General features: G+C 47.1%; 3 protein-coding genes across 6 annotated transcripts; 2 read left to right on the top strand and 1 right to left on the bottom strand.

The window, feature by feature from the left end:
• Positions 1–18240: 18240 nt before the first annotated feature.
• LOC122929329 (break repair meiotic recombinase recruitment factor 1-like) lies at positions 18241–47535 on the bottom strand. Of its 4 annotated transcripts, none has more exons than XM_044282855.1 (7): positions 47452–47535; positions 47114–47150; positions 41481–41635; positions 40409–41182; positions 26947–27050; positions 23231–23302; positions 18241–18516 (listed from the first exon to the last, which is right to left on the bottom strand). In XM_044282855.1, exons 2-7 carry the CDS (start codon positions 47136–47138, stop codon positions 18417–18419), a joined length of 1230 nt encoding a protein of 409 aa, XP_044138790.1. In that variant the 5' UTR covers positions 47139–47150; positions 47452–47535; the 3' UTR covers positions 18241–18416. The 4 variants fall into 4 exon arrangements, with proteins under 4 accessions (XP_044138790.1, XP_044138791.1, XP_044138792.1 ...); XM_044282856.1 differs by having other exon boundaries at positions 23259–23302; XM_044282857.1 differs by lacking the exon at positions 26947–27050.
• Positions 47536–47612: 77 nt separating this feature from the next.
• Positions 47613–62400, top strand: CC2D1A (coiled-coil and C2 domain containing 1A). The gene is made up of 29 exons (XM_044278742.1): positions 47613–47739; positions 49516–49639; positions 49812–49912; positions 50155–50223; positions 50778–50909; positions 50992–51268; positions 51598–51716; positions 51954–52026; positions 54514–54582; positions 54820–54950; positions 55203–55275; positions 55478–55629; positions 55723–55798; positions 56010–56182; positions 56260–56370; positions 56764–56822; positions 57229–57345; positions 57423–57490; positions 57583–57641; positions 58514–58565; positions 58646–58745; positions 58823–58913; positions 60025–60156; positions 60378–60430; positions 60515–60575; positions 60650–60776; positions 61722–61798; positions 62111–62158; positions 62238–62400. The coding sequence occupies exons 1-29, from the start codon at positions 47683–47685 to the stop codon at positions 62256–62258; spliced, it is 2802 nt and encodes a 933-aa protein (XP_044134677.1). The 5' UTR covers positions 47613–47682; the 3' UTR covers positions 62259–62400.
• A 21373-nt stretch (positions 62401–83773) lies between these two features.
• DCAF15 (DDB1 and CUL4 associated factor 15) lies at positions 83774–89181 on the top strand. The gene is made up of 13 exons (XM_044282786.1): positions 83774–83901; positions 85777–85874; positions 86042–86177; positions 86265–86371; positions 86481–86602; positions 86680–86838; positions 86928–87353; positions 87505–87596; positions 87841–87969; positions 88130–88215; positions 88293–88397; positions 88495–88610; positions 88719–89181. Exons 1-13 carry the CDS (start codon positions 83812–83814, stop codon positions 88772–88774), a joined length of 1722 nt encoding a protein of 573 aa, XP_044138721.1. The 5' UTR covers positions 83774–83811; the 3' UTR covers positions 88775–89181.
• Positions 89182–116199: the final 27018 nt, after the last annotated feature.

Below are 116199 nucleotides of genomic sequence, written 5' to 3'. Positions count from 1 at the left end.
TATACAAGAAGATGTATAACTTATACCAGCTGTACATATATAATTATATACAGGAGATACCCAGGTTATACCAGCATGCTCCATATCACTATATACAAGAAGATGTATGACTTATACCAGCTGTACATATATAATTATATACGGAGATGCCCGGTTATACCCGCATGGTCCATATCACTGTATACAGGAAGATGTAAACTTATACCAGCTGTACATATATATATATACAGGAGATACCCAGGTTATACCGCTAGGTCCATATCACTGTATACAAGAAGATGTATAACTTATACCAGCTGTACATATATAATTTATACAGGAGATACCCAGGTTATACCGACATGGTCCATATCACATATACAAGAAGATGTATAACTTATACCGCTGTACATATATAATTATATACAGGAGATGCCCACGGTTATAACCAGCATGCTCCATATCACTATATACAAGAAGATGTATAACTTATACCAGGCTGTACATATATAATTATATACAGGAGATGCCCAGGTTATACCAGCATGCTCCATATCACTATATACAGGAAGATATATACAGAAGATATATTACTTCAGCTGTACATATATAATTATACTACAGGAGATGCCCAGGTTTATACCAGCTTAGGCTTTGACCCCCCCCCCCCCCAATATCACTGATAACAAGACGATGTATACCTTATACCAGGCTGGACATATATAATTATATACAGGAAGATGCCCAGGTTATACCAGCATGGTCCATCTACACTATATTACAAGAAGATGTATAACTATACCAGGCTTGTACATATATAATTATATACAGGAAATGCCCAGGTATACCAGGCATGCTCCATATCACTAGTATAACAGAAGATGTATACTGTATACCGCTGTACATCTATAATTTATATACAGGAGATACCCAGGGTTATGACCAGCATGGGTCCATATCACTATATACAAGAAGATGTATCCCGTTATACCACCAGCTGTACATATATAATTATTACAGGAGATGCCCAGGGTATACCAGCATGCTCCATATCACTGTATACAGGAAGAGGTATGACTTATACCAAGCTGTACATATATAATTATATACAGGAGATGCCCAGGTTATACCAGCATGCTCCATATCACTATATACAAGAAGATGTACCGTATTTTTCGCCGTATAAGACGCACTTTTTCCCCCCCAAAAGTGGGGGGAAAATAGCAGTGCGTCTTATACGGCGAATGTAGCTTATTTTGCCCAGTTTTCAATGATACACCCGCCGCGATGCCGCGCGGCGGGTGTATCAGCTGTGAGGGAGGAGGGGCTGGGGGCGGTATCTGCATTTATAATGACAGCGGGGCCCGTGCAGTGACTATTCTACTACACGGGCCCCGCTCACTGTATAATCATATCTCTCTAATAGTTAATTGTTCTATGCATGTAATCGCATAATGAGCGCTGTGTATTACCGTACTTAAAACTAGCAGCGCTCGCCGTTCGGAGCAGAGAGGAGGCAGGAGGCAGGCCGGGAGGACGGGCACTTGCAGCGTGAGTCATACGTCACGCGCCTGCACCGCCCACTTATGAATGAAGCAGGCGGCGCAGGCGCGTGACGTATGACTCACGTTGCAAGCGCCCGTCCTCCCGGCCTGCCTCCTGCCTCCTCTCTGCTCCGAACGGCGAGCGCTGCTAGTTTTAAGTACGGTAATACACAGCGCTCATTAGCGCTCATTATGCGATTACATGCATAGAACAATTAACTATTAGAGAGATATGATTATACAGTGAGCGGGGCCCGTGTAGTAGAATAGTCACTGCACGGGCCCCGCTGTCATTAAAGCAGATGCGACCCCCACCCCCTGTATTGAGGGTCATTCACTACAGGGACACTTATGGAGGGGATCTGTGGATGACAGCATAAGATACTATATGTGTCATCCACAGATCCCCCCCATAACTGTCATTCACAGATCCTCATAACAGTGCCATCCAGAGAGGATCCCCCATAAGTGTCACCCACAGATCCCCCATAAGTGTCACCCACAGATCCCCCATAAGTGTCACCCACAGATCCCCCATAAGTGTCACCCACAGATCCCCCATAAGTGTCACCCACAGATCCCCCATAAGTGTCACCCACAGATCCCCCATAAGTGTCACCCACAGATCCCCCATAAGTGTCAACCCACAGATCCCCCATAAGTGTCATCCACAGATCCCCCATAACAGTGCCACCCACAGATCCCCCATAACAGTGCGTCACCCACCGACCACAATTAGTTCAAAACCCACCAAAAGTGCACCTTTTTGGTTCAAAATATTTTTTTCTTATTTTCCTCCTCAAAAACCTAGGTGCGTCTTATAGGCCGGTGCGTCTTATACGGCGAAAAATACGGTATAACTTATACCAGCTGTACATATATAATTATATACAGGAGATGCCCAGGTTATACCAGCATGCTCCATATCACTATATACAAGAAGATGTATGACTTATACCAGCTGTATATATATAATTATATACAGGAGATGCCCAGGTTATACCAGCATGCTCCATATCACTGTATACAAGAAGATGTATAACTTATACCAGCTGTACATATATAATTATATACAGGAGATGCCCAGGTTATACCAGCATGGTCCATATCACTGTATACAAGAAGATGTATAACTTATACCAGCTGTACATATATAATTATATACAGGAGATGCCCAGGTTATACCAGCATGCTCCATATCACTATATACAGGAAGATGTATAACTTATACCAGCTGTACATATATAATTATATACAGGAGATGCCCAGGTTATACCAGTATGGTCCATATCACTATATAGAAGAAGATGTATAACTTATACCAGCTGTACATATATAATTATATACAGGAGATACCCAGGTTATACCAGCATGCTCCATATCACTATATACAAGAAGATGTATAACTTATACCAGCTGTACATATATAATTATATACAGGAGATGCCCAGGTTATACCAGCATGCTCCATATCACTGTATACAGAAGATATATAACTTATACCAGCTGTACATATATAATTATATACAGGAGATGCCCAGGTTATACCAGCATGGTCTATATCACTATATACAAGAAGATGTATAACTTATACCAGCTGTACATATATAATTATATACAGGAGATACCCAGGTTATACCAGCATGGTCCATATCACTATATACAAGAAGATGTATAACTTATACCAGCTGTACATATATAATTATATACAGGAGATGCCCAGGTTATACCAGCATGCTCCATATCACTATATACAGGAAGATGTATAACTTATACCAGCTGTACATATATAATTATATACAGGAGATGCCCAGGTTATACCAGCATGCTCCATATCACTATATACAAGAAGATGTATAACTTATACCAGCTGTACATATATAATTATATACAGGAGATACCCAGGTTATACCAGCATGGCTCCATATCACTATATACAAGAAGATGTATAACTTATACCAGCTGTACATATATAATTATATACAGGAGATGCCCAGGTTATACCAGCATGCTCCATATCACTATATACAGGAAGATGTATAACTTATACCAGCTGTACATATATAATTATATACAGGAGATGCCCAGGTTATACCAGCATGGTCCATATCACTATATACAAGAAGATGTATAACTTATACCAGCTGTACATATATAATTATATACAGGAGATACCCAGGTTATACCAGCATGCTCCATATCACTATATACAAGAAGATGTATGACTTATACCAGCTGTACATATATAATTATATACAGGAGATACCCAGGTTATACCAGCATGGTCCATATCACTGTATACAGGAAGATGTATAACTTATACCAGCTGTACATATATAATTATATACAGGAGATGCCCAGGTTATACCAGCATGGTCCATATCACTGTATACAGGAAGATGTATAACTTATACCAGCTGTACATATATAATTATATACAGGAGATACCCAGGTTATACCAGCATGGTCCATATCACTATATACAAGAAGATGTATAACTTATACCAGCTGTACATATATAATTATATACAGGAGATGCCCAGGTTATACCAGCATGGTCCATATCACTGATATACAAGAAGATGTATAACTTATACCAGCTGTACATATATAATTATATACAGGAGATACCCAGGTTATACCAGCATGGTCCATATCACTATATACAAGAAGATAGTATAACTTATACCAGCTGTACATATATAATTATATACAGGAGATACCCAGGTTATACCAGCATGCTCCATATCACTATATACAGGAAGATGTATAACTTATACCAGCTGTACATATATAATTATATACAGGAGATGCCCAGGTTATACCAGCATGGTCCATATCACTATATACAAGAAGATGTATAACTTATACCAGCTGTACATATATAATTATATACAGGAGATACCCAGGTTATACCAGCATGCTCCATATCACTATATACAAGAAGATGTATGACTTATACCAGCTGTACATATATAATTATATACAGGAGATACCCAGGTTATACCAGCATGGTCCATATCACTATATACAAGGAAGATGTATAACTTATACCAGCTGTACATATATAATTATATACAGGAGATGCCCAGGTTATACCAGCATGGTCCATATCACTGTATACAGGAAGATGTATAACTTATACCAGCTGTACATATATAATTATATACAGGAGATACCCAGGTTATACCAGCATGGTCCATATCACTATATACAAGAAGATGTATAACTTATACCAGCTGTACATATATAATTATATACAGGAGATGCCCAGGTTATACCAGCATGGTCCATATCACTATATACAAGAAGATGTATAACTTATACCGGCTGTACATATATATAATTATATACAGGAGATACCCAGGTTATACCAGCATGCTCCATATCACTATATACAGGAAGATGTATAACTTATACCAGCTGTACATATATAATTATATACAGGAGATGCCCAGGTTATACCAGCATGCTCCATATCACTATATACAGGAAGATATATAACTTATACCAGCTGTACATATATAATTATACACAGGAGATGCCCAGGTTATACCAGCATGCTCCATATCACTGTATACAGAAGATGTATAACTTATACCGGCTGTACATATATAATTATATACAGGAGATGCCCAGGTTATACCAGGATGGTCTATATCACTATATACAAGAAGATGTATAACTTATACCGGCTGTACATATATAATTATATACAGGAGATGCCCAGGTTATACCAGCATGCTCCATATCACTATATACAAGAAGATGTATAACTTATACCAGCTGTACATCTATAGTTATATACAGGAGATGCCCAGGTTATACCAGCATGGTCCATATCACTATATACAAGAAGATGTATAACTTATACCAGCTGTACATATATAATTATATACAGGACATGCCCAGGTTATACCAGCATGGTCCATATCACTATATACAAGAAGATGTATAACTTATACCGGCTGTACATATATAATTATATACAGGAGATGCCCAGGTTATACCAGCATGGTCCATATCACTATATACAAGAAGATGTATAACTTATACCAGCTGTACATATATAATTATATACAGGACATGCCCAGGTTATACCAGCATGCTCCATATCACTATATACAGGAAGATGTATGACTTATACCAGCTGTACATATATAATTATATACAGGACATGCCCAGGTTATACCAGCATGCTCCATATCACTATATACAAGAAGATGTATGACTTATACCAGCTGTACATATATAATTATATACAGGAGATGCCCAGGTTATACCAGCTGTACATATATAGTTACAGTGTATACCACATCTGAAGATCCTCTGTACAGATAATGCACATTTGGCATACCGTGCATTCAGTATTAGTACCACTCACTGGCGCTGTATACGGCATCTTATGTCACGCCTCAGCTGCAGACTGTTCTGGGCAGGCAGAGGGCTGTTCACTGGCACTGGTGCTGCTGACTCACTGCTGAAGAATCTGGCATCCGATGACTCACACCCTGGGTGGGGACACATATATATATATACCCCCTTCTTTAGTCGCTGAAACCGGAATAGATATAATAAAGTTATTTAACAAGTACTCCTGTCTGTACTGACTATATATATATTTAGAGATAGATAGATAGATGATAGATAGATACTGTGGATAGATAGTTTGTAGATAGATCGATAGACAGACCCCGATGGGGTACATATGCAGTGATGGAGATGACTCTGTTGAGGTGGTTGCGCGGTAGACGTAGCGGTGGTCAGTGCCGCTGTGAGATGACTGATGGCGGCTCTCGCTGCGGCCCTGACACTCCCTGCACTGATATTCTCCTGATGTCTGCATTTCCTATTTCTGATTAATGGTTCAGGCCAATTACAAGAGCCAAAGTAAACAATCGGAAAAATCTGCGGCTTCCTTAAAGCGTGCCAAAAATGGGTATTACAGAGTACTACGCCTCACTATTGTGTTTTAGGCCACTCCCCACTGACATCTGACCACACCTACATGTGGAGGAGATTCAAAAACAGCCAAAATAGCTAAAACCAAGGCAACTGTTAATCTTCTCCAGGGTTGAGGTTGTCATCCGGTCTCTTAGGAAAGCTCTTGGTGACCAGAGGTGCAGCACATCCATGCACTAGCTCTCAGAGCGCAGACAGACAAGACGCCCTGAGATGTTGCTTCAAGAATTTTAGTGGTCGCATCAGACTGAGGTGAAGGGCTGGAGAACTTATGAAGGTAAGGAATCAAATGCATGCAGAAAAATACAGGAAAACCTCCTGCGGTCTGCAAGAGAACTACCAAGAAAAGGAGAACAAACATAAAGACTGCAGCAAAGAATGGCGGAAAACGGCAAGGTCCAAAGTCTAGCAGACACCCCACTAGTCACACTTGATCCAGATTCTGAGGACCCCAACATCTTCTGCAGCCTCTGAAGGCTTCTTTTCTTAGGCCACCCAGGAACCTGGTCAGGGTTTACTTATTTTACAATTGACTCTAAAAATGTTGAATGGGGTGTGACTATTTTTTACAGGGGCAGCAGCGTACCTCCCTACAGCAGTGAGTCCTCCAGAAGAGTCAACTATGCAATGGCCTTCACCACTTACAGAAACACCACAGCCAATGACCTCAATTTTTGACGACGCACAAGACACAGCAATGTGCTGCATGGGTTGTGCCGAAACATGCTTCTACTTATCCACGGCTGATGTCATCCTTCTGGCACAGGGCTCTGATTTGCATGAAGAAGATTGGGATTAATAAGGTGAAGACAATTTCACCAGATGCTCCTATTGGGCCAGAATCATACTGCGTCACCATGAGGTCTAAAGGTCCGGTTGTGCTGTTCTTCCACTTTTGTATTACTGCATCACCATGAGTCTTCTTCTATTTATATACTGTAGATACATTAGGAGAAATCCACCAAGTAGATTGTCAGGTTCTCCAGAACGTTCTGACCTGAGCCACCATTCACCATCCATTCTTACTGATCCAGTTCACCATCACCTTTTGCCAACCAGACCTTGGTGATCCAGAGCTTCCATCTCATCAGTGATCTGGTGGTATGGCATCTAGTCACGATCTTGTTTCCTTCTCTATGATCCGGCTCCTCAGCGTTCACCCCTATCCCTAATGATCTAGCAGTTTTGTGTCCGTCCCTAGTGATCAAGTGCAATGATGTCATTTCCTGGTGATCCAGTAGTGTAACAGTCATTTCTGGTGACCCACTGGTTTAGTAGTCACTCCTGGTGATAAAATGGTTTAGCATTAGTTCCTGGGAGTAATGAAGGTTTAGTAACACTTATTTTCTGGCTATCCTCAGGATAGGTGGGGGTCCGACTCCTGGCACCACCGCTGATCCGCTGTTTGAAGAGGCCAGTGTGGTCTCCTTGAAGCTACATTGTATAGTGGCTGTGCTTGGTATTGCAGCCCTGACTGGGACTAAGCTGCACCTAGGCCACGTGACCAATGAATGCTAAAAGCCTGCAGCACCCACCAGAGTGCCGTGGCCTCTTCATACTGCTGATCGGCGAGGGTCCTCCACCAATCAGGGCAGATCATCAATATTCTACTCCTGGAATACTCAGCCGGAGATTTACTGGCAATGCTCTGTGGGAAAATAATAAGCAAAGAGGTATCTTCCAGAAGAAGAGAGCCCTCTCAGAGTCCAACTTCTTAACAAGCCTTGGAAGACAAGGGAAAGTAGCCAAACCCTGTGTCCATCTGCAGACAGCTGGAGATATTTCTTTGCGTATTACTTTCCCATAGAACGTTGCCTCTGAAGTCTCCATACACAGCTGGTCTCCTGAAGGAGAGACGCTACCTCCTCGTAAGACATTGCACTCAGCCAGCCCGTGTCCACCATGTACTGATGAGGGACAAACACCCCCAAAACAGCTGTCTGCGGATGGATATAAGGCTAGGCTATTTTCCCTCTTCATGTTCCAAGGCTTGTCGCCACTTCCAGAAGGTGGCGCTAGCGAGATGGTTCTTATTCTCTGCAGCGGGATTCCTGCCTGTTGTATCCCTGGTCTATTACAGGAGGCATCTTACAGCAAGGGGTTCCCTCTATCCAGTGGTAAGCAGATGACCACTGGCTCCTCTCGGCTGGTAAGTGGTGGCAACAAACAAAAGGCAGGAGGGAGTGTATGAAACCCCATCCTTATATTAGCAGGACCCCTAGACTTAGGGGCTGAGAGCTGGTGAAAGCCATCTGATAATGCCTATGTACTTACCAAAGGGCCACATTACAGAGCAATAGCGCCCCCTTCTGAACCCAGAATACAATATACCAGAGAAAGTACCTTGTATGTAGACCCTGGGTAATGGGGGACATGACCCCCGGAGGATCCTGCCACACTGCCAACATGTCCAGCACTGCTTCACACTGGAGTAGGGGGCACAATGGCAGACGCCCCAAATTCCAACCTGGCTATGTCCTGTAGGTATAATAATGAGAGAGAGACCAGAGAGGGGGGGGGGGGGGGGGAGAGACGAGGTGGGGGGGGGGGGAGATAGAGAGAGGGGGGGAGACAGGGAGGGAGAAAGAGAGAGAGGGGGAGACAGGGAGGGAGAAAGAGAGGGGGGGAAGAGAGACAGGGAGAGAAAGAGAGAGGGGGAGAGACAGGGAGGGAGAAAGAGAGAGGGGGGAGAAAGAGAGAGGGGGAGAGACAGGGAGGGAGAAAGAGAGAGGGGGAGAAAGAGAGAGGGAAAGAGGGGTGAGAAAGAGAGAGGGAGAGAGGGGGGAGAAAGAGGGGGGGAGAGAAAGGGGGGGGGGAGAAAGAGAGAGAGGGGGGAAAGAGAGAGAGAGAGAGAGACAGGGAGAGAAAGAGAGAGACAGAGAGAGAGGGGGGAGACAGGGAGGGAGAAAGAGAGAAACAGAGAGAGAGGGGGGGGGGGAAAGAGAGAGAGACAGGGAGAGAGAGTGGGGGGAGAAAGAGAGAGACAGGGAGAGAGAGTGGGGGGGGGAGAGAGAGGGAGAGAGAGAGGGACAGAGGGGGGGGGGAAAGAGAGAGAGGGGAGAGAAAGAGAGAGAGACAGGGAGAGAAAGACAAAGAGAGAGAGGGGGGAGACAGGGAGGGAGAAAGAGAGAGACAAGAGAGGGGGGAGACAGGGAGGAAGAGAGAGAGAGAGAGAGAGAGAGAGAGAGACAGGGAGGGAGGAGAGGGAGAGACAGGGAAGGGAGATAGACAGGGGGGGGGAGAAACAGGGAGAGAGAGAGAGAGACAGGGAGGGAGAGAGAGGGGGAGAGATAGATGGGAGGGGGTAGAGACAGGGAGGGAGGAGAGGGAGAGACAGGGAAGGAGAGACAGACAGGGAGAGAGGGAGGGAGATAGACAGAGAGGAATGGAGAGAGACAGGCAGGGAGGGAGATAGACAGGGGGGGGGGAGAAACAGGGAGAGAGAGAGAGAGAGAGAGAGACAGGGAGGGAGAGAGAGGGGGAGAGATAGATGGGAGGGGGTAGAGACAGGGAGAAAGAGAGACAGAAATAGAGGGTGTCTTTCTAGGACAGGGATCAGCGACCTCTGGCACCCCAGGTGTAGTGAACTAGGACTCCCAGCATGCACACTTGCTTGGCTGTTCTAAGACCCACAGAAGTGAATAGAGCATGCTGGGAGTTGTAGTTTCACAACAGCCGGACCCCTGTTCTATAAGAGCCCCCATACTGGACATAGCACTCACCCCTTTTAATAGTGATCACCAATAGCCAATGTTGGGAGAGACCACAATCTTTAATTTAGGGGGTGTCACAAATCATTCACTGTTTGATGAAAGGAAAAGGCAAACTTCCCTCCACCCCATGTACAAATCACAGGTAAAATACATGCATGGGGGGGCGGACTACAGATACCAGCAGTGTGACCTCCGCCTGACCCGGCATGTCGCCTCGCTGTCTGCACTTCGGAAGAAACAAGGAAAACTTTGTATCCAGCAGCGGCTGTAAATATGTAAATAATATGGGACCATACGGCAAGCGGAGCTCTGCCGCCACCCCGTGTCCACACTGCGGTACTGCAGCTCAGATCCTACAGTAGCTGCGCCGTCTTCAGGTAAGAAGTTCTCGTCGTCCCGTCCAGTGTGTGCGCCCAAAATATGGGTGAAGCCCAGACATGGCACAGCAGTGGGGGTTGACTATAGGTGCAATAGTAACATTTAATTTAAATGTCAAAATGTAGTAATAATTGTAATTATTATCAGAAATCACTATATTGGAGACAGCACCTGGCAGCGGTAGGGTTAACAGTTATCAGGTTACTCCTGGGGGGGGGGGGGGCAGGAGGTGGGGGGTGTTTATGGTGTATTTAAAAGACATGTAATGTCCCCCCCTGTACAGACGCCAGACCATAGCAAAGAAGGCACAGCATGGCATTCAACATGTGGAGGGACTACCTGGGCCTGAGTGCCACCATCCAGGCCAGCCAGATCTCAGCAGCGGGTGCCAGCAGCCAGAAAGATCCTAGCACTTTACCACCACCATGCCAGGCCCAGGAGAAGCCTTTGACAGCAGCAAGTCGGCCAGGCAGAGGAGTAAAGAGGCAGAGGAGATGCCAGCTGCCAATGCCCCCCAAGGCTCCTGAATGTCAAGATTGCCACCCTGACACCCTAAGGAGGAACCCTAATGTTTTGGAGTGTTCCTTCTGCAAGCACAATGGGGAGTCACTGGAGTTTTACACTGGCCACAGCCTGAAGGACAACACTGGGAAGGTGGCATGCCCGGTCCTGAGGAGCTATGTGTGCCCACAGTGCGGGGCCACAGGGGACAGGGCCCACACCAGGAGATTCTGCCCTTTGACCAAGGACACTTACACCTCTGTGTACCACTCCTCCACCAGGAACCCTGATGGCAGAAAGACAAACTAGCGGGCACTTAGCACCGTGATGACCCCGGGACACTGATGGCATGTATTGAGCACTGGGCACCAGCCTGGACTTTGGCTTGTAGTTTTTAGTTTGCACTTCGTTTTATTCTGTACTTTTTATTGGCATTTATAAGGTTGGGGTGGGCACTATACTGGCACACGGTGATGGAGGGGGCAGTACATGATGTATTTAAAAGACATGAAAGCACCCCTGTTCCACAGCAAAGCAGGCACAGAGTGGCATCAGCACGTGGACGGCCTATCTGGGCCTGAGTCACAGCCAGTCAGGTGCCAGCAGCCAGGAAGATCCTAGCACTTTACCACCACCGTGCCAGGAAAGCAGCAAGATGACCAGGCAGAGGAGATGCCAGTGCCACCTGAATTCCAAGCCTGCCACCCTAATGTTTTAGAGTGTTCCTTCTGCAAGCACAATGGGGAGGCCCCCGGCTTCTACTCTGCTCACAGCCTAAAGGTGGGGTGCCCATATTTACACCGCTGTGTACCACCCTGATGGTAGAAAGAGAAACTGGATGACACCTGGACACTGAAGATGGGCCACAGATGGCATGTATTGAGCACTGGGCACCAGCCTGGACCTTGGCTTGTGGTTTTTAGTTTGCACTTTTACATTGTTATTTATAGTTTGTTCTATTTTATTCTGTATTTTATTTATATTTTTAAGGTTGGGGTGGGTACTGGGTATGTATAGCATTATCCTGATGGGCAGTGCCCACTCCTGTTATGTAATATCCATGGTTCTTAAGTAAAAAGCCAATTACCTTGCTGAACTCCTGAGTGTCGTGTGGTTTTTAAAGGGCAACTCCGCCTGTTGTGTTATTACATGTGTAAGTGATCTGTATCCTTGCCTCAATATACTAATGGCGTAGTAACTGGCCGCACATAAACCCTGCGCTCGAAAATCAAAGCTGTAAAGTGAATGGTGGCCACAGCATGGCCGTTAGTCCCATGTACCTGGCCATGGATAAGGCTAGGGCTACACGGCAACCTTGGTCATGCAACAGCTTGCGCGCCCAAGTATCGCAGTGTGGCAAGGCAGCCATAGAAATCAATGGGGTCGCGGTGGTGACAGACTTGCGCTGCAACCACATTCATTTCCATGGCTGCCCTGTGATACTTGGACACGACTGACATGGCGGTGTAGCTCTATCCTAATACTTGGCATGGGGTGTGACTATTTATGATCTGAGTGATACCAGGGGGAACCACAAGTCCCAGCTGCACCTGCTGAGAGCTTCAGTTTGATAACAATCCGGGGAAAGTTCTACGGCAAAAGTCACAAAGTTTGGATTAAGTCCAGTTTTGTGCCAAAATGTGCAGCTCCTCTGGTGCAGCGGTAAATGTTACACAAATCCATTATTCTAGTAAATCTGCCCACCGTCGGCGTGTGCTGGTATAGCCTGCATACTGGGGTATGTCCCCTAATATCAGAACTGCCATATAGTGCCTCCAGCAATAATACCCCTATACAGAGCCCCAGTAATAATGCCCCAATACAAAATAATCCCCCTACAGTGTTCCAGTATTAAAATGACCCCAGTGCCTGCAGTAATGCCCCTTATATTGCCCTAGTAATAAAAAGTCACTCATAGTGCCTCCAGTAATGCCCCACAGTGCCACCTCCAGTAGTAATGTCCCACACAGTTCACCTCCAGTAGTAATGTCCCACCTCCAGTAGTAATGTCCCACACAGTGTCACCTCCAGTAGTAATGTCCCACACAGTAGCACCTCCAGTAGTAATGTCCCACACGGTAGCACCTCCAGTAGTAATGTCCCACACAGTGCCACCTTCAGTAGTAATGTCTCCCAGTGCCCCCACAACAGTAATTACCCCACAGTGCCACCGCCAGTAGTAATGTCCCCCACAGTGCCACTCCCAATAGTAATGTCGCCCGCACAATAGTAAATTCCCCCTCAGCACTAATGACCACCCCCCGCAGTACTATTGTCAGCCACAGTGCTATCGCCAAATGCCCCTCCCAGTGGTAATGTCCCCCACCCCAGTAGTAATGTAACCCCCAGTGGTAATTTCCCACACAGTGCCACCTTCAGTAGTAATGTCCCCCACAGTGCCCCTCCCACAGTGGTAATGTCCCCCACAGTGCCACCTCCAGTAGTAATGTCTCCCAGTGCTCCCACAACAGTAATTTCCACCACAGTGCCACCTCCAGTAGTAATGCCCCCCACAGTGCCACCCTCAATAGTAATGTCTCCCAGTGCCCCCACAATCGTAATTTCCCCCACAGCAGTAATGACCCCCCCACAGTAGTAATGTCCCCCACAGCAGTAATGACCCCCCCACCAGTAGTAATGTCAGCCACAGTGCCATCGCCAATAGTAATGTCCCCCACAATGCCCTCCACCCAGTGGTAATGTCCCCCACAGTGCCACCTCCAGAAGTAATGTCTCCCAGTGCCCCCAAAACAGTAATTTCCCCCACAGTGCCACCTCCAGTAGTAATGTCCCCCACAGTGCCACCCCCATTAGTAATGTCTTCTAGTGTCCCCTCAATAGTAATTTCCCCCACAGCATTAATGACCCCCCACAGTAGTAATGTCAGCCACAGTGCCACCGCCAATAGTAATGTCCCACAGGACTATTTCCAAGTGGCCTGGGAAAAAACTAACAAATACAGAGTCTCACTCCACGCCATCTGTGATGCAGGCCACGGCTTCCTCACAGTACAGTAAGATCAGCGCCATACATTGTATAGTGGCAATGCTTAGTACTACAGCTCAGGCCCATTCACTTGAATGGAACTGAACATATGTCATGTGACTGACAAACATGACGTCACTGGCCTTGAAAGAGGCTGCACCTCCTCTATGTTTCAATGGTGTTTATTACATTTTTCACAATAATAAGATACACATTACAATGTGCATAAAATAAGAGACAAGGAGCCCAATCAATTGGACCTTCCAAACAAATAAAATAACAAACAAAAAGACATACAGAAAATTAAGCATAAATAATAAAAAAAAAACATAAAAAAATCAGGGGTAATAGACATACCGCTTCAGGGGACATGATTTAGGTAACAGGAGGCGACTAGAAAATCGAGGGTTAGACCTCACATCCATCTCTCAGGGTACAACATATCCAGGATGCCACCATCAGAGTTCATGATAGAGGGAAAGATCAGTCGAGTGGGGAGAGGATGCCCAGGGCTCCCAGACTCCTTCAAACAAAGCAAACGTGTCCGAGCGGATAGCCGACAGCCTTTCAGATTGGTAGATCTTATTGATGCTATCAATCACAGCTTGATAGCTCAATGACAAGGATCGCCACTGAGAGGCAATGTGGATCCTAGCTGCCATCAGGATAAACTGGGCCAGTTTAAATTTAGCATTTGTTAATTTAGACGGTTTGTCTCCAAGTAAAAAGACCAAGGGTGTAGGGGGGGAGGGCGCGCCCCAGTAAGGCTGATAGTAAGTCACAGATGCGACCCCACAACCTAGAAGCTATGGGACATGTCCACCAAATATGGAGCATCGTGCCCCCCGAAAACAGGCAGAGGGTAGAAGTGATGCAATTTGGCCGGCACAAGGTATGTCCGGTGGAGTATTTTAATGGAAGTCTCCGCCAGAGTAGTTTGCCATGACCCTCTAGTCAAAGTCTGGGAGCGCTGATGCCATCTAGATACACTCGATTCCTCCGACAGATCCGCCTCCCACTCCAACATATAGTGGAGTTTGGTGTCCTCTGGGGGTGCAGTGAGGATAGAATATATCCTGGACAGTAGGCCTTGTTTATATAGGGAGAAGTCCATTAGTCTTTCAAAAGGAGCATAGTCAATTTTGTGAGAACCAGTCTTCAGGGAGTGGAGGAAGGAGAATACTCTCCGGACATTGAATTGTTCACAGGCTGGGGGGGGGGGGTGAATTTCTCAAGAAAAGCTGGCATGGTTAGTAGTTTGCCCCGCACAAGGAAATCCCGGAGGGAGCACAATTTTTTTTCAACCCACCATGAAAAGGCCCTAGAATGAAGCCCGGGGGGGGAAGGCAGGATTGCCCCAAAGACATTCCAAGGGGGACGGTTTGGATTGGAGAGAGCGTTTGAACCTGATAGATCTCCACAGGAGCAAGACATAGTAGGAGAGCTGGGATCTTGAGCGGAGGGAAGAGGGCAAAGGGGATGTGGTCCAAATAAGGGCTCTCCAGGAGAACGGCCAAACAGCGACTGCTCAAGGGTAACCCATATAGGTTGAGCCTGTGCAGAGAGGTGTGTCAGGAACAGTTGCGCTAATCTGGCTGCCTTGTAGTATTGGGCTAAATCTGGTACTGAAAGGCCACCATGAGCCTTGTGACGACACATGACCAGTTTAGAAATGCGAGCCCGTTTATGGGCCCAAATAAACTTAAGGATGTCCGCCTGAAGAGCCCCTAGATCAGACACTGGAACTGGGATAGGGATGGTGCGGAACAGATATAGAAGCCGGGGGAGGACAACCATTCGTACTATATGTATCTTACCCACCCAGGATACTGGAAGGGATTCCCATGACTGCAGGTCCTTCCGCACCCGCGTAAACATGGGGAGGTAGTTGTGTTTATATAGGGTGTCAAGCGTTTTGGTCAGCGATATGCCCAAATACGGGAGAAAATGTTGGTTATGTGGAAATGGGAACCCGCTGCGCAGGATCTCGGAGTCCCGAGAGGAGACATTACTCAATAGAAGTTCGGATTTGGACTGATTAATTTGTAGGCCAGACGCAGCTGAGAAAGATTTGAGTACGGACAGAAGGGAGGGAAATGAGATGACAGGGTTGGTGAGTGTTAGGCCTCCTGCACACGAACGTTGTGTGCATCCGTGGCCGTTGTGCCGTTTTCAGTTTTTTTTCACGGACCCATTGACTTTCAATGGGTCCGTGGAAAAATCGGAAAATGCACCGTTTGGCAGCCGCATCCGTGAGCCGTGTTTCCTGGCCGTGAAAAAAATAGGACCTGTCCTATTTTTTTCACGGCCAACGGTTCACGGGCCCATTCAAGTCAATGGGTCCGTGAAAGAACACGGATGCACACAAGATTGGCATCCGTGTCCGTGATCCGTGGCCGTAGGTTAGTTTCATACAGACGGATCCGAAGATCCGTCTGCATAAAAGCTTTTTCAGAGCTGAGTTTTCACTTCGTGAAAACTCAGATCCGACAGTATATTCTAACACAGAAGCGTTCCCATGGTGATGGGACGCTTCTAGTTAGAATACACTACAAACTGTGTACAAGACTGCCCCCTGCTGCCTGGCAGCACCCGATCTCTTACAGGGGGATATGATAGTGCGGCACCTGAAGGGGTTAATTGTACTATCATATCCCCCTGTAAGAGATCAGGGCTGCCAGGCAGCAGGGGGCAGACCCCCCCCCTCCCCAGTTTGAATATCATTGTGCGGCCCCCCCCTCCCCTGTTGTTAACTCGTTGGTGGCCAGTGTGCGCACCCCCCTCCCTCCCTCCCTCTATTGTTTTAATACATTGGGGCCAGTGTGCGCGCGCCCCCAACCCACCCTTCCCTCCCTCTATTGTTTTAATACATTGGGGCCAGTGTGCGCACCCCCCCAACCCCCCCCCCCTCCCTCCCTCTATTGTAATAATAGCATTGGGGCCAGTGTGCGCACCCCCCCCCCCCCATCATCGGTGGCAGCGGAGTAGAAGATTTTCATACTTACCTGGCTGCTGGCTGCTGCGATGTCTGCGTCCGGCCGGGAGCTCCTCCTACTGGTAAGTGACAGCAATGCGCCGCACAGACCTGTCACTTACCAGTAGGAGGAGCTCCCGGCCGGACACAGAGATCGCAGCAGCCAGCAGCCAGGTAAGTATGAATCTTCTACTCCGCTGCCACCGATGATCGGGGGGGGGGGGGGGGGGGCACACTGGCCCCAATGCTATTATTACAATAGAGGGAGGGGGGGGGGGGGGTTGGGGGGGGCGCGCACACTGGCCCCAATGCTATTATTACAATAGAGGGAGGGAGGGGGGTGCGCACACTGGCCACCAACGAGTTAACAATAGGGGAGGGGGGGCCCACTGGCCACCAATGAGTTAAAAACAGGGGGGGGGGTCTGCCCCCTGCTGCCTGACAGCACCTGCCAGGCAGCAGGGGACAGTCATGTACACAGTTTTTTTGTATATTCTAACCTGAAGCGTCTCCATCACCATGGGAACGCCTCTGTGTTAGAATATACTGTCGGAAATGAGTTTCACGATGTAGCTCATATCCGACAGTATATTCTAACATAGAGGCGTTCCCATGGTGATGGGGACGCTACAAGTTAAAATATACCATCGGATTGGAGAAAACTCCGATCAGATGGTATAAAGGGACTCCAGACTTTACATTGAAAGTCAATGGGGACGGATCCGTTTGAAATGGCACCATATTGTGTCAACATCAAACGGATCCGTCCCCATTGACTTGCATTGTAATTCAGGACGGATCCGTTTGGCTCCGCACGGCCAGGCGGACACCAAAATGACTTTTTTTTCATGTCCGTGGATCCTCCAAAAATCAAGGAAGACCCACGGACGGAAAAACGGTCACGGATCACGGACCTACGGACCCCGTTTTTGCGGACCGTGTAAAAAAACGTTCGTGTGCAGGAGGCCTTAGGCTGCACCTCCTCTAACTGCTGATCGGTGGGGGTCTGACTCCCGGCATAGGATACGTCATCATTAGAAAACAATGCTGATTTGTGTCTGTTGTGGTTTTAATTGCATTGTGACTGGCCAAAGTTTTCTGGTCACCTGATTAGCACCTTAGGGGCCCTTTTAATGATAGGGGGACAGATGTGAGAAATAAATACATCACCGACTTCTGTTTTAACATTATTTTATCCATAATAAAATGTAACAATACAAATGAGATAAAGCCGCCATATGGATTGTATACCGTACATGAGGTATACAGCGCCTCCAGAGTGATGTCACCAGCCCCTACTAATATTAATACTCAATACCAGACGAGTGGAGAGAAAACAGCAGACAGTATGGATGCACACAAATGACATCGTTCCTGGTGTCACATCTCACGGCGCCTCCGTCTACTCACTGCCCCTCTTCCTGCAGTGTGCCGTACCCTCTTCTGCCTCAGTTCTCGATACGTGCTCATAATGAGACGACTGCAACACACAGAGAAGCCATTACTTATCATATGCTATATACATTCATGTACTCTAGCAGGATAAAGGGACCGTGTACAGTATTATAGTAGTTATGTTCTTGTACATAGGAGACAGTATTACAGGTCCTTCTAAAAAAATTTGCATATTGTGATAAAGTTCATTATTTTCTGTAATGTACTGATAAACATTAGACTTTCATATATTTTAGATTCATTACACACCAACTGGAGTAGTTCAAGCCTTTTATTGTTTTAATATTGATGATTTTGGCATACAGCTCATGAAAACCCCAAATCCCTATCTCAAAAAATTTGCATATTTCATCCGACCAATAAAAGAAAAGTGTTCTTAATACAAAAAAAGTCAACCTTCAAATAATTATGTTCAGTTCTGCACTCAATACTTGGTGGGGAATCCTTCTGCAGAAATGACTGCTTCAATGCGGCGTGGCATGGAGGCAATCAGCCTGTGGCACTGCTGAGGTGTTATGGAGGCCCAGGATGCTTCCATAGCGGCCTTAAGCTCATCCAGAGTGTTGGGTCTTGTGTCTCTCAACTTTCTCTTCCCAATATCCCACAGATTCTCTATGGGGTTCAGGTCAGGAGAGTTGGCAGGCCAATTGAGCCCAGTAATACCATGGTCAGTAAACCATTTACCAGTGGTGTTGGCGCTGTGAGCAGGTGCCAGGTCGTGCTGAAAAATGAAATCTTCATCTCCATAAAGCTTTTCAGCAGATGGAAGCATGAAGTGCTCCAAAATCTCCTGATAGCTAGCTGCATTGACCCTGCCCTTGATAAAACACAGTGGACCAACACCAGCAGCTGACATGGCACCCCAGACCATCACTGACTGTGGGGACTTGACACTGGACTTCAGGCATTTTGTCATTTCCCTCTCCCCAGTCTTCCTCCAGACTCTGGCACCTTGATTTCCTGAATGACATGCAACAGTCCAGTGCTGCTTCTCTGTAGCCCAGGTCAGGCGCTTCTGCCGCTGTTTCTGGGGAATGCGGCACCTGTAGCCCATTTCCTGCACACGCCTGTACACGGGGGCTCTGGATGTTTCTACTCCAGACTCAGTCCACTGCTTCCGCAGGTCCCCCAAGGTCTGGAATCGGTCCTTCTCCACAATCTTCCTCAGGGTCCGGTCACCTCTTCTCGTTGTGCAGCGTTTTCTGCCACACTTTTTCCTTCCCACAGACTTCCCACTGAGGTGCCCTGATACAGCACTCTGGGAACAGCCTATTCGTTCAGAAATTTCTTTCTGTGTCTTACCCTCTTGCTTGAGGGGTCAATGATGGCCTTCTGGACAGCAGTCAGGTCGGCAGTCTTACCCATGATTGCGGTTTTGAGTAATGAACCAGGCTGGGAGTTTTTAAAAGCCTCAGGAATCTTTTGCAGGTGTTTAGAGTTAATTAGTTGATTCAGATGATTAGGTTAATAGCTCGTTTAGAGAACCTTTTCATGATATGCTAATTTTTTTAGATAGGAATTTTGGGTTTTCATGAGCTGTATGCCAAAATCATCAATATTAAAACAATAAAAGGCTTGAACTACTTCAGTTGGTGTGTAATGAATCTAAAATATATGAAAGTCTAATGTTTATCAGTACATTACAGAAAATAATGAACTTTATCACAATATGCTAATTTTTTTAGAAGGACCTGTATAGTAGTTATATTCTTGTATATAGGAGCAGTATTATAGTAGTTATATTCTTATACATAGGAGCAGTATTATAGTAGTTATATTCCTGTACATAGAAGGCAGTATTATAGTAGTTATATTCTTATACATAGGAGCAGTATTATAGTAGTTATATTCTTATACATAGGAGCAGTATTATAGTAGTTATATTCTTGTACATAGGAGGCAGTATTATAGTAGTTATTTACATAGAGCAGTATTAGTAGTTATATTCTTGTACATAGGAGGCAGTATTATAGTAGTTATATTCTTGTACATAGGAGGCAGTATTATAGTAGTTATATTCTTGTACATAGAAGCAGTATTATAGCAGTTATATTCCTGTACATAAGAGCAGTATTATAGTAGTTATATTCCTGTACATAAGAGCAGTATTATAGTAGTTATATTCCTGTACATAGGAGGCAGTATTATAGTAGTTATATTCTTGTACATAGGAGCCGTATTATAGTAGTTATATTCTTGTACATAGGAGGCAGTATTATAGTAGTTATATTCTTGTACATAGGAGGCAGTATTATAGTAGTTATATTCTTGTACATAGGAGCAGTATTATAGTAGTTATATTCCTGTACATAGGAGGCAGTATTATAGTAGTTATATTCTTGTACATAGGAGGCAGTATTGTAGTAGTTATATTCTTGTACATAGGAGGCAGTATTATAGTAGTTATATTCTTGTACATAGGAGGCAGTATTATAGTAGTTATATTCTTGTACATAGGAGGAAGTATCATAGTAGTTATATTCTTATACATAGGAGCAGTATTATAGTAGTTATATTCTTGTACATAGGAGCAGTATTATAGTAGTTATATTCTTGTACATAGGAGGCAGTATCATAGTAGTTATATTCTTGTACATAGGAGCAGTATTATAGTAGTTATATTCTTGTACATAGGAGGCAGTATTATAGTAGTTATATTCTTGTACATAGGAGCAGTATTATAGTAGTTATATTCTTGTACATAGGAGCAGTATTATAGTAGTTATATTCTTGTACATAGGAGGCAGTATTATAGTAGTTATATTCTTGTACATAGGAGGCAGTATTATAGTAGTTATATTCTTGTACATAGGAGCAGTATTATAGTAGTTATATTCCTGTACATAGGAGGCAGTATTATAGTAGTTATATTCTTGTACATAGGAGGCAGTATTGTAGTAGTTATATTCTTGTACATAGGAGGCAGTATTATAGTAGTTATATTCTTGTACATAGGAGGCAGTATTATAGTAGTTATATTCTTGTACATAGGAGGCAGTATCATAGTAGTTATATTCTTATACATAGGAGCAGTATTATAGTAGTTATATTCTTGTACATAGGAGCAGTATTATAGTAGTTATATTCTTGTACATAGGAGGCAGTATTATAGTAGTTATATTCTTGTACATAGGAGCAGTATTATAGTAGTTATATTCTTGTACATAGGAGCAGTATTATAGTAGTTATATTCTTGTACATAGGAGGCAGTATTATAGTAGTTATATTCTTGTACATAGGAGCAGTATTATAGTAGTTATATTCTTGTACATAGGAGCAGTATTATAGTAGTTATGTTCTTGTACATAGGAGACAGTATTATAGTAGTTATATTCTTGTACATAGGAGCAGTATTATAGTAGTTATATTCTTGTACATAGGAGCAGTATTATTGTAGTTATATTCTTGTACATAGGAGCAGTATTATAGTAGTTATATTCTTATACATAGGAGCAGTATTATAGTATATTCTTGTACATAGGAGCAGTATTATAGTATATTCTTGTACATAGGAGCAGTATTATAGTAGTTATATTCTTGTACATAGTAGGCAGTATTATAGTAGTTATATTCTTGTACATAGGAGCAGTATTATAGTATTTATATTCTTGTACATAGGAGCAGTATTATAGTAGTTATATTCTTGTACATAGTAGGCAGTATTATAGTAGTTATATTCTTGTACATAGGAGCAGTATTATAGTAGTTATATTCTTGTACATAGGAGCAGTATTATAGTCGTTATATTCTTGTACACAGGAGCAGTATTATAGTAGTTATATTCTTGTACACAGGAGCAGTATTATAGTAGTTATATTCTTGTACACAGGAGCAGTATTATAGTAGTTATATTCTTGTACATAGGAGCAGTATTATAGTAGTTATATTCTTGTACATATGAGCAGTATTATAGTAGTTATATTCTTGTACATAGAAGGCAGTATTATAGTAGTTATATTCTTGTACATAGGAGCAGTATTATAGTAGTTATATTATTGTACATAGGGGGCAGTATTATAGTAGTTATATTCTTGTACATAGGAGGCAGTATTATAGTAGTTATATTCTTGTATATAGGAGCAGTATTATAGTAGTTATATTCTTGTACATAGGAGCAGTATTATAGTAGTTATATTCTTGTACATAGGAGCAGTATTATAGTAGTTATATTATTGTACACAGGAGCAGTATTATAGTAGTTATATTCTTGTACATAGGAGCAGTATTATAGTAGTTATATTCTTGTACATAGGAGCAGTATTATAGTAGTTATATTCTTGTACATAGGAGCAGTATTATAGTAGTTATATTCTTTTACATAGGAGCAGTATTATAGTAGTTATATTCTTGTACATAGGAGCAGTATTATAGTAGTTATATTCTTGTACATAGGAGCAGTATTATAGTAGTTATATTCTTGCACATAGGAGGCAGTATTATAGTAGTTATATTCTTGTACATAGGAGGCAGTATTATAGTAGTTATATTCTTGTACATAGGAGCAGTATTATAGTAGTTATATTCTTGTACATAGGAGCAGCATTATAGTAGTTATATTCTTGTATTTAGGGGGATTGTATTGTTGTCAATGCAACTAGCAAATCTATTTTCTGATATAATTCTGCCATATAGCAATGATAACTACACCAGTTGTGTTTATATCTTTTATGACTGGAACTGCTGACCCTGAAAATGGCTCCTGTTGTATAACTACATGCATCCAAAAGTTCACGCCTCACTTGATATTTGATAGCTCCATGATGAGACCTTGCACAGTAGAGGTGGCATCTTCTGTTCTTCTTTGCTGAAGTCTGCCAGGGATAGAAGAAATAAATGTTATTACACTGACATCCTCATACTGGGAAGAGCAAAGAGAAGCTCCAGTCATTGTCCTTTATCCAGGTGGGTTCCTGCCTGCCATGAATCTAACGTGTGCAGCAGGACCATGAGCAGGAAGAATCCAACACCCAGTAAAAGCCTTGATTTTCTGCAGGAGGCATCTGATATACGACATACAGCAGAGATCATGGGGGGGAAGGGATTTTAATACATTTGTTCTCTTGACTGTTTACCCAAATTCTTTCTTCACACACCTTCCCCATTATATCTGGAGAGGTTACAATAACACACTAGAGATAAGTCTTCATTCCTGTAGCCCTCACCCATTCACCCTGTGGGGAGGGACTGTCTGCGCAGACAATTAAGGAGCAGACGGGGAGATTACGAGGTTATTGAGGTGGACCGTCCACACCTGAGCAGAAGCCGGCTGTGCGTACAATCACATACAGGCGCCAATATGTCCTCTGAATATACAGCTGCTCATACACCTCACTGAACCAGACGATGAGGCAGTATGAGGCTCTCTAATGCCAGATTGTTGGATTTTAACAAACAATAATAAATATTTTAATATATAATAATACATGTGCTGATAAATAATAAAACATATTTGAATAAATAATAATAATAAATGTTCCAATAAATTAGGGCTCATGCACAGAAATATATATTTTTTTCTGTTTCTGTTCCTTTACAGGTCCGTATGCGGAACCATTCAATTCAATAGGGCATGAACAAAAACGGAAATTATTCCGTGTCTGTATGTCCGTTTCGGAAAAAATAAATAAATAGAACATGCCCTATTATTTTCAGTTTTGCAGACAAGGACAGGCATCAGTTACAATTGGATCCGCAAAAAAAACAAAAAACGGATGCAACACAGACGTAACCTGTTTTTTGGTTTTTGTGGATCTGTGTTCTGCGTAGAGCAAAATATTAATATATATGGACATGTGCATGAGCACTAATAATAATAATAATCAAGTCCGAGATGAGTCTGGCAGCAGCGTACATCCTTTTTGCACAAGTGCCATTCCTCCGCAACATAATGTGAAAAAAGTGAAGGTGTCAGTCTGAAGACGTTCCGAGCGCGCGGTAAAAGTGAACTCTCTACCGAAGTCTTACACTTTCAAAGTCTCCTTAAGGGTCCATTCACATGTCCGCAGTGTTTTGGGGATCCGCAAAACACCTGGCCGGCACCCCAATAGAAATGCCTATTCTGGTCCGCAGAGGACATGTTCTATTTTTGGGCGGAGCCGCAGACTGGAAGTAAGGGGGCCGCGGGCAGCACACTGTGTGCTGTCCGCATCTTTTCTGTCCCCATTGAAAATGAATAGGTCCGCGCCCGTTCCTCATAATTGCGGACCCAAAGTGCGGACGTGTGAATGGACCCTAAGACACAAACCCAGAAAAGAAATAGGATTGGAAGAAAAGCCATCAGTAAGTCGCAAATTGTCACAGTTATTATTAACGTGGGTGACAAACGCTGGTATGGTCACAGAAGCGCCCACCAAGTGGGGAGCGCAGGAGCACCTTCAATACCCCACGGACATTAATAATACTGACCTAATGAATAGCGCCGTCTTTGTAATTAGAGTTTAGTCAGAAGCCGTCCCGGCCACACAGTTCCCGGACGCAGCACGCACCACGCTGTGTGGTCGTGCCCAGAGGGCTCCAGTTTTCCATCCAGATGTAATGTGTGTTGTGAACGTCCTGACCCGTTCGCTATATGTACACGTGCGTTGTTTTTCGCACATGATCTCTGCGTTCTGGAAGAATTGCAAGTGTTCTATATTGTGCGTTTCTTCATGCAGCTCTGGCCCCACTGAAGTGAAGATGCCCGCATGAAAAACCAAAGGATTTTAATTCTTCAGAAAAAACCTGATTGCACCGGCGTGAAAAACCATCAGTTTTTCCCTGAACAGATCCTGACACAAGCTGGATTGCTGGCGTGAAAGAGGCCTTATGGGTCTGAATGGAGCGAGGAAAGCCTCTTTCTGCATTTTGGATAAATCCTCCATGAAGGTAAGACCCCCCTCATGTAACGTTTTCAAATCCTTTTCTACCAATATCTTAAAACGATCCATATCCTCAGACCATGACTGGATTGGATACAATGGTGATGGAGGGAGACAATTCAATCAGTGTCCGTCTGCATCCGAGCTAAATGATGTCGGCCTCCGACTAACGACCTCCTGCTGGGACTGGACAAGGAAGACGCTTGGAATCTATGAATATATTAAGGCTGTATTAGGCTACTTTCACACTCGTGTTTGGTGCGGATCCGTCATGGATCTGCACAGATAATACAACCGTCTGCCTCCGTTCAGAACGGATCCGTTTGTATTATCTTCTATAGCCAAGACGGATCCGTCTTGAACACCATTGAAAGTCAATGGCGGACGGATCCGTTTTCTGTTGTGCCAGATTGTGTCCCCATTGACTTACATTGTGTGTCAGGACGGATCCGTTTGGCTCAGTTTCGTCAGACGGACACCAAAACGCTGCAAGCAGCCTCTAAAGCGGAACGGAGGCAGAACGGAGGCAAACTGATGCATTCTGAGCGGATCCTTTTCCATTCAGAATGCATTAGGGCCAAACTGATCCGTTTTGGACCAAATGTGAGAGCCCTGAAACGGATCTCACAAACGGAAACCAAAACGCCAGTGTGAAAGTAGCCTTACATAGGCTGATGGAGCAAGCGATTGCTGGGAGGGAAGCGTTATCTCCCGGCAATCGCCTGCTCGCAAGCGTATGACTGCAGTTTGTGATGATAGGGTAGAACTTGTCCCCAATGCTCCCCTCTATTATATTACAATGTCCACCCTGGATTGGATCTACAGTGGACCAATTGTTTCCCTTATATTGACTGATTGTTCCCTTTTCCTATGATTAATATGGGGATCTACCCGTATTCACCACCTCCTGAGTGAGGCTTTATACACGCATCACTTGTCATGAGATATTGTTTGCCATAGGAAACTCTTTTGAAACTAACAATGTATCCGTATAGCGCCACCTGCTGTTTGTGCTTTTCCTTATTTCTTGTCCACCTCCCAGTCTGAAGAGAATCTAGCAGAGCAATGAATGTGGAGATCTCTGGACCCATGTGAGGTACAGGGCTGGTTCTGGCATTGTTAGATAGAGACTGTCATGTATTGTATGATGATTTTTTATGTTTGCAGCAAGATAAATCACCCGGATGGTATCCCTGGGGGCTTCTATGTGTGCCCTTGTTAGTATTGCATATTGATCACTTACAGTCTCAGACTGATGCCGCGTAGAATGGAAAATACCCTCCTAGTGACTCTTCTCTGTTCCTCGTTGGGTACCAGGCACAGCGCCAAACATTGCATAGTGGCTGTGCTTGGTACTGCAGCTCAATCGCATTCATGCGAACAGGACTGAGCTGCACATAGGCCAGAAGACTGATGGAAGCGATGTCACAAGCCCAAGGACCACAGCAGTACAATGATGCTGCCTCTGGAACCAGGTGCCTCTCAAAATAGTAGAGCTGCTGGGTCTTACTAGACACTAGATTTTTTTCTGGTGGCTCCTATGGGTTTGGCTGACAATAGCCTAATGTGTACGGGGGAGGGGGGCACTTATTCCTCACCCTCTTATATCCTGCACTGGTACACTTGGTGGTGAAGCTGCAGCCTGTGGTATCTCCTGACCCGGTGATGAGGTCAGATGGTCACGGATGAGGTTCTCGGCACTCTGTGAACACAAAGAGAGACGGTGGTCAGTATGTAAGATGTACAGATCTATAGGTGTACATTGTTTACCGCCATACTGCAGGCCTCTCCCCCTACTGAGGCCCAGTCTATGGTCAGTAGTTTCCTGATAAATCTTTTTCTTTAGATGCCCATACACCAGGGCCGGACTGGGAACTTAAAGGGGTTGTCCGGGTTCACCCGGATATAAGCTCCCCTTGCATCGCGCAGGACACGGTCTGTTTGCCGGTGACGTATCGGGCTTCACATGAGTATGCTAGGCGGATACTTCAGCCTAGCAGGGAGCCTAGTGATATCATCAGCTAAAGTGGGCGGTGTATAGCGCTATTTTGGGGGCAGTTTTACAGGGGGGTATCAATAGTAGCCGCCTCTAAAACCGCCCAGACACAAAAAGATTGGGCAATTTAGTATTTTACTGATCCAGGAGCTCTCCGTACACACTGCTATGTATGGAGGCCTTTAGCTGCTCTAACTGAGCACTTCCCATGCTTTAACTTCAAAGCTCAGGGAGAAACACAGATACCACCGGGAGTACAAAGAGGACAGAACGGGGTCTTCATTAGGCCCCCCAGCTGCCATGGTACCCTATTCGCACCCCCCCATGGCATATCATGGTGCCGATGGGGTTCCATAACATAGGAACCATGGGTTGTCAGATGGTTGGGATCACAGCCTTCACACCAGCTCCTGCGCCTAATCCATCGAGAGAGAGAGAGATTGCAGGGAGGGAAGGGGTTAAAAACCTTAGGGGGGTGGGCTATGTCTAATAAAGCTAATAATGATGAGGTCCTGCACTGTGTAAGGAACTAGTGAGAGTGCGACGACCTTACCCCGTCTGGGACATAAATCCAGGAGGACTGTTTGGATAGTTGTTGGAATTACTACAGGACACCTAAGGGTCAGGCCTTCCCTGGATATAAATCTGAGCGACATTCTTGCTCACGGACAGGACCCGGTGTAATCTGTCTACTAGTCAATACTTAGGTTAGGGCAATTTAACCCCTTCACTACCCAGGCCACTTTTCACCTTAAATCCCAGGCTGATTTTTGTGCCACTTTATGTGGTGATAACTTTGAGAGGCTTTTACTTATCCAGGCCGTTCTGAGACTGTTTTCTCGTGACACATTGTACTTCACGAAATTTGAGTCGATATATTTTGACCTTTATTTATAAAAGAATCAAGAATCAAAAATTTACCAAAAATCACCATTTTCTAAATTTTTATTTCTCAGCTTTTAAGACGCATAGTGATACCTCATAAAATAGTTATCAGTCATCATTCCCCATACGTCTGCTTTATTTTGGCATCATTTTGTAAATGTCATTTTATGTTTTTAGGACGTTAGAAGGCTTAGAAGTTTAGGAGCTATTTTTTCAAATTTTCAACAAAATATCCCAAATTTTTTTTTTAAGCACCAATTCAGATATAAAGTGATTTTGAGAGGCTCACGTAATGGAAACCACCCATAAATGACACCACTGTAGAAACTACACCCCTCATATTATTCAAAACCTATGTTACAAACTTTGTTAACCCTTGAGGTGTTTTACAAGAATTAAAGGAAAATGGAGGTGAAATTTCAAAATTTCACTTTATTGGCTGATTTTTTATGTTAATCAATTTTTTGATCGCTTGGTATTACACTTTTTGAGAGGCAAGGTGACCAGTAAATAGCTGTGTTGGCAGTTTTTAGTTTTTTTTTTACAGTGTTCACCTGACGGAGTGGATCATGTGATATTTTTATGGAGACGGTCAATACGGACGCGGCCATATCTAATATGTATACTTTTCATTTTTTTAATTAGTTTGGGGAAATTGACATTTTTTTTGTCCCACTTTGGAACTTTAACTTTTCGGGGTCTGATCCCCTCTCCAATGCATTACAATACTTCTGCATTGATCTCACAGGCTGACAGGGAAGGCAGCCATGATGCCTAAGGAAGGCATCGGACTGCCGTCCAAGCCATCGGGTCCCCGTCACAGCAGCACAGGGACCCGATGGCAGCTCCCTTCCTTCACAGACATATAGCGCGCCGCGGTCATCTAGGGGTAATGCGCAGGCATCAGTGTTTTCACTGATGACGGCGCATGCAGCAAGGGTCCGGCTATCAGTGACTGCCGGACCCCTGTAGCTGATAGGGCTAGGCGCAGTAATACTACAGCGCTGGTATTTTAAACACAGTAGCAAGTGCCATACATGTACGGCGCTGGTACTGTACGGGTTAAAGGGGTATTCCAGTTTTAATTTTTTTACATTATTTTGTTGATATAATAGGAAATAATAAAATTTTCTAATATAAATGTATTTAATTTTGTGCATGCCTTTCTTATATCAGGCGGTTGACCCTTATATGCAGTAGAATGGTACAGCCCATGTAGCAGTCCTGCGTAATGTATCCATAGACAAACAGAAACATGGCATCAGTCCTGTGACACTGGTCCCATCATTGTAATCCCTGACATTCAGTAAGAAGCAGTGTGACATTTATTATTTTATTTAATGCACTTATATAGCGCTACTATATTCCGCAGCGCTTTACAGACATCAATACTGACAGAATATGTTAAAGTCAATATAGACCCCTACTCGCTAAATTTACTGGAAAGGTCAATGCTGGGTGTAAATTACCCGTCAGTTGTCGGCCGCTGTAGCTTAATTAATATGATATTTATGCCCCAACTGCTCTATATGTTACATAATTCCCCCATTTGGGTTCCGCAGCCGGTATTCTGCAAAATTCAGAGCGTTTCCCACTCCTTGGTATGGAAAAAACTGCAACCTAGAATCTGCATGGAAACTCTCCTCAGGGGTAAGGAGGCGGGAGGTCGTTCTCTTCCAAACCCATGTCTCTATTTCACAGCAACACCTTAAGGGATGGGGGCAGCATATAGATTTAGGACCCTCGGCTAGGATGGCCTCCATTATTAAGAAGCAGAAGGCACCCATCACTATGGCAGAGCAGAAGGCAGCCCATCACTATGGCAGAGCAGAAGGCAGCCATCACTATGGCAGAGCAGAAGGCACCCATCACTATGGCAGAGCAGAAGGCACCCATCACTATGGCAGAGCAGAAGGCACCCATCACTATGGCAGAGCAGAAGGCACCCATCACTATGGCAGAGCAGAAGGCACCCATGACTATGGCAGAGCAGAAGGCACCCATCACTATGGCAGAGCAGAAGGCACCCATGACTATGGCAGAGCAGAAGGCACCCATCACTATGGCAGAGCAGAAGGCAGCCATTACTATGGCAGAGCAGAAGGCACCCATCACTATGGCAGAGCAGAAGGCACCCATCACTATGGCAGAGCAGAAGGCAGCCATCACTATGGCAGAGCAGAAGGCACCCATCACTATGGCAGAGCAGAAGGCACCCATCACTATGGCAGAGCAGAAGGCACCCGTCACTATGGCAGAGCAGAAGGCAGCCGTCACTATGGCAGAGCAGAAGGCAGCCATCGCTATGGCAGAGCAGAAGGCAGCCATCGCTATGGCAGAGCAGAAGGCACCCATCACTATGGCAGAGCAGAAGGCAGCCATCACTATGGCAGAGCAGAAGGCAGCCATCACTATGGCAGAGCAGAAGGCACCCATCACTATGGCAGAGCAGAAGGCAGCCATCACTATGGCAGAGCAGAAGGCAGCCATCACTATGGCAGAGCAGAAGGCACCCATCACTATGGCAGAGCAGAAGGCACCCGTCACTATGGCAGAGCAGAAGGCACCCATCACTATGGCAGAGCAGAAGGCAGCCATCGCTATGGCAGAGCAGAAGGCAGCCATCGCTATGGCAGAGCAGAAGGCACCCATCGCTATGGCAGAGCAGAAGGCACCCATCGCTATGGCAGAGCAGAAGGCACCCATCACTATGGCAGAGCAGAAGGCAGCCATCGCTATGGCAGAGCAGAAGGCACCCATCACTATGGCAGAGCAGAAGGCAGCCATCGCTATGGCAGAGCAGAAGGCACCCATCCCTATGGCAGAGCAGAAGGCACCCATCACTATGGCAGAGCAGAAGGCACCCATCACTATGGCAGAGCAGAAGGCACCCATGACTATGGCAGAGCAGAAGGCACCCATGACTATGGCAGAGCAGAAGGCACCCATCACTATGGCAGAGCAGAAGGCACCCATGACTATGGCAGAGCAGAAGGCACCCATCCCTATGGCAGAGCAGAAGGCAGCCATCACTATGGCAGAGCAGAAGGCACCCATCACTATGGCAGAGCAGAAGGCACCCATCACTATGGCAGAGCAGAAGGCAGCCATCACTATGGCAGAGCAGAAGGCACCCATCACTATGGTAGAGCAGAAGGCACCCATCACTATGGCAGAGCAGAAGGCACCCGTCACTATGGCAGAGCAGAAGGCAGCCGTCACTATGGCAGAGCAGAAGGGAGCCATCGCTATGACAGAGCAGAAGGGAGCCATCGCTATGGCAGAGCAGAAGGCACCCATCGCTATGGCAGAGCACAAGGCACCCATCGCTATGGCAGAGCAGAAGGCAGCCATCGCTATGGCAGAGCAGAAGGCACCCATCGCTATGGCAGAGCAGAAGGCACCCATCACTATGGCAGAGCAGAAGGCACCCATCGCTATGACAGAGCAGAAGGCACCCATCGCTATGGCAGAGCAGAAGGCACCCATCGCTATGGCAGAGCAGAAGGCAGCCATCACTATGGCAGAGCAGAAGGCACCCATCACTATGGCAGAGCAGAAGGCACCCATCACTATGGCAGAGCAGAAGGCACCCATCGCTATGGCAGAGCAGAAGGCACCCATCGCTATGGCAGAGCAGAAGGCAGCCATCGCTATGGCAGAGCAGAAGGCAGCCATCGCTATGGCAGAGCAGAAGGCACCCATCGCTATGGCAGAGCAGAAGGCACCCATCGCTATGGCAGAACAGAAGGCACCCATCACTATGGCAGAGCAGAAGGCACCCATCGCTATGGCAGAGCAGAAGGCACCCATCCGCCGACAAACTATCTTTGTGCTTTCGCAGAATGCTCTTCCAGGCTAGAATTCTGATAGCTAAATATCAGATACAGCGGATCCACCTACTAAGCAGGAATTGGTGAGCTGGATGAGCACCAGTCTAACATTTGGGACAGGGGTACACCTGAAAAGGAGATGTCCAGCTAAATTTATGGCAATATGGCAAGGGTGGTTTGCAGTTCCTGGATTGGCGTCTTCAGCACTGAGGGACTCTTTAAGGGGGCAAGTTTCCATACTGAGGCATACAGCTTAATTCTTCAGTGAGTCTGGTTAAGGCCTTAGCCTACTACCACAGACACACCTGACATTCTGTCTGTTGCACCTCGTCGTGGAAAATAATCGCAATGTGACCGTCATGTTAAATTGTATTCTACTCTTCAAAACATGGGTTGATGTAGTCGTCTCTCTGCAGGACTGCTGGGGTGGGAAGAGTGGAATTTTATATTATAAAAAAGATCTATGTAATTTGCTACTTCTACAGATATCACTGTGAAAATGAATACGAAATGTGCAATATTTGTATTTTTCGACCAAGATATGTGTTTTATTGTACATGAAAAACTTTAATTTCAGTAAAAAGTATACTTGATTTAAAAAAAAAAAAAACAGTAACTACATTAGGCTCCATTCACACGTCCGCAAAATGGGTCCGCATCCTTTCCGCAATTTTGCGGAAAGGGTGCGGACCCATTCATTCTCTATGGGGACAGAATGTGCTGTCCGCATCCACATTTGCGGATCCGCACTTCCGCATCCGTGCTTCCGTTTCCGCAAAAAAATAGAACATGTCCTATTCTTGTCCGCAATTGCGGACAAGAACAGGCATATTCTATTATGTCGGCAATGTGCGGTCCACAAAATGCGGAAAGCACATTGCCGCTTTCCGTGTTTTGCGGATCCGTGTCTCCGTGTATCCGCAAAACACATTGCGGACGTGTGAATACAGCCTTACTGTGTGTATTTACATGGCTGCCTGTCTCTAGGTGATGTTGTAAAATGGCTGCCTGTCTCTAGGTGATGTTGTAAAATGGCTGCCTGTCTCTAGCTGATGTTGTAAAATGGCTGCCTGTCTCTAGCTGATGTTGTAAAATGGCTGCCTGTCTCTAGCTGATGTTGTAAAATGGCTGCCTGTCTCTAGCTGATGTTGTAAAATGGCTGCCTGTCTCTAGCTGATGTTGTAAAATGGCTGCCTGTCTCTAGGTCATGTTGTCATGTTAATAAAATTTACCATTAAAAAAAAACTACACAAACAGAGAGCTCTGCTTCTACACAGACACTCTCCGACATGTCTGAAAGTAGTAATTGTGTACATAATTTATATGTTCTTCTCCTCAGTACACTACTATGCACCTGTTAGATTCCTGGGCAGTTAACTGAAAGCCAGGTCACATGATACTTGTGAGGGTCACATGACTGATGCCACGTTTAGTCCCAGCTCTCTGATGGATGCATTATACTGGACTAAAATCGGCCGTACCATTTTTTTTTCCTTTAGGGAGAGGCTACTGTATGGATATAATAAAGATCTGCAAGTAAAATTTTAAATAAATGTATATTAGAAAATTGTTCAACATCCGATTCTATGCATAAATAAATGTAATCATTGAAACCGAAATACCCCTTTAAAGGGGTTGTGCAGCAATATATATTGATGACCTATTGTCAGTATAGATAATCAATATCTGATTGGTGGGGGTCCGACATCAGACACCCCCGCCGATCAGCCGATTGGAACGCTGCTTCCTGATCATTACACTGCGTGTCGTCTTCTCTGGAGCGGCGCATTATATCAATTATTATTTCTGTAATCATGTTGTTATCACTTATACAGAGATTATTAGGGCATACAATTATATTTAGTTTTTATAGCGGGATTTGCCGGAGGCATCATGTGATCGGATGTGTGCGTCACGTCACACATATGCGGCCCGCTCTACGGGAATTTTATGGTCCAAGTGTGATATTAGTATTGAGCATTATGATTGGTTGTCATGAGTACAGGCGCAGTGGAGATGTCTGAGCAGGGAAGCGGTCGGACATTCACTGCGCATGCGCCGAATACAGCCGCGCACGGCGCATGCGCGTGAAGTCGTCCGTTTGATGCATTCCGAAGCAGATGGGCGGGCTGGAGGGAGGCGCTGAGCAGCGGCATCTTGAGAAGGTAGACCGATCCTCTAGGTGCTAATGACGCCCCCATAGCACCTAGAGGGTCATTAGCATATTAATAAAAGTTCTTTTTTTTGGTAAACGGCTGCCCCAAAATCTATTATAGCAGGATAGTTTGGCAGAGCAGACACTAGCGGAGCGCTAGTGTCTGACACCTAATTATGTGAAATCCAAGTGGTAGAAACCCTTTAAGTATGAATTAGTACCATTGTGCCCCCCGCTGGGTGATGTCGCCTCTTCCCTTCCCTTATGAATTTTGTTAATAAAACAGAATATTGATTCCATGCGGTCTGGTAGTTCTTTATAGGTACTTGTATTAACTCTTATACCATAGGCATGTACATATAATATATGGTAGCAAAATTTAGACTAAAACCTTCAGCATCACAGGTGCATATCCATGAAGCAAACGTAATTACAAAAAACGAAATGCAGTAACCTCAGGTTAGTTGGTCTCCCAGAGGACATACCGGGCTCAGAGTCAGAAATCCCCAGAGCGCTGGGACTGTCGATTCCTCGCAAAGTGGAAAGAGCGCATAGATTGGGGTCACTGCAGAGCCCTCCTGAGGGATCTAAGGAGATATCTAACCGATCGCAGAGGGGCAGACAGGTCATAATGAAATACCTCGATTTCTCTGACAAGGAGGACATTATACGCGCTTTTAGGGCGCGAAAAGAGCCTCTAACCTATAGGGGGCAAAAGATCATGCTTTTCAATGATTACTCGGCAGTGATCACAAAGAAAAGGAGAGGTTTCAGCGAAATATGCACGTCACTGTTCCAGAGGAAGATCCGTTTTCAGCTACTGTATCCGGCAGTTTTAAAAGTGAAGTGCACTGATGGAGTCTACAGGAACTTTAATAATGCCTCAGATGCTGCGGCCTTTTTTTCTCAAGGCCCGTATCTCACCGAGTCTGAGGATCCGGTGGAAAAGGGGAGAAGAGGATCACAGAGTCCACAATCTGGTTCGCAAGGGACTTCCAGAGACAAGTCGCAAAGGAAGGATGAGGGCCTGCACTTCTCGTCTGGCACCCAGCGGAAGCATCGAAAATGAGGGGTGCTAGGCCTTATTCCTATACACCTCCATAAAAGGGAAGGCGAGAAATTAATGAGGGGGCTGTAGGATCAGGTGGTTTCAATCCTACATTGTAAGCTAACCAGGGGGGAATATGTGGGATTGTAAGATGGTACCAGAAAAAAGTGAAGCCCAGGATGTAATGTTTGGTTCACTTGCCTTTACAAGCTACTCAGGGATGTTTTTCTATGTTCTTTTTTCATGTTTCAGTTATGTTAGTTTTGTCCTGCCAATCTTTATGTCTCATACAAATGACAGCGGGAGAAGAACCTTCTAAAAATGTGGGGTGATGATTAAGATTGTAACGTGGAACTTCAAGGGCCTGCGCTCCCCGCAGAAACGCGTAATGGTGCTGCGCCATCTCAAGCGCTTGAGGGCAGATATTGCGGTTCTGCAGGAAACACATCTCCTAGAGGCGGATTTTATAAGAATGTCTAGGCTTTGGGTGGGCAAGGTTTATGGATCTCCGGCTATACAGGGCAAGGCGGGTGTAATCACTCTGGTGCACAGGAATTTACTGCATAGAGTCCAAGGTTACTCTGCTGATGATGAGGGCAGGGTGTTGATACTAACATTGAAAGATGGGAGCAGAAATCTCAACATATATAATGTGTATGCACCTAATGTATCGCAGGGTCGTTTTTTTGCCTCCCTGAGAGATAAGATACTGGCGGATCAGGTGGGCAACATCTTGGTGGGAGGGGATTTTAATGCCACAATGGTAGAAAGCGAGGATCGTAAGCAGTCAGGGTCGGTGAAGAGTGGGGTCCATGGGAGAAGTGGGGTTTTGTCTTCTCTAGCAGAGGACATTGCTATGGTGGATACCTGGTGGATGTCACATCCGGATGAGAGAGACTTTACCCACTTCTCCCATGCACAAAACTCGTGGTCTCGTATAGACTACTGGTTTGCTAAGCCAGAACTTTTATCCAGAGTTAGCGAGGTAGTTATCGAAAATCTGGTGATCTCAGACCATTCGCCAGTGGTTTTGACTTTGGCGGATATGGAACCGAGAGGGGCAGAATATATCTGGAAATTCCCGTCTTTCCTAGCTGAGGATGAGACTTTTGTAGAATTACTACAGGGTTGGTGGCTGGAATACAGCACTACCAATCAGGAACATGAATCTGACCCTCTTCTTTTTTTGGAAGCAGGCAAGTCAGTTCTAGGAGGCAGACTGATAGCATACATAACAGGTCTCAAGAAAGCTACGAAGGCACAATTTGTTAAGTGTAGTCAGGCAGTCCAGTGTTGCTACAGGACTTTTGTGCAATCCCCTTCGTCTGAGAACAAAGACAAATGGGTTGCAGCTAGGGGGGTGTTTGAGCTCTGGGCAAGGAGAAAGGAGAGCTTTCACACAGCTAAGTGGGAATTGGAGCTGCACAAGTTCGGTAATAAGGCCGGTAAACTCCTGGCAAATTTGGCTAAGGGGCGTAGACAAACAACCCCAATCACCCAATTGCGCGACTTTGCAGGAAAGTTGAGGTCCCAACCCCCCGACATCTTGAAAATCTTTAGAAGTTACTATTCTGACCTGTATAGCAGACCCCCTGACACTGTAGGGTTAGACCCCAGTTTCTTGGAAGGCTTAAATCTCCCAGTGGTAGCACAGGAGGACCTGGATGAGCTTAACAGGCCCATCACGGAAGAGGACATTTTAAAGACGATAGCACAGTTACCTGGGAATAAGGCGCCGGGCCCGGATGGCTATTCGGGTGACTTCTACCAAGCCCTCAAAGCACAAGTATCGCCGGTACTATCTAAATTGGGAAATGTCCTTTTGCAGGGGGGGAGGCTATCTGCTCAAATGAACATGGCATACATACGCATGCTCCCTAAGGAGGGTAAACCAGCAGAGGACCCCGCGTCATACAGACCTATATCCCTCATCAATCAGGATGTTAAAATCCTCTCGAAGCTTATGGCCAATAGATTAGCATGCATCCTCCCGAACCTGATCAGCCCATCACAGGTTGGTTTCATTAGGAACCGGTCAGCGGTCACCAACATCCGTCGAGTTCTGGCGGTCTTAGATGAGGTGGGTCGGAGAAAGGGAGTGGGTTCGACGCCCTCCATAGTCACTCTGGACGCTGAGAAAGCTTTCGATAAAGTACACTGGGAGTGGCTGTGGAGGGTGTTGGACAAATTTGGGGTGAGGGGCTCTTTTAGGGAGTACCTTTCTCAGCTTTATACAACTCCTATGGCCAGGATTGGCATGCAGGGTTTTCTTTCTGACCCTTTTAGCTTACATAGGGGAACCAGGCAGGGTTGCCCCTTATCCCCTTTATTGTTTGACTTGGCTGTGGAGCCACTGGTTCGTCTGCTAAATTCAGGTGGGATTTTTGAGGGTATAAGAATAGGGAACTCTGAACTGAAAGCCATTTTTTTCGCAGATGACATACTCTTATTTATGGGTAACCCCATGTCAGAGCTACAGGCAGTACTGAGCAGCATTGCAAAATTTGGTCAGTTCTCAGGATTTACGATAAATACAGCCAAGTGTGCTCTTCTACAACTAGGGAGGGGGGAAACGAGAATGAAGCCTGGGAGTAACATAGAGGGGATACCGGTGGCTAAAGACCACATTACATACTTAGGAATCAAGATAGGTCCTAGGGCAGAATCTCTGTATGGTCTGAATTATACCCCCTTATTAAGCAAAGTGACTAGTGAGCTGCGCAGGTGGCAGAACTTACCCCTACCCCTACTAGGCAGAATTCATTTAGTCAAAATGATAGCTTCTCCAGACTTCTTTATCCTCTCCAGACGTTACCCTTGCTGATTAAGCATGTGGACGTCAGCAGGCTTCATGGTGAGGTGACATGCTTTATCTGGAAGGGGAAGAGACCACGGATAGGTCTGAGGAAGCTGATGGCCCTTAAACTGAAAGGGGGAATGAATATGCCTGATATTAGGATGTATAACCATGCGTGTCTTCTCAGACACATTATTGATTGGCTGCGTCACACAAGTTTCCACTCTGATTATACCTTAGAGAGGGAACTTTGCGCACCTTGGGATCCTTGCACCCTGTTACACACGGCTTTGAGAGCCCTACCCATGCATTTGCGGAATTTGATTATTTTCCGCCACACATGGACAGCGTGGCGAATTATTAGGAAGAATCTGCGACTCTGTCAGAAAGTCTCGAAATTTTTACCTTTGTGGGGGCATCCGGAATTCGAGCAGGGAAGGAGGAATGCTCTGTTTAAGGAATGGAAGCAGAAGGGAATACTGACGGCCCAGCAATTATTGCATAAGACTGAGAATAGATGGTCATGTCAAGAGGTTAGGGACGTCTATCACCTGAGTCCTTTTCAAACTATTCAATACTCCCAGGTTAATAAATTCTTAACTGATAGGTTGAGGGATGTCTCTAAGGAAATGTCGACGAATGACTTTGACAAGATAGTAATGAAGGGTACAGGCCCACAATCCATTCCTTTATTATACTCCCAATTACGTGAGATTTTGGGGGACGGCTTGCCACGCCTGGCTTTTCGTCCGTGGGCCCGTATATTGGAGGACAGCGAGGCAGGGGAGAAGATTTTAAAGGGATAGTGGGCTATGAGGAACTCAGTCATAAATGAAACCTGGAGGGACACACATTTCAGGATAATGCATAATGCCATTTATGCTTTTAATCTCCCGGCAGGTCCCAATAGGTCGGACAGGATCACTAGCTGCCCAAAATGTAAGGAAATGCACACTGACCTATTCCATGGTCTATGGTCCTGCCCTATATACAAGATCTATGGAAACAGGTGGTTCAGATAGCAAAGGATAGCTGGACCCTGACAGCCCCGCTGAGCCCTGTGACCTTTCTTTTTCATTACTGGGAGGAGCTGAAGGATGGGGTCCCTCTGGAACGTAGGCTGCCGACCCTCTTTCATGCACTCTGCATGGTAACTAAAAGGAGCATTTTACAGCACTGGCTCCGGCCCTCGGTTCTCTCTAGGGATGACATCTTAGCTTGTCTTAGAGAGTTGCTGACTTTGGAGCGAGGTGATGTTATAAAGCATAAGGAAGGGAAGGGAGGCAAATTTCTAAAGAAATGGAGAGGCTTTCTGACACAGTTTTTCTCTGATTCCGAAATTGAGCATGTCATGAGACCCTTCACATTAACAAAGTGGTACCTGGAGGCAGGGCTGGTGCAAGGATTTTTGCCAACACAAGCGAAGTTACATTTTGCCGCCCCCCCTCGCAGCTCACCTGCGAAGAGGGGCGCCCACCTCAGGTCAGACCAGCAATCAGACCCCCAATGTTAATCAGACCTCAGATCAGACCCCCACGTCAGACATCAGCCCCCCATGTAAGCCATAATGCCGCCATGTCAGCCATTAGCCCCCCATGTCAGCCATCAGCCCCCCATGTAAGCCTTCATGCCCCTATGTCAGCCATCATGCCCCCATGTCACATTTCTCCCCCTCCATGTCAAATCACCCCCCTATGTCACATCAGCCCTCCATGTCACATTTTTCCACCCTCCCCCAGGGTGCGCCCTAAGGCAGCCGCTTGGTCTGCCTTATGGTAGCACCGGCCCTGCCTGGAGGAGCAGTTGAAAGGGCCGCTAGGCCGCTTGGCACAATAACAGGCTTCTTATAACAGCCTGTGACGTTACTAGTATGTTGACATCATACTTCTGGCCCATGTCTGTCGAAAGGTATGATGAATGTTCTGGCAGGACGACAGTTAGTTTTGGTTTGGGGTGAGAAGGTGGGGGGGAAGGCGATTGGTTTTTCTCAGATCTGGGGAGGGAGGGGGCTTTCAATTGAAGGGTTTTGAGAGTAATTGAAGTGGAGGGCATATTGTCTTGCATCTTTACTGTATACATAGGCACCAATGTCTGTTTCCTGAAAATGATCTGTGACAAACATGCAATGCTTTGGATTTGTACTTCATGTATGTCCTTTCTTTGGAAAATAAAATTTTCTTGAAAAAAAAAAAAAAAAAAAAAAAAAAAAAAGAAGAGGACATCTTGAACACTCCAGGCTTGAGGGGATGGGACATGACGAGATATTAAACTTCTTTATGTCATGCCCTTCCCTTCCCCTCCAGCCCTGTTTCAGTTCTGCCCGGAGTGCTCCTTTAAAACACATACCTTTCCAGGTTCATTGAGGCTCTCCCTGAAGGCTCCGAGCAGCTGGCTGTCCTGCAGGTCCAGGCCATTGGTCAGTACTCTCAGATCCTCAGCCAGGAGGTCAGTTTGCGGGAACGGGATAGTCTGGTCTGTCATCGTTAGCCAGGTCTCTTCTGGTGACATTACCACCCGTGGTTGTGATTCGGGGTCTTGGTAATGTTCCTCGTCTCCTCCTGGTAACTTCGGATCACAGTCAGATAAGCGGGGCCCCTCTGCTATTGTGTGAGGATCCTGCAGATTTGACTGGGAGGTGAATTCTAGAATACTAGGGGTATATGGCAGATACAGGGTTTCATTAAGGGGTTGATATTTCTGGGATGCTTCTTGTAGATCAGAATTTGGTTCTTGACAGCCATCTCCTGGGAGGGGTGAGACATTAGGTGGCATCTCAGAGGCATCCCCTGACTCACAACCATTCGCATCCCCTCCCGTACGCCTCTCCTCCATGATGGGGTAATCAGAGGTATCACTTGGCTGGTCTCCGTTCACTAGCCCGCTGATGTCTATGTTCTCAGTTACACTGGCGGCCGGCATGTCCGTCTCATTAGGACATCTGACATTGCTCTCAGCAGTTTCTATGGGCACAGGGCAGAGATTACCTGCAATCCCGTCACTGACTTCTCCAGTAATATCTGTAGTGGGTGTTTCTAGATCCCCCTGGTGGCAGGCTGAGAGTACTGCAGTGAGCAGCAATGAACAGGATGCTTCTGGATTTAGCTGACCGTCCATGGGGCCCTAAAATACAAATGTTTGCCTTAAATTGAATAGTTTTAGTCATTATATTCATAACTCTGGTGACATCACTGCACATGGTGTGATGTCATCTCTGAATGTATGCAGCCTAGCTGAAGAAAGTAGTACACTCAACTGGAAGCTACAGGTAGCCTGGGCTCATTAGGGGCCCCTTTATATACCCTGGGGCCCAACTACCACTCGCGTAGTGCTACTACAGGAGGAAGAGTGCAGCCTTATACTGGAGGGTACACACCTTGCTCCAGACCTCAGTGCACATATATGACCTTGTGATACTCACCGCGCATTGTACTGGTTGGTGGTCACCAGTCTCATCCGGCTTTCCTTCCTGGTGCACTGGAGAGTCGTCTTCCTTCCCGCCGTTCTCTGCAGGCTGATAGGAGGCTGGCTCAGGAGACAGGGCGCTGCATACCGATGTGGCAGTGGAGCTGGCACCTGAAAGGTAGAAATATACAAATTACCAGAGAGGCTTAAAGGGTATCTCTACCCAAGGGCAGCAGTTTCCACGGCTATGTTCTTCTAAATGAAAAGGTGGTCACATGCAGCGGCCATAACTTTTCATTTATGTGGCGGTATGAGGCCCTGGGTTATGAAGGACAGACTGCGTAGATTATACCTGAAATCTAGGGCAGCCCATAGTCAAGCATAGATTATACCAGAAGTCTATGGCAGCCTATAGCCAGCGTAGTCCACCCGATGCCTCCAGATCCCTTATACTAAGGCCGTGAACAAGGTCCTAGTGGACCGAAACGTTGGCCATTTTCAAAAAGATCCAATTCTGGGATGGACAATAAATGAATTATTTCTGATAATCTGAAAACGAGTGCTGTGGTTTCTTCCTATTTCAGACAGATTTGTTCCACTGAGCACCAACAGCTACACAAAGGAGTGCCATCCACTACAGTTATTATATAGCCAATGTAGAGTATACCTGAAGTCTATGGCAGCCCATAGCCAGCGTAGAGTATACCTGAAGTCTATGGCAGTCTATAGCCAGTGTAGAGTATACCTAAAGTCTATGGCAGCCCATAGCCAGCGTAGAGTATACCTGAAGTCTATGGCAGCCTATAGCCAGCGTAGAGTATACCTAAAGTCTATGGCAGTCTATAGCCAGTGTAGAGTATACCTAAAGTCTATGGCAGCCCATAGCCAGCGTAGAGTACACCTAAAGTCTATGGCAGCCCATAGCCAGCGTAGAGTATACCTGAAGTCTATGGCAGCCCATAGCCAGTGTAGAGTATACCTGAAGTCTATGGCAGCCTATAGCATATAAAAATATATATGTAGTATATATAAAAAAAAGGGGGGGGTGGTAAAAGGATATTGAGTTGGTCAGGGGAAGAAAATGTCAATTGATCACAGATGATGAAGTTTATTCTCACTTCATATGAACAATGCAGATGGTTAGATAAAGTTAAGTAAAAATGCAAGTTCATCAAGTTTGGAGAAAAATGAATCCATAAATAGGACTCCTGTCAGGACGTAAATATGTCCAATAAATGTCAAATAATGTTATACAGTATGCCTCCAAGTAGGATATATGCAGTTCATTTAAATATCATGTAGATGTAAATCCGCAGCTTGTGGCCAATAACAGTGGCTTAAGTAGATCATATTTTAAGATCCCGTATATAATGTATATTCAAATACATAAAAATCTGGTGGAAATTAGCGGGCCATACATCCACCAGCAGTGGCGTCCCACTATGGCTGGGATGTGCTCCGCTGAAATTACCTGTCGGATGGATCTCCTGGAGTCTGTGAGCGCCCGCTGGAGTTACCTGTCCGGGCGATCTCCTGAAGTTGCAGGCAGCGTGTATCTTTCTCCTGCAGCTCCTTTCAGCGGCACGAACGGACGGACCTCAAGCGCGCGCAAGCTGCAGGTGAAAGATACACGCTGCCTGCAACTTCAGGAGATCGCCCGGACAGGTAACTCCAGCGGGCGCTCACAGACTCCAGGAGATCCATCCGACAGGTAATTTCAGCGGAGCACATCCCAGCCATAGTGGGACGCCACTGCTGGTGGATGTATGGCCCGCTAATTTCCACCAGATTTTTATGTATTTGAATATACATTATATACGGGATCTTAAAATATGATCTACTTAAGCCACTGTTATTGGCCACAAGCTGCGGATTTACATCTATATGATCATGGGCGTAGCTATAGGGGGTGCAGAGGTAGCAGTCGCTACCGGGCCCAGGAGCCTGAGGGGGCCCAAAGACCCTTCTGCCACATAAGAAGACACACAATGCACTGAGGGAAGGGGGGCCCAAGCTGAACTCTTGCACCAGGGCCCATGAACCGTTAGCTACGCCCCTGTATATGATATTTAAATGAACTGCATATATCCTACTTGGAGGCTACTGTATGACATTATTTGACATTTATTGGACATATTTACGTCCTGACAGGAGTCCTATTTATGGATTCATTTTTCTCCAAACTTGATGAACTTGCATTTTTACTTAACATTATCTAACTATCTGCATTGTTCATATGAAGTGAGAATAAACCGGACCATTTTCACTTCATCATCTGTGATCAATTGACATTTTCTTCCCCTGACCAACTCAATATCCTTTTACCCCCCTTTTTTTTAATATACACTACATATATATTTTTATGACATTTTTTTATGATACTTTGTTATCACCAGTTTTTACCTACACGTACCTATTAAATCATACCTATTCTACTTCCAGATACTAGTGTGCCAATCTTATATTTTGTATTCATTTTCTCCATTTGTCTGAGGGTGTCAGTCCTAGATTAGAGCACCTATCTCCATAGATTTAGCCAGGTGAGCCACCATTCCTTCCAGCATTTACTAGTGTAGATTATACCTGGAGTTTATGGCAGCCCATAGCTAGTGTAGATTATAGCTGAAGTATATGGCAGCCTATAGCCAAGCATAGATTATACCTGGTCCATGGCAGCCCATAGCTAGTGTAGATTATACCTGGTCTATGGCAGCCTATAGCTAGTGTAATTATACCTGGTCTATGGCAGCCTATAGTCAAGCATAGATTATACCTGAAGTCTATGGCAGCCCACAGCTAGTGTAGATTATACCTGGAGTTTATGGCAGCCTATAACTAGTGTAGATTTTACCTGAAGTCTATGGCAGCCTATAACTAGTGTAGATTATACCTGGAGTTTATGGCAGCCCATAGCCAAGCATAGATTATACCTGAAGTCTATGGCAGCCTATAGCCAGTGTAGATTATACCTGGAGTTTATGGCAGCCTATAGCCAGCGTAGAGTATACCTGAAGTCTATGGCAGCCTATAACTAGTGTAGATTATACCTGGAGTTTATGGCAGCCTATAGCCAGCGTAGATTATACCTGAAGTCTATGACAGCCCACAGCTAGTGTAGATTATACCTGAAGTCTATGGCAGCCCATAGTCAAGCATAGATTATACCTGAAGTCTATGGCAGCCTATAACTAGTGTAGATTATACCTGGAGTTTATGGCAGCCTATAGCCAGCGTAGATTATACCTGAAGTCTATGACAGCCCACAGCTAGTGTAGATTATACCTGAAGTCTATGGCAGCCCATAGTCAAGCATAGATTATACCTGAAGTCTATGGCAGCCTATAGCCGTCGTAGAGTATACCCATTGATTATACCTAAAGTCTATGGCAGCCTATAGCCAGCATACATTATACCTGAAGTCTATGGCAGCCCACAGCTAGTGTAGATTATACCTGAAGTCTATAACAGCCTATAGCTAGTGTAGATTATACCTGAAGTCTATGGCAGCCTATAGCTAGTGTAGATTATACCTGAAGTCTATGGCAGCCCACAGCTAGTGTAGATTATACCTGAAGTCTATAACAGCCCATAGCTAGTGTAGATTATACCTGAAGTCTATGGCAGCCTATAGCTAGTGTAGATTATACCTGAAGTCTGGGGCAGCCTATAGCTAGTGTAGATTATACCTGAAGTCTGGGGCAGCCTATAGCCAGCATAGATTCTAAAATAACACACTTATTAAGGCCTCTTTCACACGGGCGTTGCGGAAAAATGTGCGGGTGCGTTGAGGGAACATGCGCGTTTTTTCCACGCGAGTGCAAAACATTGTAATGCGTTTTGCACACGCGTGAGAAAAATCGGCATGTTTGGTACCCAAACCCGAACTTCTTCACAGAACAGGACCTGTGGTGACGTCACACCGGTCATCACATGATCTTTTACCATGGTGATGGATCATGTGATGACCGGAGTGACGTCACCACAGGTCCTTTTCCTGCACACAGCAAAGAAAGAGACAGAAGAGATGCCGGCTGCGCGATCTAGTGGATTAAGGTGAGTTAAATTATTTTTTTTAACCCCTCCAGCGCTATTGTACTATGCATTCTGTATTCAGAATGCGATTATTTTCCCTTATAACCATGTTATAAGGGAAAATAATAATGATCGGGTCTCCATCCCGATCGTCTAGCAACCGTGCGTGAAAATCACACCGCATCCGCACTTGCTTGCGATTTTCACGCAACCCCATTCATTTCTATGGGGCCTGCGTTACGTGAAAAACGCACAAAATAGAGCATGCGTGAAAATCACCGCTCATGTGAACAGCCCGATAGAAATAAATGGGTCGGGATTCAGTGCGGGTGCAATGCGTTCAACTCACGCATCGCGTCCGTGCGGAATACTCGCCCGTGTGAAAGGGGCCTAAGGGTCTGTGCCTCCTAATAAATTTGGTGAATTGTTCCCCAATGCCCCCCTGGTTCTGAGCTCTGTCACTGGGAAATCCAGTATCCCCAATGTGGGGGTGAGTGTCTTTTTAACATGGGGTAGTCTCTCCCGACCCAGGGGGTAACTGGCTGGGATCAGAGATTCCTCCAATCCCTGTCATTACACAGCCAAGCACTGGCTTCAGGGCGGCATAAGACACCCATGCAGGACTTGTTCTGCAAAACCTTCTAGGGCAAGGCCCTTAACACTGTTCAAAGGCATGTTAATGGCTGTAAAGGGGTTAACCGTATTTCCCATGTTAATGGCTGTAAAGGGGCTAACGTCTCCCCTATTCCTACATCATTTCTTCTCTCCCCTATTCCTACAAATAGCAGAATTTAGAAATCTGCTGGTTGCCCTTGGAAACAGACCGCCGTTTAGCTCCACCCCCGCTGTCAGGCAGGTGACATAACAGCCGTGCTCCTAAGCGGGATCCCCCGACCATCTATGTGTATGGTGGTCTCCGGACTCTGCCCGCAGACTATGGGGAGATAAAGATGGGGCAGTGAGATTTCAACATGTCTGATCCTATTGATCTCAGGAAGATAAGACACCGCCAGAGGTGTGAGGTAGCGGCTTTCTCCCCTCCTCCATTCACAACACACGAGTGCCCAGGTGAGCTGAGCATGCGTGTGTACGTGGGCATCGGTAAAGATGGCTGAAGCATTTGGTCGGCTTTACCATGCCATTATCTCAGCTCCCACAATGCACTGCCCTCCGGTAAGTCTAAGCTTTGCTTGAGGGTAAATTCACATGTGCGCAAAACACGGATGCCACCCATGTGTGTTCGGCAATTTGCGGAACGGGCAGCCCATTCTAGAAATGCCTATTCTTGTCCATGACTGAGGACAAGAATAGGACATGTTCTATCTTTTTTGCGGGGCCGCGGAACGGAATTATGGATGGACAGTATGCTGTCTGCATCTTTTGCGGCCCCGCTGAAATGAACAGGTCCGCACCCGTTCCGTAAAATTGCGAAACGGAGGCAGACTCATTAATACGGTGGTGTGAATGAGCCCTTAGACTGGGGGATGGGTCAGAGGTTGTGATGTGGCTCTCGGCCGTGCTGCACCCCAGGGCCAATCTGCAGTAGTGCAGGGCAGCGGGGTCCGTCCATGTCTGCACAGAGGTACATAATACGCTGTAATGAGTACACGTCCTCACTCGTCAGCTTCCTTTTCCTCTTCATTGCTTCATACACCTAAAAGAGAAAAGCGTCGTTCAGTATACACTAAATACGTGAAAACTGCTTCTCCATATCTCTCTTCTACCCTGAGGCTGCACTACTGAGACATTCTGACAACACGTGTTGTCATGTACGGCGTTGTCATGGAGACCTCACACAGACACATCACCCCCTGCCTGTATAGTGGGGTTTATGTAGACATTGGGGCAGGTGGTCCCCATTAGGTACAGTGGTAAGTACCCACAATACACTCTATACAGTGTTGTACAGTTTTATATCACACGAGGTAGGTGGCCATGAGCGGCAGACGTCACACCTGGCACTGCTCAGTCTCAGTGTGGCAGCTCTACACGGATTAAACATGGACTGGTTGGCTCCGCCCCCGGACTCAGCGCTGCTCTTCCCGCTCTAGCCGCATATTGATCACGTGACGCCTAGATGTCAGGAAGCCGCGGGGCACGCCGGGGACTGTAGTCCGGGCTCGGTCACGTGATACCGGACACGGAAGTAGCGGCAGGTAATTCTTGTTTTCACCGTACAGGAGAAGATGAACGGCCGCAGAGAGGCCCGGGGAGGAGGGAGGCCGGCGGCGCCCAGCAAAGGGGTGAGGTCATCCATAGGGAATACGGAGTGCGCGAACACCTACCTGTCCTTACCGTATATACGCACACCCACCTGTACATATGCACCCACCTGTAATCACCGTATAATATATGCACCTACCTGTCATTACCGTATATATATGTACTTACCTGTCATTTCTGTATATACACTAACCTGTCATTACCATGCATATGTATGTACTTACCTGTCATTTCTGTATATACACTTACCTGTCATAACCATGCATATATATGTACCTACCTATCATTACCGTGTGTGTGTGTTTATGTATGTATGTATATATATATATATATATATATATATATATGTGTGTGTGTACTTACCTGTCATTACTGTATATATATGTACTTACCTGTCATTTCTGTATATACACCTACCTGTCATTACCGTATATATATGTACTTACCTGTCATTACTGTATATACACCTACCTGTCATTACCGTATATATATGTACTTACCTGTCATTTCTGTATATACACCTACCTGTCATTACCGTGTGTGTATATATCTATCTATATACAGTAATGAAGGGTAAGTGTGTATATGGTAATGACAGGTAGGTGTATATACACACACAGTAATGACTAGAGATGAGTGAATTTCAGGTTATGAAATTCGTTCACGCTTCATTTACTGGTAAAAGGTGAATTACGTTACCACGGACCATAACACAATTCTCTGACGGAATGCACAGAGGACAGATCCGTTATGCATTTCATCATAGCATTGCGTTATGCTCTGTGGTAACGGAATTCTGCTTTTACCAGTAAACGAAGCGTGAACGAATTTCATAACCTGAAATTCGCTCCTCTCTAGTCATTACTGTGTGTATATACACCTACCTGTCATTACCATATACACACTTACCCTTCATTACTGTATATAGATAGATATATACATACAGTAATGACAGGTAGGTGCATATACAGTAATGACAGGTAAGTAAGTACATATATATATAGATACACACACATTGTAATGACAGGTAGGTTTGTATACAGTAATGACAGGTAGGTATATATATATATGTATGCATGGTAATGACAGGTAAGTGTATATACAGAGATGACAGGTAAGTACATATATACACACTTACCTGTCATTACCATATATACACACCTACCTGCCATTACTGTACATACACCTACCTGCCATTACCATATAAACACTTACCTGTCATTATTGTACATACACCTACCTGTCATTACCATATACACACCTACCTGCCATTACTGTGTGTTTGTGTAGATATACCCTATCAGTACTGTATATACACACTTACCTGTCATTACTGTATATACATTTACCTACCTGTCATTACCGTATACACACCTACCTGTCATTACTGTATATACACACTTACCTGTCATTACTGTACATACACCTACCTGCCATCACTGTGTGTTTGTGTAGATATACCCTGTCAGTACTGTATATACATTTACCTACCTGTCATTACCGTATACACACCTACCTGTCATTACTGTATATACACACTTACCTGTCATTACTGTACATACACCTACCTGCCATCACTGTGTGTTTGTGTAGATATACCCTGTCAGTACTGTATATACATTTACCTACCTGTCATTACCGTATACACACTTACCTGTCATTACTGTACATACACCTACCTGCCATTGCTGTGTGTTTCTGTAGATACACCCTGTCAGTGCTGTATACACAGCCGTTTATCGTCACACTGTATAGCTGTATTATTCCTCATACATGTTCCTGGGCTGGCTCTGCAGGCCCCGTTCCTCCTCGGTTTTCCAGGGGCCGGAGACTCTGATGATGATGGGAATCTGGAGGCCGAGCTCATGGCGATCACCGGCGCTGACCGAGCCGCCCAGCGGGAGAAGCCCAAGGGAAAAAGTGAGTGCTGGGCTTGTCCCCATACCGATTACCCCCAGCGTGCCAGGGCAGGCTGGGAGCTGTAGTGCACCACAAGTGGCTTATCACTACATAACTGCACGCGGTCATGTGACCTGTAGGGGACATGGCACCTCCCGCGGTCTTGATATCTTGTCCCTGTTCTCCCCTGTAGCCCCCCTCCCCATGGAGCACATTGAGCGTATGGCAGCGCTCTGTATGCAGGATGTGGAGGAGGACGCTGATGAAGACGTGGACGACGATGAAGACCTGATGGTGAGTGGAGCAGATTTAGAAAAAAGGCTTGGCCATAAGTATGTGACCCCCTCCAGTCTGGAACCAGGGGAGGTTTATTGGGGAGAGGGAATAGGCAGCTGCCGGACACTTAGGCCGCAGGTACAAATTATTGGCACTGTGAAATCCATTATGCCCGAGCCTCCTGTTTGGTCGTCCTTTGTAGAATTCATATGGTCAGTGTCGGATCACATCTGATTGTCAGCTCTTGGTATCACTTACAGGCAGAACTGAATGAAGTCCTGGGCGAGGAAGAGGACGAAGGGCCAAAAGTGACACCTCCCCCTGCAAAGGTATGTGCTTGCTGCAGTCCCACCCCGAGATCCTAAAGCAATGGCATGTCCTGTAAGGTGGGAGTACCCCTTTAAGTTCAGTAGTTTGGATGCAGGACTGGTGCTTTAGGTCAGAGCTCTGCCATGGTGCCCAGAGTTGTATTCTAATACTGTAGTGATGGCTGTGCTCTGGCACCACACATGCCCACGTGGACCCGCTCTGCCCTGGTATCTGACATGACTGGTTGTATTGGGATCTGATTGGATTTACTGTACCATCCTGGCGCCTGTGGGCAGACTGCTCAGTCCTGATGCCAGGCATCTTGCACTCCCCTGCCCCTCATGTTATTTTACTGTCCTGGAGTGCCGACCACTCTGCCCCTGGCGCCAGCCTCTTCTGCACTGATTAGTTTTGCCCGTGCACCAGCCTCTTCTGTACCGATTGGCTTTGCCCTGGCACTGTAGGTGGCATAGCATTGGAAAGTGAATACCCTGAGCCGGCTGTGTTGCAGTTTTTCCTCTCCTGGTGCTCGGTGTTCTTTGTGCCGCCTGCTCATTTATGCTGTTCACCTCAGGCTGCGCCCGCTTCAGCAGGGGGCATGGAGGGCACACTGCAGGAGCGTCTGGCCATGTACAAGGATGCCCTAAGTAATGCCAAACAGGCTGGAGAAGGAAGCAAAGCCAGGAGATACGAGCGAGGTGTAAAGGTACAGTCTCCTGCAGGTAATATCTCTGCTATATGTGCCTCCGTGCATTTCCTAACCTCTCTTACCGCTCTCTGTCCACCAGACTCTAGAGGACATGCTGCGTACTGTCAAGAAGGGCGGCTCTGTGTCCGCAGAAGACATCCCTCCTCCAGTGGCAACTGGGAAGAACTCGAGCACTCCTGCACCCCCGCCCACACTTGTCGTCACTCCAGACTCCCCTGCAGTGAACGGAATCCCAGCACAGGCTCCTGCGCCCACCAAGGCCCCTCCCCCGGTGCCCATGAAACCTCAGAGCCTTCCACGGCCTGTGACCACTACAGTCCCCATCACCTCGTCTGCTCCTGCCACTCCAAGCCCAGGTAAGTGGCGCTGTGTGTACTTCTTAGGCCTCCTGCACACGGCCGCATGCCCTCCGTGATGTACGGTCCGTGAGCGGCCATAAGTCCCGGAGCGGCATTGATCGGGAGCGCACGGCATCATAGATTACAATGATGCTGTGGACGTCGGACCACCCGCGGGACTATTGTCCCGCATTCATATGATCTTATCATTGATCAATGCCGCTCCGGGACATATGGCCGCTCACGGACCGTACATCTCAGAGGGCATACAGTCGTGTGCAAGAGGCCTTAATGTGGAAGCAGTCTCTTATGGGGGGCCTCACACTCGTGTCGCTCTGACCTCGCAGCGTCCGACGAGAACAAGACTCGAGTGATGGATCTCCAGAGGGAATATAAGCTGGCAGCTATTCAAAGCAAGCAACAGGGGGACACCGAGCAGGCCACAAAGTATTACCGCATCGCCAAGGTGACGCTCCTCTACATTTGTCTTTTCAATCATTTTATCTGTTTCTGGGAAAGCTGGGTCCTCTTTACGGCTTCCACAGGCTGTACTAGGTATACAGTGGTGAATCTGGTGTCCATCCAGGGTTGTACTGGCAGCCATACTGATTGTCACCCAACTTTCCTAGAAGCTGAGAAGGAGTTGACTATGATTTGAAGACTTCCCCCATTTCTTTCCATGACCCTGCTGTCCTTCTTTCAGTCTCTAGATCCCACGTTGTCTGTGTTAGATTCGGGACAGGCGGTGGACTTGAACAGTCTCCCTCCTCCACCAGGTAAGTACATTAGTATCCACGCCCCTCTGAGGTGAGCGAAGGGGAAGCCTGCACTGAAAGGGGTGGTAACTGATTAGAAAAACATGGCCGCTGTCTCCCAAATGCAGCGCCACACCTGTCCTCAGGTCCTGTGCGGTATTGCAGCTCTAGTCACTTGAATGAAGCTGAGCTTCTAAACCAGACACAACCTATTCACAGGCGCGATGCTGTTTTTGGTAAGAGGCAGCCATGTTCTTTTCTTTAGACACCGACAATCCCTAAACTCCAGCTCATATATAGTGGCGGTATTAAAAAAAACAGCAGCCCGTCTGTCCATGTCTTGTGTCTGGTATTACAGCTCATCTGCAGTGAAGTGAATGGAACTGACCTGTAATACCGCACTCAACCAGTGGACAGGAGCGGTGCTGTTTTTGGAAGAATGCGGCCATGTACAGGTCCTTCTCAGAAAATTAGCATATTGTGATAAAGTTCATTATTTTCTGTAAAGTACTGATAAACATCAGACTTTCATATATTTTAGATTCATTACACACAACTGAAGTAGTTCAAGCCTTTTATTGTTATAATATTGATGATTTTGGCATACAGCTCATGAAAACCCAATTTCCTATCTAAAAAAATTAGCATATTTCATCCGACCAATAAAAGAAAAGTGTTTTCAATACAAAAAAAGTCAACCTTCAAATAATGATGTTCAGTTATGCACTCAATACTTGGTCGGGAATCCTTTTGCAGAAATGACCGCTTCAATGCGGCGTGGCATGAGGGCAATCAGCCTGTGGCACTGCTGAGGTGTTATGGAGGCCCAGGAGGCTTCGATAGCGGCCTTAAGCTCATCCAGAGTGTTGGGTCTTGCGTCTCTCAACTTTCTCTTCCCAATATCCCACAGATTCTCTATGGGGTTCAGGTCAGGAGAGTTGGCAGGCCAATTGAGCCCAGTAATACCATGGTCAGTAAACCATTTGCCAGTGGTTTTGGCGCTGTGAGCAGGTGCCAGGTCGTGCTGAAAAATGAAATCTTCATCTCCATAAAGCTTTTCAGCAGATGGAAGCATGAAGTGCTCCACAATCTCCTGATAGCGGCTGCATTGACCCTGCCCTTGATAAAACACAGTGGTCCAACACCAGCAGCTGACATGGCACCCCAGACCATCACTGACTGTGGGGACTTGACACTGGACTTCAGGCATTTTGGCATTTCCCTCTCCCCAGTCTTCCTCCAGACTCTGGCACCTTGATTTCCGAATGACATGCAACAGTCCAGTGCTGCTTCTCTGTAGCCCAGGTCAGGCGCTTCTGCCGCTGTTTCTGGGGAATGCGGCACCTGTAGCCCATTTCCTGCACACGCCTGTACACGGTGGCTCTGGATGTTTCTACTCCAGACTCAGTCCACTGCTTCCGCAGGTCCCCCAAGGTCTGGAATCGGTCCTTCTCCACAATCTTCCTCAGGGTCCGGTCACCTCTTCTCGTTGTGCAGCGTTTTCTGCCACACTTTTTCCTTCCCACAGACTTCCCACTGAGGTGCCTTGATACAGCACTCTGGGAACAGCCTATTCGTTCAGAAATTTCTTTCTGTGTCTTACCCTCTTGCTTGAGGGTGTCAATGATGGCCTTCTGGACAGCAGTCAGGTCGGTAGTCTTACCCATGATTGCGGTTTGGAGTAATGAACCAGGCTGGGAGTTTTTAAAAGCCTCAGGAATCTTTTGCAGGTGTTTAGAGTTAATTAGTTGATTCAGATGATTAGGTTAATAGCTCGTTTAGAGAACCTTTTCATGATATGCAAATTTTTTTAGATGGGAAATTTGGGTTTTCATGAGCTGTATGCCAAAATCATCAATATTAAAACAATAAAAGGCTTGAACTACTTCAGTTGTGTGTAATGAATCTAAAATATATGAAAGTCTAATGTTTATCAGTACATTACAGAAAATAATGAACTTGCTAATTTTTTGAGAAGGACCTGTATTTCTCATCAGGTCCAGCTCATAGTGAGATCAGGTTGTTCCACTGCTGCGACCATTAGAGATCAACTGTTTAATCTCCCTGCAGCGCCCCCACAGGGGAAAATATGCATTACACATTTCCTTCTGTGAACATAGGGGGAAATGTATCAAAACTGGTGTGAAGGAAAATTGGCTTCCAATCAGATTCCACCGTTCATTTTTTTTTAAAGGAGCGCTGAAAAATAAAATCCTCCTCCCCTTATCTGCTTTCACCTCAATCCCTCGCCATTCTTGTACATACTCCGAGGCAGTCCTGATCTTGCCCTGCGCACACCACTGCAGTTTGTTACAATGTATCAGTTTAGGTAGGAGCCATCAACCCTGTATTACTGTCTGTGGCTCACCTGCAATTTCACAGATTGTTACATTGTAGCAAACTCTCAGCTGGGTGAACAGGAATGTTTCCATTCACTGACAGCTAACAAGTAATAAAAGCGGATTCTGTTTTCACTGATGAATCGCTCCTATATTTCTCTTTGCATAGAGCGTCTGGCCACAAGCAAGCCGCCCATTCCTCAGTCTCCGGTGAGCGCAGACCCTTCCCCGTCTTCAGGTGAGTTATACGCCCTCTGCTGGTCATATCTCGCCTGTTCCTTTCATCCGGAATCCTATTATCCAGAAATTCTGTTGCTATTCCAAAAATGAAACACAGTGCATTAGACTGCGCTTTTTGTCTATGCCTTGCATCGGTCTCCGCACGGCTACAAACGCCAGGGACGATTTCACGTATGATATTATATGTGAGGGTCTGACTGCCCTCATCTATTAAGGAGCTGCTCTTCTGTTCCAGGTTTACCTCCTCCCCCAAAGGACACCATGGAAGCCCTGCAGCAGAGGATGGACAGGTACCGCAGCGCCGCTGACCAGGCAAAGGCCAATGGCGACGATCGCAAGGCACGGATGCATGAACGCATTGTCAAGGTAAGCGTGCTCCGCGACCTGCATCAGTCCCATAGAGTTGAATGGAGTGGTAGTGGGCATGACAGGAAGACGACCCCCCTCCTGTGCTGATACATTGTAGCAAACTGAGGATAAGAGAGACGTTTGTGTTTAGACGAGATGCAACCGTAACAAAGTCTCAGCTGTAATGAGAGTGAATGGGAATGTGCTTATTTACAGACAGTAAGCAGAGCTTGTGTGCCATTTTAATGAGCATTGGATTCTCTCATGCAGCAATACCAAGATGCCATACGGAGCCACAAGTCTGGAAAGCAGGTCAATCTGGCCGAGCTGCCGGTGCCCCCAGGTCAGTATGGAGAATATAGATAATGGGTGAAACCCCCGAAACATAGAACAGAGTGGACCATTGATGTGCCAAGGGCCCTAGGTTCCCTCACTCTGTGACCACGTATGACCATGCTGGTTGAATTTAACTACAGGTCTTCAGGTCTGCTGTCCACCATACTTTACCTTACCATTTTGCTTCCTGGTTTCTGTCCGGTTGTCAGGTTTCCCACCAATCCATGGCTCTGAGGCTGTTCCCCAGGAGCAGAGTCTGGTTGGGGTGCTGGAGACGGCTATGAAACTGGCCAATCAGCAGGATGGCGATGGCGATGATGATGACGAGGAGGAGAAGAAAGTGCCCTCTGGAGCTCAAAAGGTTATATGATTAAAGGGGCTCTCCACCATTACCACCCCTTTATTGTACATAGACACCAGATCCACTGTGACTCTCATTTCCCTGTCCCCACAGCCCGTCCCTCGTCTGGGCCCCCAGCCGGCTGCAGCCAAACCTTCTCCCCCCAAGAGTCCCAAAATGTCTGGAAAAGGTGAGTGTAACGTCTCCGCACCGCGTCTGCCTGTAATCCGGCACCTCTGTAACATGTAGGTGCTTTACCATTACCGTCCGTTTTATCTACTTTATACTAAGGGCGTCCGATAATCCAGCATCTCTCCAGTCCCTTGATGCCAGAGTAAAGGAATTTGCCCAATATTCCTAATTTCTCGCTCCTCTCCGCTTTATTTTTCGTCTTTTTGCAGCTCAGCAGCAGATTCAGTTTTTAGAAGGAAGAAAGAAGCAGCTGCTGACGGCCGCCCTCCGGTCTAAGCAGCACAAGGACATGGAGGGGGCCAAAATGTACTTGCGCCAGTCTAAGGGACTCGACCCTCTGATCGAGGCCGCACGGGGAGGCCTGCCTGTAGATATCACCAAGGTAAAGAAGTGAACTAGTCGGTGGTCTGATAACCGCTAGGACGTACCCGGGAGCTGAGGTGTCGGTGTCTTCCTTAGGTCCCCTCTGCTCCTGTGAACCAGGATGACTTCACCCTGGAGCGGCCGGGTAAAGGCCAGAGCAGCGAGAAGTATACGGCACTGATGGAGCAGCTGAAGAAGCAGCACGAGGTGGGAGTCATATTGGATCTGGGAGTTTATAATACATGGCATAGAGGAGAACATCCGATTGCCTGCACTCGCCGAGGAGAATGTGATCGGCTGCTCTCCCCTATGAGTTGTGATAGATCAGCTCATGTAAGGTGCAGTTCCACCATTTCACCCATAGAGGTCACTACCTAGTACATTGCCCCCTAGGAGCTATATACCGCTATGTCAGAGATGGCCAATCTGCGGCTCTCCGGCTGTTGCAAAACTACAACTCCCAGCATGCAAAGACTGCCTACAGCAGGGCATGGTGGGAGTTGTAGTTTTACAACAGCTGGAGAGCCGCCGGTTGGCCATCCCTGCTCTATGTGAAGGGTTCCTCACATTATCACTTCTATCATTCTGTTCCTCTCTCAGATGGCTATGTCATACTCTCAGCAATTCACTCATCTGGGAAACATCACGGAAACGGCAAAGTGAGTAAATCCCGTTATTTAGCCTCCTAAAGAGGCCCCCCCCCCCCCTCCTAAAATAACAGTCCCGCAGCATTTTTTCTTAGCGTTTCCTCTATTATTTCTCCTGGAAACGAATAAATATATTGACACCTGGGTGTTGTCAAAGGGACATGTCCGTACACAGTCAGCACTGCCTGGACAGCGCCAGATTCCGTAGGGACACAACCCCAAACTAGCAACACCCAGGTGTCAATTTATTCATACATTTATAGGGTGAATAATAGAGGAATGGCTCCACATTCATGGCCTGTAGCCCTCCAGAGGGTTAACTATTTGTGTGGCCCCTTCCCCCCCTCTTCCCTTTTCGCTCCTCTCGCTCGTCACACTTTCTCACCACCCCCCCCCCCCCCCTTTACTTTGTCCCCAGGTATGAGAAGCTGGCGGAGGAATGCATGAAGTACATTGAGATAGTGAAGCAGGCTCATGCGCGGGGGCTTCCTGTGCCGCACTGTCACTACGAGGAGAGGACCGTCAGTATCGTAAAGTGAGTCTATCACCTGCACGAACGTACATGTATCCAGGGGTCCGGGACACTTTCTGACTCTCGTCTGCCCCCTGCAGGATATTCCCAGAACTGACCAGTTCAGATCTCGTGTTATATGTGAATAAGGCGGTGAATTTACCCACAGGTAGGTCGTGTCACCATTACGTCGGTCTGTTTTTTTACCCCTCTGCACCTTCCCCTTTTTTTCGCTTTAGGCTGATACATTTTTCCTTCCAGGATCGTCTCCCAGTGATATGGATACGTTTGTGCGCTTTGAGTTTGCTTATCCCAGTCTGGTAAGAGGAGCGGATCACGTACTGCGCCTCTGTCACCGCATTATATGGTAGTAACAGAAAAAGAGACACTTTGGCTCGACTCCCTAGCAACCAGAGACAGACTGGTTGCTATGGAAGTCCCACCTGACAATTCCAGCTGTCAGGCATGGCTATGTGCCCAGTGGGGAGGTGCAGGTTGCTCCTGCAGCCCTGTATTAACACATGATGCTGCATGGAAACCATCAACAGGATGCTGTTGACGGATCTGCCATTTGCATTGTGTTTATATTTAGCATTTTGTGTGTAAAATGTTTACTAATGTCACTTTAGAACCTATTGATCCACTAAACTTTAAAGGGGTTGTTGACCCCCAGGGGCCGTCCGGGCAGACCCCGCCTAGGTGGCCGGACCTGCAGAAGAAATCATAGTTACCCGATGCCTGTTACTGGGTCCCAGCTCCTTCGCTTCCTCGGTGCCATTGCAGCTCTCAGGTCTCCCCGCATCAATGTGAGTCACGTGGCTGCTGTAGGGGTGACGTGTCCCCCCCCCATTTGTCGTGTCACTGGGTCATGTAATGCATAGGGTCACCGCTGCAGCCAGTCATTGGCTGCAGCAGGCACATGACCTGTCAGACCAGATGTTGACCCAGGGAAACCTGAGAGCTGCAGCGGCTCCAGGGCAGTGACGGAGACCAGAACCCAGCGGCGGGGATTAGTATGATCTCATCTGTAGGCCCGGCTTTGCTGGGGGTCTGCCTAAAGGGGGTGAACACCCAATGTAATACGCAGTACCTCCTGACTCATTACTACATAATATTCATTATAGGTCTCGGGCGGACGTGATGCGTAAAATAAAAATTATCATTGTACATACACCTTGTTTTATCTTTCCAGGAGGAAGCGCAGAGGGATAAAACAAGCGTGATGAAAGGGACCAACTCTCCAGGTGTGTTGGGGTGACGGGGGTCTTCCACTTCTGTCACATGTGTGTGTACCCGCAGCTCACAGTGTCCCCTCTGCCCCCAGTCTATAAAGAGAAGTTCAACCTGCAGATAAACCGCAACCACCGCGGCCTGAAGAGGGCGATACAAGCCAAGGGGGTCAAATTTGAAGTCATCCAGAAAGGGTAAATGAGGGGTGAGGCAGTACTGGGCAGGGGGCAGGGCACTTATATTCAGTATTAATACCATGCTGTGTCTGTAGGGGGCTCTTTAAGTCTGACCGGGTGTTAGGGACAGCGCACCTCAAGCTGGAGGCTTTGGAGAACTGTTGTGAGATCCGTGATATTCTGGAGGTAATTTACTAGTATTACCCCTCCGTGCCCCCCTCTATATGTATTACCCCTCCGTGCCCCCCTCTATATGTATTACCCCTCTATATGTATTACCCCTCCGTGCCCCCCTCTATATGTATTACCCCTCCGTGCCCCCCTCTATATGTATTACCCCTCGATATGTATTACCCCTCCGCACCCCCCTCTATATGTATTACCCCTCCGCACCCCTCTATTTGTATTACCCCTACACACCCCTCTATTTGTATTACTCCTCCGCGCCCCCCTCTATATGTATTACCCCTCCGCACCCCTCTATATGTATTACCCCTCCGCACCCCCTCTATATGTATTACCCCTCCGTACCCCCCTCTATATGTATTACCCCTCCGCACCCCCCTCTATATGTATTACCCCTCCGCACCCCCCTCTATATGTATTACCCCTCCGCACCCCCCTCTATATATATTACCCCTCCGTACCCCCCTCTATATATATTACCCCTCCGTACCCCCCTCTATGTGTATTACCCCTCCGCACCCCCCTCTATGTGTATTACCCCTCCGCACCCCCCTCTATGTGTATTACCCCTCCGCACCCCCCTCTATATGTATTACCCCTCCGCACCCCCCTCTATATGTATTACCCCTCCGCACCCCCCTCTATATGTATTACCCCTCCGCACCCCCCTCTATATGTATTACCCCTCCGCACCCCCCTCTATATGTATTACCCCTCCGTACCCCCCTCTATATGTATTACCCCTCCGTACCCCCCCTCTGTGTATTACCCCTCCGCGCCCCCCTCTATATGTATTACCCCTCCGCGCCCCCCTCTATATGTATTACCCCTCCGCGCCCCCCTCTATATGTATTACCCCTCCGCGCCCCCCTCTATATGTATTACCCCTCCGCGCCTCCCTCTATATGTATTACACCCCGCGCCCCCCTCTATATGTATTACACCCCGCGCCCCCCTCTATATGTATTATCCCCCCCCACCCCCCTCTATATGTATTACACCCCTGCACCCTCTATATGTATTACACCCCCCACACCCCTCTATATGTATTACCCCCACCACCTTTCCTACTATTCTCCTCATCGTCCATCACTGCGTTTCTTCCTTCCAGGTGATGGAGGGCCGCAGACCCACAGGAGGCAAAATAGAGGTGTGCGTCCGAATACGTGAGCCCTTCTCATCTCAACAACTGAGCAGCAGCACGGAGAAGTGGCTGGTTGTAGAGCCCATCATCCTTCCTCCGGTATTACTACTGCCCCCCACCCTGTACTTAGAGCAGGAGAACTGACGGCATGGGCTCTCCTGCCCAAATCCACGTCTACCTGTTCCATTATCATCGTCTGTCAGACTCTAGGAAAGCTGGGTGACCGCTCCTGTTAATTGTCTCCCAGCCAAAGGTCTTGAATTTACTGGAAATCGTCTTTGTTTGCGAGGATGCTGACACCCCTTTCATCTCTTTTATAGGCTCCAGTTCCAAAACCCAAACAGCCAACCCCAAGTAAATCTCCTTCCAGTAGGTGGGTGGGAAGATGACATAATATGGTTGACTTACACATTAGTCTGTGTGCTCTTCCTAAGAACCCCTTGTCCCTGTATTCCAGCCCGCAGACCCTTCACTGCCTGAGCGTCTTGGCTTTTGAGCAGGAGAAGCTGGAGAAGAAGGTGAGTATATAAGTGTGCGGACCTCGTTCTCATCCGTATATTTCTGATTCCAACCTATTCCGCTTCTCTTCCAGATTCTCGCCTACAAACAGCAGCACCGCGCGCCTCCGGGTGACCTCTTACATCTGCTCAATGATGTCACTCAGCGCAGCCAGCAACAGATGCAGCAGCTGCGCCAGGGAGGGCCTGCCATCCGCACCGGTGAGATATGCACCAGGGCAGGAAAGGGGAATCTGGGCACGTCCCCTCTGTAGACTAAGGTTATAGGCCCGTTGTGTGTACCAGGAGTTGAGGAAGCACTCCGAGGTGATGGCTTTATAGTGCATAGTGCTATATCTTTTATAACCCATTTTCATTCATCCTGTGACTTTTGGGTTAATGGAAGGGGGTCCTCTGTTCAGGATCCCAATTTCGTGGTCAGAGTGCCCAATGCATAGATCTGCTTGCACTTGTCCTGCCCTGCATTGCACATACAAGCCATTGATGTGCATGGGCACTGTGCAATGCTTCATTTCCCCTGTAAGAATAGTAAAGGGGTTGGCCCATCTCATACGTTGGGGGCACGCGCCCATCTCTAGAACGGTGCCTGCAAAGTGAGCACTGGCTCGGCTATTTCCATCAGCCCCGTAGAAGTGAATGGAGCGGAGGCTGCACTTGCGCGGCCGCCCTCCATTAATTTCCTTGGGAGTGCCAAAAATAGCCGAGTTATTTTCAAAGGTCCCTTAGAAATTAATGAGAAGTTCACCGCGTAAGCGCAGCCACCGCTCCATTCACTTCTATGGGGCTGATGGAAATAGCTGAGCGAGTGCTTGGCTATTTTCGGAAGTCCCATAGAAATGAATGGAGCGGTGGCCACATTTTCACGGTGAGCTACCCAGCATCAGCAGGTGGACACTGAGATCAGCTTATTGTTCAGAGACCCTTTCAACGCGTAGGGATTGTCCAAAGTGGAGCATCCCTTGAAATGGAAGGTGGGGCCACCTATGACATTAGGGCTTGGTTATGACGACCCCCCCCCCCATAGCTACACCACATGTTGATCAGAGCGCTGACATATGACACGGCTTATTATCTATGCATAGCGATACAAGACTGTACGGAATGGAATTGTCAGGGTCCCATAGGCTTCTTCCCTCTCATTTTCAGAATATGTTCGTCAGCTGGAACGCTACTTGCAGTTTTACTCGGAGTCTGCTCGGCGCCTGGGTCAGGAGGGGAACAGGGTAAGTGTCTGATGGTGATTTGTATCTACGGTGGTATTATAGATCTGTGTTTGTGCCTAGGATTGTATATGGAGTTTCTTTCTCATACTGTTCTAACTGTGACACTTTACAGCACGTGTCCCATTACAGAACTAGGATCCCCTAGAAGGGCTGCGTTCAGTGCCTCATGTAGGGTGGTGACACGCCAAGTGCCTGTGTGGCATAGGGACTCCATGTGCTGCCATACAGAGTCTGTGTATGTGGCTTTGCCGTATCAGTGGATTGGCAGAGTTATAAATTGTTAACCATTTGGTTTCTTTTTCCACTTTATAGGAAGCTGCAAAGGAGGCTTTATACAAGAGGAACCTTGTAGGCAACGAGGTGGGAACATTGGAAACATTGGGCTGTGTTGGGGGGTAGGACAGCATCAGTAGTAACCTCTTTACTTTCCTCTCCTCAGCTGCAGAAAATGTCCAGATGAAGATTATCCGAGATTCGGGAGACTCTCATTCCTCCTTCCCCTTACTCCCCCAGGAGGCTTTCATCTCCCCCCACCTAGAAAACTCTTATTCCCACCCCAGGAGACTCTTGTCCATCGCAGGAGTCTCTCTTTATCCCCGGGGAGGCGGAGGCTCTGTTCGACCCCCGGGGGTGGCGGAGGCAGAGGCTCTGGTCAACCCCCCGGGGGTGGCGGAGGCTCTGGTCAACCCCCCGGGGGTGGCGGAGGCTCTGGTCAACCCCCCGGGGGTGGCGGAGGCTCTGGTCAACCCCCCGGGGGAGGCGGAGGCTCTGGTCAACCCCCCGGGGGAGGCGGAGGCTCTGGTCAACCCCCCGGGGGAGGCGGAGGCTCTGGTCAACCCCCCGGGGGAGGCGGAGGCTCTGGTCAACCCCCCGGGGGAGGCGGAGGCTCTGGTCAACCCCCCGGGGGAGGCGGAGGCTCTGGTCAACCCCCCGGGGGAGGCGGAGGCTCTCGTCAACCCCCCGGGGGAGGCGGAGGCTCTGGTCAACCCCCCGGGGGAGGCGGAGGCTCTGGTCAACCCCCCGGGGGAGGCGGAGGCTCTCGTCAACCCCCCGAGGAAGTAGGGGATCTCTTCATTCACCCAGGTGGCAGAGGCTCTTACCCCCCCCCCCCCCCCAGAGACTCTTCTAGATGTTTACACTATCCCCTCCCCCATACGTTCCCGTAGAAGTTGGGGACCAGTGCCTTATCTCTCTCAGCACACTACATTGGCATGCTGTCATCTCCCGTGACAATCAGACCTTTCTTGCACTTTCTTGATGCTCGGCTGCACTAATGCACTAGCAACGACCCAGCGATGAGCGTGCGAGGCAGTGTGCGTGTGGGTTATCCTCCCCCCGTGTACGAGCCCCTTCCACACTGCGTTATAATCGTCTTGAGTCCATTCTCGTCAGTCTGTGAGCTTTTTATGTGTAAATTATAGGAATTACTCTGCCGCTAAGAATAGTAATAAAGACATAGAAACAATATGGCAGCCGTCACGTCATCATCATCTGTCTTGTGTGCTAACGTGGGCATTACTTGTTTGTGTGTCATCACGTCCGTCCCGTCCCCATCTTGTCTTCTTGTGTTTAAAGGGCTTGTAAACACGAAAGCTCCCTCAACCAGAATACTCTCCGCTCCCTGCCTAATTATCTGGTTGGCGAGTTGCTGTAGCAGACAGACTGTGAATGACGCAGCTCTCTCTACCTCACTCGCAGCAAGAAATCCCAGCACGAGCATAATATCTAAATTACATCCAGCACATTTAGCCTTTGACCACTTCTTTCTGTTTCGAAAGGCGGCCGTCCGCAATGCTTCCCTCAACAAGCCAACTGTGAACGGCAGCCCTGGTTCTGAAGTGGTTAATAAACATCAATCAAAATCACAGAACATTATTGTTCAAATTGTGATTGATCTTCGTTATGGATCCTAACGTCACCTTTTTTTTTTTTTATACCTCGCTAGGACTCCTAAGTCATCAGTTTGCTGTTTACAATCCCTTTAAATCCCCCCCCCCCCCCCCTCTCCCGGTGTTGAGTGCAGGGTGAATGGGACATTGTGTGGCGGGCAGCACATCCGCAGGCTACCTCAGCTGAGCGCTCCTAGGTTCCTGTCACACGTAGCACATTGTATAGTAGAATCGTGTACATAGTCGATATGCAGCCATGTACTCATATTGCGGCTGAACCAAGTGCCGGTGATGTACCTGGGCAACAAGACGACCCCCAATACACAGTTATCCCCCCAACCAAGGGTACGTCTTCTCTTAGTGGAGGTAGGGAGCAGTGGATGCAAAATGGCTCTCCTCCAGAAGGAAGAAAACATCTGACCCTTTAATAGAGCCTTGAAACTTTAGTCAAGGGTCGGACAGTGACTTCCAGGGTGGTGACCTACAGGTGGCGCTGGAGAGAGTTTTCAACATGGCCCCTTCGTACATCACTGGCGTCACAATATATATCGTTCCGCTGTATGGCAACATTACCGTGTCCGCCCAGAACATGGCCGCCGCTGCTACGTGACAAGTACTGTTGCAATGAATTCTATGCATTGTGTAGTTACTGTATATGATGAGCGATACATTAAAGAAATGCTATATATGTCGCAGTGTCCGACCTGTTCACCGTCAGGAGGAGGTCATGCTCGTCGGCTGCCATTGTATATTTAGCAGGGGTATTGCAAGAGTTAATAAAAAAAAAAAAAAAGTAGATTAGTAACCGTGGTGCTTACATAGACAACCAATCCAGTGCTGACTTTCCTACTGAAATCCTGACTGCTGCTGCAATACCTGACCAGCAGGTGTCAGTGTTTAGCCATTTCCCTTGGGGAAGGGAGTGATATGTTAGGGAGCCCCCTAGTGTCAGGGTGTGTGATTGACTGATCGAGAGGTGGGGGTAACATATTCCAACTATATTCGGATGGGTGCCGTCTGCACATATATAACTACTGGGATAGCTGTTGGCGATTCTTTACTACCCAGACCGATCAATGGCTGCCGCTGACTCCCAGTCTTGGAGATGGGGAAAGAGAAGGTGCCACAGTAATGTATTCAGCTGCCACCAGTAAACCTTCCATAGCCCTCCTGTATCAGACTAAGGCCTTATGCACACAAATGTATTTTCATTCCGTGTCCGTTCCGTTTTCTTTGCGGACCGTTTACAGAACCATTCATTTCAATGGGTCCGCAAAAAAACGGAAGGTACTCCCGTGTGCATCCTGTATGTCCATATTTCCGTTCCGCAAAAAAATAAAACATGTCCTATTATTGTCCGCATTACGGACAAGGATAGGACTGTTCTATCAGGGGCCGGCTGTTCCGTTCCACAAAATGCGGAATGCACACGGATGTCATCCGTATTTTTTGCGGACCGCAAAATACATACGGTCTTGTGCATGAGGCCCAACCATGAGAAATGTAACCTCAAGTCCAGTATCAGATGCCACGTGTTCCTGGCCTACATTAGGAGTGGAGCGTCCTATAAAACAAGCGAAACGCTTGATCGCATCTTTGAAGTGGCACCCAAAGTTGTCATTTGTCAGTAGTACTTTGCCATATGCACAGTGAATGGGGGATGAATGATCGTAATAATGATTCCGTGCCCCCCTTTCACTTTGCACTTTTAACCCTTAGAGGACCTTGCGATTTTCAGTTTTTGTGTTTTCATTTCTCACTCCCTGCCTTCCCACAGCTATAACCTTTTTATTTTTCTGTTCACATAGCCTTATGAGGGCTTCTTTTTTGCGGGACAAGTTGTGCATGTGATGTAGTGGGGAGCTGAAAAAAAAAATCCAAATATGGTGGAATTGGGAACGCGATTCTGCCACAATTTATTTATTTTTTTTTTACGGTGTTTCCTCTGCGGTAAAATTGACCTGTTAACTTCATTCTCCAGGTCAGTATGATTACAATGATACCACACTTGTATAGTTTTTCTTCCGATGTTTTAATACAGAATTTTTTGTAAAAAACCTTGAACCTTGCGACTTTTTGATCTCTTTTTATTACCGTAATTTTTTTTGGGGGGGGGGGGGGGGGGGTAGGTGAAGTGACAAACAATGGTGAATTGGCCATTTATAATTATTTTATTTTTTTCCCATGATGCCATTCGCCGTATGGCATAAACATTGTTATATTTTAATAGTATGGGTGTTTTCGTACGCAGCAATGCCCTTAATGTGTATTTATTTATTTTTCATTTTGTGGAAGGGAAGGGGGGTGATTTGAACTTTTATACATTTTCTTTAAAATATTTTTAAACTTTTTTTTTTTTTTTAAAGTCTTTAAGGCCTCCTTCACACCTGCGTTATAGTCTTCCGGCATAGAGTTCCGTCGTCGGGGCTCTATGCCGGAAGAATACTGATCAGGATTTTCCTAATGCATTCTGAATGGACAGTCCGTCCTTCAGGATGCATCAGGATGTCTTCCGTTCCGGAACGGAACGTTTTTTGGCCGCAGCAAATAGCGCAGCATGCTGCGCTTTTTGCTCCGGCCAAAAATCCGGAACACTTGCCGCAAGGCCGGATCCGGAATGAATGCCCATTGAAAGGCATTGATCCGGATCCGGCCTTAAGCTAAACGTCGTTTCGGCGCATTGCCGGATGCGACGTTTAGCTTTTTCTCAATGGTTACCATGGCTGCCGGGACGCTAAAGTCCTGGCAGCCATGGTAAAGTGTAGCGGGGAGCGGAGCAGTATACTTACCATCCGTGCGGCTCCCGGGGCGCTCCAGAGTGACGTCAGGGCGCCCCATGCGCATGGATCATGTGATCGCATGGACACGTCATCCATGCGCATGGGGCGCTCTGACGTCACTCTGGAGCGCCCCGGGAGCCGCACGGACGGTAAGTATACCGCTCCCCGCTCCCCGCTCCTACTATGGCAACCAGGACTTTAATAGCGTCCTGGCTGCCATAGTAACACTGAAAGCATTTTGAAGACGTCTTCAAATGCTTTCAGTACACTTGCGTTTTTCTGGATCCGGCGTGTAATTCCGGCAAGTGGAGTACACGCCGGATCCGGACAACGCAAGTGTGAAAGAGGCCTCAGTCACCCTGGGTGACTATAACGGTCAATCCTTAGATTGCCCATTGTGTTCTGTGATGGCTATATAAAACACTTCTGCCACCTAGTGGCCTGTATTGGGATATTTCAGTAATAGCTATTGAAGCCTGCCCGTGGTTTCCTGCTTTTACTATAAGGTAACAAGTTCCGATCTCAGCTGGGAAACGCTGTTACGGGCGTTACAGCGCGCAGCTCTGGCTTCTGGGCCGCTCAGATGCCGTGGTCACTTTTGACCACTGCATTTGATGGGTTAAATAGATGCTCCTGACCGTGGCAGATGATGTTGGTGGACAGCAGGATCGGGCGCAATGTTCTTGGTCTACAGTCTCCGGGTTCTGCTACACAGGGATCTTGGTCGCCCAACTGCTGTCACAACCTAAGATTGCAGTGTAACGGTGCTGGCATTGAAATGAATGGGGTCACAGCGCGACTCATCAGTGTGCCGCAAACCCCAGAATTGCAAAAAATCGGAGACTTCAAGATATTTTAGGATTCTGCGGTCGCACAAAATGTTCATTCATTCGAATGCTAGCACCACTGCCATCCTTGGGCATGACAGCTGTAGCATAACCCTAACAGGCCTTTAAAGGGGTTGTCCTATTGAAACGGGATAAGTAACTGACTGGCAGGGGCCCCCGATGATTACAAGAACAGGGGCCTATGCTCCACATTTGAATTAAGCAGCAGACACGCATAGGTGTCCATCCATTGAACTCCATGGTAGGACCGCAGATTGCAGAGTACAAGAACTTGGCTGTGTCTAGCAGCCCCAAAAAGTTGAATGGAGCGGGAGCAAGCATGTATGACCACTGCTCCATTCAGACGGAGCACAGGCCACGAAGCTCCCAACACGGCACAGGGTTTGTGCTGATGTTAATGGCAGAGGAGGTCTGGACTTGTGCTCTGTAACTTTACGTGGTCTCTGACTTTGTGGCTGCGTGGTCTCTGAGTTGCTGCGGCTCCTTCGACTTTACAACAATACCGTTAACTGGAGATGCTGGAATATCTCGGAGGAAGAGTTGTGAGGAAGTGACACGTGGCAGTGGTGACGTCCTAATACAGGACCACGCTGGAGTTCAGTGAGCTCTGTGGAACAAGCCATTCTTTCACAAATGTCTATAAAGGCGACAGCATGGTCAGGGGCTGGATTTTATACACTTGTGCCAATGTGTATATAGTGTGTAGAGGCAGACTGCATGGCGGAGGGCTGGATTTTATACACCTGTGTATATAGTGTGTAGAGGCAGACTGCATGGCGGAGGGCTGGATTTTATACACCTGTGTATATAGTGTGTAGAGGCAGACTGCATGGCGGAGGGCTGGATTTTATACACCTGTGGTAATGCATGAAACACCTGAAGTCAATAATTAAAGGGCATCAGCTCTCTCTGCAGTGGAGAGGCCCCCGTTGCACCTAGAGGCTCAACATTGATGCCTTCAGCTGCCAAGCGCACATGGAACAGGAACAAAACTGTGTGAGAAGAGGAAAAGCAAAACCGCATACAAAGGCTGCACATCTTGATATTAAAATCTGTAATTTATTTAGAAACACAAAGCAAAAATAAAAACATTGCATACAATTACGACATTGTGTCAGGACCAACAATACGTCCAACACACATACCTATAATCACCAAGTCCTAAATAGGGACACACATACGCCACCCAAAGAATACAGAGTTCATAATATGCGGTAAATATGACATCAAAATAGTGCAAATATTCATCAATTGTAAAAGTAGGCAGGCATGGTGTAAAGGTATAAACGTATGGACAACAGTTTGCATTTGTGCCTCCCACTTGTTAAGGGACCAGAAGTAATGGGACAATTGTCTTCTCAGCTGTCCCATGGCCAGGTGTGTGTTATTCCCTCATTATCCCAATTACAATGAGCAGATAAAAGGTCCAGAGTTCATTTCCAGTCTGCTATTTGCATTTGGAATCTGTTGTTGTCAACTTTCAAGATGTGATCCAAAGAGCTGTCACCATCAGTGAAGCCATCATTAGGCTGAAAAAACACAACAAACCCATCAGAGAGATAGCAAAAACATTAGGTGCGGCCAAAACAACTGATTGGAACATTCATAATAAGAAGGAACGCACCGGTGAGCTCAGCAACACCAACAGACCCGGAAGACCACGGAAAACAACTATGTTGGATGACTGAAGAATTCTTTCCCTGGTGAAGAAAACACCCTTCACAACAGTTGTCCAGATCCAAGAACACTCTCCAGGAGGTAGATGTATGTGTGTCAAAGTCAACAATCAAGAGAAGACTTCACCAGAGTGAATACAGAGGGTTCACCACAAGATGTAAACCATTGGTGAGCCTCAAAAACAGGAAGGGCAGATTAGAGTTTGTCAAACGACATCTAAAAAAGCCTTCACAGTTCTGGAAGAACATCCTGATGAGACAGATGAGACCAAGATCTACTTGTACCAGAGTGATGGGAAGAGAAGAATATGGAGAAGAAAGGAACTGCTCATGATCCTAAGCATACCACCTCATCAGTGAAGCCTGGTGGTGGTAGTGTCATGGTGTGGGCATGTATGGCTGCCAATGGAACTGGTTCTCTTGTATTTATTGGTGATGTGACTGCTGACAAAAGCAGCAGGATGAATTCTGAAGTGTTTCGGGAATATTATCTTCTCATATTCAGCCAAATGCTTCAGACCTCATTGGACGGTGCTTCACAGTGCAGATGGACAATGACCCAAAGCATACTGCAAAAGCAACCAAAGAGTTTATTAAGGGAAGAAGTGGAATGTTCTGCAATGGCCAAGTCAATCACCGGACCTGAATCCGATTGAGCATCTATTTCACTTGCTGAAGACAAAACTGAAGGGAAAATGCCCCAAGAACAAGCAGGAACTGAAGACAGTTGCAGTAGAGGCCTGGCAGAGCGTCACCAGGGATGAAACCCAGCGTCTGGTGATGTCTATGCGTTCCAGACTTCAGGCTGCAATTGACTGCAAAGGATTTGCAACCGAGTATTAAAAAGTGAAAGTTTGATTTATAATTATTATTCTGTCCCATTACTTTCGGTCCCCTAACAAGTGGGAGGCACATATGCAAACTGTTGTGACTCCTACACCGTTCACCTGATTTGGATGTAAATCCCCTCAAATTACAGCTGACAGTCTGCAGGTAAAGCACATCTTGTTCATTTCATTTCAAATCCATTGTGGTGGTGTATAGAGCCAAACATGTTATAATTGTGCTGATGTCCCAATATTTATGGACCTGACTGTGTCTTTTTTCAGCCTTACAAACTATTGTACTATATAAAACAGCAGTAACCATCACAGGATACATGTTTTATTTCCCGGGCATAAAGGTTCTTCTTTTATTACGTCATTTTACCAAAATGTTATATTTCAATGTGCCCCATTTACTATAGTGTATGGGCCTTTATTTAGGTGCAAAAATGATGTGCTTTCACACTAGCGTTAAAGTTTTCCAGTATTGAGTTCCGTCCTAGGGGCTCAATTCTGGGAAAAAACTGATCAGCTTTAACCTAATGCATTCTGAATGGAGAGCAATCCGTTCAGGATGCATCAGTTCAATCCCTCTTACGTTTTTTGGCCGGAGAAAATACCGCAACATGCTGCAGTTCACTCTCCGGCCAAAAATCACACTTGCCGGAATGCCGGATCCGGCATTAATTTCCATTGAAATGCATTAACGCCGGGCCCAAGTGTCCCGGCAAAACGAATCCGGTTTTGCGGTCTGTGCATGTAAAGACCTCTAAAAATGAGAAAAATAAATAAATACTGGATCAATTTTTCCAGATAACAACCGGAAAGACGGATCCGGTATTGCAACGCATTTGTAAGACGGATCTGTCTCACAAATGCATCCGTTTGCATCCGGATTGCCGGCGACAGAACTGCCTGCCGGAATCCTCTGCCGCAAGTGTGAAAATACCCTTAGACTGTCTTATTTATCTACTGAAAATTTTGGAGGCATTTGCACCTTGTTCGCCTGTTTTTTTTTTTTTTTTTTTTTTAACTAATTCAGTTTTTTTAACTTTTGCGCCTATTTTCTGACCTGTTTATGTAGGTGCACCTGATTTTAGTCACAAAAAAACAGTCTAGTTTCTACTCTCTGTGGCTGGCGTACTTATCTATGTCTGTTTTGGTTAAGTGCGCCCCATTTTGGAGACGTGTGCCTAATTTCAGCGCACTTGCAGGACACTTTCATGCACGTACTAATTAGACCAATCTTGGCGAATATGAACCTGTCCTACAGAGGTCAGCAGGGCCGTCTTTAACGCGGGGCAGAAGGGGCAGCTTCCCCGGGCCCAGTTGCTCCACGATACAGACTGACCTATGTGACGCAGACACTATGTCACAACGGCCCGCTTTTGTTACCGAACAGGAACTATACTGGCTGGCAACCCTCCCCAACATTTTGGGTTAAACCTAAGGGGCACCCAAGTACTTTTTATTTTGACAATGATTGAGCAGTATCTATTTTGCATCTCATGTGAGGACGTCCACGATCTGTATTAAGTGTGAGGGGGTCATCTGGCCCGATTCTATTATTATTCTCTTTTTGCTGAATCTGTGTCTCATCACATTTCATTCCTGACCAATGACCAACTGGCGATGCAAAAAATTGCTGGATTATTTATGTTAAAAACTCTTGATGCTTATTTAAATACTGCATTGGTGTCCCCGGATGAGCCCATTTTATGCACTGGGCGAAACGCGTTGGAATGAAGGGACCTATACTTTGAATGTAACGATCTTTGGAAGCTTTGGAAGCTGAAGGTGTCTTTTGGCAAATAAGGATCTAATCCGATACTGCAGATGAGCATCTATTTATTATTTTGATGTACTCTGCGTTTATTACTTTCTGCATTTATAATAGGTCATTGAATAGACCCGTTGCAGGGCACCTTATCTTGGTTTGCCTCTATAATCCGCTTTCAGGGCCATCCAAGGACTTTTAGGAGGTTCCTGAATACGGGATCGCCCTTATCGGGGCGGCTATTCCGTTCTACAGGCAGGGCTATACAGTATAGGGTGAGAATCAGGGAGAGGTCCCCATTTGATCACCGCTACCCTGCCTACAGTATTGCCCTATCCCATATTGTGGAATACGGATTATTATTTTGTTTACAAAATGTATTATATTTTCTCTTGTTTGGTATAATTTTTGTTAAGTAATTTTAGTATTTGTAATAAAGGCTACTTTTACATTAGGGTAGTATTCTGTGAATAGTCTATTTGGATTCATACCACTTTAGTATATTGACCCTCTGACGGGTTACTGTCTTAGCTGTGGCACTTCTCTTGATCCCCGCTGGCCACTGGTGAGGTGGGGGGCGGCGGCGGCAGGGCACAGGGACGCTTCCATTGCGCTCATCTCCATAGTCATCTGTATCGTCGTCCTCAGGACAGCGAGATAGATGGAAGTGCTGCGGCGGGGAGGGAGAGGCGTGCCCCTTTCCCATTCCTCTGATAGGCTGCAGGCACTAGGCCTGCAGCCTATTAGAGGCCAGTGCAGGGGGCGCGATGATGTAATTGCGCCGCCTGAGCCGTACAGCGTGGGACACAGGCCGGATGAGGTCTGCATCGCATCGCTGCCAGTCTGATGGAGGTAAATATAAGTGTTTATTTTTTTTATACGGTACTACTACTACTGGCACATGATTAGGGGGCATCTATGGGGGCACCTGTTACTGACACATGATTGGGGGGCATCTCTGGGGGCACCTGTTACTGGCACATGATTGGGGGGCATCTATGGGGGCACTTCTTACTGGCACATTATTGGGAGCACTATGAGGGCTTCTACTGAGGCCACAAAGAAGGGGTATTTTATGTGGGGGGGCTCTGTATTAGGGTATTTTCTACTGGGGCACATTATGGTGGGTACTATGGGGAAGGGGAGTGAGGAGTACTATGGGCTCATCTATGGGGGCACTAAGAAGGGGTATTTTATATTTGCAAATTATGGGGGGCACTGAGGGCATCTACTGGGGCACTACCGTATTTTTCGCCCTATAGGACGCACCGGCCCATAAGACGCACCTAGGTTTTTGGGGAGGAAAAAAGAAAAAAATTATTTTTAACCAAAAGGTGTGCTTTTGGTGGGTTTGGAACTAATGGTGGTCTGTGGGTGGCACTATTACTGGGGATCTGTGAAGGACACTGTTATGGGGGGGGATCTGTGGATGACGGACACTGTTATGGGGGGGATCTGTGGATGACGGACACTGTTATGGGGGGGATCTGTGGATGACGGACACTTATGGGGGGGATCTGTGGATGACTGACACACTGTTACAGGGGGGGATCTGTGGATGGCACTGTTACAGGGGGGGGGATCTGTGGATGGCACTGTTACAGGGGGGATCTGTGGGTGGCACTGTTACAGGGGGGATCTGTGGGTGGCACTGTTACAGGGGGGATCTGTGGGTGGCACTGTTATATATGTGCCATCCACAGACCCCCCCACCCCATAACAGTGCCATCCACAGCCCCCCAGCCCATAACAGTGGCATCCACAGACACCCCCCCTTAACTGTGCCATCCACAGATCAGCTCGATCAACCACCCGCCCACCCGCCGCCGCCCCCAGTATACTAATATTAAATGTCTTATTCAATTAAAATGCATTAGATATGCCCCTCACTCCTATATTGCTAATCGTACCTTAAATCCTATTCCTAGGTGCTGTAATGCAGGCCGGGCGGCCGGCGCGTCACTCGCTTGCATAGTTCATAAAGTAGGCGGCGCAGGCACGTGACATCAAGGAGTTACGCTGCCGCCCGCCCGGCCTGCATTACAGCACCTAGGAATAGGATTTAAGGTACGATTAGCAATATAGGAGTGAGGGGCATATCTAATACATTTTAATTGAATAAGACATTTAATATTAGTATACTGGAGTGGCGGGGCGGTGCTATAGTACATTGATTGCACCGCCCCGCCGCTATTCCCGGCCCCCTGCTCCTCCTCCCAGTCCCTCCCCCGGCCCCCGCTCACTCTACATCGCATCCAGCGATGTTAAATTGTCAGCATTCGCCCCATAAGACGCAGGGGCATTTCCCCCCGATTTTTTTTGGGGGAAAAGTGCGTCTTATGGGGCGAAAAATACGGTATATATGGGGCATTTTATAATGGTACATTATAGGGGGCACTAGGAGGAAGGGGGGAGAGGAGCACTATGGGGCATTTATTGGGGGCACTATAGGGGTATTTTATATTGGCACATTATGGGGGCACTATGGGGACATTAGCTCAACTGGGGGCATTAAAAGGGGATTTTTTTTGCACTGGAACATTATGGAGAATTATTACTACTGGGGGGCTATGGGGAACATGATTACTAGTATGGGCACTATGGGAGCATTATTACTTCTGGGGACATGTTGGGGGCACTGTAGGAGCACTATTACTACCATGTGTTCTCTAGCAGAGAATTATTCCTATTTTTGGGAGCACTATTACTGAGGGGGCACCTTCGTACAGTATCAGCTTACCACAATTATTTTTGGGGGACATTATGTTTACACTATTAGTATCAGGGGCACTATTTGCTGGGTGCAGTTATTTTAGGGCGCTGTGTGCCAATAATTATTGAAGGGCACTATCTGCATGGTACTACTGTTATCAGGGGGTTTATCTGTTTCTGCAGTATAGTATTGGGGAGCACAGCAGCACAGTATGGGGGGCGGTAGGATGATTTGTCCATAAGATGGGAGGATGATGGAAAAGTAGTAAACTAAGATTTTGTTTTTCCCCTATCGACCTCCGGCAGCACAGCATGGGTTAATAGTGTGACATCTTCTCTCTAGGACCGCCCACCTAGTAAAACAAGTAATTAAATAATTAAATTAATAGCCTACCCTATAAGGGTCACCTCCCAGAATGCCTCGGTGTGTTTTTTTTTTTGTCCTCTTCTTCATAGGATGTAGCCCACCTTCAGGAAGATTTCTGTGGCCGCAATACCTTGACACGGTTATGGCCGTAGGAGTGGGAATAGCCATGGTGTTCCCTGGCTCCACTCCCGACCGCTTTAGCGCCATCCCCGAAGCCCTGGTTCTTCGGCAGCAGGTCCCGGTTCTCCGGAGTGCAGCGCGACCGGAAGTCTAAAGCCAAACTTCCGGTTTTTGCGATGAAACGCATCGTGACACGCAGGACGCACCTGGCCCTGTTTGAGCGCCAAATTCAAATCTTGAAGGTATTTAAAGCGTTTTTTAGCTGGAGCTCGGTGCCCTGGTACCAGGCAGCAGAGCTCCAGCATTTCAGAGGTATATGTGGATCTCTCACACTGTCAGGAGATAGATGCTCTTCTCTTTTTGCCTCTATAATTTATTTGTCCTCCCTTGAATTGCAGATGTCCACCGCATCAAGCAGGGGGGAAAAGAGAGCCAGAAAGAGCAGACACAGGATGTGTCAGAGCCTGTGAACAGCCGCTCCCTGATGATTTCCCGCAGGATCTATGTGTCAGGTGTCACCGCGATATGCAAGATTCCTCGCCATCCAAAAAGAAACAGAGGTCGCAGTCGTCTCTCTGTATTTCGTGTCTCCACCAGTTACCCGTGGATCATTCCTCCAATATTTGTGAGAGTTGTACTCAGCCAGATAATCCGTCAGATGCCGAAACAGCGAAAATTATGTCTCTGTTCAAAGAGTTCCTTAAACAATCTAAAAAGAAGAAGTCAAAGAAGCCATGTTTATCCCCATCAACTTCTGAGGAATCGCTTCGTTCGGAAGGCGAGATTTCTACCGACTCAGATACGCACTTCATTGAAGATAATTTTTTATTTAATAAAAAGGATGCGAACCGTTTAATAAAGGAAGTTAAAAATATCATGGAAGCCAGTAAGGAGAAATCCGGTACTCGTGAGGAGGATGATCTCTTCTATTTCCCTAAAAAGAAGGCTCCCGTGTTTCCCAGCCACCCGGTCCTAGATGCAATAATGCATAAAGAATGGGAGCAACCGGTAGGCAGAATTAATCTAGGATCTAGATTCAAGAATATCTACAAAACTGATCCTGCGGAATCTACAAGTTGGGAGTCTCCCGCCAGAGTAGATTCAGCAGTAACCAGATTAACAAGAAAATCTTTCTTCCCTTCAGACGATTCAGCATTGTTAAAAGACCCTATGGAGAAAAAGGCGGATGCTCTGCTTAAGAGATTACATACATATCTCGCGTCTATGAATAAAGCAGCTATGGCCACGGTACCTGTAGCCCGTGCTCTGAGGGTTTGGCTCAGCCAATTAGGCAGAGATATTGAAGATGGCGTCGCCAGGGAAGATCTATTCCGGCAACTACCGTCTTTGAAACTGGCGGCAGAATTTCTTTGCGACTTTCCAGTTGACTCCTTAAGGCTTATTGCTAAAAACATGGCACTTGCTAATTCTGTTAGAAGAGCCATATGGCTAAAGCTCTGGTCTGGAGACCCCTCTTCAAAGAGTAACCTGTGTTCCCTTCCTTTCGAACCGGGCAAGTTATTCGGCTCTCATCTCGATAAGCTTCTTGAGGCCAATATGGAAGATAAAGCATTAAGTTTTCCTCAGCCTAAACGTAGAGAGAGAAGATTTTTTCGTCCCTACAGGGGTCAAGATTCCAGAAGATCTACCTTTAGAGGCCGGTCCAGTCGTGGAAGATCTGACCGTAGAACCTGGGTTCCTACGGAGAAGTCTAGAAAGAAAACCGACGATAAAAAATCTACCAAACATGAATTCTGACGCCAGAGGTCAGAAAGTGGGAGGACGCCTGGCATTCTTCTACCCCAAATGGCAGCGGATTACCTCAGATTGTTGGGCGCTGAATGTGGTTCGCAACGGCTATGCCCTAGAGTTCAACCATCTACCAAGAGACAGGTTTCTTCTCAACGATGGAAGAGACCTAAAGATCATCCAGCTTTTAAAAGAATTCGTAGAAAAAGGAGCCTTAGAACCAGTTCCAGTTCAGCAAGAATATACAGGCGTCTACTCCAGAGTCTTTTGTGTTCCCAAACCCGACGGAAAAAGCCGCTTAATTATAGATCTCCGCTATGTGAACCGTTACATGAAAAAGATCCATTTCAAAATGGAAACGATAAGGTCCATTACTGCGGTCCTCAGGAAGAATCAGTTTATGTCCTCTCTGGACTTAAAGGACGCATACCTCCACATTCCGATCCAGTTGCAGTCAAGAAAATACTTGAGAGTCGCCATCAGGATGGGGAAGAGAACGCTGCATTTCCAATTCAAGGCCCTCCCGTTCGGCTTGTGTTCTGCCCCAAGTATCTTCACAAAGATTGCTGTCATTGTTGTTGTGGAGCTTCGTCTTCAGGGGATTCAGATCTTCCCTTATTTGGACGACTGGCTTGTCGTTGCAGAGTCAGAGAGTCGTCTACAGCATCATCTAGAAGAGACCATAAGACTTCTCCAGTCTGTAGGTTTCCTGTTAAACTGGGGAAAATCCGATCTGATTCCTTCCACTTCCAAGATTTTTCTCGGCTTCCTGATAGACACAGTCTCCATGAAATTATACCTTCCTCTACCAAAGATGGAGTTATTAAAAAAGGAAGTAAAGACACTAATATCTCTGCCGTCACCGTCCGTCCACAGAGTTATGAAGACACTGGGACATCTGACAGCTGTTGCGGATGCAGTGCCTTGGGTGAATATCCACACCCGGGATCTTCAGCAGAATTTACTCCAGGCTTGGCGGCGCAGTCGTTACCAGTTGGGGGCAAAGGTGAAGTTATCCTCCTCCACAGTACAGAGCCTCAAATGGTGGCTTCACTCAAGCAATCTGATCAAAGGGAAGAAATTCCAGTTTCTCTCTTCAGTAACCATCACGACGGATGCATCTGGCCAGGGCTGGGGAGCGCACCTCCAGAACAAATGGGTGCAAGGCCGCTGGTCCTCCAGAGAAATGAGACAGTCTTCAAATTACAAAGAATTGAAAGCTGTAATGTTAGCACTGTACAAGTTCAAGACCGAGGTGTCAGGGAAGTCAGTGCTGATCCGTTCAGACAATCTAGTCACGGTATTCTATCTAAACAAGCAAGGGGGCACGAGAAGCTGGCCCCTGCTGCAGTTATGCAAGAAGATTTTCAGCTGGGCGGAATCACATCTTGCGGAGTTGAAAGCGCTGCATATCAGGGGCTCCTCGAATACTCAAGCGGATCTTCTGAGCAGGAAAATAGTCAACCAAGCGGATTGGGAACTAAATCCTATTGTCTTCCAAAGCATTGTAGCCAAGTGGGGTTGTCCGTCCTGGGATCTGATGGCGTCCGCAACGAACAAGAAGTTAAGCAAGTTCTGTTCTCTGAAGATCTCCGACAATCCTGCAGTGGTATATGCTTTCTCAATGAATTGGAAGAACCTTTCCGCCTACGTTTTTCCCCCACTTCCTCTCATTCCGAAGATATTACGGAAAATAGTAGAAGAGAAGCCTTTATTTGTAATAATGATAACCCCGTTCTGGCCAAGGAGGTCATGGTTCCCGCTCCTCCTTCATCTGTCCAGGGGAGAATTCTGGAAGCTCCCTCCACGTCCGGATCTGCTTCTCCAGAACGGCCTATATCATCAGAGTCTAGACCGTCTACATCTTACCGCCTGGAAGTTGAAAGATCTAAGTTAGAAGCAGAAGGTCTCTCACAGTCTGTCATTAATACTCTGCTTGCCTCTCGCAAAGACTCGACTAACAGGAAATATTCTAAAATATGGAGGAAATTTGTTTCCTGGAGTTCTGATTCGGGCCACAATGACCTTGACGTCTCTTCAGTGCTGCAATTTCTACAGGATGGTTTTCAGAAAGGTCTCAAACCAAACACTTTGAGAGCCCATATGACTGCCATTAACTCTATGACAGAAAATAGATTCCTTCATCACCCTCTAATCCTCAGGTTCTTCAAGGCAGTTAGAAGACTGCAACCGGTACATAGGGACCCTACACCTATCTGGGACCTGTCCTTAGTCCTAAAGAGACTTACCTCAGCACCTTTTGAGCCTTTACAAGATGTAGATCTCAAATGGCTTTCTTATAAGGCTTTATTTCTGACGGCCGTCACTTCCGCTAAGAGGCTCGGAGAACTACAAGCCTTGTCATCCAGATCTCCCTATGTACGCTTTTTACCAGATGGAGTCCTACTGCGTACAATTCCGACTTTCCTGCCGAAAGTGCCTTCTTCAGCTAACAAGAACAGGGAATCATTTCTCCCGGTATTCTTTCCTGATCCAATTAACGAACAACAGATACTTCTTAATACTCTAGATGTTAAGAGAACATTACAGATCTACCTCCAAAGAACTAAAGACTTCAGGAAAACCGAAAATCTTTTTGTTCTCTTCGCTGGTCCAAGAAGGGGACGACTGCCTTCTAAGGACTCTCTTGCGGGGTGGATAAAATCCACAATTATGGAAGCCTATTCTCTTGAAGCCCTTCCTCCACCCTTTCCAATCAGGGCCCATTCCACCAGAGCTGCAGCAACCTCCTGGGCAGAAATGGCGCAAGTTCCCATTGAAGATATTTGCAATGCCGCATCATGGTCCTCGTCTCTGACGTTTGCTAAGCACTATCGTCTGGACATCAATGCTAGGAGCTCAGCCTTTGGTACTGGGGTTTTGTCAGCAGCCGTGGATGAAAGTCCCTCCCTTTGAGATCTATAAAAATCCCATGCTGTGCTGCCGGAGGACGATAGGGGAAAGGAAAAATTCGTACCTGGGATTTTACTTTCCTTGAGTCCCTAATAAATTGTTTTTTTTTGCGCATATATTTGTCTGAGTCTATTTTTTTTTTAACACACCGAGGCATTCTGGGAGGTGACCCTTATAGGGTAGGCTATTAATTTAATTATTTAATTACTTGTTTTACTAGGTTGGCGGTCCTAGAGAGAAGATGTCACACTATTAACCCATGCTGTGCTGCCTCCGGACTCAAGGAAAGTAAAATCCCAGGTACGAATTTTTCCTGTCAAACTGCAGAGACGAGAAATGGCTGAAAAATGGTGTCTGGTCTGAAGGTCCTGACAGGAGAAGATGAGGAAAGAGACGGCACTGGATGTAAGAGGTATGTGCGCTGTATTACCCTGTATGTAGGGGTGGATGAAGGGGATAGTAGTACAGTACTATCTGCACATTGTAAAAAAAAGTAATCTGCAAAATACTATATATTTGTGTCAAAAGTTGTGTTTTTTTTAATTTTTAGAATAATGATACAGCCATTTTATTTGATACTTTTGTGCTGATTCTTTTTTTTTTCCTCTATATTAAAGGGACACTATAGTCACCAGAACCACAACAGCTAAACGTCGTAGTTCTGGTGTCTATAGCAGGTCTCCTTCTCAGAAAAAAGTCAGTATTTCCATTACTGCCAAGGAACACGTCTAGTGGGCGCTCATCATTATTAAAGTTTACTACTCTATGAGGAGTGTGGATTTTTTTTGTGTGTGTGTTGTGGTGGAGGGCGTGATTGCCTGCTAAGGTGTGGGAAGGCGGGATCCAGGGGGCCCAATTAAATTCTTGCCATGGGTACAATCAATATTAAAGACGGCCCTAGAGGTCAGACTAAGGCCTCATGCACACAACAGTTTTTTTTCACGGTCCGCAAAATGGGTTTCCGTTGTTCCGTGATCTGTGTCTGTTTTTTTTTCCGTGTGTCTTCCGTGATTTTTGGAGGATCACCAGACATGAAAGAAAGTTAAAAAAAAAAATCGTTTTGGTGTCCGCCTGGCCATGCGGAGTAAAACGGATCCGTCCTGACTTACAATGCAAGTCAATGGGGACGGATCCGTTTGACGTTGACACAATATGGTGCAATTGTAAACGGATCCGTCCCCCATTGACTTTCAATGTAAAGTCAGGGTATATTTTAACTTGAAGCGTCCCCATCACCATAGAAACGCCTCTATGTTAGAATATACCATCGGATTTGAGTTATATCGTGAAAACTCAAGTCCCATGGTGATGGGGACGCTTCAAGTTAGAATATACTAAGAACTGTGTACATGACTGCCCCCTGCTGCCTGGCAACACCAGATCTCTTACAGGGGGCTGTGATCCGTACAATTAACCCCTCAGGTGCCGCATTGCTTTTAGCACAGACCTGTCACTTACCAGTAGGAGGAGCGCCCGGCTGGTCACAGACAGCACAGGTAAGTATAATGCTTCTAAAATTGCTAAGTAACCATGGCAGCCAGGACTGCAGTAGCGTCTTGGTTGCCATGGTTACCGATCGGAGCCCCAGCGATTAAACTGGGACTCCGATCGGAACTCTCCGCTGCCACCAACTGGGGCCATAATATATGTATGAGGGCACAACTGGGGCCATAATATATGGGGGGGGGGGGGGGAGGCTGCACTGGCCCTCAATGAATTTAAAACTGGGGAGGGAGGGAGGAGGGTCTGCCTGAGGGGTTAATTGTGCGGATCACAGCCCCCTGTAAGAGATCGGGTGCTGCCAGGCAGCAGTCATGTACACAGTTCTCAGTATATTCTAACTTGAAGCGTCCCCATCACTATGGGAACGTCTTTGTGTTAGAATATACTGTCAGATCTGAGTTAGAATATACTGTCGGATCCGTCTCTGTGAAAGTAGCCTACGGACACGGATCTTGTGTGCATCCTTTTTTCTTCACTGACCCATTGACTTGAATGGGTCCGTGAACCGTTGTCCGTCAAAAAAATAGGACAGGTCCTATTTTTTTGACGGACAGGAAACACGGATCACGGACGCGGATGAACAACTGTGCATTTTCCGAGTTTTCAACAGACCCATTGAAAGTCAATGGGTCCGCAGAAAAACATGGAACAACGGACACGGATGCACACAACGGTCGTGTGCATGAAGCCTAATAGCAATACGCTAATTCATGAAGTGCTGTGAGATCTGAGAAAATGGGGGCGTATCGCTGGGATATGTCCCCATTGTCTGATAGGTGCGGGTCCCACCTATCGCCTAAACGGAGCCCGGAAAGTGGCGGAGGGCACACTGCGCATGTGCAGCGGCCCTCCATTCATTTCTATGGGGCCACTGAAAATAGCTGAGTGCTGGCTTAGCTATTTCCGTCGGGCCCATAGAAATGAATGGGAGCGGTGCACTCCCATTGAGTTCTATGGGGATAGGGATTGGTGGCGGCTGGGCCAGGGTCCTCCAGCCACCAATTTGCCAGCTCCGTTCTCTATAGGTGCGGGTACCAGCTCCTGGGACCCGCACCTATAAGACAATAGGAGCATATCCTAGTGATATGCCCCCATTGTCTTAGATGAGACAACTCCTTTAATAAATACCCGGCAAAAGAAAGACAGTGGAAGCAAATGCGCCTGTCTAATTTTATGCCTAAAAAACAGGCGAGCTAGATAAATGTGCACCAATGTGTGCCATCATATAATGCCAACTGGAGTCTCGTTCATATTCTGATTGTGCCGTTGGCATGAAGAATATTGCATTGTGCTAGTGAAGCCTTCTACAGTACCGAGGACGGGGGGGATTGAGTGCCCCACACCCCGCCATTGAGTACAGCTGTATGAGGAGACGGCGCACGCAGTGCACACGTGCCACCTCCCTTCTCTCCTCCTGCTGCTGTCTATGGCAAAGCAGCAGTGGGCAGGAAGAGAGCCTGTATGAGCTCCCGTGGTCCTGATCACCAGACAGGACGGCGCCTCGTCCTATAGTGGGCAAGCACGACCACCGCTGCTGAATTGCAGGGTGGTTGTAACCATTAAAACACGCAGTGTGTAATGTGATGGAAAAATTAAATCGGCAAAGGAAGCAACATGGACAATCGCAATACATTAGTAAGTCCCTCGTATTAACTTTCTCTATATTATAAATGTCACTTTCTGAAGTGACACAACCCCTTTGCATAATGTCCTTGTGACTGATGCCGTGTTATAATGGGTATCTGTGGGTTGAACTTATGGCGTTGGACACATTTATGGGTATATCTGGCACATATGATGGCTAGTACACAGTTAAGGGGGCACTTATATTGGCTTGTACGGCGGGCACACAGTTATGGGGGCGGTTATATTGGCTTGTATGGCTGGCAAACAGTTATGGGGGCGGTTATATTGGCATGTATGGCTGCACACAGTTATAGGGGCGGTTATATTGGCATGTATGGCTGGCACACAGTTATAGGGGCGGTTATATTGGCATGTATGGCTGGCACACAGTTATGGGGGCGGTTATATTGGCATGTATGGCTGCACACAGTTATGGGGGGACTTATATTGGCATGTATGGCTGGCACACAGTTATAGGGGCGGTTATATTGGCATGTATGGCTGCACAGTTATGGGGGCGGTTATATTGGCATGTATGGCTGCACACAGTTATGGGGGCGGTTATATTGGCATGTATGGCTGCACACAGTTATAGGGGCGGTTATATTGGCATGTATGGCTGCACACAGTTATAGGGGCGGTTATATTGGCATGTATGGCTGCACACAGTTATGGGGGGACTTATATTGGCATGTATGGCTGCACACAGTTATAGGGGCGGTTATATTGGCATGTATGGCTGCACACAGTTATAGGGGCGGTTATATTGGCATGTATGGCTGCACACAGTTATAGGGGCGGTTATATTGGCATGTATGGCTGCACACAGTTATAGGGGCGGTTATATTGGCATGTATGGCTGCACACAGTTATGGGGGGACTTATATTGGCATGTATGGCTGCACACAGTTATGGGGCGGTTATATTGGCATGTATGGCTGCACACAGTTATGGGGCGGTTATATTGGCTTGTATGCTTGGCACACGGATTACACCCGCACCTACTCTACAATTGCAAAGAGTTCAGCGTCTAACCGGTTACCATGGAGACTGGTCCTTCCCTCCGCGCCGATTGGTCAATTTTCCTGCAGAACGTATAGTGGAGCCAATCATATTCCCGTTACTTCAAATTCCTCTCCGTCCAATGACAGCGCCCGAATGTCTGCGTCATGACGTCACCGGAAACGCGGGCGGAGTTTGTTGCCGGAAGCGAAGGCACCGGCGGGGAAATGGCGCCGAGCTCGAAATCAGACCGGAGCAGCGGCAACCGGAAATGGGGTCCGAGGGACCATATTATCCGGCAGCTGGACCGAGTCAAGGTAATAGTCGTCCTAGGAGGGCAGTTCTGTGTGACCGGAGACTAATAATGGAGAGGGATAACGGGAGGAGGAGGAGAGAAATGTCCGGAGAGGGAGAACGGGAGGAGGAGGAGAGAAATGTCCGGAGAGGGAGAACGGGAGGAGGAGGAGAGAAATGTCCGGAGAGGGAGAACGGGAGGAGGAGGAGAGAAATGACCGGAGAGGGAGAACGGGAGGAGGAGGAGAGAAATGACCGGAGAGGGAGAACGGGAGGAGGAGGAGAGAAATGACCGGAGAGGGAGAACGGGAGGAGGAGGAGAGAAATGTCCGGAGAGGGAGAACGGGAGGAGGAGGAGAGAAATGTCCGGAGAGGGATAACGGGAGGAGGAGGAGAGAAATGTCCGGAGAGGGAGAACGGGAGGAGGAGGAGAGAAATGACCGGAGAGGGATAACGGGAGGAGGAGGAGAGAAATGTCCGGAGAGGGAGAACGGGAGGAGGAGGAGAGAAATGTCCGGAGAGGGATAACGGGAGGAGGAGGAGAGAAATGACCGGAGAGGGAGAACGGGAGGAGGAGGAGAGAAATGACCGGAGAGGGAGAACGGGAGGAGGAGGAGAGAAATGTCCGGAGAGGGAGAACGGGAGGAAGAGGAGAGAAATGTCCGGAGAGGGAGAACGGGAGGAGGAGGAGAGAAATGTCCGGAGAGGGAGAACGGGAGGAGGAGGAGAGAAATGACCGGAGAGGGAGAACGGGAGGAGGAGGAGAGAAATGACCGGAGAGGGAGAACGGGAGGAGGAGGAGAGAAATGTCCGGAGAGGGAGAACGGGAGGAGGAGGAGGGAAATGTCCGGAGAGGGAGAACGGGAGGAGGAGGGAAATGTCCGGAGAGGGATAACGGGAGGAGGAGGGAAATGTCCGGAGAGGGATAACGGGAGGAGGAGGAGAGAAATGACCGGAGAGGGAGAACGGGAGGAGGAGGAGAGAAATGTCCGGAGAGGGATAACGGGAGGAGGAGGAGAGAAATGTCCGGAGAGGGAGAACGGGAGGAGGAGGAGAGAAATGTCCGGAGAGGGAGAACGGGAGGAGGAGGAGAGAAATGTCCGGAGAGGGAGAACGGGAGGAGGAGGGAAATGTCCGGAGAGGGATAACGGGAGGAGGAGGGAAATGTCCGGAGAGGGATAACGGGAGGAGGAGGAGAGAAATGTCCGGAGAGGGAGAACGGGAGGAGGAGGGAAATGTCCGGAGAGGGAGAACGGGAGGAGGAGGAGAGAAATGTCCGGAGAGGGATAACGGGAGGAGGAGGAGAGAAATGACCGGAGAGGGAGAACGGGAGGAGGAGGAGAGAAATGTCCGGAGAGGGAGAACGGGAGGAGGAGGAGAGAAATGACCGGAGAGGGATAATTTGTGGCTACAGTCACTTAAAGAGGACCTTTCATGGGTCCAGACATTATGAAATAAGCAGGGGGTTGTGCAGGGCATAGTCCATGGATGTAATATTGCTTACTAGTGTGTCTGTCCGGCACTCCGTTCCCCCAGCTGTGCCCCCCGTTCACTTTTCCCTGGTATGCTAATGAATAACATTGGTACAGGTAGAGGGTGAGTTTTTTTTCTCACCGGCTGTGATTGGACAGCGCTACAGCCAGGGAGAAGGAGATGCCCATTGAGAAACAGGACAGTCTCCTCCTCCCTGTACCGATGCTATTCATTAGCATACCAGGCGGGCGTAGTGAACGGGGGGCACAGCGGGAGAACGGTGCGGCGGACAGACAAACTAGTAAGCGATCTTACATCCCTGCACTGTGCCCTACACAACCCCCTACTTATTTCATAATGTCTGGACCCATGAAAGGTCCTCTTTAAATGCAGTTCATTTTCTAATTTTGATTGTTTTCCTCCAGATCACAGGACAGCTGTCCCCCCGGTTGTTCCGGAAGCTGCCCCCTCGCCTCTGTGTGTCTCTGCGCAACATTGTGGATGAGGAGTTTCTGCGGAAGGGGTAATTATTGCTCGGCTAGGCCCTGTTCACCCAACGGAGGCGAGAAGAGTGCCTTTTGGCCTCTTTCGGGCTGGTATACGACAGGAGTTGCTAAAAGTATCGTTACCGTGAACAGTAAATGTTGTGTTTCTTGTCTGGTTCTCATTGTGATGTGTCTTCGCCTCCAGTCACATCTTCCTGGGGTTCTCCAAATGCGGCCGCTTTGTGTTGTCCTACACCAGCGATGTCCTAGATGATGATTTCTCCTTTTACTCTTATCACCTCTATTGGTGGCAGTTCCAAGTACACAGCAAACTGCGCCTGGTGAGTGCCCCTCTGCCCAGCTGCATGCCGTCCTGCTGGCGGCCTGTATACAGAACGCCAACCCCTCTGTCATGTCTTCCCTCCTAGGTGCGGCAGGTCCGGCTCTTCCAGGACGAGGAGATTTATAGTGACTTGTATCTGACCGTATGCGAGTGGCCGAGCGACAGCTCCAAAGTCATCGTGTTTGGCTTCAAGTGAGTCGTAGATGAAGCCGTCGGTTGCTCAGATTGTTTTTCCCTCTGGTAATTGGGAAATGAGCTGTGTTCTTCCTGAAAGGTTAACCCTTCTCGCGCTCTTCCCCAGCACATCTGGTAACGGGATGTTAATGAACATGATGAGCGATGAGAACCATAGAGATATTTATATCAGCACGGTGTCTACACCCCCGACGTCCCCCTGCGCTGACTGCAGAGAGTCCCCCAAAGGTACCTGTTCTAGGGCTGTAGATGCGAGGGGGTGTCTGATATAGCAGTATATAACGCGGTATGTGTGTTTCTTCCAGGCGCTTGTCTGCTGCACAGCTTCATGCTACATACCAAGTATCAGGTGGTTTACCCTTTTCCCACGTTCCAGCCGGCATTTCAGCTCAAGAAGGACCATGTGGTTCTGCTTAATACCAGTTTCTCGCTGGTGGCCTGTGCAATATCTGTGGACCCCTCAGGTGAGCAGTGTGAGTACTCTGTGGGTACTGCTGCTATCTCCGCACCCGTCTTTCACCTCTATTTCATGCGCCATTGTTTATCATTTTAGGTGACAGAGAACCCAGCCGAATGTTGTACAGCAAACAGAGCCAACACAGTGCCCGCTCCACCTGCCCCTCTTCATTCAGCCCTAGCGTCCCTTCCTCGAGTTGCCACTCTCCTCTTCTTTCTGAACCCTGCTCCCCCACTCCTCCTGGTACTCCTCCAGCCGTCACGCGCGCCCGTGAATTTGTGGCTGGTATATTCCGACGAGCCCGAGAGGCCTCCGGACTGGAGGCTGAAGACAAAGGGGAACGACCCGGACCAAGCAAACAAAGTCCATCACAGCCCACTGACCCAGATTCTCCTACTTGGCATCGTCATATCAACGAAGGGCCTGCGAGGTGCAGCAGTGTTACGGAGGAACCCAGCTACGTGAACTACACACAACTACGATATGTCCTGGGGGAGGTGACCGAGACTGACCAAGAGAGCGGTGAGAGCGTTGGGATGGGGACCATGACTGCGGGGGAGGGGGAGTAGATTTGCTTACACATAGGTTTGGAGGGTAACGATCACGCTGAGATAACCCGCTCTTACATTTGTCTTTCTGGTTGGGCACATTTTAAATTTTTGAGTCTCAGCAGAATATGAAGATGACAAGATCTCGCTGCCGTTCCTGGTTACTGATCTGAAGGGACAACATCTGAAACCGCTGAATGACAAGGCTTCTTTCCAGGTGCAGACCCTCTCGCCAATGTTTTTTTTAATTTTTTTGTTTTATCTACTGCATTGGTCAGAAACCTTTGGCACTCCAGCTATTGTGAAACTACAGTTCCAAGCATGCTCCATTCACTTCTATGGTACTTCCGAGAACAGCCAATCAAGTGTGCATGCTGGGAGTTGCAGTTTCACAACAGCTGGAGACCAGAAGGCAGCTGACCTCAGATATACTGTTTCTGACCCCTGTCATGTCTTCTCAGGGCCAACATCTCATCGTAGAGCAGCTCACCCTGGACTTTGAGTACGTCATCAACGAAGTCATTCGACACGATGCGTCTTGGTCTCGGCAGTTCTGCTCCTTCAGTGACTATGATATAGTTATCCTAGAGGTAAGCGATCTCAGAGGGTAGTCAGACTCACATACAGCATGGTTGCCCTGGATTATTCATAGTCCACCCATCGGCTTCCTCTTGATCCTCTCATACAGATCTGCATGTGACTGGGTCGGTTCTGAGAAGAGTAATCTGTAGTTGATTTCTTTACCTACAGATGTGTCCGGAGATTAACCAGGTGATAATGAACATCGGCCTCCTGCTCCTTGCGTTTCCCGCTCCCCAAGAGGACACTCAGCTCAGGTGGGTGACCTTTAGAGCCGACTGCGCCATGTCTTTTCTGTGGAGTCCCGCTCAGACCTGTCCACTCGATCCTATAGGCCTAAGACTTATCACACAAGCTTAAAAGTGGCCTGGGACCTGCACACTGGAGTCTTCAGGACCTTGAGCGTGGGTGACCTAACCGAGGTAAAAGGTCAGACCAGGTAAATAACCTGACTTTCATTGCACTCTGTATTTGCCTAAATCATCTCCATTCAGAGATTTTTGAGCCCGTGTCATTCACCTTATCTGTTCCCTCAGCGGCAGTGTGTGGAGCTCATACCGGAAGAGCTGCGTGGACACAGTCATGAAGTGGTTGGTTCCAGAAAACAGCGTCAGATACGTGAATCGCATGACAAACGAGGCGCTGCATAAAGGTACAGCAGAGTCTGCAGCAGGACTCCTCTCCAGGGCCCCTACCCCTGTCATGCAGCCCCTTGGGTTGCCCTTGCTGCCGTGTCTCATCTGATCTCTCCTTTCCGTAGGTTGCTCCCTCAAGGTTTTGGCAGACAGCGTGCGATACACGTGGATAGTTCTGTGATCCCGCTCATCTGGAGATATGAACTCTACCTCAGCACAGCGTCTCAGTGCATCTGGAAGTAGAGACTCTGCAGTGGGACCTTTTGTATAAGTCCTCCTTGTATGCTGCCATCTAGTGACTGCTCCTGGAAGACCACAGCAGTGCGTCAGGGTCTAAGCTGCTTTTTGGGTGTAGTGTAAAGAAAACCACAGTCCTGGATAAAATAGGTGGGCAGCTGTTAAGGCGCCCAGTGGCATTCCCTGCTCTTGTCACAGTGGACATTTTAATCACTTTTCTCCTGCATTGTCTGTCCAGAAAGGAGCAGAGGTGCTTTTAATGGCATGTGTATGTATATGTGTATATATTATGTACCCTTTTTTTGTTATGTCTCCTTTTGTGAAATAAATCTCATTATTTCTGTTCAAAAACTTTGATCCCCTTTATTATTGGGGTTCATTCCAGTACCTGATTACCACCAGTGAGAGGTTGAGAGTCTATCCTTGCTATAACAGTAGGGGGCGCCTCTAACTTTACAATACTGGACATTGGGGTGTCTCACCTCTGCAGGGGTGCCAGGCATAATGCTCTACTCAGAAATCACACTACACAGTTGTTTGAGGCAGAATATTACAACCCTTACATTGGGGGAAGGTATGGTCTGGCGTAGAAAAGTCACAAATTTCGTCCCAAAATTTGTAACATTTACCCATTTCATGGTGTGTTCACCAATTTTCAAAAAAAAAAAAGCGTCCCTTAATTGCCAGAAAACTGGCATCCATGACACCAGCGATCTACACCAGCATCTTGCTGCTTTAGATTTCATTTTCTGGAGATGCGGCAACATTATTTAAAGGGGTTACCCGATGAGTAATGTAAAAAATTTAAATCAGACATCATACAGTACACGACCATCTATTTCTAGAAAGCTAGAACCAGCCCTCGCATGGATCCAGAGATCTCCACATTCATTGTTCTGCTAGATTTATTTTAGGGTGGCAGCTCAGGGGGCCTGCACTTTCTCGGGGGTTGTGTCTTTTCCGCTGCAGGTGGTGGCAGTTGAAGGATGAAACTGAGCATGTGTGGCCACCTCAGGGAGCAGGACAGAGAATTTAGAAAAACTGCAAACAGCAGGTGGCGATCTACAGATAGCTCTCAGTGGCTATACAACATTTTTAATTACATGCAATTACAAAAGTATGGAGATCCAGGTGCTGGTTTGAAAAATGTAGAATATTTTTCATGGGACAACCCCTTTAAGAGGCATGCCATTTAATTTTAGCACAAACGCCAACTTTTTTTTTTGGACTGGCATAAGAAATGCCAGTATTAAATAAATCCTCCCCCCCCCCATGTGTCCATGGCGCATTACCATTTGTTTCCTCCTTCGCCTCCTCAGTATTCTGCAGTGTTTTTTGACATAGTAGGAAAGCTTGGTCTAGAATCCAAATCATGCCTGCAGTAATGAGCGTCGTCCACCAGGTGGCACTGTGGATAGATTCCAATACCAGTGACAGAAGTCTTCCAGCATATTTTTAGTTTCTGCTCCAAATGCGTAACTTTCATCATTGCCAGCGTCTGGAAATGTCACCATTGACTTCTGGGCTCCCAGGTTATAAACTAGTCCGATTCTTCTCCATGCCCCACGACCGATAATATCTTTCTATACTTCTGGCCCCTCTCAATATTGTATATTTACAGGCCCTTGGTTAGGGCTGGGCGATTGTGCTACAAAATGAAATCTAGATAATTGTTTTTTCAACCCTATGGACGATTTTCAATTTGAATCTCGATTTTCTTATTTTTGTTAATTGAAAAAAATACCAAGACAATTCAATACATTTTCTATATAGAAATGACTTTTAAACATATTACAACATAAATCGTACGTAACGTCACAGTTACGCAAACAGTTCCTGTGAAATCCGTTTGCATTTGATGCTATCTGTCGGGATCAGAAGGCATCCGATGCCATCAGTTAGGCGTGTAACCCCCTTTTTTTTTTTTTCACGGACAAAAAGTGCTGCAAGTCTGGCGCGTTTTGTCCTCCACAAAATAAAACTGATTGCACATCTAATGGATGGCATGAAATGTGAAATCTGCCGTCCTGATCGAATGGATCAGGGCAATGAATTTCACACAGTAGGGCCTCATGCACACGACAGTTTTTTTTCGCGGTCCGCAAAAACGGGGTCCGTGATCCGTGACCGTTTCTTCGTCCGTGGGTCTTCCTTGATTTTTGGAGGATCCACAGACATGAAAAAAAAGTCGTTTTGGTGTCCGCCTGGCCGTGCGGAGCCAAACGGATCCGTCCTGAATTACAATGCAAGTCAATGGGGACGGATCCGTTTGATGTTGACATAATATGGTGCCATTTCAAACGGATCCGTCCCCATTGACTTTCAATGTAAAGTCTGGAGTTCTTTTATACCATCGGATCAGAGTTTTCTCCAATCCGATGGTATATTTTAACTTGAAGCGTCCCCATCACCTTGGGAACACCTCTATGTTAGAATATACTGTCGGATATGAGCTACTTCGTGAACCTCAGATCCGACAGTATATTCTAACACAGAGACGTTCCCATGGTGATGGGGACGCTTCAGGTTAGAATACACTACAAACTTTGTACAAGACTGCCCCCTGCTGCCTGGCAGCACCCGATCTCTTACTGGGGGATATGATAGCACAATTAATCCCTTTAGGTGCGGCACCTAAAGGGGTTAATTGTACTATCATATTCCCCTGTAAGAGATCAGGGCTGCCAGGCAGCAGGGGGCAGACCCCCTCCCCTCCCCAGTTTGAATATCGTTGGTGGCACAGTGTGCCATCGCCCCCCCCCTCCCTCCCTCTATTGTATTAAATCGTTGGTGGCACAGTGTGCCAACCACCATCGGCCCCCCTCCCTCCCTCTATTGTATTAAATCGTTGGTGGCACAGTGTGCCAACCACCATCGCCCCCCCCCCTCCCTCTATAGCAGTAACATTGGTGGCAGTGTGCGGTCTCAACAGTAGAAGATTCATACTTACCTGCTTGCTGCTGCGATGTCTGTGTCCGGCCGGGAGCTCCTCCTACTGGTAAGTGAAAGGTCTGTGCGGCGCATTGCTAAAGAACTGTCACTTACCAGTAGGAGGAGCTCCCGGCCGTTCACAGACATCGCAGCAGCAAGCAGGTAAGTATGAATCTTCTACTGTTGAGACCGCACACTGCCACCAATGTTACTGCTATAGAGGGAGGGGGGGGGGCGATGGTGGTTGGCACACTGTGCCACCAACGATTTAATACAATAGACGGAGGGAGGGGGGGCGATGGTGGAGGCACACTGTGCCACCAACGATTTAATACAATAGAGGGAGGGAGGGGGGGGGCGATGGTGGAGGCACACTGTGCCACCAACGATATTCAAACTGGGGGGGCGGGGGGGGGTCTGCCCCCTGCTGCCTGGCAGCCCTGATCTCTTACAGGGGAATATGATAGTACAATTAACCCCTTTAGGTGCCGCACCTGAAGGGGTTAATTGTGCTATCATATCCCCCTGTAAGAGATCGGGTGGTGCCAGGCAGCAGGGGGCAGTCTTGTACAAAGTTTGCAGTGTATTCTAACTAGAAGCGTCCCCATCACCATGGGAACGCTTCTGTGTTAGAACATACTGTCGGAAATGAGTTTTCACGAAGTGAAAACTTAGGTCAGAAAAAGCTTTTATGCAGACGGATCTTCGGATCCGTCTGTATGAAAGCAACCTACGGCCACGGATCACGGACACGGATGCCAATCTTGTGTGCATCCGTGTTCTTTCACGGACCCATTGACTTGAATGGGTCCGTGAACCGTTGTCCGTCAAAAAAATAGGACAGGTCATATTTTTTTGACGGACAGGATACACGGATCACGGCCTCGGCTGCAAAACGGTGCATTTTCCGATTTTTCCACGGACCCATTGAAAGTCAATGGGTCCGCAAAAAAAAACGGAAAACGGCACAACGGCCACGGATGCACACAACGGTCGTGTGCATGAGGCCTAGGTGTGAACTTAAAGTGATTATCCAACCCCTATAATGCCACCCAAAATCCCTGGGCCCCCTCATACTTGCCCCGCTCCCCGGCACCCACATCGCTTCTGACGCCCGCACTGCAAAATATAATTATTGTTAGATTTTTGGTACATGCATCTTTGTGTATCTTTCACTCAATATTTTCACTTATTTCACATTGTACTTGTGTTTTTATTATTGGTCTTTTTTGATTCACTTTTCTCGAGTGTATTTTAATTGATGTAATTTTGCACTTTCACAGCTGTAATTGCACTCTATGTTATATATTATATTATGAGCACAGGACAGCGGTATTTGGCCTAGTTTTCTTTCTGCAGCAACGACCGGATCCAGCGCAGGCACTTTACATCCAGGAGCGTTCTGATAGCTGGCTTCAGCGTGGTAATGCTTGGTGTCAGTTGCAATATGGCCCCCCCTGCACGATGACCATGGACGTGGAGTCCCAACATGGCGGATTTATGCCGCTATAGGTGCAGAGGCAGTCACCACAAGTGTGTAGTTCCCATCTAGCCGGTCTCTCCTATTTATACCCTAGGTTTTATTATTTTTTGATCACCTGCGGAGTAACCCATGAGAGGTTCAGGGCCAGGTGCCACCCTGGAGGATTATCATTATGTCACGGGTTATGTATTTTGGTTTATGATTTTGACATTTGTGTGATTTAGGATCTTTAGGGGAGTGGAGTCCTTCATTTTAGGGGCTCTCTGTATGTACATGCTTAGTCCTCATGCACATGACTGTATATATTATAGCGGTGCGCAAAACACAGATACCGGCTGTGTGCATCCTGCATTTTCCCTTCCACAAGCCCTGCAACATATTATAAATGCCTATTTGGGCTCATGCACGCGGCCATGTTTTGCAGCCCGGAAATTATGGATAATCCTTTTTTTTTTTTTTTTGCAGGGCCGCGGAACGGACATATGGATGTGGACAGCGCCCGGGGCTTTGAGGCTCAAATTTTATTATTTGATTGCTTTCAGAGTACAAAATTTTATATATATATATATATATATATATATATACACACACACACTACACTACAAAAAGTTAAGGATATTTGGCTTGTGGGTGAAATTTCTGGATGAACCTAAAATGACCTCTAACCTTTACAGGTGACCGTCTTTAAACTTCTGAATGCAGATGTCCAACTGTTCAGTATTTCAGTACTTTTTGCACAACTTGCTGTTCTCTAACAAGATGCTTAACGGCAAAATTCACAACAGGTGTTTGATCCATGAATCGCCCAATTGATCAACAGTACCTCGCCATTGCGAGGCTTCAAGTAGGATGTTCTCAGACAGAAGTGGCCACTGAGCTTAGAGTATCACAGAATGTCATCAGCAGGTTGTATCAGAGAGGCAGAGAAGTGGACATACTTTGGCCACATCCCACCGCTTCTTTGTGAACAATGCCCTGCAGAACCGGATGATGAATGCTACAGAACTCCAGGCACATTTACGGGAGGTCAGAGGCACCCAAGTGTCACGTCAGACCATTCAAAACCATGTACATCAGCATGGTCTGCGCACTAGATGACCTGCAAGGGTACCTGACCACACGACCAGGCACAGGCGTCATCGTCTTACATGGGTCAGGGAGGATCTACACTGGACGAGGGACCAGTGGGCCTCAGTGCTGGTCACTGATGAAAGTTGATTCACGCTGAGCAGAAATGATGGCTGCCAAAGATGTTGGAGACGTCAAGGACAGCGCTATGCTCAGCCACTGTTGTCACCAGACGAGCCTTTGATGATGGTGGTGGTGTCACAATGTGTGCAGGTGTGTCTAGTCAATACTGAGCTGCCCTACACTGTGTGAATGCTACAGTGACAAGCCCATAGTACCTGAATAACACCATGAATCCAGTCATTGTACCTCTGCATGAACAACACAGGCCTAATTTCATCTTCATGGACGACAATGCGTCAGCTCATCGAGGTCGCATCATTAGGGAACCTCTAATGGAGTGGCCTGGGCTTTCTCCAGACCTGAATCCCATTGAAAACCTATGGGATCGGCTGAGTCGCCGTGTAGAGGCTCTTAACTCCGTACCCCAGAACCTCGATGACCTGAGGGCCGCCCTTCAAGAAGAGTGGGATGCCATGCCTCAGCGGACAATAAGTCCACTTGTGAACAGCAGGAGACTTCGTCAAGCTGTAATTGATGCTCAAGGCCATGTGACAAATTATTGTAGATAGGAGCACCCGGGTATTTATCTTAGTGTTATTTGCCTTTGTCATTTTATAATGGATGTTTCGGCAGTCGTACCAAAAATACACCAACCGAAGACAGAAACAGGTACCAATTAGTCTACTTGGAGAAACAACACGGGCCTATGAAAGGACCTCAGTTCATTAGAAAATAACCTTTAATAATATCAATAAAAAGCTCAAAAGGTGTCAGATGTAACAAAAAATGATTAGACAAACTAGGATAAGTGCAAAAAGAAGGGGGGGGGGGGGGAATCAGTGCCCACAATAAAAGAAGGGTCTTATCAGCCTGGACTCCCATATTGTTGAATGGATTAGGCAGTGGCTGAGGGACAGGCAACAGAGGGTTGTAGTCAATGGAGTATATTCAGACCATGGTCTTGTTACCAGTGGGGTACCTCAGGGATCTGTTCTGGGACCCATATTGTTTAATATCTTTATCAGTGAAATTGCAGAAGGCCTCGATGGTAAGGTTTGTCTTTTTGCTGATGACACAAAGATTTGTAACAGGGTTGATGTTCCTGGAGGGATACACCAAATGGAAAAGGATTTAGGAAAACTAGAGGAATGGTCAAAAATCTGGCAACTAAAATGTAATGTTGATAAGTGCAAGATAATGCACCTGGGACGTAAAAACCCAAGAGCAGAATATAAAATCAGTGATACAGTCCTAACCTCAGTATCTGAGGAAAGGGATTTAGGGGTCATTATTTCAGAAAACTTAGGCCCCTTTCACACGGGCGAGTATTCCACGCGGATGCGATGCGTGAGTTGAACGCATTGCACCCGCACTGAATACCGACCCATTCATTTCTATGGGGCTGTTTACATGAGCGGTGATTTTCACGCATCACTTATGCGTTGCGTGAAAATCGCAGCATGCTCTATTTTGTGCGTTTTTCACGTAACGCAGGCCCCATAGAAATGAATGGGGTTGCGTGAAAATCGCAAGCAAGTGCGGATGCGGTGCAATTTTCACGCACGGTTGCTAGGAGACGATCGGGATGGAGACCCGATCATTATTATTTTCCCTTATAACATAACATGGTTAGAAGGGAAAATAATAGCATTCTGAATACAGAATGACCTTGTCTGGCTACCTTTAAGGCCCCTTTCACACGGGCGTTGCAGGAAAATGTGCGGGTGCGTTGCGGGAACACCCGCAATTTTTCCGCGCGAGTGCAAAACATTGTAATGCGTTTTGCACTCGCGTGAGAAAAATCGGGATCGATGTTCTGTAGATTGTATTATTTTCCCTTATAACATGGTTATAAGGGAAAATAATAGCATTCTGAATACAGAATGCATAGTAAAATAGCGCTGGAGGGGTTAAAAAAAATAATAATAAAAAAAATGTAACTCACCTTAATCCACTTGCTCGCGTAGCCGGCATCTCCTTAGGGTTGCCACCCGTCCGGGATTGACCCGGACAGTCCGGGTTTGTAATCCTGTGTCCGGGTACAAACCTTTCTCAGACCCGGACACAGGATTATTCATTCAAAGTAAACTGCAGTGTGTGTGGATGGACGTCCGACCGAGACTCCGTCGATCCGATCACATATTTAAGCTGTCACTCACTGCGGCCGGGTGATCAGCTGAGCGCAGCGCTCCCGAGCCTCCCCCCTCCCCCCTCCCTCCTCCCTCCTCCCCCCTCCCTCCTCCCTCCTCCCTCCTCCCCCCTCCCTCCTCCAGTCTACACACTACAGTGATGCCAGGCAGCGCTGTGTGTTCACTCACTGTTCAGTCTCCGGTCTCCTCCCTCCTCCTCGCTCCTCCTCTGCCTCCCAGTCCCTCCCTCCTTCTCTCTGATAAGAAAGTCAGGTCCACACAGGAAGTGACATCAGAGAGAGAGGCAGGGAGGGAGAATTGAAATCATTCTTCTTCAAGCTTCAGCCCCAGCTCCAGCAGTGCCCCTGCCCACTGTGCCCAGCTCCAGCCCAGCTCCAGCTCCAGCTCAGCTCCAGCAGTGCCCCTGCCCACTGTGCCCTGCCTGCAGAGTGACCAAGACAGTCCTGACACCTGTCCTAGATAGACACTTCTAAAAAGGTATATAAAACATTTGAAGTGTGTAAATGTAACAGCTATTAAAGGGCTTCTACCACCAGAAATACTGTTATGTAGCTGACTGTTATAGCGATGCGCTAATGTCAGCACTACATAACAGTATGTTTCTAACATTTGTCCCTGCAGCCGTTTTTGCAAAAAAAAATGCACTTTTATTATATGCTAATGAGCCTCTAGGTGCTATGTGGGCGTAAAATCAGCACCTAGAGGCTCCGTCCACTCACCCATTATCCAGCCAGGTCCCCTGTTCTGCCCGCCCAGATCCTCTTGATTGATGCCACTGTTCGCAGCAGCGTTGACAAAATCCCGCGCCTGTGCCGTTCACCATGTCTTCGGCGCAGGCGCAGTGAGTGAAGGCCACTCTCCTGGTGCAGACTTCCTCACTGTGACGTAGTCGGCGCAAGCGCAGTGAGGAATCCGGCACCAGGAGAGCAGCCTTCACTCACTACGCTTGCGCCAAACACAGAAGTGAATGGCGCAGGCATGGGATTTCGCCATCGATGCAGGGAACAGTGGCATCAATCAAGAGGAGCGGGGCGGGCACAACACTGGACCTGGGCGGGATAATGGGTGACGGAGCCTCTAGGTGCTAATTTTACGCCCACATAGCACCTATAGGCTCATTAGCATATTATAAAAGTGCTTTTTTAGCAAAAACGGCTGCAGGGACAAACGTTAGAAACATCCTGCTATGTAGTGCTGACATCAGCGCATCGCTATATCAGTCAGCTACATAACGGTATTTCTGGTGGTAGAAGCCCTTTAAACAGGTTTCTGAATCTGTCAATCATCAGAAAAAACGTTACGTTATGTAGCTGACTGACATTAGCGATGGGCTGATGTCAGCAGTACATAACAGTGTGTTTTATAACTCCCTGCCTGCCGCTGTTCTCTTAAAATAAAGACTTATAATATGCTAATGAGCCTCTTCAGGGGCGTAATGATCGCGGTGCGACAGCGACCAGGGGTGGAGGTGGAACGTGGGCGTGGCTGGAGCCGGGGCATGGGTGTGGCTGGAGGTGGGACATGGGTGGGGCCTGGAAGGGGGCCCTCCCTCCCTTCTGTTCGGGTTTGGCTTGAAGAAAAGGTGGCAACCCTACATCTCCTTCTGTCTTCAGCTTAACTTTGTGCAGTAACAAGGACCTTTGGTGACGTCACAGTCATCACATGATCCATCACCATGGTAAAAGATCATGTGATGACGGAGTGACGTCATCACAGGTCCTGTTCATGTATTTAATGCTCACCCCAGGTCCTGTTCAGCAAAAGAGCCAGGAGGAGATGCCGGCTACGCGAACAAGTGGACTAAGGTGAGTTAAATAATTTTTTATTTTTTTTTAACCCCTCCAGCGCAATTTTACTTTGCATTCTGTATTCAGAATGCTATTATTTTCCCTTATAACCATGTTATAAGGGAAAATAATACAATCTACAGAACATCAATCCCGATTTTTCTCAAGCGAGTGCAAAACGCATTACAATGTTTTGCACTCGTGCGGAAAAATCGCGGGTGTTCCCGCAACGCACCCGCACATTTTCCCGCAACGCCCGTGTGAATGAGGCCTTAAAGGTAGGCAGACAATGTCACAGAGCAGCAGGAAATGCTAGCAGAATGCTTGGATGTATAGGGAGAGGCAATACTAGTAGAAAGAGGGAGGCGCTTATGCCGCTCTACAGAGCACTAGTGAGACCTCACTTGGAGTATTGTGCTCAGTACTGGAGACCATATCTCCAGAAGGATATAGATACTCTAGAGAGAGTTCAGAGAAGAGCTACTAAACTAGTACATGGATTGCAGGATAAAACTTACCAGGAAAGGTTAAAAGACCTTAATATGTATAGCTTGGAAGAAAGACGAGACAGAGGGGATATGATAGAAACTTTTAAATACATAAAGGGAATCAACTCGGTAAAGGAGGAGAGAATATTTAAAAGAAGAAAAACTACCACAAGAGGACACAGTTTTAAATTAGAGGGGCAAAGGTTTAAAAGTAATATAAGGAAGTATTACTTTACTGAGAGGGTAGTGGATGCATGGAATAGCCTTCCTGCAGAAGTGGTAGCTGCAAATACAGTGAAGGAGTTTAAGCATGGATGGGATAGGCATAAGTCCATCCTTCATATAAGATAGAAGGTCCATAGGTCCGTCTAGGACGAGATGTTTAGTGGACTCGAACATAAGAAAAAGTGAGTCTTCCCAGCCCATAAAAATATGCATGACATGATAAAAAGGGAATGGAAGACTGCAGATAGGAAGCTATTTATTCCCAAAACAATAAGGCGTAGACTTCACTTTAGTGAAGAAGATGAAGCCTTGTTAATTTCATGCCCTAAAGTAGATGTGTCCCTTTCCAAATTGGTTAAAGGGTCTAATGCCCTTCCCTTTGAGGACATGGGGTCCTTAAAAGACCCCATGGATAAGAAGGTAGATTCAAGCCTAAAGAAAACTTGGGAAGCTGCCGCGGGCCTTTGCCTTTTCAAACCCAATCTAGCCACCACTTCTGTGTCTCGATCCCTTAAAAGGTGGTTATAACAATTAGAATCTCTTTTTAGAGAAGGGACCTCTTATGATACGTTGAAAGACTCATTTCCCCTCTTGCTAAAGGCGGTAGACTTCTTGTCTGATTCTACGGCAGAATCAGTTAGGATGTTGGATTAGCAGTGGTGGCCAGAAGGCCACTATGGTTGAAATCCTGGACTGGGGATATTAGTTTCAAGTTTAAGCTCTGTAACCTGCCCTTTCACGGTAACCTAATGTTTGGACAGGGCTTGGAGACTATTTTAGAGAAGGCGGCAGGCAGATTCTAAAAATCCTTTCCATGTGAGTCAAACAAAAGGAAGTTTTCCTTTCGTTAAACTAAAAAAGGAAGTTCCTTTCAGCCAAAAAGATTAGACAGAGATGGACTGTGGTCCAGAGGGAAAAGTCAGAAAACTGGGAGAGGCAGGGGGTTCTTATTCAACCCCCAAAATTCTGAAATGTTCAAACAATTCCTTTCGTCTTCCTCCTCCTGTAAACGTGTTCAAAGTGACACCCATACAAAAATCGGCTCTTCTCCAGGAAAAACTGGAAGAAGGTATCTTGAATCTTCTGGTTCAGGCGGCCATTCCGGTTCCTCCTCTTCAACAAAAGTCGGGTTACTATTCAACCGTTTTTTTGGTAAAAAAAACCGAATGGAGGATTTTGGTTAATAATAAACTTACAGAGTCTGAACAGATTTATAAAATACGAAAAAAGTTCAAAATGGAATCCATAAAAACCACCATAAACCTGTTAAACGAACGAGACTTTTTAGTATCAATAGACTTGAAGGATGCGTATTCGTATTGCAGTCTTTCTGGGAACAGAGTTGCATCATTTTCAGTTCCAAGTCCTTCCCTTTGGGATCACCTCAGCTGCGAGGGTGTTGACAAAGATAATGGTAGAGGTAGTGGCTCACTTACGGAGACGGAACATCTTAATAATCCCCTACCTAGACGATCTTCTAATTGTGGGAGACTCAAAAGAATGTCTAGAAAATAATCTATTTCAAACTTGTCAGACTCTATATCAAATAGGTTGGGTGATAAACTGGGAGAAATCAAACCCCTGCCCTTCGCAGAGTTTAACTTTTTTAGGGGTTCGTCTTGATTCCACCCTTCAAAAAAACCTTTCTTACGACCGAAAAGGTAACAGGAGTAATAAGGAAAGTCTCAAGCTTCCAAAATCAGTCAGTCTGTACGATCAGAGAAGCTATGAAACTGTTTGGCACACTAACATCATGTATTTCCGCAGTCAAATGGGCCCAATTCCACACTCGGATCCTCCAGCAGTGTTTGCTAGGGTCTTGGAACAGAAGTCAGGACTCTCTGGATCAAACAGTTCAGATTCCCCTTTGGGTAAAACATTCCCTACAGTGGTGGATAAATCCAGATCACCTGAGGGAAGGAGTTGCCTGGTCTCCCAGTCATCTACAGGTTATCAAGACCGGTGCAAGTCTGTGGGGATGGGGAGCTTATTGCTCTCATCGCTCCTGTCAAGACCAATGGTCCGAGGATCAGATGAATCTCTCATCAAACCAGAGGGAATTCTCTGCAGTCTGGGAAGCTCTAAAGGCACTATCCCAATATATAGTGGGAAAGGTTATTCAAATAAGATCGGACAACACGACGGTAGTAGCCTATATCAGGGGCGTAACTATAGGGGAAGCAGGGGAAGCGGCTGCTTTGGGGCCCTGACCCCGAAGGGGCCCATTCAGGAGGAGGAGGACTAAAAGATTTTGTCAGGGCCCCCTCAACAGTATTACACAATGAAATGATATACAGTGACAGTATAGACAGTGTACAAAATAGATAGAACAGCTGCCAGCCTGGTCTGAGAGAGCGATCTTTACTAGCCACAGGAATGGGGGCGGCATAAAAGGAAGGGGTTGTGAAAAAATTACTGGGGGAGGGGGGCTCCATTCAAAAATATGCTGTGGGGCCCAGTAATTTCTAGTTACGCCACTGGCCTATATAAACCATCAAGGGCGAACAAGAAGTGTGGGATTAAGTCGAATTGCAGAAAAAATAGTTTCCTGGATGGAGGCTCATCTGATATCCCTGTCAGCAGTACATCTAAAAGGGTCTTTAAACACAAAGGCAGACTTCTTAAGCAGGGTATCACTGAAGTCTACAGAGTGGAGTCTAAAGAAACAGGTCTTTCTACAGATAACAGCTTTTTGGGGGACCCCACAAGTGGATCTGTTTGCCTCCGCAGTAAACTCAAAAAATGATTTTCCCTAAACCCCTTTGACGGGAACATAGGGGTGGATGCCCTGTCCCAAAAATGGGACTTTCACCTAGCATATGCTTTTCCTCCCTTTCCACTGATACCCAGGGGGCTAAAAAAGATCCGTCAGGACAAAAGCCCTTTGTGATATTGATAGCACCATTCCCTTTCGTCCTAACCAGCAGCACAAGTTGGGAGTTCTCCCCTGTGAAACTGGTAGGACAGGAGGAATTTTTATTGATAAAAATTTACTACCAAGCTAATTAAACAATTAACCCACCCCTATAAAGGGATGCCCGCCCTTCTGACAGTGCTTTTTTCTCTGTCCTGTGAGCATAGGACAGGTTCAGGCAGAGCTGCCTGTTACCTTGTTGATATATTATTGCCAACTTGGACCTTTTGTCCTCTCTTTACTTTCCTGGCCGGGGATGCGGCGTTCTGCCGTCTCGGTCCTGGATGGTGCGCGGAGCTTCCCGTCTAGTTGGGCATTGGCTACAGTTCCGGCACCTGCGGTAATGGCGCTGTGCCGTGCCCGGCGGTTCGTGCTGTAAAGGACGCTGGCCTCCCGCCTTGTGCCCCTAGGACCGTCGCTCCAGCGTTCGCGCATGCGTGCCATAACCCGAAAGTAAGTCAGATGACGACTTCCGGTGTATTCAAAGGCATAGTTTCTGCTGCGCGTACCCCTTTTTCAGGTTCTTAAACCTAGCGGGTCACTTCCGGCGAGGAGCCATGCTAGGCGGGGTCTGTCAGCTATAAAAGCGCTGTCAGACTGCCAGTCTCTCCCTCTCTGCCCTGCATTAAGTTAGAACCTAGCTTGTTCTGTGCTTGCTCACACATCAAGTCTCTTTCTTTCAGATGGCGTCTCCGAATGGCGATCAGCATGGGAAATCCTCCCATAAACAGAAGCCCTCCATTCCTTGGTCATTTCAAGAAATCTCAGAATCTACCTGAACAGAACTGTGGACTTCAGAAGATCCGAACACCTCCTGCTGTCATTTTCAGGGAAAAGCAAAGGTCTAAAAGCCTCTAAACCCTCTTTGAGTAGATGGGTAAATGTCATGGAACCATGAACCAGACGTAAAACAGAGATGAGTGGAAATAAGAAGGCTTTATTGAAAATAAAGCTGTAAGGCAAAAGTCCAAACGGATGGCTAAACCGAAGCAGGGTCTTGCGAAACCAGAGATCAGGAACCAGAAGGGTAGTCAGATGAAGCCAGGATCAGGAACCAACAGGGTAGTCAGACGAAGCCAGGATCAGGAATCAGCAGGGTAGTCAGACGAAGCCAGGATCAGGAACCAGAAGCAGCAGCAGTCTTAGAAGCATGTGAGCACAGGAGGACCAAGCAGGGAACTGAAGCCACAGACCTCCTATATATATGAGCTAGGCATCCAGCTCCTCCCAGTGGGAAGGAGGAGCCGCAGGGTGGGAGGCTACAAGAAACCCAGAAACCAAGATGGCCGCCAGCACATGTCAAACGAAGGAGAACAGCAAGGAGGTAAGACCATGACAGTACCTCCCCCTCAAGGGCCCCTCCTCCGCGGAGTAAGGAACGGTTTCTGAGGGAAGCGTGCGTGGAAGGCTCGGAGCAAGGCAGGAGCATGGACATCTGCGGAGGGAACCCAGGAACGCTCCTCTGGACCATAACCACGCCAATGGACCAAAAACTGCACCCGGCCGCGGACCAGGCGTGAGTCCAGGATATTGCTCACCTCATACTCCTCACGATTGCCCACTTGGACCGGACGAGGCCGAGGAATCGAGGAAGTGAAACGATTACACACCAGTGGCTTCAAGAGGGAGACATGAAACACGTTGGAGATCCGCATGCCAGGAGGAAGCGCAAGGGCATAGGCTACCGGGTTTACCCTGCGAAGCACTCGGAAGGGACCAACAAAGCGAGGCGCCAGCTTGGGAGTGGGCACTCGAAGGTTGAGGTTGCGGGTGGACAACCATACGCGGTCTCCGACCTGGTAGGAAGGAGCGGGCGCTCGTCTGCGATCAGCCTGGAGTCTCTGGCGCTGCGCAGAGACCTCAAGGGACCTCTGGATCTGTACCCAAGAAGCACGTAGGATGGAAAGGTGATCCTCCACAGCCGGAATATCCTGGGGAGAGAATACCTCTGGTAACACGGCAGGTTGGAACCCATAATTGGCCATGAAGGGAGACGTCCCAGAGGAAGAGTTCACCGCCGTGTTCCTGGCAAACTCAGCCCAAGGCAGGAGGTCAACCCAATTGTCTTGGTGATCGGAGACATAGCAACGAAGGAATTGCTCCAAGGCCTGATTGGATCGTTCTGCGGCCCCATTGGACTGAGGGTGGTAGGCCGATGAGAAAGAGAGATGAATCCCCAACTGGGAGCAAAAGGCGCGCCAGAACCTGGACACAAACTGACTCCCCCGATCCGACACAATCTCCTTGGGCAAACCGTGCAACCGGAAGACCTCCCTGGCAAAAATCGAGGCCAACTCTTGTGCAGAGGGTAACTTCTTGAGAGGTACACAGTGGCACATTTTGGAAAACCGATCCACTATCATGAGAATGACCGTATGGCCTCGGGATGCAGGGAGGTCCACAATGAAATCCATCCCCAGGTGTGACCATGGACGCTCCCCGGTGGCTATGGGTTGCAAAAGGCCCAACGGAAGGTGCCGAGGGGACTTACTCTGGGCACAAACGGAGCATGCCGCTACATATGCGGCGATGTCGGAACGTAGAGAAGGCCACCAGAACAGACGTGAAACAGCCCAGGACAGCTGATTCTTTCCAGGATGCCCCGCGGCCTTGGAGTTATGGTAGGTTCGCAACAACCGAGTGCGCAACTCCTCAGGCACAAAACACCTGCCGTTGGGTCTCCCAGAGGGAGCACCAGATTGAGCCGCCAAAATCTGCTCACCCAGGGGAGAGGTCAGGCTGGTGCGAATGGCGGCCAGGATCTGATTCGGAGGTATGACCGAAGTCGGAATCGACTCCTCCCCGGACAGCTCGGAGTACTGCCGTGATAAGGCATCCGCTCTGATGTTCTTGTAACCGGGTAGGTAGGAGACCACGTAATTAAAACGTGACAGGAACAGAGCCCATCTGGCCTGACGTGGTGTCAATCTCTTGGCCTCAGAGAGGTAGGTCAGATTCTTGTGGTCCGTCAGGATGAGAACCGGAACCACCGAGCCCTCGAGCAAGTGCCTCCATTCTTTAAGGGCCTGCACGATGGCCAATAACTCCCTGTCACCAATCTGATAGTTGCACTCCGCGGAAGACAGTTTCCGGGAGTAAAACCCACAAGGAAGCAGAGGACCCTCTGGTGTTCTACGCTGAGACAGGAGGGTGCCTACTCCCGTCTCAGACGCGTCCACCTCGAGGACAAACGGCAACCCAGGGTTGGGATGCGACAGAATCGGAGCCGACACAAAGGCGGACTTTAGAGCCTCAAAAGCTCGGATGGCCTCGGGCGGCCAGACCTGGGGATTACTGCCCTTCCTGGTCAGATCCGTGAGAGGCTTGGCTAGCATGGAAAAGTCCCTGATGAACTTCCGATAATAATTGGCGAAACCCAAAAAGCGCTGCAGGGCACGAAGACCACTGGGCTGGGGCCACTGTAAGACAGCCGAAACCTTCTCAGGATCCATGGAGAACCCCTCAGCGGAAATGATGTAACCTAAGAAGGTTACCTGGGATCGGTGAAATTCGCATTTCTCAAGCTTACCGAACAGCTTGTTCTCTCGTAACCGTTGCAACACTCGTCTGACATCCAGAATGTGGGCCTCCATGGATTCAGAATATACCAAGATGTCATCCAAATAGACCACCACACACTGCTGCAACAGGTCACGGAAAACATCGTTGATGAATTCCTGGAAGACTGTGGGCGCATTGCACAACCCAAAGGGCATAACCAAGGATTCATAATGACCGGTCCTGGTGTTAAACGCGGTCTTCCACTCATCGCCCGCCTTGATCCTTACCAGGTTATATGCCGCCCTCAGGTCGAGTTTGGTAAAGACCGTGGCCCCTTTGAGGCGATCGAACAGCTCGGAAATCAAGGGTATCGGGTAAGCGTTCTTGATCGTGATGCGATTGAGACCCCTGTAATCGATGCAAGGCCTCAACTCACCGCCCTTCTTTTTCACAAAGAAAAATCCAGCCCCTGCCGGGGACGAGGATTTGCGAATGTGTCCGCGTGAAAGCGCCTCCCTCACGTACTCCTCCATGGCCTCATTCTCCGCTACCGACAGTGGATAGACTTTGCCACGAGGAGGAACGGCACCAGATTGTAACTCTATGGCACAATCGTATGGGCGGTGCAGAGGTAGGGCAACCGCACGCACCTTATCGAATACATCCCGGTACTCCTCGTATTCAGGAGGCAACAGAGAGTCCGAGGAAGTACACAGCAACTTGACAGGCCCATGGATGCAACTAGCCCCACACTGCGGTGACCACGAGAGGATCTCGGCCGATTTCCAATCGAAAGTCGGATTATGCTTCTGGAGCCAGGGGTACCCCAAGACCACCGAGTAGTGTGGAGACGAAATAACCTGGAGACAGACCGACTCTCTGTGAACGGCACCAATGGCCATCCCCACTGGAAGGGTCTCATGAGTCACGTGTGGCGGCAGAAGGGGTCTGCCGTCTATCGCCTCAAGAGCCAGTGGGGAACCTCGAGGCTGCAGAGGAATGGAATTGGCGGCAGCGAACACACTATCAATGAACAAACCACCAGCACCAGAGTCCACCAACGCCTGGGTCGTCACCGAGCCCCCGACCCAGGAGAGGACAACAGTAATCAGTGGTTTGTCAACACGGGAAACCGGGGACGAGGAGACTCCACCCAAGATCTGCCCCCGACAGGATCTCAGGTGCGAGCGTTTCCCGGACGGTTCGGGCATGCCAACCCGAAAATGCCCACCAAGACCACAGTACATGCATCGGCCCTCGCGTCTCCGGAGTACCCTCTCCCCCTCGGACAGGCGAGCAAACCCCAGCTGCATGGGTTCACCCCCAGACAAGTCATCCCCAGGAGGCGTGGGAGGAGAGGGAGGCACGGGTGGGACAGCAAACGTAGGCGCCAATCTGTTAGAAGGCCTCCGCAGACTCTCCTGAAAGGAAGGTCTCTCCCTGAGTCTGGTGTCAATCAAAATCAGGAAAGAAATAAGAGACTCGAGCTCCACAGGTAGGTCCTTAGCTGCAACTTCATCCTTCAAGGCATCCGAGAGACCATGAGAGAAAGCAGCGACCAGAGCCTCATTATTCCAGCCCACCTCTGCTGCCAGGGTACGAAACTCAATGGCGTATTCAGCTACGGATCGTGAACCCTGTCTGATGGACATAAGGAGCTTCGCAGCAGAGGCAGCACGAGCCGGCACATCGAATACCTTCCGAAGAGAAGCAACAAAACCGGAAAACTCGGCAACCACCGGATTGTTGTTCTCCCATAAAGGGCTGGCCCAGGCCAAGGCCTTGTCCGAGAGCAGCGAGATCAAGAAGCCCACCTTTGATCTCTCAGTAGGAAAGGCATGTGGCAGCAACTCGAAGTAAATGCCCACCTGGTTAAGGAAACCTCGGCACTGAGTTGGCTCTCCCCCAAAGCGCTGTGGAAGGGGGGCAGAACCGGTCATACCCCGAAACACCGCAGGCGCAGCAACAGGTGTCGGGGTAGACTCTGGCGCAACAACCGGAGCGGCAGTAGGAGCGGGCCCAGGAGCGACAACCGACCCATCGGCAATGGAAGCTAAATGAGCCGTGCGTTCAAGCAGGGTTTGCAACGCCACAGCGAACCGACCCAACAGGTGATCCTGCTGATCAAGTCTGGCAACCAGCGTAGGTAGCGAGGATGGCCCTGTACCGTCAAAATTCATGGCTTGGTCCTAATGTCATGGAACCATGAACCAGACGTACAACAAGAGATAAGTGGAAATAAGAAGGCTTTATTGAAAATCAAGCTGTAAGCAAAAGTCCAAACGGATGGCTAAACCGAAGCAGGGTCTTGCGTAGACAGAGGTCAGGAACCAGAAGGGTAGTCAGACGAAGCCTGGATCAGGAACCAGCAGGGTAGTCAGACGAAGCCAGGATCAGGAACCAACGGGGTAGTCAGACGAGGCCAGGATCAGGAACCAGAAGCAGCAGCAGTCTTAGAAGCATGTGAACACAGGAGGACCAAGCAAGGAACTGAAGCCACAGACCTCCTATATATATGAGCTAGGCATCCAGCTCCTCCCAGTGGGAAGGAGAAGCCGCAGGGTGGGAGGCTACAAGAAACCCAGAAACCAAGATGGCCGCCAGCACATGTCAAACGAAGGAGAACAGTAGAAGGTAAGACCATGACACCAGAAGGGTAGTCAGATGAAGCCAGGATCAGGAACCAACAGGGTAGTCAGACGAAGCCAGGATCAGGAATCAGCAGGGTAGTCAGACGAAGCCAGGATCAGGAACCAGAAGCAGCAGCAGTCTTAGAAGCATGTGAGCACAGGAGGACCAAGCAGGGAACTGAAGCCACAGACCTCCTATATATATGAGCTAGGCATCCAGCTCCTCCCAGTGGGAAGGAGGAGCCGCAGGGTGGGAGGCTACAAGAAACCAAGATGGCCGCCAGCACATGTCAAACGAAGGAGAACAGTAAGGAGGTAAGACCATGACAGTAAAAGAGGCAATCCATGAAGCCTTTCTAGCCCCGGGGTTGGCTCCTCCATCCTTTGTCACTGCCCACTCTACAAGGGCAGTATCTTCATATGCGGAGAAATGTTTGGTTCCGCTAGAACAGATCTGTGCTGCAGCTTCTTGGAGCTCCCACAGCACCTTTATTAAGCATTACCGCCAAGATTCTAGGCGCTCTGAGGGAGTGGCGTTTGGATGTACCATTCTGAATGCCGCCCTCTCCTAAAAAAAAAAGAACTGTGGGACCCTCCCAATTTGTCTGTTTTGCTCCTTGCTAGGTCCCCACTTGTGCTGCTGGTTAGGACAAAAGGGAAGCGTTAACGTAAATTTGTTTTCCCTTGGTCCTAACAGCAGCACACAAATTTCCCACCCAGTTTTTGTTTGTGCACTTGGTGATAAAGCACTGGCAGAAGGGCGGGCGTCCCTTTATAGGGGTGGGTTAATTGTTTAATTAGCTTGGTAGAAAATTTGTATCAATAAAAATTCCACCTGTCCTACCAGTTTCACAGGGGAGAACTCCCCACTTGTGCTGCTGTTAGAACGAAGGGAAAACAAATTTAGGTTAAAATTAACGCTTGTTGCCGAAAAAGTACAGTACAGAGTCAGTACAGAGCCCGTGGATTCTTCCCTGGAGGCAAGATCTATTGTCCCAGGGATCAGTTCACCACCTCAAGGTGGAAAAATTACATCTGGCTGCTTGGAACCTGAGAGGCTAACTTTAAGAGCTAAATTAACCATAATTAACACCATGGCAGCCAGCAGGAAGGAGATTACCTCCAAGATTTATTCCAAGATCTGGAGAAGGTTCTGCGGCTGGTGTTCCCAATCCAAAAATTCATCCCAGGAGTTCAAACTATTTTGGGATTTTTACAATCTGGATTTCAGAAAGGATTGTGTCCAAATACCTTAAGAGTCCATATATCAGCATTAAGTTCTGTGTTTGATAAAAAAAAAATTGCAGACCATCCTTTGGTCATCCAGTTTTTAAAAAGGGGCAGATAGATTAAGACCCTTTCTAACGTGGGATCGTAATCTAGTACTGTCTGGGTTAACTATAGCCCCCTTTGGGCATCTTTCAGAAGCCCCTTTAAAATATATTACACTAAAAACTTTATTTTTAGTGGCAATTACCTCAGCACGTAGGGTAAGTGAAATTCAGGCCCTAAAAATTGTTGACCCTTTCTTTACTGTGTTTCCTAACAGAGTTGTGTTTAGGTTAGACAGTTCCTATCTCCCTAAAGTCGTTACTAATTTTCACAGGCAGGAGGAAATTACAGTTCCCTCTTTCTGTTCTAATCCAAAATCGGAAGGGGAAGTTAAATTCCGCAAACTAGATGTGCGGAGAGCCATCCTGGCTTATCTAGAGGCCACAAAGCCCTTCAGGAAGTCAAACTGCTTGTTTGTACGGTTCTTAGGGACTTATAAAGGTCATAAAGCCACAAAAAATTCCTTGTCCAGATGGATAAAAATAAAAAAATTTCCATTTACGTTCCGTTTTTTGCGTTCTGTATACGGTCTGTATACGGAACCATTCATTTCAATGGATCCACAAAAAACCTGAAAGGCACTCTGTATGCCTTCCGTTTTTCCGTTCAGACATTACGGACAAGGATAGGATTGTTCTATCAGGGGCCAGCTGTTCAGTTCCACAAAAAACGGAATATACACGGACGTCATCCGTATTTTTTGTCGATCAGTTTTTTGCGGACTGGGTCCTATAATACCGCGGGTGTGACCCCACCAAAAAACTGGAAGGCCCATTCCACAAGATCAGTCTCAACATCCTGGGCGGAAAAAGCAAATGCTTCCATAGAACAAATCTGTAGGGCAGCAACATGGTCAAGCCCCCATACACTTACCAAACATTACATAGTGGATACTGGGGCAAATCAAGACCTGTCTTTCGGAAGGAAAGTTTTGAAGGCCATAGTCCCTCCTAAGCAAGAATAAATCTGTTATATCTCATGGTATGCAGTCATGGAGGATGTAAGGGAAAAACCATATTACTTACCAGTAATTTCCTTTTCATGAATCCTCCATGACGGCTTTACATTTTTTTTATAATAATAATATTTGTATATATAGGTGTTGGATAAATGTTGGTGAGTGCGCGGTATGCTCCTATTCACTTCTATGGGGAGCCGGCTTAGTGGTGACTGGACCAGGGTCCTCCAGCCACCACCTTGTGGGGCTCCGTTCTCGATATATAGGTGTGGATCCCAGCAGTGGAACCCGCACCTATAAGGCTACTTTCACACTAGCGTTCGGGCGGATCCGTTCTGAACGGATCCGCTCATAATAATGCAGGCGGAGGCTCCGTTCAGAACGGATCCGTCTGCATTAAAATGACAAAAAAAAAGCTAAGTGTGAAAATAGCCTCGGACGGATCCGTCCAGACTTTCAATGTAAAGTCAATGGGGGACGGATCCGCTTGAAGATTGAGCCACATTGTGGCATCTTCAAACGGATCCGTCCCCATTGACTTACATTGTAAGTCTGGACGGATCCGCACGGATCCGCACGCCTCCGCACGGCCAGGCGGACACCCGAACGCTGCAAGCAGCGTTCAGCTGTCCGCCTGTCCGTGCGGAGGCGAGCGGAGCGGAGGCTGAACGCCGCCAGACTGATGCAGTCTGAGCGGATCCGCTCCATTCAGACTGCATCAGGGCTGGACGGCTGCGTTCGGGTCCGCTCGTGAGCCCCTTCAAACGGAGCTCACGAGCGGACCAGCGAACGCTAGTGTGAAAGGAGCCTTAGACAATGGGGGCATATGCTAGCGATATTTTCCCATTGTCCATCATGAGACAACCCCTTTAACCAGTAATTGGTTCCAAAGTCCAAAAACGTAATCCCAAGATAAGAGAAAGTGAAGTTTTACTAAAAATAAGCAGATAACCAAGACGGATAGAGCAAGTCCTTACATATAACAGACAGGAATAGATGCTGCAGGGTCTTGCATTGTACACAGATATACTAGAAAAATTAAATAGAGTCGCCGCTCAACTGCTGTCCAAAGGAGCAGCTCATCCTGGCAAAGACAGGGGGCAGTACAGGTGCAGAGGAGCTGCTAGACAATCAGTAAGACCCCTTTCACACGGGCGAGTTTTCCACGCGGGTGCAATGCGTGAGGTGAACGCATTGCACCCGCACTGAATCAGGACCCATTCATTTCTATGGGGCTGTTCACATGAGCTGTGATTTTCACGCATCACTTGTGCGTTGCGTGAAAATCACAGCAAGCTCTATTTTGTGCGTTTTTCACGCAACGTAGGCCCCATAGAAGTGAATGGGGCTGCGTATAAAACTCGCAAGCAAGTGCGGATGCAGTGCGATTTTCACGCACGGTTGCTAGGAGATGATCGGGATGGGGACCCGATCATTATTATTTTCCTTTATAACATAACATGGTTATAAGGGAAAATAATAGCATTCTGAATACAGAATGCATAGTACAATAGCGCTGGAGGGGTTAAAAAATAAATAAAAAATAACTTAGAGGACCTTTCACTCGTATACAAACTAAAAACTAACTATACCTGTGGGCAGAGCGGCGCCCAGGGGTCCCCCTGCACTTACTATTATGCCTGGGCGCCGCTCCGTTCGCCCGGTATAGGCTCTGGTGTCTCAGCTCCGTCTGTTGTATTGGACTGATTTTTTGTAGGAGGCGTGTCCCTTGCTGCAGTGCTGGCCAATCGCAGCGCACAGCTCATAGACTTTTTATTTTTTGTCACAAGTTAGCGGAAAATGATTATTTTTTTTTTGATTTTTTTTCTTACAAAGTCTCATATTCCACTAACTTGTGACAAAAAATAAAAAATTCTAGGAACTCGCCATGCCCCTCACAAAATACCTTGGGGTGTCTTCTTTCCAAAATGGGGTCACTTGTGGGGTAGTTATACTACCCTGGCATTCTAGGGGCCCTAATGTGTGAGAAGTAGTTTGAAATCAAAATCTGTAAAAAATGACCGGTGAAATCCGAAAGGTGCTCTTTGGAATGTGGGCCCCTTTGCCCATCTAGGCTGCAAAAAAGTGTCACACATCTGGTATCGCCGTACTCAGGAGAAGTTGGGCAATGTGTTTTGGGGTGTCATTTTACATATACCCATGCTGGGTGAGAGAAATATCTTGGTCAAATGCCAACTTTATATAAAAAAAAATGGGAAAAGTTGTCTTTTGACGAGATATTTCTCTCACCCAGCATGGGTATATGTAAAATGACACCCCAAAACACATTGCCCAACTTCTCCTGAGTACGGCGATACCAGATGTGTGACACTTTTTTGCAGCCTAGGTGGGCAAAGGGGCACACATTCCAAAGAGCACCTTTCGGATTTCACCGGTCATTTTTTACAGATTTTGATTTCAAACTACTTCTCACACATTAGGGCCCCTAGAATGCCAGGGTAGTATAACTACCCCACAAGTGACCCCATTTTGGAAAGAAGACACCCCAAGGTATTTTGTGAGGGGCATGGCGAGTTCCTAGAATTTTTTATTTTTTGTCACAAGTTAGTGGAATATGAGACTTTGTAAGAAAAAAAAAAAGAAATCATCATTTTCCGCTAACTTGTGACAAAAAATAAAAAGTTCTATGAACTCACTATGCCCATTAGTGAATACCTTAGGGTGTCTACTTTCCGAAATGGGGTCATTTGTGGGGTGTTTCTACTGTCTGGGCATTGTAGAACCTCAGGAATCATGACAGGTGCTCAGAAAGTCAGAGCTGTTTCAAAAAGCGGAAATTCACATTTTTGTACCATAGTTTGTAAACGCTATAACTTTTACCCAAACCATTTTTTTTTTTTACCCAAACATTTTTTTTTTATCAAAGACATGTAGAACAATAAATTTAGTGAAAAATTTATATATGGATGTCGTTTCTTTTTGCAAAATTTTACAACTGAAAGTGAAAAATGTCATTTTTTTGCAAAAAAATCGTTAAATTTCGATTAATAACAAAAAAAGTAAAAATGTCAGCAGCAATGAAATACCACCAAATGAAAGCTCTATTAGTGAGAAGAAAAGGAGGTAAAATTCATTTGGGTGGTAAGTTGCATGACCGAGCAATAAACGGTGAAAGTAGTGTAGTGCAGAAGTGTAAAAAGTGGCCTGGTCATTAAGGGGGTTTCAGCTAGCGGGGTTGAAGTGGTTAAAAAGCGGGAGCTATTCTGGATCTTTACTTTAAAAACTTTGAAGCCCAACGAGTTGAATGTCGACTTCAGGGTCGATTAGTGGTGTCTCTCTCCTGGTACGCGTGGATCCTTACCCCCTATTGTAGGTTGAGTGTACATGTGTACATAATAGTCAAGTTGTTTGATTTTGAATTTTTCAAAAAATTCTTCTTTTGTTTTTAGATTTACATATTGACCATGGTCATGACTGATGCCCTGTATGGTGAATGGAACATCGCTTATCCGGTTGGCTACCCACAGTTTTTCTTGACATCGTCCATATACATGATGACCCGACTGCTGCTCCGGTACAGATGTGGAGTATGATCCATGACAGTTCGGAGACTACCCGCATATTATATGTATACGGTTTTTCCTATAAAATGTTGCTGTTATTTTTACCCCCAACTTGTTTAGTTCTGGCATTTACACTCTGTGCACGGATTGGAGGGTGAGGTGGCCCATTGGAGTGGACGACGGTTCGCGGGGAGGCCCTTTGCGACGTCGTCACCTCCTCAGTCCGACAGTGATTGGATCGATGACACGATTAATCGCTGCCGTTGGACACCAACCCTGCTTAAAGGGCTTCTGTCACCCCATTAAACCGTTTTTTTTTTTTTCTTTACTAATAATCCCTACACTGCGATCTCATCATACATAAGCTAATTAATGATTTTCGTTCAGTAGAATTTGTTAAAAATCGATTTTTGAAATATGTAAATTACCTTGCTACCAGCAAGTAGGGCGGCTACTTGCTGGTAGCAGCCGCATCCTCCGATGGTAATGACGCCCCCTCTGCTTGTTGATTGACAGATCCCGTCCGCTGGCCCTTTCTCTGCTGGCCCTGCCTGTTTTGATTAAATATCTGGCGCCTGCGCCGCAGCCGTACCTCTCTTCAATCTGCGCAGGCGCACTGAGAGGCGGCCACTCGCTCGGCCGCTCCATCCTCTATGCGCCTGCGCCGATGACGTCACATCTACACCCGGCGCAGGCGCATTGAGGAGCGAACGGCCGCCTCTCAGTGCGCCTGCGCAGATTGAAGAGAGGTACGGCCGCGGCGCAGGCGCCAGATATTGAATCAAAACAGGCAGGGCCAGCAGAGAAAGGGCCAGCGGACGGGATCTGTCAATCAACAAGCAGAGGGGGCGTCATTACCATCGGAGGATGCGGCTGCTACCAGCAAGTAGCCGCCCTACTTGCTGGTAGCAAGGTAATTTACATATTTCAAAAATCGATTTTTAACAAATTCTACTGAACGAAAATCATTAATTAGCTTATGTATGATGAGATCGCAGTGTAGGGATTATTAGTAAAGAAAAAAAAAAAAAACGGTTTAATGGGGTGACAGAAGCCCTTTAATATGTGCACCTCAGGGTGACAGTATGGCCAGTAATAAGGTTGACAGGGCACTGGATCCTGGATTCCCACAGTATACAGCAGTCCAGACCTATATTTCAACATATAGATTCTCTAATACAGCTTGTGTACCTGCTGGTATCCGATCATGTGACTTAGATCACGTGACTATTGATGGGAGGCCTATAGTTGCACATGGACATGCGCACACTGACCAGGAGACAGGCCTGGCCATCTTTGTTGTGGTCGCTGGTCAGTCTCTCTGCGCACGAAGTACCGGGCGATTTGATTCTTTCGCGCATGCGCAGAGACTGAGCTGGGATCGCGATGCCGGCTCTGTACGGACCATCAGCTGATCGTGAGTTTTTAATGTTTTGGGATCAGGTGTGCACACCTGCACCAATTAGGGGTAATTACAGTACTTGCCCTATATTGTAATCACTACGTATTTTTATTTGAAACTCAGCATATGTACCGTATCCTGCAACTCTTGAGACACTATGTATTTTGTTTATTAAGATGAACCATTGTTTTTATGAATTTTTGTCCTTGTTTGGATAAATTGTTTTAATTGCATTTCCAATTGATGCACCTTTATATTGTATTCTTGTAACACATGTGCACATAGCTTGAGAAAGACAGCAACAAGCTGTGGAAACGTCGCTGCTGAATAAATCACACGTTTTCCGTTGAAACCCGTGGTGTGCTGCTGGCCTTCTTTCACCTCTATATTGCATTGGACCTAGGTGCCGGTTCACATTGGCCCGATCTGCACCCGCATCTCAGTGTGCTGCATCCTCATTTTTCCAAAGTATATATATATATATATATATATATATATATATATACACACACAGTACAGACCAAAAGTTTGGACACACCTTCTCGATCAAAGAGTTTTCTTTATTTTCATGACTATGAAAATTGTAGATTCACACTGAAGGCATCAAAACTATGAATTAACACATGTGGAATTATATACATAACAAAAAAGTGTGAAACAACTGAAAATATGTCATATTCTAGGTTCTTCAAAGTAGCCACCTTTTGCTTTGATTACTGCTTTGCACACTCTTGGCATTCTCTTGATGAGCTTCAAGAGGTAGTCACCTGAAATGGTCTTCCAACAGTCTTGAAGGAGTTCCCAGAGATGCTTAGCACTTGTTGGCCCTTTTGCCTTCACTCTGTGGTCCAGC

Source organism: Bufo gargarizans, chromosome 2, assembly GCF_014858855.1.
Source record: "Bufo gargarizans isolate SCDJY-AF-19 chromosome 2, ASM1485885v1, whole genome shotgun sequence".
Lineage (NCBI taxonomy): Eukaryota > Metazoa > Chordata > Amphibia > Anura > Bufonidae > Bufo > Bufo gargarizans.
This window is presented reverse-complemented; position numbering and strand designations above follow the sequence as displayed.

Coding starts and splice junctions, on each gene's coding strand:
- LOC122929329 (XM_044282855.1), bottom strand. CDS start 47,138: ATGAAGAGGAAAAGGAAGCTGACGA. Junction 41,636..47,113: donor GAGGAAAAGGAAGCTGACGA/GTGAGGACGTGT, acceptor TCTACCTTTCAG/GTGCCAGCTCCACTGCCACA. Junction 27,051..40,408: donor GCCTCAATGAACCTGGAAAG/GTATGTGTTTTA, acceptor TTGTGTTCACAG/AGTGCCGAGAACCTCATCCG.
- CC2D1A (XM_044278742.1), top strand. CDS start 47,683: ATGAACGGCCGCAGAGAGGCCCGGGGAGGAGGGAGGCCGGCGGCGCCC. Junction 57,642..58,513: donor AGTTTGCTTATCCCAGTCTG/GTAAGAGGAGCG, acceptor TTATCTTTCCAG/GAGGAAGCGCAGAGGGATAA. Junction 60,777..61,721: donor AGGGCCTGCCATCCGCACCG/GTGAGATATGCA, acceptor TCTCATTTTCAG/AATATGTTCGTCAGCTGGAA.
- DCAF15 (XM_044282786.1), top strand. CDS start 83,812: ATGGCGCCGAGCTCGAAATCAGACCGGAGCAGCGGCAACCGGAAATGG. Junction 86,372..86,480: donor GTCATCGTGTTTGGCTTCAA/GTGAGTCGTAGA, acceptor GCTCTTCCCCAG/CACATCTGGTAACGGGATGT. Junction 87,354..87,504: donor CGAGACTGACCAAGAGAGCG/GTGAGAGCGTTG, acceptor GAGTCTCAGCAG/AATATGAAGATGACAAGATC.